The 121,896-nt window shown below is 43.0% G+C and overlaps 3 protein-coding genes, 1 long non-coding RNA gene and 1 pseudogene across 13 annotated transcripts; 3 read left to right on the forward strand and 2 right to left on the reverse strand.

The window, feature by feature from the left end:
* Positions 1–458: 458 nt before the first annotated feature.
* On the forward strand, positions 459–46,955 carry LOC306666636. 5 transcript variants are annotated; one of them, XR_013765361.1, is made up of 7 exons: positions 459–735; positions 14,752–14,897; positions 29,673–29,748; positions 30,653–30,789; positions 32,441–32,512; positions 37,944–39,905; positions 44,680–46,955. It is a non-coding gene; the product is annotated as an uncharacterized lncRNA (long non-coding RNA). The 5 variants fall into 5 exon arrangements; XR_013765362.1 differs by lacking the exon at positions 44,680–46,955 and having other exon boundaries at positions 37,944–42,590; XR_013765363.1 differs by lacking the exon at positions 44,680–46,955 and having other exon boundaries at positions 39,735–42,590.
* A 38,285-nt stretch (positions 46,956–85,240) lies between these two features.
* LOC306666264 (DNA-binding protein inhibitor ID-2-like) lies at positions 85,241–87,152 on the reverse strand (annotated as a pseudogene). The gene has a single exon. The product of its transcript is annotated as a DNA-binding protein inhibitor ID-2-like (transcript).
* Positions 87,153–100,527: 13,375 nt separating this feature from the next.
* Positions 100,528–101,821, forward strand: IER3 (immediate early response 3). The gene is made up of 2 exons (XM_079148456.1): positions 100,528–100,783; positions 100,895–101,821. The coding sequence occupies exons 1-2, from the start codon at positions 100,574–100,576 to the stop codon at positions 101,153–101,155; spliced, it is 471 nt and encodes a 156-aa protein (XP_079004582.1). The 5' UTR covers positions 100,528–100,573; the 3' UTR covers positions 101,156–101,821.
* A 417-nt stretch (positions 101,822–102,238) lies between these two features.
* Positions 102,239–117,616, forward strand: FLOT1 (flotillin 1). Of its 5 annotated transcripts, none has more exons than XM_079148450.1 (13): positions 102,288–102,429; positions 102,764–102,820; positions 103,072–103,147; positions 103,235–103,325; positions 103,618–103,761; positions 103,892–104,011; positions 104,099–104,194; positions 104,580–104,732; positions 112,769–112,950; positions 113,141–113,186; positions 113,314–113,451; positions 113,685–113,849; positions 114,892–117,616. In XM_079148450.1, the coding sequence occupies exons 2-13, from the start codon at positions 102,778–102,780 to the stop codon at positions 114,919–114,921; spliced, it is 1,284 nt and encodes a 427-aa protein (XP_079004576.1). In that variant the 5' UTR covers positions 102,288–102,429; positions 102,764–102,777; the 3' UTR covers positions 114,922–117,616. The 5 variants fall into 5 exon arrangements, with proteins under 5 accessions (XP_079004575.1, XP_079004574.1, XP_079004576.1 ...); XM_079148451.1 differs by having other exon boundaries at positions 102,302–102,429; positions 102,584–102,820; XM_079148452.1 differs by having other exon boundaries at positions 102,311–102,429; positions 102,744–102,820.
* On the reverse strand, positions 117,533–121,400 carry TUBB (tubulin beta class I). Its single transcript, XM_079148455.1, has 4 exons — positions 121,175–121,400; positions 119,691–119,799; positions 119,052–119,162; positions 117,533–118,767 (listed from the first exon to the last, which is right to left on the reverse strand). Exons 1-4 carry the CDS (start codon positions 121,229–121,231, stop codon positions 117,710–117,712), a joined length of 1,335 nt encoding a protein of 444 aa, XP_079004581.1. The 5' UTR covers positions 121,232–121,400; the 3' UTR covers positions 117,533–117,709.
* Positions 121,401–121,896: the final 496 nt, after the last annotated feature.

The raw sequence follows: 121,896 nt of genomic DNA on the forward strand, positions 1-121,896 counted from the left end.
CTCTATGTCTCTCTCTTTTTTTTTTTTTTTTTTTTTTTTTTTGGTGGTTGTTGTTGTTAACAGAGACGTGTAACCACTGAACTATATCCCCAGCCCTTTTCATTTTTTATTTTGAGACAGGGTCTCACTAAGTTGTTTAGGCTACACTAAGTTGCTGAGGCTGGCTTTCAACTTGTGATCCTCTTACTTCAGTCTCCAGAGCCATTGACTTAAGAAATTTCTGAAAGAACTTTCAAGATTTCCAGTCTCAATTCAGAAGGTAAAAGTTTTATCATTTTTCAAAGTGGAATTCACTGAATATCCTCTTTCTGTTTAACTAAATAACCTTAATTGTCAAAGAGCAACATTCCACAGGATCCAAGTACAGTCTGGGTTACATTAGATCAGCAAGGTCAAAGACAGCTGGTTACTATTCACCAGGTCGGTTGGTTAATATTCACAGAAATCATGGTTTAAAATTCTATGTGGACAATATCTTTTTGAATTTCGAAAATGTTGACAAATGTTTCTTATAACCAGTATTCATGGTCTCAAGTTATAAGAGCATGCTTTGAGCACAGCTACAGAAAATCAGTAAACTGAGGTGTTTGTAAGAAGCTCTTGTCAAAAGGAGTAAGGAGGGCTGAGCACCAGAGCCCTGGCGGGGTGAACCGCCCCTCCTGCCTCCTTCTCCAGGACACTGCTGATGGAGACTGTAGAAGATGAAGGTGGAGGAACCAACCAGGTGAGGTTGGGGTATCTTGGGCTCAGTGACATTCTTCCTGAACCTCTCCACCGAATGATAAGGCAGAGCAATGGGTAGAGCAATGGGAAAGCACCCCTGGAGGCCCTCAGGCAGACCTCCCAATATCCTGCTTGCTAGGGTCCCACTGGCACAGCCCTGCTGAGGGCCATGCCTTTGGCACCACTTTCCTATGTGCTGTCTTCTGGGAAGCAGTCACTGCAAATTTGAGGACATGCTTATGTCCCAAACCCTTCACTAACACCAGCCGGCACCCACCCCCTCACTCCTCTCTCACAGATGGAACTTGTCCAGACCCTGTTTCTATAACTTTAAGGGGCATTAACTGTGACTCTCTTTCTCCCCACTCTTCCTCTTCATTCTCTGCATTCCAGGGAGGGAGTTATCTCAGTATCCAGCTGCTCCTGAGCAGTGAGCAGCATTCCTTACAAGCCAAGCATGTAAGAAGGAGAAGAACTGAGGCCAACAGAGTAAGGGGCTCACTTGGAAGGGCAGCAAGGAAGGTGGCTAGATAGGAAGGTAACCCACATGGGCCCAGCCTGAGGCACCACAAAAACCAACTAACCTAAAGCAGGGCTCAAAGACTCCTACTGTGCCCCACTGCCTTCTGCAACTTTTTCTTCTCAAAGTATTCCTCCTCCCTCTGTGTGGTGCCTATAGTCCCAGCTACTCAAGAGTTTGAAGCAGGAAGACTGTTTCAGCCTAGGAGTTCAAGACCAGACTAGGCAACATAGCAAGACCCTGTCTCTCAATAAATAAATAAATAAATAAAGTAGCAGTGCAGAGGGGCCAGGAATATAGCTCAGTGGTAGGATGCTTGCCTAGCCTGCATTGGGCCCTGAAGAAGAGAAAACAGAGAAAAGTTTGAAGAAATAAAAATGTTCTCAGAACCCACCACAGTGGGCCTCTGGTAGAGATCTGAGGTCTCCTCTTACTGCCTCCATGTGTCCCCTCCATGGACTCCTGACCTGCTCACTAAGCCTAGTGGATGAGACACCTTAGCAGCCATGTGTGTATGATTTGGGGTTCAAAGACTCACAACTTGTCCCTGATCATGCTTCAATATGTTTGATTTTCTTTTATTCCTATGGATTTTATTTTATATAGTCATGTGTCACTTAACAACAGGAACAATCAGAGAACTGTGTCGTTAGGCAATTTCACCATTTTGTGAGCATTATAGAATGTACTTCACAAACCTAGACAGCATAGGCCAATCACTTGACGTGGCCTCTTGAAGCCACCAAGAGATGCGGCAAACAGGAGATGTAGGAGGCTGCTGGTAGTATAACAGGCATACCATTTCACAGGCTGTTTTTTATAAATAGGAATACACTGTAAAATAATGGTAAAGGATGAACCCAACTACTATGTATAACTATAAAGCCCTAATAAAATAAAATAATGTTAAAAAGTATAGTATAGGGGTTGTGGCTCAGTGGTAGAGGGCTCTCCTAGCATGCTTGAGGCCCTGCGTTCAATCCTCAGCACCACATAAGCATGAAATAAATATTATAAAATAAAAGCATCGTGTCCACCTACAACCAAAAATGAAATTTAAAAAAAAGTATAGTATAGTAAATGAATAAACCAATAACATAGTCGTTTATTATTAAGTATTATGTGCTGTGCGCAATTGTATGTGCAATGGGTTTCTTCACACCAGCATCAACATGATCAGGTGAGTAATGCATTGTTCTGGGATATTAACAGCTACTAGGCCACTAGGCAAGAGGAATTTCATTATCATCTTGGGGAACACCATTGTATTCAGCCCATTGTTCCCCTAACATCATTGTGGAGCACATAACTGTACACTTAAAACCTTATTCTAGGGAGTTCAGGATCTTTTACATGTTGCCAAGGGGTTTGTCTTGCTTTGGGTTCCTTCTGAAGTAGATCAGAAGACCAGGACTTGAGGGCAAGAAGGTTATTTGGGAAGAAATCACAGGTACTGTTGATGGAGGCATGAGATGGAGAGAAAAGGCAGAAACCAACACAGGTGCATGAATGAGTGCTTGTTGGCGGCTGGGGTTCCATCCCACTGGAGCCCCTCAAACAAAGGGCATAGAGCATGCATCAGAATCATCATGGAAGCTGGGGTATTTGTGGGGCAAATCCCACTGGTTGAGGGCCACCCACAGTATGGATTCCCCAGCAGTCTCAGCCTGCCCTCCCAGGGGTGGAGGAAGCCCTCTAGCAGTCTTAGGAGCTTGCAGAAGGAGCGCTGTGAATGACAAATGTCCAGAGAACTTAGGGAGGCCCGTGTTGGGCTGGCTGGGAGGCACAGCTCTAGAATGCTAGGAATTTCTCAAAACTGCCTTTCTTGGGCTGGGGACGTAGCTCCGTGATACAGCACTTGCCTAGCATGTGTAAGACTCTGGGTTTGAGCTCCAGCCCTGTAAAAACAAACAAACAAAACTAAACCCAGACACAAAAAACCTGCTGTTTCTTCAGATTGACTTTACTCGGCTCCCTCATTCCCACCCCTGTCGCTCTGCCTTCTGCCTCCCTTCTGGTGTTGCCCCACCCTGTGATTCCCACTTCTACTCTCAGGAAAGATAGGAAGTCCCTGTACCCTCTCCACCTCAGGTTATTAAGAACAGCCCCAGGTGGCTTTCCCACCTCAACCCGGCTGCTCCTGGTCTCTGCCCTCAGCCCTCCTGACACCTGGTTATGGGCAACCCTGATACTCTTAACAACCCAACCTACAGGGGCAAGAACATAGACTCTTTATGAGTGAGGATGGATGGTGGACTAAAACAGACCCCCTTTGAAATTAAAAGCTCTAAAATATTTTACTTCTGAACTTCCTCACACTTGAGAATAAAAACTACTGAAGATAGAGACACCACGGAACCTGAGACTGGCCTGTTCTCTGACTCTGCGTCTGTATAGTTTCTGTCATTTGTTCCACTGGGCTTTCCCCTTCTCTATCTCTCTGTCTCTGTCTTGCTTTTTGTCTCTGTCTCTCCCTCTCTCCCCCCTCTCTTTTTTAATTGGGATGGAACCCAGAAGTGTTTTACCACTGAGTTATATCCCCAGGCCTTTTTATTTTTCATGTTGGGACAGGATATCACTAAATTGCTGAGGCTGGCCTCAAATTTGCATTCTTCCTGCCTCAGCCTCCGAAATCACTGGGATTACAGGGATGCACCACAGCACACCAGTCCTCCTCTTCTAAGAACTTTGCATGCCCATGAGTCCCCCAGAGATGGAGATTTTAGACAGAACATTCTCATTAGCTTCCTCAAGCTGACTTTAAATAAACCAATTTCCTTGCCAACTTGTCTCCAAAGTTTTTAGTGGAGCAAGGAACAGTTAAGGCTGTCCCCAACAGTAAGAGTTTGAGGAGCCATGCCAGGAGCAAGGATCCAGCACTTGAATAACATGGTTCAAACCAGCAGCAATCTCTGAAAAGTTTTTTTCCAGCAAAAATCCCAGCAGCTGCCCAGAGACATTTTACATCCTGAGAATTTTTCCCTTCCTTCCTGCTGCAGCCTCAATTACCTAAAAATGCTTTGTTAGCAAAGGAATGGAGGAGTCTCTTGCTGGATGTCACATAAGGGTATACACTGAGAATTTTATCTCTGTTTGAGGCTTTGGACCTTAAGTGGATCATTTTGTGGTACCAGTTAATATGAGGCAAGGAGCTCCCTCTGCCATTTGGGATTTAAATAATCCATTTGGTTTCAGGCTACCAATCAATGAGGGCATTCAGAGGGTGAAAATTCCCAACCATTGTGTTGTTTTGTTTGGAAAACTCATTTGGGTTTGGGTTTAGCTGAAAAGAAAAGATTATAGAATGGCCTATATATGTAAAAGTGCACACTAATATAACTGTTTTGTTTGTTAACTTGACAATTGGATTAACAGGCTAAACTCTGATGACTATAGCAACAGATTTATCTGCATAAGATAGGGAATTACATTTCCCAAGCATAACTCTTCAGCCATCAGATGAGCTTCTATCACAAAAATATAAACAAAATTTACCTGTGATTATTTTATTTTGAGCTTATAGGTTTTCCTCCCCTCTGGTGAATTCACTTTTTGATTTTTCACAGTTAAATTATATATATATATATATATATATATATATATATATTTTTTTTTTTTTTTTTTTTTTTTTTTTTTTTTTTTGCGGTGCTAGGGATCTAACCCAGGGCCTTGTGCTTGCAAGGCAAGCACTCTACCAACTGAGCTATCTCCCCAGCCCCTAAATTATATATTTTTGTCTGATTAAAAGCTTTTGATTCTCTCTCTTAAAAAAAAAAAATTATTCAAAATTTGCTAGTCTGAGTTTCTGAGATGTAAATTTTCTACATGGCCTCAATTGAAAATGCAAATTTAAGATTTACAGACTTCTTGAAGCTATTATCAGATAACAGTATGGCTTTCATTTTTACTTTTTGGTACCGTGGATTGAACCCAGGGATGTGTAACCACTGAGGTACATCCCCAGCTCTTTTTGTTGAGACAGGGTCTCACTAAGTTGCTTAGATAGTTGCTAAATTGCTGGGGTTGGCTTTTGAACTTTCATCCTCCTGCCTCAGCCTCCCTGCCTTAGCCCACCATCCACCCGAGTCACTAAGATTGCAAGCATGCGCCATAGCACCTGACGTCATATAGTATGGCTCTTAAAACTATCTAATGAGCTGGGTCTGGTGGGTGGTCCACACCTGTAATCCCAGAAACTAGGAAGGCTGTGGCAGCAGTATCTCAAGGTCACAGACAACCTCAGCAATTTAGCAAGGCCCTAAGCAACTTCATGAAAACTTGGCTTAAAAGGGCTGAATATATAGCTCAGTAGTAAAGCACCTCTGAGTTCAATCCCCAGTACTCCCCACCCCCAAAAAAGAGAACTATCAAATAATAAATCTAAGCTTTGAGATTTTCCTTCTGCGTACCTATGTGTTTATATGCTTGTATCTTGTTTGTTTGCAGGATATCAAACTGGCATATAGATAAGTAAGCACACAACTTAAAATCTGTTAAATTAGCCAAATGCCTTCTGATTCACATGACTTTAGTGAATCTATGACAAATAAGTTAATCCAAACTTGTCATTAATAAGTATGCCTTTAACAGAATTAATATTATCAAAATGGCCATACTTCCAAAGGCGCTATACATATTTAACACAATTCCAATTAAAATCCCAATGACATTTCTCATGGAAACAGAGAAAGCAATCATGAAATTCATCTGGAAGAACAAAAGACCCAGAAGAGCCAAGGCAATCCTAGGCAGGAAGAGTGATGCCGGAGGTATCAGAGTACCAGACCTTAAACTGTACTATAGAGCAATAGTAACAAAAACGGCATGGTATTGGCCCCAAAACAGACAGGTAGATCAATAGTACAGAACAGAAGGCACAGAGACAAACCCACATAAGTACAGTTTTCTCATACTAGACAAAGGTGCCCAAAACATACAATGCAGAAAAGATAGCCTCTTCAATAAATGGTGCTGGCAAAACAGGAAATTCATAAGCAGTAAAATGAAATTAAATTCCTATCTCTCACACTGTACAAAACTCAAAATAGATCAAGGATCTAGGAATTAGACCTGAGACCCTTCACCAAATAGAAGAAAAAGTAGGCCCGAATCTTCGTCATGTTGGCTTAGGACCAGACTTCTTAACAAGACTCCCAGAGAATAAGAAATCAAAGCAAGAATCAATTAATGGGATGGATTCAAACTAAAAAGCTTTTTCTCAGCAAAGGAAACAATCAAAATGTGAAAAGAGAGCCTACTGAGTGGGAGAAAATCTTCTCCACACACACTTCAGACAGAGCACTAATCTCCAAAATTTATAAAGAACTTAAAAAAAAACTTTTACACCCAAAATACAAAGAACCCAATCAATAAACGGGCTAAGTTACTAGGCAGACATTTCACAGAAGAAGAGATACAGCTGATCAACAAATATGTGAAAAAGTGCTCATCATCCCTAGTAATTAGAGAAATGCAAATTAAAACTGCCCTAAGATTTCATCTGACTCCATTTAGAATGGCAATTATCAAGAACACAAACAATAATAGATGTTGGTGTGGATGTGGGGTGTACCTTGCTGGTAGAGTTGCAAATTGGGCAGCCACTCTGGAAAGCAGTATGGAGATTCCTCAAAAAACTTGGAATGGATCCAGCATTTGACCCAACTATCCCACTCCTTGGTTTGTACCCAAAGGACTTAAAATCAGCATACTACAGTGATGCAGTCCACATCAATGTTCATAGCTGCTCAATTTACAATAACTAGATTGTGGGAACCAACCTAGATGTCCTTTAATTGATGAATGGATAAAGAAACTCTGGTATATATATATATATATATATATATATATATATATATATATATATATATATACATACATACAATGGAATATTAGTCATAAAGAAGAATAAAATTATGGGCATTTGCTGGTAAATGGATGAAGTTGGAGAATAACATGCTAAGTGAAGTAAGCCAAGCCCAAAAAAACCAAAGGCCAAATGTTTTCTCTAATAAGTGGATGACGATACATAACGGGGGAGGTGGGTGGCAGGGGTGGGAGGCAGGCAGCAAGAGAAGAATGAAGGAACTTTGGATAGTGTAGAGGAAAATGGGGCAGAAGTTGGTGGGGGAAGAAAAGATAGTAGACTGAGACAGGCAGTATTATCCTATGTACATGTATGATTACATGAGTAGTGTGAATTTACATTGTGTACAACCATAGAAATGAAAAGTTGTACCCCATTTGTATACAATGAATCAAAATGCAGTCTGTAAAAATAAAAATTAAAAATAATAATAAGTATGCCTTTAAAATTTGTTAACTTTTTTTTTTCTGGCCTACTGACCAGTTGGAATATTTGTCTCTAAATATTTAAGTAAACTTTTTTTTGTGCTGGGGATTGGACCCAGGGCCTTGGAGCATGCAAGGCAAGCACTCTATCAACTGAGTTATATCCCCAGCCAAATGAGTTGTATCCACAGCTCTAAATATTAACGATATAATGTTTGATGCCTTCTATATCCATGGGTAATATAAAGATGCTGTTAAACTTAGTGTATGTTATGTTCTTTTGGGGGGTACCAGGGATTGAACCCAGGGGTGCTTACCACTGAGCACATCCCCAGCCCTTCTTATTTTTTATTTGAGACAGGGTCTTGCTGAGTTTCTTAGGGCCTTGCTAAATTGCTGAGGCTGGCTTTGATTTGTAATCCTGCTGCCTCAGTCTCCTCAGCTCCTCAACTTCTCAGCCACTGGGATTACAGGTGTGGGCCACTGCAACACAGGAGTGTATATGATGTTCTAATCAGCAGTGTGATTCACTGCCTCCTTATCCCTCAAAGCTGTTAAATGGATCTTGTTCTATGTCTGATGTTGTCAAAAGTATATTTTGCTTCAATTAAATGTAAAAATCTTTTTCACTAAAAAAGGAATTATTTCTTTGACAGTAAACAGAAAAGGAATTTAAAAAAAAAAAACGGGGATTGAACTCAGGGGTGCTTCACCACTGGGTTACCTCCTCAGCCCTTTTTACTTTTATTTTAAGACAAGATTCTGCTAAATTGCTGAGGATCTTGCTATGTTGCTAATTCTGGCCTCAAACTTGCAATTCACTTGCCTCAGTCGCTGGGATTACAGAGCTGAGCTGCCCTGCCTGATTTCTTCAGGATGTTTTGTTTTGTTTTGTTTTGTTTTGTTTTGTTTTGTTTTGTTTTGTGGAGCTAGGAATTGAAGCCAGGGGAGTTCTACTGATATTGGTGAGGTGTCCAGTTGGGATCCAGGTTCTTAGCATCCCCAGTGAAGAATGGAGCAAGATGCACAGAAGTAACAGATTTTACATTGAGATTTATTGAAAGTGAAAATATGCATTGTTCTTCTCACAGACCCAAAGGAAGACCTTGCCCTATTTGTTCCCATTTGGTTAGTTTATTCTCACCTTGTTAGAATACAAAACTTGTGTTGTGAGTTGCTATGGTGATAAGCCCTCCATGGTGGGCGTTGCCATGGTAGTGGGGCTTATCATAAACAGGGACATTTGACTCATTTCCTTGTCTTACAGTCCAGCTGGCATTTTTCTTGTACCGTCCCCTTGCCACTCAATGTTCTTGAGACTGGCCGGGGCCTTCGGGGGTCACAAAACTTTCACTCTACCTTTCAAAGCAAGACTGTGAGACACTCAGGCTCATTTGTGGGGTGGGTTTAAAGCCCCATTGTAGTGTAAACTGGAGTTTGACAGCCTGTAGATGAGAAGAGATAGACTTCATTATAGGTTTTTTTTGGATGGGGCTGGGGATCGAACCCTGGGACTCATACTTGTGAGGCAAGCCCTCTACCAACTGAGCTATTTCCCCAGCCCCTGTTATAGGTTTAACAGGCAGGGTCCTAACAACAAGCCAGAAGGAGCATAAGAAGGGATCCCACCAAGGGTGTAACCAGGACATCCGGTTCCAAATTTTGACCATGATCCCTTATGACTCTGACAGTTGCTGCTGAATCCTAGAGGCATGGTCTGCTGATTTCTTTGCTGCATCTCCAGCTATCCCAGATTGGTTTACATAATGACAGCGTTTTCCTCCGGGAAGAGACATAGTTTTTCTTTTCAGTGGTAAAGCTCATCTTCTCCACGTTTGGAGAGTAACTGATGTTAATGAGTCTACCTGGTTGTGGGGGTAATTATCCCTTTTGATAGTTCTTTTAGACTAACAGATCTTTTGGCAAATCCTGAAGATAAGAGAGGGAGGTGGATAGTCCTCCTATCTCTATGCCCATTCTAATGGTTATTCTCAATACCACCAGGAGGGGAATTAGTCATATAACACATTTAAATCCAATGGATGCCCTTACAGCTGGTTAGAGATTGATTATTAGTAGCTATATCTATGTTTAGGACTAGATAAATCATTCCAACAAAAACAGAAACAGCAAATCTGTCTATGTAGGAGGTGAAGAAAATTGGTAGGCTTGTGAAATTAGATTCAAATGAACTCAGGACAAACTTGTGCCTCCATCAGAGTCCTTTGTGGTAGTTATTAGGCTCTCCCGCACAAAAACCCTTTCTTTATAACCTCCCAGTTTTACTTACTTTTGGGAGGACTGACACAAGTGTACACCTCACATTATATTAAAAGAACCATTGTCTTTTATTTTAAATGTCCACGTATGACTATGCTTAGGTTATACTTTCCTGCCAGGTGTTTAAGACCAAGTTGGTAAAAAATAGACCTTGTTCTTATCTAACATTAGGATCAGCTGAGACTCCTCAGGGATCACTCTTGAGAACTTGTGAAAAACCTCTTGGTTCCTTCAGCTTTGTCTCTACTAGTGCCATCTGCCATGATGGGTCAGGGTCTTGCTGACCACACATGGCTTCCCTTGGAAGCCTAAGTGACGTTCCCTCTCCAATGTCCCTCCTTTGTGGAATGTGCACTGGTTGGTTTCCTGTTCTCTAGGGTCCTACAATTTCCCTTTTCAGGAGGTCACTCACCTGAGTTATGGGCCCTTAGAGGGGTCCAGTCATTCCTTGGGTCCTGGCTAAACTTAAAGGGCAAGAACCTAAATATTGGCTGCCTTTTCCTTAGTCCTTTTACTTCCTTGGATTTGGTCTCCAAGTTTTGGTTTTAAACATTCAGTCTCACCAGTTTTACAGTGGGAGTAATGGGTTAACATTAGACATTAACTTTAATGTCTGTAATTTTACAGTTACCCCCTTCATGTAATTAGTGTCAGTATTAGTACTGGAAGTCAGCAGCATTCTATTTTATCTGTCCTCTAGGTTATGGCTTACTATCTCAAATTAATTCAGGTTGTTTTGTTAGAAGTAGGATTTCAGCAAAACACAAATAGGCAAAAGTTATAAGATTTTATAAGGAAAATACACAATGAAATTAACAATAGCAAAACATACTTAGTTTGTATAATAATTTTGAACAAAGAAATAAAACTTTTCCTGGGGTCTATCTGATATCGATTACTTGAATTTATATTTAGCAGTTGATGTTTTAACTTTGAAAATTAATGTCTCCTCTAACAAACACATTTATAAGTGTTTATCCCATTTATGTTAAATCTAATTTACCCCATTTTTAACTTAACTTTATGTTACCAATAGGAAACAAGATATCAGACAAGCCTAATTAACATTCAAGTCATCTTTTTCCCAATAATAGACATTATAAACATTTTATAGGCACTAATATTCTCTAGATCGACTGGCCACCTTAAAAAATGTGTGATTTAGTAATTTTAAAGACATCTTTACTTTCATCTTTTTAGCTAATTTAAATTGACTTTTGTTTTAAAGATTTAAGTCACATAAATTAAAAGGCATTTGGATGCACAGGCCTTCTGTGAAACTGAGGCAGCATAGAGAACCCCCACAAACCCCAAACCTTGAAATCATGTCAGAAAGACTGCAGACCTGTCCCTCAGAATAAAAGGCATGAGTTTACTAGAAGGGTAGGGAAAAGGGAAACTGGGACACCCTCAAGGGAGAGGGCAGGTCCTCTCAGGAGAAGGATGGCATGCCTCTCCAGTTTCCAGAGAGCCCAACTTTTGGCTTTTGAGGGACTGCATAAGGAACCGCATGGACCTGCTCCAAGAGAGGTGCTCAGAGTTGAATATTTTAAGTAAATTGAGTCCTCCTATTTTTGCCTCCATTTTCTGCTCAGTTTTAGTCAGTTTGTTACCCTTCGAATAGCCCTCAGCAAACTTTCTTTATGAAGGTCTTGGTATTTAGTTGCCAGGATAATTGGGGGTTGTGATAGTTTTGGTGATAAGGGAGAGTCCAGGCCCCACTACAAGTATGTTGTGGGCTCAGGATGTTTGGACAAGGAGGGGGTTGTTGGTGTTCCCCAAGAGACAGGGTACAACTCAGCAGAAGGTTATTTATGATGTCTAGATCAGAGGCAGGAACAGAGCCTTCTCTGGGGACTGGTGGATTTTTGTCTTGGTATAATAAAGGGTTTTTTATATAAAGGTCATGGAGGCTTGGATGTATGAGATTTCTGACCATTTGTCTTGTCTTTTGCAAAACAGATTCAATTGAAGGATAGTATTAAAATTTGCACTACCATTAACAGGCCATCGTTCTGAGACTCGTAGCTTAAGCAGTTATGGGGTCAAGCAGTATTGCATTAGAAGATGAGACATCTCTTTCTCAGGTTATCAAGGTTGAAGTAGTCCCAGTGGTACAGAATACAGCCAACGAGGACTCCTGTGGTACAGAGGTAGTTCCTCCCATGGATGTCTGTAAAAGAAGGACCTTAAGGATTTTAGGATTAAATTCCAAATTCCATCCAATGCATCCTTCCAAGGGATGAGGTGTCTCTGACTTACACTATCCCTGGGCCATCCCCCAGGGATCTTAGCTTAGGTGCTCTTAGAGTGAGCGCCACTGTACTTAGACTTAGTTCCCCAGAGCATATTCTTTCTCTAATCCCATAAGTCTCTTCTGACTGCTAAGTCTCTTATCAGGAAGATGAATGCCTTTGTGGACTGGCCTGGCAGCGAAGAATTGATTGCAAAAGATAGGTGAAGCCTAGGGTTGGGGCAAGGAATAAGAAGACAACCCAAAGACCCTAGGACAGTTAAGTCCCAGTTTGCTTTTTGGGACACCTTTTTAATGTTGGGATGAGGTAGAGCTTTCCCCAAGCGCAGTGGCCAACAATAATTTATGGGACTCCTAAATGTAGTGCCCACCTTTGAGCATCCTTTAACTGTTTTCATGAGTCCAATGAAATGTGTCCTCCATACCCAGGAGGCTACAGAGCACCCAGGCTACCTTATCATCTAGGTATTGATTAACCTCACTCCAGAGGCCTAACTTGCTTCCATTCCCTCCCCATATCTTAATAATAAACAGGACCCCATGCATCCTCTAGGTCTGGTTTATGCTCCAAGACATAGGAAACCACCAGAACCAGTAGATTCCAAACTCCCCATGAGGGTTGGGGTTAATGATTGGTGCAAAAGGGGCATTTTGTTTCCAGGTGGCAGTACCAAGAACACTTCAGGAGAGGAGGAATTGGCAGCCTGGGCACAAAGGCCTATAAGAGGCTAATAAGGAAAAGTAGCTGGGAGCAATGGTGCATGCCTGTAATCCCAGTGACTTGGAAGGCTGAGGTAGGAGGATTGCACGTTCAAAGCCAGCCTCAGCAATTTGGTGAAACCCTAAGCAATTTAGTGAGACTCTGTCTCAAAATAAAATATAAAAGGGCTGGGGATGTGGCTCAGTGGTTAAGTACCCCTGGGTTCAATCCCTGGTGCCAAAGAAAAGAAAAGAAAGAAAAGTAAGGAGTCATAAGTCTGGGTTTAATTCCCACAATAGAGATAGAAAAGGTTTTTGAAGTGATTAATCTTGGCCAAACAATTTCCTTTGGGTGACCACAAAGCTGGAGTGAGTGGATGGTTTTACTGTGTGCCTGTGATAGTGAACTTTGTCTTGACTCTGGCACAGACTAAATCTATCTGTGACTGACAATGGCATTATCCTGTCCTGGGAGTTTTCAAGCGGGGCACCCTAATGGCATTTAACTGCCCAACCTGTGCCACTGAGAGTATAACCAAGGGTCAAGGATGTCTCATTGTCCACAAAGAAATTGTGGTCAGAAGGAAAGAGGCAGTTTTGCATCAAAAGAATGAAAACAGAGATAGATCCAGAGATCCCCGAGAACCCAGCACAACTACACAGCAGAGAGACTAAGTACCAGAGAGTCTGGCAAATTCACAGGGTTTCCACTCATTTGGGCTACAGAGTTCTCATTGCTCAAATGGAGGTGTCTTGTGATCATCCTGAGATGCCCTGGGAAACATCAGTTTCTCCTCAGTCTGAATGTGGTACTAACAGAGAACCTGGTAGAAAAGGGAAGTAGGCTTAGGTGAATACAATGGGGAACACCCCGAAGTGGGGACCACATACCTCCTGGCTGGCTCCCCAGATGATTACCAGTGGTATTCTATTGGGGTCCAGATTCTTGGCATCCTAAACAAAGAATTGGGCAAGACTCGCAGAATAGGCAAAGCATAGATTTATTGAAAGTGAAAGTATAATACTTCTGGAGTAGAGCAGAGTGGGCCAATGAGAGAGTAGCTCAAGGCCTGATGCTGGGGCGAGTCTTGCCTTACATGCTGAACTGTGCCTCTTTCCCTTCCCCACAGACCTGATTGAAGACCCTGTTCTATTTGTTCCCATTGGTTATTTCCACCTAATTAGAATACAGAACTTGTGGCAGGAGTTGTTATGATAACAGAATTTATCATAAATAGGTACATTATTACTTATCTCCTTGTCGTGTACTCCAGACAGAATTTTCTTATACCCTGCCTTTGCCTTCTTGAGGTCCCTAAATTTTTCCCCAAAAAGTTTATTTAAAAGTATGTTAATAGTAAATGAGAGCATTTTAAAAACTTGTGTTTTTTTTGTTTTTTTGGTTTTTTTTGCATTTGTCATTCCAGTTGCTTTCACATTTATGCCAATCTTGCTTCTTTCACAGAAGGCAGGGACCTAGGGGAGGTTTCTAAACTTTGACCTCACTACCACTGAACTATATTCTGAGCCCGCCTTATTTATTTATTTGTTTGTTTGTTTGTTTGTTTGTTTGTTTTTGGTGCCAGGGATTGAACCCAGGGGCGCTTAACCACTGAGTCACCTCCCCCACTCCTTTTTGTTTTTTTGTTTTCAGACAGGATCTCTCTGAGTGGCTTAGAGCCTGGCTAAATTGCTAAGGCTGGCTTGGAACTTGGAATCCCCCTGCCTTGGGCTCTTGAGTTGCTGGGATTAGAATGCTCAGCCACCATGTCCAGTTTCCTACTACTTTAAATCTTTTAAAATAATAAAATATTTTATTTTCTCTATTTTTAATTACCTAAAGACATAGAATAATATGTTTTGATGCTTTTATTAAAGCATAAATAATAGAAAAATTTAAAGTAACTTTAAATGCATTTATAGGTAGGACCTAACAGTTTCACAATAACTGATCTATTTTATGTTTTATCAGGATAATTTCCAGGAAGTTGTGGTTCAGGCGCCAAGCCTAGAGGGCGACAGTTCCCAGAGTTACAATGCACAGCAGCGGGAAGCTGTGGCCTGAGCCCAGCCCAGGGTGATGCTGCTCACGCTGTTCCGGAGACGGACCTAGACCTGCCTGTCCCACAGGTATGGGCTCTAAGTCTGTTTCATGGGAGTCATTTTCATCATCGTCTTCGCCTTCCAGTTTGAAGAAGTGGTTCTGGAATGGAGCTGGGATCAGTACTACCTTTTGTTTGATTCCTATAGAGACTATATTGCTGAGAAGTCTCTTCAGAATTGTAACCAATGCATGGTGTTACAGAATCTTGCGTGAAATCATCTTTCGAAGTACAAGAAAGACCAGTGGATTTTAATGTAAAAGCATTAATGTAAAAGCATTAATGTAAAAGCAGAAGTTCATTAATGTGGTTTCAGATTCCACATTGTAACTAAAGACCCTACTACTTATTTTGGTGTGGTATCAGAGGAGGGTATATACTATTTGCTCAAAAGTCTACTAAAATACTACTTTCCAACTACACATCTGTGTGAGTGCAGGTTTTGTCCATATAATCAACCAAAGCAAAATATGGAAACAAATTGTATGAAGAAGACAGCTTTCTTCTATTAATTGAGACATTAAAGAGATTTGCAGAAATGTAAAAAAGAAAAAAAAAGGTAATTTCCTTTATTTTCTGCTGATTTTGTTAGGTTTTTGATTGCTTAAGATTAAATTAAGTCCTATAAGAATTGTAGCTTATTCAAATCTTTATTTGTTCTGAAGCTTCTTTTTGGTGTATAATTTTGGTTAAATGAACTATTTTTATATATGAATATAAAATATATACAAGATATGTTTTATTGATATGAATACTCAACACTTTAAAAATCTGATAGTCTAGATTTAATGCTGTAAATCATGATTGTTAACATATTTTAGAGGTAACTAAATTTTTTGCTAAGTTACTAAGCTATGTAAGTAACAATAATATCTTATATATTTTTCATAGTCATCTGAGATGTCATGAGCCAAGGGGCAATCCTGCTTTATTCATCCTTCATCTCAAGACAAATTTGAGGTTAAAGATTTTGGCACAGGAGATATGTAAGACTGGTTGTTTTTTGTTTTGTTTTTTTTTTTTTATTTATTATTTGGGGGAATGTTACTGGGGATTAAACCTAGGGGCACATTGTCACTGAGGTACATCTACAGTTCTTTTTTATTTTTTATTTTAAGCAATAGTGTCGACGAATGATCTCGCTGATAAGCAGATGATGACACATAATGTGGTGTGGGAGGGGTTAGTGTTAGGGTTAGGGTTAGGGTTAGGGAGGGGGCAAGAATGGAGGAAGGAAAGACTGTACAGAGGGAAAAGAAGGGGGGGAGGAGTGGGGGGGGAAGGGAAAAAATAACAGAATGAATCAAACAACATTACCCTGTGTAAATTTATGGTTACACAAATGGTATGCCTTTACTCCATGTACAAACAGAGAAACAACATGTATCCCATTTGTTTACAGCAACAAAAAAGAAAAAAAAGAAATAGTCTCATTAAATTGCTGAGGCTCTCACTAAATTTCTGAGGCTGGCCTCATACCCCCTGCTCAGCTTCTAGTCACTGGGATTACAGGTATACGCCACCATGCAGGCAAAATTGGATTTTTTAAGGTCTTTAAAGGTTTTCTTAGTGTACTATTTATACTGTGACATAGTTTACAAAATACATTTAAATGTATGTATATGTTACTATAACCTGTTTCAAAACTTTTATAATTCTGTAAAATGTACCTAAATTCTTTTTTCTTTTTTAATTTTTTACAGACTGCATTTTGATTCATTGTACACAAATGGGGAACATCATTTCATTTCTATGGTTGTGCACGACGAAGTTTCATAAGATGTTATGGAATATGTTGAACTTTCTACCCAGATGGTGATTAACCTTGATTTGCATAAGAAAGACTCTTGCTAGCTAGTACTCTTTTTAGTGCAAATCTGACAGGACTACTTTTACAGCAAGTTGATTCTCTTTGATGAAATAAATATGGTAGAATTAAAGAGATTATATTTATTAGTTCAAATCTATTGTGCAACTGGCCAGGCATGGTGGCATATGTCTGTAATCCCTGAGACTGGGGAGGCTGAAGCAGGAGGATTACAATTTAGAGGCCAGCCGGGTCAACTTACAACTGTATCAAAATAAAAAATAAAAAGAGGACAAACAAAAAAAAAAAGTGTGGGTGCTGCTTTGTGGTTCAGTGGTAGAGCACTTGCCTAGGACTTATGAAACTCTGGGTTCAATCCCCTGCATAACAAAAGGGAGGAGGCTGGGGATGTAGATCAGTTGTAAAGCACCTCTGGGTGCAATATCCAGTACCTCCCTTGCAAATCTATTGTGCAGACTGGATGGTTTTACTCTTATTGATGGTTTTTTGTTTTTTGGTTTTTTTTTTTTTTTCTTTTGGTTTGTTTGCTTTTGGCCCAAGAACTAATCTTTCCAGAAACTTCTCTTGGTTAAAATAGGCTAAAAAGGTGTGTCCTGACACTCCCAAACTGTCACTTTCCTTCCAACCTGGAATCAAACAGATCAAAAAATTACAAGTCTCCGGTATTATGGGACTAAGATGTTTGGCAAATAATCAACAATGTCTTCAGGGGAAATGAAATCAAGTCAGGAGAAAATCAGACTCATTTGTCAAATTCTACCAAAAAAAGCTGGGAAGCTATAGAAAGAGAGTTCTTATGCAATCTAACACTAAAGTTCTCCCCTAGGCAGAGCTATTAAATATTTCTGATTTTGCCTCCTTTGGAAATAAATATCTGACTCCTTATATTTGGGTTCCTTCATGGGATCCATATATACTGATACAACAATAAACTATCACCCGCATGACATGGAGCCCCACTTCCCTTAAGAAATGAACTAAATAGGGAGGATTTGAAACAGACCTCCTTTGAAATTAAAAGCTCCAAATTATTTTAACTTCTGAGCTTCCTCCCACTAACAATAAAAGCTCATGCGGAGGACAGATCCCAAGGAAGCAGAGATTTACATGTTCTAGGGCTAACTAAATCTTCATATGTATATTTCCATATGTATATTTCCTGCCTTTCATCCCACTTTGCCTCTTGTCTTATAAAAGTTTTCCAAGCCCCTGAGTCCCATGAAGATGGAGATTTGAGACAAAAAATTCTTATCTAGCCAGGAGTGGTAGTACACACCTGTAATCCCAGAGTGGTAGTACACACCTGTAATCCCAGAGGCTCAGGAGGCTGAGGCAGGAGGATCCTGAGTTCAAAGCCAGCCTCAGCAACTTAATGAGGCCCAGCAACTGAGCAATGTTAGCACAGAAAGACCCGGCAGGATGCAAACCTCATGAGTCATCTCAGCCCTTTATTCAGGGGGATGAAATGGTGCCCATGGACCCACTCTCCTGGTGGAAAACGAGTCACTGAACAAAGAAAGGAACTGGGTTTTTATGGGTTATTTTGAGGAGTGATCTAGTGAACATATGTCAGTTTTGCTTAGACAGTTAGGAATGTGGGCTCTTTCAGTCAAGGTCCGCGGACAATGCCAAAAAAGATTTTGCTCTGGAGGAGATATCGCCTCCTAGAGACTGTTTTCTTTTGAGGATGATAAAACATCCTCTCTGCCTGCAACCAGCATCTGGAGAACATTTGTCTTGGGAGATGAAAGCTGTCAATGCATGGCCTTCGTTTTTACTCCCTTTTCTTGTCCCTGGGTTTCACTATTTTGAGAATTTTTATTCTCCATATCCATTAAGCAAGACCCTGTCTCTAAATAAAATATATAAAGGGGGTGGACCTGGGATGTGTCTCAGGTGTTAAACATCCTTGTGTTCAATCCCTGGTACAAAAAAAAAAAAAAAAAAAAATGTTCTATCTTTCTCAAAGCTGACTTTTAAATAAACCTGTTTCCTTGCCAGCCTATCTCCAGAATGTTTAGTGGAACAATAAGCAGTAAAATACTTTCCCCATAGCAACAGGATCATTTATTTTAAAATTAATTTGTGTTTTGTTTTTCCTGGTTTTTCCTCACCTAACCCTTGCCTCCCTCCACCTCTACACACCACTCCCCATTTCCAAACCTGGACAAAGAACTTTGGATTCCCTCTGCTCAGGGAAGTCTGAGCTCAGAGGTTCCTTGCAGACAAGTTTCCTTTTGGACTTTTGTTTGCTGGAGCCTGGAGCTCCTTGAGAAGATTCCAGGTGTGTTGGGGAGTGTCTAGAGGAGCCCAGGGCCTTTGAAGGCTGCCAAGGAAGAATCAGGTGAGGTAGGTGGATCCTTCATGAGGCTAAGACACTCATCTCCACAGCCCAGGAGGCACCCCAAGGGCTGGCAAGGCCCCAGAGGTCAACAACTGCCTGGGGATCCTCAGGAAGCTGTACCCTGATATCTGGACTCCAGGCAAGTGCGATACCACTGAACTGTATCACCAGCTGACACATGCACTCCAGAGTCCACAAATTCCCCGTACTCAAATGTGTGGGCAAGCAGAAGAACCCCTGCCTTCAGAAGACCTCAAGACCTAATGATGAGACCATCATGGACTCAAGATGGACTGGAGTAGAGAGGAGCTCCTGAGGCCACCTTGGACCATGTGACCACCCTGAGGCTGGGAGGACTAGGATGATGGTGCCAAAAGGGACAGGAGCCTGAGTATCTGAAGCCCAGGAGGCCCGGGAGGTGGTGCGATGATAAGGGCTGAAGCGTTAATGGGATAACCCAGGAGTGGCCTGTTCATAAAAGTGAGCTCTTTCTGGCTGTGTTGCTCTTTCTTAGCACAAAGTGCCCTGCTTTGCCTCAGGACTCTGATGAGAGTCCTTGCCAGCAAGAAAGCTCTCACCAGACGTGGCCCTCAAACTTGGACTTCCCAGCCTCCAGAACTATAAAACATAAATTCCTCTTATAAATTACCCAATTTGTGGTATTTAATTATAGCAGCAGAAGACCCCACAGCACATTCTAAACAGCACAACAGACAGCCTGCTTAAGGGGAAACTGCGAAGACGTGAGTATGATAAAAGTCTTCTGTTTCTTGTTTCTTTTCTTTTTTTCCTTTTTTTTTTTTTTGTTTGTTTGTTTTTTTCAGTACTAGGGATTAAATCTAGGGATACTCTACATCCCCAGCCCTTTTTATTTATTTATTTTAATTTCGAGACAGGATCTCCCTAGGTTGCCTTGAATTGCCTCCTGAGTGGCTGGGATTGCAGGCACTTGTTGTCACACCCAGCTTCTATTTCTTTTCATATTTCAACTTCTGTTCAGAAAGGCTCAGGCTTTCTGGAAACAAAGGAATTTGTTAATAAACATTAAATAAATAAATAAATAAATAAATAAGCATTAAATTAAATAAACATTAAACAAAAGAATATTTGTAAAAGAATCTTTACAACAGAAACAAAGAAAAATAATACATAGAATAACAAAGTGAGCTTTTACACCCAAGGCTGATCTCATCTAAAACAACTCAAGCCATGAGGAGCTGTTGACTTTATTACAATAACCAGTATGGGACCACAGCCACCCCACCAACCCACCCTGGCAGAAACCTTTCATGCTGAGATGACAATGAGGGGAATGTAAAAACGGCATCCTATATGATGAGAAGCTAATTAAAATATCTGACATAGAAGAAAAGACTGAGGATATTCCACAAGAAATGCAGGAAGGAGAACTGATCTAAGTGCATCTACGTTAAATTCACTTAAATCTTTTGCTGGTTAGTAAGAATCCAAAAGTTTGACATCACAAAACGTGAATGACATTGAAGGGAAACAGACTTGCTCACACAGTGCTGGCCATAATGGAAATGGCACAATCTGTGGGGTCGCTCCATGGCATCAGCAGGCAGATGGCTGGTCTAAGACAGCTTCCCTCGAATTTTTGTCAACTTTGAGAGGACAACCAGGTCCTACCAGTGGTCTGCCAGAGTGCTGAGTGTGGCCACCCCAGCACGGCAATTTCAAGAAATTCAAACTTCTTATGTGGCAACTCAGGCTTTCAGAGGATGCCCCAAAGGACAGGAGGTGGAAAATGCTTTTGGATCCTGGGCTGAAAACTGACAGAATAACTTCCACCAACTTTTCTTGATCGACCAGCCAGAGACCCCCAGATCCAAGGGCTCCCCTTCATCTCAATGGGAGAAATAGCAAAGAACCTGTGGCCATCTTTAATCTCCCACAGTGACTAGAAGTAGTTCTCTTCCTCCAGGCGATTCATTGGCAGATTGAGACTCACCTCAACAATAACATCTATGAAATTTGGTGACTCTGGGGAAGATACCAAGACCTCAGACTGCTCATCAGGGTCTGCCTGGTTGATGTAAGCAGCCCACAGGCCTTACTGCTACATGAACAAACACTGCTGCTCATACTCAAGAGCCCATCTACAGCTCTATGAAGGAGGCAGCAAACCAAGGCTGTCAACAACACAATCCCATGTATTAGTTGGCTTTCCATCATTAGCACAAAATTCCTGAGATGATAAGCTTATAAAGAGGAAAGGTGTAGTTTGGCTTACAGTTTAAGAGATTCCAGTTCATGATTGAAAAACCCTATTGCTTTGGGCCTGTGGTGAGGCAGCATGTTATGGTGGGAACACATGGCAGAGGAAACTCATATCACAAGTCAGGAAGCAAAGCAAAAAGTAAAAGGGACCAGAGTCTCACAATACTCTTCAAGGGCACACCCTTAGTGACCCAAGGACTTCCCACTAGGTCACACCTTTCAAAGGTTCCATCATGCTGGGTATGGTGGTGCACACCTGTAATCCCAGCGGCTTGGGAGACTGAGATAGGAGGATTTGGAGTTCAAAGTCAGCCTCAGCAATGTTGAGGCTCTAAGCAACTTAGTGAGACCCTGTCTCTAAATAAAATACAAAATAGGGCTGGGGATGTGGCTCAGTGGTCGAGTGCCCCTGAGTTCAATTCCCAATATCCCCCCCCACCAAAAAAAAGAAGGAAAAAAAAAGATTCCATCATGTCCCAATAGCGCTACCCTCAGGCCCAAATCTTTAACACATGAAATTTGGGGGTACACTTAATGAAACCTAGCACCATGTATTAGGGTTCTCTAGAGAAATCGAACGAATAGGAATGGATGGATAGATCAAATGAGGAATAAGCTTATACAAATGTGGAAGCTGGAAAGTACCACAGTCTTCCATCTACAAACTGGAGACCTAGGAAAGCTGGTGGTGTAACTCTGGTCTAAATCCAAAGGCCTAAGAAAGAACCAGGGGAGCTAGCAGTGTAAGTAGTAGTCCAAGGGCAAAAAACTGATGTCCCAACCCAAGCAGGCAAGAAGAAACGGGATTTTTCTTCCTCTGACATTTTATCCTGTTCAGACACTCCCACAAATTAGATGATGACCCCAACCTTGGGCTGCACTCTATTAAATATACAGATTCAAATGCTAATCTCATCCAGAAACATCCTCAGAGACATACCCAGAAGTAACATTTAATCCAGGCATCCTCTGGCACCATCTGATCACGCTGTAAAAGTCATGTCATCTATTCCATTTCAATTTTTCAGAAACTGAAAACTACATGAGAACAATTCCGAAGCCATAAAAAAGTGATTGAAGAGAATATTGACTCAAGGTATGTGTCACAGAAAGAGCAGAACACCCTTGATTTAAATTTCACACCATCACCACCACCCGCAAGAGCCAAGAGCAGAGAACCACTGTTGAGGGCACAGAGTACAGTGGCCCCTCAGATAATATAAGACCTTTCCCACCACTCCCAATTCATTCTGCATTTCATTTTTCACAGATGTAACTTCTACAGTTTTTTTCTGAACTTGAGCTTCATAAAAATAAATCAGATGTGAGCAATGGCACACATCTGAAATTCCAGCCACTTGAGAAACTGAGGCAGGAGGATTGCAAGTTCAAGGCCAGTCTCAGCAATTTAGCAAGGCTTTAAGCAATTTATCAAGGTCCTATCTCAAAATAAAAAATAAAAAAGACTGGGGAAGTGGCTCAGTGGTTAAGTGTCCCTGGGTTAATCCCTGGTATCAAAAAAAAAAAAAAAAGAGAGAGAGAGAGAGAGAGAGAGAGAGAGAGAGAGAGAGAGAGAGAGAGAAAATGTAACATGAGTTCTTAGGCATCTAGCTTCTTTTTACTCAATTTTCTGTCTGGGACAACTGGAGGCTGTCTGAGGCTGCCAACAAAACTGCAGTTACATTTCCTGCCCATGTGGTGGATGGATACTAAACATATGAGTTGAAAAGTCAAGGATTGTGACATGCTATGGGGTCAAACACAATTCAGTCACAAGCATCTCCTTCTTCCAGAATCCTTTGCAACGGTGGACAAGGGACAACCTCAGCAAGGAGGTCTTTATAATAGCGTTGAAACTTCAAACACTATACTCTGAGGGAATAAAAAAAGAGACCTTTAGTTTTTGAGTCTTCTCATTCCTACTACTGCTGGGGTGGCAATATTAATAATACCTATGAATTAGAGGTATCTCAGCCTCGATTTTCTTTTTTTTTTTTATGGTCCTGGGGACTGACTGAACCCAGGGATTGTGTAAGTGGTAGGTGAGTGCTCTACCACTGAGCTACATACCCAATCCTCAAATAATTTTTTTTAGTTGTAGATGGACACAATCCCTTTATTTTATTTATCTTTATGTGGTGCTGAGGGTCAAACCCAGAGCCTCACACATGCTAGGCAAGCGCTCTGCCACTGAGCTACAACCATAGCACCTCGAATAATTTTTAAACACTCTTTTCTGCTTAACATAGATTCTCCAGTAAGTAGTGCCCAGTTTGACGGTTCTCCTTGTCTCCTTTACTCCTGACCAAGTTTAATCTAGATCTAGGGAAGAAGGTGTCAGCTCCCTAGGTCCTTTGGTCTTTAGGTCTCTGTGTTGTTATGGACTCAGGTCCTTGGGTCCAGAGTCATTAGAAACAAAACTGACTTTTTGGCAGAGGGTGGAGGGATTAGCTTGAACCAGAAGGGAGACACAATATCAACAGAGTGTGTCAGGTTGGCTCAAACAAAGGACAAAGGTATACTTTTTTTTGTATACTAGGGATTAAACCCAGGGGTTCTTAACTACTGAGCCACATCCCCAGCCCTTTCTGTGTTTTATTTTGAGACAGGGCCTTGCTAAATTGCTGAGGCTGGCTTTGAACTTGTGATCCTCCTGCCTCAGCCTTCCAAGTCACTGGAATTATAGGCATATGCTACCCATATGCCCAGCTAAGGTGTTCATCTTTTCTGGCATCTACAGGACAAGCAGGGACTCAGTGTCTTGATGTTGTCACATGTAGATGGAGATTTTAGTTGTACTGCTCTCTTCTCCGTCACGCCTCTTTATACAATACACGTCTCATTCCCATCTTAATTCTCCACCTTGGGAGTGTGTTACTCAGCTTTTTCGTCACTGTAACCAAAATATTTGACATAAACAACTTTAAGGAAGAAAGATTGACTTTGGCTTATGGTTTCAGTCCATGGTCAGCTGGCTCCATTGTTTCAGGCATGAATGAGGCAGAACGTCATGGCAGAAGGGTGTGGAGGCAGAAAGGTGTGCCCAGGTCACGTCAATCAGAAAGCAGAGAGAGTGGACGGGGTTAGGGACAAGAAATACCCTTCCAGAGCAGACCCCAGTGACCTACTTTCTTCAACTAGGCCCTCCTCTTCTAGTTTCCATTATCTCTCAATTATCCTTTTAAATTTTAATCCATCAAATGGATTAATCCACTGAAATGAGGTTACAGATCTCATAATTCAATCATCTCCTAAAAGTCCCCACCTCTGAACATGGCTTCCTTGGGAACCAAGGCTTCAACACATGAGTCTTTGGTGGACACTTCAAGGGCAAACCATAACAGGGTATTTCACTATGCTAATAAGGTAAGGGTGACTATAGGTTGCTTTAGTGACTGTTCTGTGCATGTGTTTTCCTCTCACCACCTGGAATCTGCCCCTTATAATCTAGGAAAGTCTTTAATGTTATTTTCAGAACAGAGCAGACTATTGTCCTATCTCAGTGGGTCTGATTTTAGTGACCTTGTCATGTCTGTCACCAGCATCTTGGCATTTCTGCTGAACACATAGTCTCAAAAGTTGAACTGATTTCTCAGCCTCCCACCACTTGGCATGTGATCTTAGTTTACAGCCTTGAAGACTGGCTTGCTTTTTAACTCCTGATTTTCTAGTGTGGCTGTTAAACCCATAAGACTGAGAGCTGGGCTGGGGGTAGTGACGCACACCTGTAATCCCAGCAACTGAGGAGGAGAAGGAGGAGGATTGCACGTTTGAGGTCAGTCTTAGCAATTTAGCAAGGCCTTAAGCAACTTAGCAAGACCCCTGTCTCAAAATTAAAAAATAAAAAGAGCAGGGCATGTGGCTTAGTGCTAAGCATCCCTGGGGTCAATTCCAAGTACCAAAAAAAATTAAAAATCTTAGAGCTAGGTTGGCTGTCTCATTTGCCCTGAGAGGTTTTATCCTTTAATCCTAAGAGATCCTATTTTTCATGGGCTTCCCTGACTGTGTCCCTGTTCATGTCACAAGGCATCCTGTTATATCTACTGCTGAAGTTCATAATGGCAAAGCCAGATACTATGTACATTTGCCAATTCAGTCCACATCTCTACTCTCAGAAGCTTCTCTTTCTGCAGGTTCTCCACCTGGCCCCTGCCCTCAGCTGTTCACCTTTTACAAATGCTACATGGAAGACAATCAACTGAACTGCCTCCCAAGTGCCCTCAAGAATTCCCAGGGAGCTGGGCATGGTGGTGCATGCCTATAATCCCAGCAGCTTGGAAGACTGAGGCGGGAGGACCACAAGTTCAAAGCCAGCCTCAACAATTTAGTGAGGCCCTAAGCACTTAGTGAGACCCTGACCCAAAATAAAAAAAAAGGGCTGGGAATGTGACTCAGTGGTTAAGTGTCCCTGAGTTCAAGCCCCAGTACCAAAAAAGAAAGAGAGAGAGAAGAGAGGAGAGGAGAAGAGAAGGGAAAGAAACAAGCCAGTGACCTTGGTATCTCTTCTCCTCCCCACAGTGCCACAAAGGATCATCAGTTCCTGTCACCTATCTTCATTCTTCCTCTTCTCATCTCTTTACTCTTATCTCATCTCAATCTGAGCATCACTATGTTGAACACTACTTTTTCTAGAAAATTTCTCAGCCCCACCACTCTGAAATTTCCTCAGTCTTACTTAATTGCTTCTAACACCATCACCTCCAGCATTGTGACTGGGGTTGGGGGTAGACAGCAGCGGCTGTGTGAAGGGCAGATTTCAAGGGAACCATTGAAAAAGGTGATGCATGAGACTACTCATGTTGCTCCATCCTGCCTCACCCTGCTCAGCCTCTCCACAGCCCTTGTCCCCTGCTCTTCCTCTCCTGCCCTTCTATAGCTGGATTAGCTCCCTCCATCCTCATATGTGGCTCAGCCAGGCCACATCTTCCCTGAGGGGGCCCAGAATCATGCACCTCACCCATATCTCTAGGGCACCTGGTAAGAGCAGGAAGTGGAATTGGGGGCTGGTCAGAGCTCTCCCATCCAATTTGAGGGCAGTGAAGTTAATCCAGACAACCCGCATTCTGCGTCCACTATTCATGCCTCTCTCCCCGACTGCCTGGGTCTCTCAACTTCCGGATGAGCTCATGGTTTGGTTATCAGGAGACAGACTGAGTGGCATGTGGGGAGTGAAAGACACTGTTTATCACTCTCATTTCTCCCCACCTCACATTGTTGTGGGTGGCTGCAATGTTACATATAACCACAGTCACAAGTAAATCTGAAGCATGATAGAACCCAAGCCATGGTTGCAGATTAAGTTGAATATATCAATTAGGAAAGTTGAGTCATGCTTCTGCACTGTAATCACAGAAAAACTGAGATGTGCATCACACACACACACACACACACACACACACACACACACACACACTGGGAAGCTGAGTGGAGCCCTATAAAAACAAGACACGGAAAAGGCTCCCCCTGGTGGACTTGCCTGAGGTTTCCTGGGGAACTACCAACCCCAGCTCAAGCCAAAGCCCCAAAGCAATCTGCTATCTCATGCAAGATTGGAAGGCTCTCCTTCACTTCAGGGCCAAGTCACACTCCTGGCATTCTCTGTCCTGAAATGACACCCAGTTCCAGGAAGAACTGGTTTCTGAGACAAACTTGCACAGACATCCAGGAGACAGTCTGGCCAAGCGAGTTACCCAGTGTGTCTGGTGGCAGGGAACACTGCCCACTTCTGCTCCTCAGTCCCACTGGGTTGACCACAAGCCACACCCCTGGCAAAGGGGAGCCAGGGCCACAGGGTGAGGGTGGACACTGCTGCTCATGTTCCTGAATTCATAGCCAAGAAGAAGAAGGCCTCCCAAGAGAGGGCCTTGCTCTGTTTACAGTAGGTCCCCCACTTCTCCAGTTTCAATTTCACATCTTCAGCTGCCCATGGTCAACCACATCCCAAAAATACTAAGTGAAAAATTCCAGAAACAAAAAAATCCGTAAGTTTCGAATACCTTTTTTTACAGTACACTGTTTTAATTGTTTTATTTTATTATTTGTTATTACCTCTTATTGTGCTTAGCTAATAAATTGAACTTTATAATAGGTTTGTACGTATAGTATAGGGAACACAAATATATATAGTGTTTGTCACTCTCTGAAGGTCCTTTGGGTTGTGGAATGTCTTCCCCACAGACAAAGGATGACTACTCTGTATTTCAAAGGAGCTACCACTTCATATACAGTTCACTGACCACAGTACCTTGCCTGTGCCACTGAGAAATGTCCTGGTACAGAAGGGGAGTCAGCTGGGACCATGCATGTGCCCTGCCTTCATCTAGAAGCAAATGTTGACTGGATCAAAGTGGACATTGGACAATATACTCCAAAAACACAGCCACACATTGCCCTGGATGCATGCTGGTTTTCACGTGCACCGCTGTTTTCTGGGGGAAAGGATCCCATCACACATATAACTTCTAGACATTCATCCAGAAACCAGGTCACTCCCAGGTGCTGGATCTACCTTGGCTTGAAATCCATGATGATAGGTTGGTATGGAGCTCTGAAGCAGAATCCCCCTCCTAGTGCTGCCACTCTGGGGCTCCTCTCACATGTCCTGTGGTGGGGGATGGGAGGGAGTATTACACCACTTCTTCAGTTCTCAACTTCGGTGACTTCTACAGAACTTCCTCCTGTCTGATCCAGCTTTGAGAAAGTGATTAGGACATGATTAGAGAAACAATCATTAGAATGGTCCCAGAATACACAGTACAAGCTATAATTACTGCTTATAGCAAAATAGACACAGAAGTGAAATTGCATAGATAGCCCAGGGGCTTCTTCCAAAACAGAAAAATGATAGACACAATATTAGAGAAAATTAAAAAGCCATGCTTAACAAAGAAGGAATATCCCCACAAAATATTCACAGGAATGTAATATGAATGGAGAAGATGAACAGGGTTAAAACAGTATCTGGACTTTGGATCCAGCCAAGGACAGCTGGGAGTTCAAGTCCTGTTGAGCAATGAGAAAGAAATATATTGCCCACTGAGATCCGGGACCAGCATCGTGTTCACTACTCAAAAATCAGAGCCTGGGATTTGCCTCTTCCTCACCCCTCTACCTCTTCAAGAAAGAAGGCTGAATAACCTAAGTGACTACTGACTTTTCCTGGGACGGTGGTCTGGGGAGGCCTGCGAATTCCCAAAGGGCCTGCACATACCCAAGGGGCCTGCACCTGGACTTCACTCAGCCTCCAGAGCCTGGGGCTGCAACTGAGTCATCCCCAGGATCATCCCAGGGCAGGAGCCCTGGCTGCCACCTAAGGCCTCACACTGGACACCTATGCAACTAACTATGCAACAAGACAGCAGAGATTAAAAAAAAATCTAGAATCCTGTCTCAAAGTTTTAAAAAAAGGGCTGGGGATGCCGCTCAGTGGTAAAGCACCCTGGGTTTAATCTTTGGTATAAATAAACAAAATTAAAAGTAAGCAAGCCTAAAAGTCAGGCACAAAGGCATTATTATTAAACCCTGCAACAGAAAAATATAATTTGGTGAGCAATGTAGGAGAAATTATTATTTTGAGAAAAACACATACATGTAAATCCTCCTCTTGTGTAATATACCCCCCAAAAAATCCAAATGTTTTTTGATCTCTGAAAAGAAGAGGATGTTCTAGGTTAACTAAAAGAATAAAATGGGCGAACAACAACAACACCAACTACAAAAAATAGACTGATAAATCTGAGCACAAAACGGTTTAAGTTTTATACTTAATATGAAAAAATGAAAGACAAATAAATGAGGAAAATGTTGGCAGCACAGGCAGTGAATCCAGACTTCCCAGGTATGACCTTGGACAAGATACTTTACCTCTCCACAATCCTGCCTCCTCCATACGGTGAGGCTGATAATTAACCTTGGCCTCGAAGTCGGTTAGGATTAACTGAATTGCTACCCGTAGAGCTGATAGCATAGTAACTAGCACAAAGCAAGCACTCCAGAGCTATTTTTATTTTATTTTATACATGTGAGGCATGGGCATTGCAACTTATAATAGAACATATATAACTAATTCACAGTTATCATGAAAAATTCAACTTCATTCATCATAAAAAAATTTAATTTTATCATTAGTAAAGTTGGTTAAAAAGACAATCACGTATTCCTTCTCTAACCATGGGGGTCATATTCCTAAAAATCTCCTGTTTAAAAACACTGTGATTAAGAAACTCACAAGTTAGGGGTGGGGTAGGTTAAAACTTTACTAAATGTATGGGGAGTGGGTATTATTTTGTTTTGTTTGGTTTCCATTTGTTTTATTTGACACTAGAGATTAAACCCAGGGGCACTCTACTACTGAGCTTCATCCCCAGTCCTTATTTTTTATTTTGGGACAGAGTCTGACTAAGTTGCTGAGGTTGTCCTCTAATTTGAGATCCTCCTGCCTTAGCCTCCAGAGTCACTGGGATTCAGGTATGTGCCACAGTGCTGGGCTCATATATATGTCTCATGTTCTTTTAAAAGTTCTACTTTTTCATATTTTTCTAAAATAAACTCATAAAGAAATTATCAGTTTTGCAGAACTTAGATTGGCAACTGTTAATGTGCAGTTCCTATCCATTAGTCTATCCTCAGTGGGGAGCAGCCTTCCACTGGCTTCCCTCCCCTTCAGCTTTAGCAAGATGTTTGCACATTAGTTAAGTGGACCTGTAAGAAAGGACTATGATGTCTGTTTGCAAAGGCTTTTAAGTGAATACTCAGTGTCTTTCCAATCACTAGTGATTGTAGATAATGGAAATTATGCAACAGAGAAAATATGGCCCAGGCAGAATGTGCCATGGAAAATTGTCTTCAGAGACACTCACACCCTGTCTGGAATGAGCCAGTGGTCCCAGGGATTCAAATTTGCAAGACCTGTGTATGGACCAGGTTTGGGTCAGGCACATGCCTTTGCAAGGTTCCCCAGGTGGCTTCAAATATGCACCCACCTGTGGTGACATGAGCCTGTGGATGGGGTCAGATCACAGTAGGGCAAGACTTGGCTTCTGCTCTTGCTCCTTCACTATCTTGCAATTTGATTACAGATTACGGTTTCCATTTCCTGGGTTTCATTCAGTTTCCTCCTTTTGCTATAAAGGGGAAGAGTTGGGTTAAAGTGGGATCCTCATTGTATGACAAAGCAACACAATATGTAGGAAAGAACTCAGACCCTGGGGCCAGGTGCCTGGAACTTATATTCCCTCCACATTCTTCTTCCCCTTATGAGAGGAGTACTTCCTACTCTGAAATCTGTCTCCCATCTATTCCTACCCCACACACACCATGGCCCCTCTCCACTTACCACCTTTCACTGAGACACTTTCCATACTTTCCACAGCCTCCCAATTACTCCCCAGCCATACCAGCTTGAGCTCCCCACTGCCCAGCACACTGCCTCAGCTGCACATGGAGTGGTTCACTGTGGCTGAGTCTCTGCCTTTTCACAACGGAATATCAAGATCTTGCTAATCACTGGTGAGTGATTTACATTTTTGTAAAGTGGTTCCCATTAAGCTGCCTTCTTTTTCTTTTTCATCAAATCCTCATTATTTTTTCATTTGTATAAGAAATAGACCTGGATGTTATCATGAAGTTTTGCCATTTTGACTTTATAATCAACACAGTTTTAATGGAATTCTGGTGTCAGTGGGAGCACATCTACATCCACCTATGGGGGCAATGGGCATTCCCTAGGGTGTCCGAAATTAGAAAGCCCTAGAACTCTGCCTTATTAACTGTTTATCCCCAGCCCCTATATGGTGCCTGGGATATTTCTTGAATGAATGAATCTATCATGAATGAAAGAAATAAGGAATCATTTTTAGGGTCAAATACACATAGAAGCATACAACAAGGACTGAATGTTTTCCCTTTTTCAATCCCCTTCTTGCCATAACCCAAGTCCCACAAGCACAAATCACATCCAAATGTAACCAAAAGGGGAATCGAATAGGGCCCCAGTGCTGATGGACCATCTTGCTCCACAGTCTGTCCTGTGGCCTCCTGGTTAATACGCTGTGCCCTGCCTCCCGCCCTGTTAGCACTGCATTGAGTCCAGCCGGCCTAGGGAGCTCAGCACCCCGCAGCTCCAGGAGGCTCTGGGGAGGGGCAGAGGCAGAGGCCACCCCATCCCAGGCCATGCACCCTGCCTGGCAGGCCCTATTCCTGGGGCTCAGTGTCCCCTGCACAGGAGGGGCTGCGGGATCCCCTGTCACAACCCCAACCCCATGGGCACCAAGGCAGTGCATGCTGAGGGTAGCCCACCACCCAGTTGGTCACCTGGGACGTGTGGCTCCCAAACCCCCTAACCAGAGGGTGAGCCCCATGACTCATGCCCTCAGTCATGTCTCCAGTCGGCACCACGTGCACACTCAGCCTGGCGCCTGGGGTGCTCTGCCCCCCACCTGTGGGCCCTATGTGTGTTTTTAATACTGCCTGAGGCTCTGACTTTAGAATTGAAGAACTTCGGTATTCCATGTAAATTTGGGGAAAAGAATTGTTAGATTCACTAAAAATAAACGGCTAGAACTGGGGGAAAAGAGGAGGGGGCATCTCATATTTGAGGATTAATTCTACTTGTCCACAGGCTCCACAGGACAGTCAGCCCTTCTCACAAGATGTGGCACATATTTTAGCCCAACCACGCTAATATTAGCAGTAAACCCTCATCACCCTCTCCACCCCCTCTGGGAATCAGTGGCTTAGCACTAAAAACTTCACAACAAAGGAAGGTACCTGTTAGAGGGAGGCAGACAAGCTCACTTTGCATCTGACTCGGGGATGGCTTTTTATACACAGGCAGGGAAGGCCCATCTTTGAAGTTTCAAGGATAGAAAAGGATTTGTCTGTACTTTGATGGCCAGAAAACCACATGGAAATGTCAACTAGCACTAACAACATGGGGAATGTGCTTCCTCAGGGGCATTTTCAGCATTCTTTGTTTGGGTTTCTTTTGTTTTGGGGAGTGCCCACCTCTTTTTTTTTCTTTTTCTCCTCTCAGTTATGCCATCTGGTGGCCAAAGTAAACTAGTGCAATTACACAGTCAGTGGGCTGGAACAAGGCCTTTGTAACTGCAGAAAGCATGCATGCCTCCTTTTAAGAGTTATTCCCTTCTCCCTTTATTAGCATATGTCACTTGATTCACAAAGAATACCAAGGCGTTGGCCTCCATGTGTCTGGATCCCTACCGGGGCAAAGGTAACGAACTTTAGTTTGGGCACAAGAGAAACTGGTTATGAAAAAAGGGAAAAGAAGGACAAGTGAACAAGTGTGGGCCCCTTGCTCACAGTAAATGCTTCCAGGTGGCAGAGAGAGCAGAATTCTTTGCACGACACTGGTTTCTCAATAGGAAAGATGGCATTGACCAGAAAAGGGCAGAATGGTCATTGGTAAGAGGGAACAGGAAGCCAATACCTAAAACAGAAATAAGAGAAACCTTGACTGCTCTAAATGTGTTCAAACTAGCTGGTCTGACTGGGTGACACCCCAGAGTACCAAAATCAAGATTAACCAAGAATACTGCCCATCACCACCCACAGTCTTTCAGGAAACACAGAGAGGCAGAGAGGTGTTAGAAAGCTGGAGATAGTGGAACTTTGACTTCCAAAGATGGAAAACAGATCAATGTCAAAATAACAGATTGGTGGCCTTGACATGACTTTAGACAAAAAACCTCAAATGAGACACAAAATGATGTTTTGGGTGCCCTGAGAAGAACTAAGTGTGGCCAGCAGGGGGCTCTGGGGGATAAGGCAAGGGCAGGTCACACCAGACTGTCCTCTTGTCAGTGTCTCTAGAGGAGGAGGCAGTATAGTAGACCAAGGGCCTGCCCTTTGCTAAAGCCTTTCATGACATCCCAATTACATCCTTCTGGAGCAGATGGAGAAATATGGAATAGGTTAGAAGACACTGGAACTGATTAAATGACAGTATCCCAGATGCCAGCAGATTCTCCCTTCAATTCTGTCTTGTTCAATATTTTTAGCATATCTTTTGCATTATATAGAATGCATATATATGAAGGGAACAATTTAAAGAAATAGAAAATCCACTGGATTCCAGAATCAGTACACAAAATGGTCCTCAACAGATCAAACAGATAGTAGTATGATGAAGTGAGTCTTTCCTCCCTGCACCAGGCCCCATGCTCTTGCTTCATGAGTTTTGCCCCGGGGTTTCTCCTCAGTTGTTAGCTTTGTTAAAACCTCTCCCAAATCCTACCCACTGTGGGGGCAGAGCATCTTTCCCACCATAATATCAAAGATTCCTCCTTTTACCTCTCCAGTGATTGGTCTTCATACAGTGTTGGAACTGAAGTGATTAGGCAGGTGTTCCTCACTCCCTGACCACCTCCCAAGACCAATCTAGACTAACCCCATAAACACATCTTCAGCCTAATCTCAGACAATGGAAAACACATTCCCATTCCAGGTCAGTCACTCTTCCTGGGCCCTGAAGTTCGTCCTTCCTCTCTTCCCCAAGACCTTACTCCATCAATTAACTGCTCTCTTTCCAGTATCTTCAAGCAGTCCTCTGTACTGTCTCCTTCCTATTTTTTTAATGAAACTTTCTCACACCCACTTCTGAATCAACTCTTTTTTTGGAGGGGAGGGTACTGGAGATTGAACCCAGGGACACTTTACTACACTTTACTACTAAGCTACATCACCAGTCCTTTTAAAAAATTTATTTTGAGCCTGCTAAGTTGCTTAGAACTGCACTAAATTGCTGAGACTATCCTTGAAATTGTGCTACTCCTGTCTTTGCCTCTCCTGAGATTATAGGCATGTGCCACCGCACCCAACTAAATTGAACTCCTGAAAAGACTTGTTTCTACCATTCTCTGTCAGAGACTGGGTTCTGGAGGCAGACAATGAGGTGGAGTTGGGGATGCAAGATGCTGATTAGGAATCAACACCTTTGAAGCCAGGACAAGGAAGTCAGGACCAGGCAGAGGGAAAAGTTAAATTGAGCAGCAGACTCAATCACATCTCCCATTACTCCTCAGAGAACTTGGAGGAGTGTCACCCATCTGAACAAACCCAGATGAGTCAAAAGAGCCAGGCACCTGCCTTCCTTAGTCCCCACATGGGGCTGCCCAGAAAGAGTGTGTATACAGAGCCAGGCAGCTATGCAGCAGGGGACCTAAAGGAGCTAATGGCTGGAGGCTGTCTGCTCACTGCTGTCCCCACAGCTGGGCAACATTCTCAATCTAGGCAGCACATCTCCATGACTGTCAGGCTCGCCTTACTTCTCATTTCTGTCTGGCACCACTGAACTCCACCTTCTGTCTCTACTTTTATTCTTTGCCCCACTCCAAATCCAGTGGGTTCTTTTTAGTTCTTATTGTACAGGATAAACTACTACATCCATCAGGACTGATCTCTCTCTCTCTCTGAAACCTTGACTCCTTTGGCTTCCTCTCCAACCTCTTCTTAACCTCTCCAGCCATGCCTTCCTGGTTCCTTCAGGGGCATGTCTTCCTCCACACCCTCTCAGGGTAATCTCACCACTGTCAGAGTTTAATTCCCATTTATATGCAACAATTCTGAAATCCAGTCCACCCTCTCCACTAATCTGAATCTCATATCCAGTTGGTTCCTGGATATGTTGAGGCCATCAGAAGAGTGAAGTTCTACTCTCACTGTGTTTTCACCCTGAAGAAAGCTAACTCTTCTCCGGGGTAAGAATTGAGGGACCCTCTGAACCTGCTCTGTCGAATTCTTCTTCTAGACAACAAACCTGGCCCACTCCTGTTGGGGTTGTGTTTTAAAACATTTTGAACAATATCAAGGACTCTGCATATGGAGACTTGCATTACTAATATATAAATAGCTGATTCTGGGTGCTGAGGCCGAAAGAATAGTCATCACTGGTTACACCCTCTTCCCACCTAACCAGGTATGAACCTCTGACTCATTGAGTCCCCAGGAAAGAGTTATTCAGAATTTCCTTATTACAGGCGATGAGAGGTGGTAGGATGGCTTATATTTCTTCTGAAGAAAAGAATTCTCTCAGCAGGTGGGTTTTAGCCATACTTTTTACTCCCGAGCCTATACTTGTGTGGCAAAAGGGATATAAGGAGAATTACCTCCACTTTATTTAAAAGTATTGTGCTTCATACACACACACACACACACACACACACACACACATCTCCTCTCTTCCTAAATTGGACTTCCAGTGGAATTCAATGAACAATTAATGAGTAAGTACAATGTGTCAAGGGCAGGGTTTAGGACAAACAGTCCCTGTCTTAAAGAATCTAAAGACTGGAGCAAGGACTAAATCTTAATTAATGCAAGAACATGCCAGTTTGCCAGTGGTCACAAAAAAACAAAGCAACTAAGTGCTACAGATTTCAGAGTAGGGAAATGTCTCCATCAAAGTTGGCTTCATAAAGACTTCTGAGAACGATCAGACTCCAAGGAGTGAGCACAAGATAGAAATAAGCAACAAAGAGCCAGATGCAGTGGTGCGCATCTGTAATCCCAGCAACTGAGGAGGCTGAGGCAGGAGGATTGCAAGTTCAATGCCAGTCAGGCAACTTAGCAAAACCCTATCTCAAGATTTTTAAAAAATGAGAAAAAAAATTTTTTAATCAAAAAAAGAAAGAAAGAATGATGACACACAAGAAATCAAGAGGAAAGAATGATATCAGGCAAAAAGCTACCGAAAGAATATCTTCAGAAAATGACAAAATAAACAGACTAATAGTAAGGAAGTTTTCTCAGAGCCAAATACTGGAACTATGGAAATACCCTTGGATGTTAGAAAGGGGCAAGGTCACAGGGGAGAGATCACTAAAATAATATTGTTATAAGGAAGAGAGTAGAAAAGGTCAAATTACTGTTCTCTTCCCCTTTTGCAGGCTCCAGCTCAGACCCAACTTCTTCTTGGACTTTCCTTTTCCACCAATATGGGCAGGATGGACAGGATGGTGTTGATAGTTACAAGATCCCACCTCTGTCTAGCTCCCCAAGGAGGACAGTGCCTGTTAGCACAAAAAGACCAGGCAGGATGCAAACCTCACACGTCATCTCAGCTCTTTACTCAGGGGGATGAAATGGTGCCCATGGACCCACTCTCCTGGTGGAAAAGGAGCTACTGAACAAAGAAAGAGCCTGGGTTTATATAGGTTATTTTGAAGGATGGCTAGCGAACATATACGAGTTTGTTTGGACAGTCAGGAATGTGAGCTTTTTCGGTCAAGGTCTATGGGAAGGGTCTGAAGAGGATTTACTTTGGAGGAGATAATGCCTCCCAGAGACTGTTTTCTTTTGAGGATGATAAAATATATCTTCTTTGCCTGCAAACAGCATCTGGAAAACATTTGTCTTGGGAGATGAAAGCTGTCAATACATGGCCTTTGTTTTTACTCCCTTTTCTTTTTCTCAGGTCTCATTATTTTGGAAAATTCTTATTCTCCATATCCATTAGTGCCCACTCAGAAAGAGATTGCTGTGTTGATCTGACTTTTCTGGTTGGGCAGAATGCTGTCCCTAATGTTGCCCAAGTGGGTTCCTCCCACCTATCCTAGTTCTAAGTTAGGCACTAGTCCAGGGGCACTCTACCACTCAACTACATCCCCAGCTCCTTTTTATTTTTTATTTTGGGAAAAAAATCTGGCTAAATTCCCCAGGCTGGTCTCAAACTTGATATCTTCCTCTACCTTCTAAGTAGCTAGGATTATGGGAATGAGCCTCCTTGCCCTGCTTAGTTCTTGTTCTTAAATGGAGGATATGAAGATCAAGGACAGGAACATTCTGGGCATGACACCCTCCCAAGACAAGATGAGATGCAGAGCTTCCCAATCTGCTTTGGGAAGACCCTAAAAATGATGAGGAGTCAGGTACAGTGGTAGCACACACCTGTAATCCCAGCTACTTGAGTGACTGAGGCAGGAGGATTCCAAGTTTAAGGCTGGCCTGGGCAAATTATCAAGATCCTGTCTCAAAATAAAATTTACAAAGGGGCTGGGGATGTAGCTCAGGGAGAGAGTAGTTGCCAAGTGTGGGCGAGACTCTGGGTTCAATTCCCAATACAGGGGTAAGGGGAGGGGACTGAAGAGGAATAGGGATTCTGGTAATAGAATTGCTAAAGGGTTTAGGGTTTTTTTACACATTATGCAGCTAAGTAGTCAAAAATTTCCCATTTTACAGAAAAGGAAATTGGAACTCAAAGATACAATCCTCCTATGTGAGGAGCAGAGGCCTGGGGCTAACATGGGCACCTCTTGCATATATGTGTGGATTTTGTGTCTGGGAAATAATTTGGAGAAGCAGCCTAAAGGGCAGGAGTAGATCAGACTATTGACCCAGCTACATGGAGAAAAGTTGTGCTGCTTAACCTTAATACTTAGCTTCTGAGTAAGAAAAATTCAATGCAACAACTTAACCAGAAAGGCATTTACTTTTTTTATGCATCACAAAGACTGGGGCAGGAAGGCCAGGGTCAATAAACTGCTTGAAAGTCACCAAGGATCCCATCTCCTGCCAGATGTCTTCGTGCATATCTTCTGCTCCACCTTCAGGCCTCTCATTCCAGGCAGAAAAGAGGAGGAAAGACAAATGGTGTGTTCCAGCCCAATCTATTTTTTTTCTTTCTTTTTCTTCTATTTTTTAACCAGGAAAGCAATTATCTCCCTGAAATCTCTAATAAGCAGACTCATTAGCCAAACAGTCATGTGGCTACTTCTGGATGCAGGGGAGTCTGGAGAATTAAGTATTTCTAAGCAGGCACATTAACGCCACTGACAAAATTGAGGTGCCAAGGAAGAAAAGAATGATGGAGAGTACCTGAGGCCATAGCTATGTCTGCCAGAGTTTATCAAGATGTGCAACCAAATGAGAAGATGGAGGAGGTTGCTGAAACAGGACATTCAGAGATGAGGAGGCGATACCAGAGTAATCCTCCATCTGAGAACTAGCACCTGCAGTGGCTTGTCCTGTTTCTGTGGGTGTCGGCATGAGGCTGATGGGAAAGAATGGGTTGTTTCCCTTGGCTCAGGCCTCAAAACATCCCCCAGCTCCAAGTCTGGATTCTTTCTGCTGCCCGGTATACATTTGCAAACCATGTTTGGTAGAACTTTGGACCCTGGAGGGGACTGGGAGGGGGCGGTCTCTGAAGACTCCCCAGGCAGGTACACAGTGGGCAGGGCTCAATTCCTTTTCCGATTTGTGTGTGTGTTTTGTGGTGTTGGGAATAGAGCTCAAGGCCTCCCACATGCTAGCAAGTGCTCTCCCACTGAGATGCATCCACAACACCTGCCCCACTTTCTCTTAAGACTTGATTATTGAAGAGCAGTATTAGGTTCCCAGTCAAATAGGAGGCACAGAGATATTCCATGTACTCTCTGCCCCCACCACACACATAGCCTTCCCCATTATCAACATCCCTCACCAGAATGGTGTATTTGTTGCAATTGATGAACCTACAGTGACATATCATTATTTCTCAGAATTCATAGCTTATATTAGGTTCACTCTTGTCTTGCTCCAGCCGCCACCCGCCCCCCGCCTTTTTTTTGTTGTTGTTCCAAGGATTGAACCCAGGGGCGTTTAACCACTGAGCCACATCCCTGGCCCTCTTTATTTTTATTTTGAGACAGGATCTCGCTCAGTTGCTTAGAACCTCTCTAAATTGTTGAGTCTGGGATTACAGGTGTGTGCCACTGCATCCAGCTTAAATTTTATTTTGAGACAGGGTCTCACTAAGTTACCCAGGCTCCCCTGGAATTTATGAACCTCCAGCCACAGCCTCCCAGGTTACTGGGATTGAACCCAGAGAGCATGCACACAGGGCTCCACACATAGCTCTTCCCAATTTGGTGCCAGCATTAGAATAAAACAAACAAACAAAAAATTAAAAACAAGCAAACAATGACAAAAAGGTGAGAGGGAGACATAAAAGAAGGACAAGGAAATATAATTTTAATTTAAAATTCTATATACTTTTTCAGCACCATCACTCCCAAACCAGTCTCTTGGGGACACTGCTTGCTATTTCAGAAAATCTGTAAATCTTAATGTTACTGTAAATTCACTCACTTATAACAATGATAGTTCTTCACTATTAGCCCACCAATAAATAGATGAAGCAAAGAGAAATGCAATTTTTTTAAGAAATCTGTAATTTAGGAGACTTTTCCATTATCCAATGATCAGATAATGAAGACCGTGTCAACCTAAGAACCAGCCTGATGTCATCTTTACATGCCTTCCCATACCTACCAAGTTTTCTTTAAAAGAGATGGAATCCCCCTAAAATTCATCTTTCACTCTCAGGATAGCTCATACTCTCCCTTGAATATGCATTTCTTGCTTTCCTAAATAAATCTCTGAGCCTCCACTGCTAAAATTGTTTTCCATCATGTATGTCAAGGAACCCACTGGTGCTGAATTGAATTCCCCTTCTCCAGGAATTCCTCAGGACCACTCTTCAGGAAACATCTCTTCTCCCATGACAAGAAAATGCTACTTTCTAAAAAAAAGGAAGCCAGAGGTCAGACATCTGCAGAGGCAATTTGTAAATGAGCTATGAACTGGGATATTCCAGAAGGTTCCATGGGGGAGTTCAGGATGTGCTCCAGGTGAGCTGGGTTCCATCTCTTGGCAGCAAGTCCAGGGAGAAGGTTTCTTAATAGAAGGGGTGGGTCTGAACTGAAGAATAGAATGTGTCTGCTTTCAGCTTACTTTCTTTCATTCAGTAGTCTGAAATAGGATGGAGGAAAGAAAAAAGCGCAAGAGGGAGTCTCAGTGGTGATGGGAAGGTCAGTGGCTCTCAGGACAAGTGGGGGAATCCACTCCTGATCTCTGTACAGGACTGATAGCTGTGAGCAGCCTACTGAGAACCTCTGTGTGCATTAAAAAAAAAAAAAAAAAAAAAAAATCTGCCAGGTGTGGTGATAATCCCAGTGATTCAGGAAACTGAAGCAGGAGGATAGCAAATTTGAGGCTGACCTCAGCACCCTAAGCAACTTAGCGAGACCCTGTCTCAAAATTTTAAAAATAAATAAATAAAAAGGGTTGAAGATGTGGCTCAGTGGTTAAGCACTTCTGGGTTCAATCTCCAGTATCAAAAAAGGAAAGAAGAAAAAAATATATCCTCAGGGTGGGTTGTAGGAAAGGCACTTCCTCTGGGCACAGGGAGCTCACAGACATACAGGTTTGGCAACAAAGTTTTGTGCAAGTTAGAAAGAGGGGCCCCTTCCTCTGGGCAGCAGCGTCTGCCCTATACTCGAGTGTGAGGCCAACAGAGCTCAGTACAGCCCGATTCACTGCCTTTGCTGGAGTTCATGGGCAGGACATGAGGTTCCCAACTTTCCCTGTGACCTGGGTCATCTGTTGAGGTACATTCTACAGATCAAAGCCTGACCAGGTAGGGACAACAGCCTTGGAAAAAAGGAGGAAAGGGCCAGATAGTCTTCCTTCTCTCTTTGGCCTTTTTGTGATATGATGGGCACAAGTTCACATGTACACACTCACACACACATACACACACACACACACACACACACACAGTCAGGAGCATTTGGGGTAGAACTTAAGTGATATCTAAAAATAGGACAATTGGCAGGTTAAGGGGGTTCTCACTACTCTCAGGTCCTAGAATTAAATGCAATTACGGGGCTGGGGATATAGTTCAGTTGGTACAGTGCTTGCCTCCATAAGGCCCTGGGTTCAAATCCCCAGCCCCACAAAAAAAAAAAAAAAAAAAAAAAATGCAATTACATCTTGGAAACCCAATAAATATACAGTAAATATGAAATCAAATAATCAGAGTTTGGTAAAGTATAAGGAAGCTCATGTTACTCTCAGGAGTAAATAGAGAAGAAAGCCAACGGTCAATGTAAAGAGCTCTGGGTAAGTCTGAAGATGTAAACCTTCTGGGGGCAGGGAACGGCCAACTTGCAGAGATCCAATATCTTATTCTCCCATTCCTATTTCTAACTGAACTCTAATTTTGTTTGAATTAGCAAAGGTCCATGATTTAATTTGTATGTGTGCCACTGGGCCTGGCAAGAAATGAGATTCTTGAGTAAATCAGGTGGTACACACCTCTAATCCTAATAATTTGGGAGGCTGAAGCAGGAGGATAGAAAGTTTGAGGTCAGACTCAGCAATTTAGTGAGGCCCTAAGCAAGGTAGCAAGACCCTGTCTTAAAATAAGAAGGGCTGGGGATGTGTCTCAGTGGTAAGTGTCCCTGGGTTCAATCCCCAGTACCAAAAAAAAAAAAAAAAAAAATCAGCCCTAAGGGTGTTAGCTTAGATTAGAAGGGTGGAGAGAGCCCAGAGTTGTAAAGGTAGCCAGGATTCGTTTTAATCAACTGTAATAAGACGTACAAACACAAACGACAAGATGACTGTCAGGAAGGAGAAGTTTACGCAGTTTTCTAGAAGCAGGAGGGAGCCATAGGAGGAAGCACCAGGGTTAGTCAGCGAGCAGAGAGAATGAAGGGAAAATGTGAACAAGAGCCTTTATTGCAGTTTCCACTGGCAGGAACAGGTGAGGCAGAGCAAGAAGTTTTAGGATTGGCTAATTTGAATAATTTCAGCGGGCTCTGGGACATAGGTGAACCTTAGTTGTCTGGCTCAGGGTGATGGAGGCAGGAAATGGTTCAAGGAGTGTAAGAGCCCAGTAAAAAAGGTCTGAGTTCTAGATTGGTCGATTTGCATATGACAGGTGAGTTATTTACTTCTAGGAATTCCCCAGCCTTAGGATGGGTGGTCAGTAAGACATCAAGGTGTCAGTTTCTCCATACAGAAACTAGAAAACATGATTAATTCCTCTGAATTCTTACCATTATTGCAGTGCACTAGGAAACCTGTTCTTGCCTATAGATTTATTTCACTCTTTTTTTTTTTTTTTTTTTTTTTTTTAGTTGTCAATGGACCTTTCTTCTCAGCACTGGGTGCTGAGAATCAAACCCAGTGCCTCACGCATGCTAGGCAAGGGCTCTACCACTGAGCTACAACCCCAGCCCTAGATTTACTATAAATGCAGAAAAATTAAACCCCTTTTTATTTAAATTTTTTAGTGCCATTGTTTTTCATGTTTCTGTTACTAATAGGTGAATGCCATCTCCTTGGCTGATTCTTCCTTGGCATGGCATCGTAACCATTTGTCAGCTCTCGCTCATGTAAACTGATCTTTGGTGATATGAAACAAATTCAAAGCAAGAAAATGATTATTTATTTATTTACTTATTTATTGGTGCTGGGAACTGAACCCAAGGCCTCCCACTTGCTACTCAGGCACTCTACCACTGACCTATATTCCCAGTCCAAGGAATTAATTCTTTCTTTCTTTTTTTTTTTTTGGTACTGAAGATTGAGCGCAGGGGCACTTAAACCACTGAGTCACCTCCCCGGTCATTTTTTGTATTTTATTTTGAGACAGTGTCTCACTGAGTTACTTAGGACCCCATTAAGATGCTGAGGCTGGCTTTGAACTCATGATTCCCCTGCCTCAGCCTCCTGAGCCTCTGGGATTACAGGCATGCACCACCATGCCCAGCTAATTACAATATTTAGATAAACATTCTCTTAGCAAATTCTATTTCTGTAGACCAGGTAGAGGCAGCAGGCCATCTGGTTGCACCCTCTAGAGTGCTGAATAAATGGGATAAGAAGTTGTTACGAAAAGAAGAAAAGCAAGAACCTGTTTGAAAGTATAACAGAGAGGGAGATCATAAAGAAGAGAACAAAGATGGTGGGGTGGGAAAAGAAGAAAAAATAGAGGGAAAGAAAAATGTTGAATGACTGAAAAAAAATTCAGAGGGAATGAACAAGAGAGGAAGCTGGAGAAGAAAGTAAGAAAACAGAGGAACTTTGAAGAGGTAGTAAGTAGTGGAACTGCTGTAGGTAGAGGTTGGGAATTTCACCATTCAATTCACAGAGTCAAGAATATGCAAGTCCCATGAAGAAGAGAACGTGGCTCTATATGGTGAAAGGGAAGCCCATAAATTTCTCAGTCTTTGAACATCACTCTTTTTTTTACAGTCAAGTATCTCAGGCCCTTATTTTTCTACAGCTGCAGGAAGTTCAAGTTCCTGCTGCTGACCCAGGAAGTGCCACCCTTTTCCTGGACAATATCACCTCTTCCTTCTCCTTCCTCAGTACCTTCCTTCCCTTACAAGCTGACACTGAGCTAGTAGGTCCACTCAGCTTCAATGGGTAGGCCAGTCAAGAAAGGGAATTAAAGTCCAGAACAGGGCACAAGCAGTATTCCTAAAATGATCTCCTCTCAGGTCACCTCACTCAGTATATACCCCTCTGCTCAAGGAAAACTCCATGTTTTTGTTGTGTTTGGCAATGGACACCTCTCTGATCAGACTCTGCCTTTATTTTATGTAATTAAAGTACACATTGAAGTGTTTCTCCCCTAGAGGGCCAGGTGTGGTGGCGGACCCCTTATAATCACAGCAGCTTGGGAGGCTGAGGCAGGAGGATCACACTTTTAAGGCCAGCTTTAGCAACTTAGCATGACCTTGTCTCAAATTTTTAAAAAACATTTTTAAAAAGGCTGGGGATGTTACTCAGTGGTTAATCACCCCTTAGTTCAATCCTTGGTAGTAAAAGAAAAAATATCCCTAGAAAACTGAGGAATTAAAAAGTCTATCCTTGATGGCAGAGAGGGGTTTCTTCCTCCCTGCCAGGTCACACCATCCCATGGCTGTTGTATTCTGAATAGCTCTTTAGTTCCCTTCCAGGCTTACAGGGGCCATCTCCTATTTACCTTATTCACCTTGGGTTCTTATAAAGCCCAACCTCCAAAGGTTGTTCTTTGCAACCTGAAAGAGCTGAATATCTCCTCCATCTTAGCGTGTTTGTAGAAAACTGTCCAGTTTTTGTTCTTTTTGTTTTCCAAGTTGAAAGGAGGGTTGAGTAATATGAAAATACAAGGAAAATTACCATGGAGACAACCTTGAAAGAGGTTCAGGAGGTTCAAGGGAAGACTCATGAAGGATTCCATCTGCTGCCTAGGAATGTGAACATTAGCTACCTTCTGATTACAGGTAGCAAGGACTGATAATTACACTATGCCTGAAGGCTTAAGATATATATCAAGAGCTGGGTGTGGTGGCACACACTTGTAATCCTAGCAACCAGGAAGGCTGAGGCAAGATCACAAGTTCTAGGTCAGCCTCAGCAACTTAGCAAGACCCTTTCTTAAAATTTAAAAGCAAACAAACAAAAAAATGACTGTGGATATAGCTCAGTAGTAGTAAAGCACTCCTGGGTTCAATCTCTAGTACCCTCCCCCAAATAAAAGAGACTATTGGACTTTTGTTTATGGATGTTTTACTAAGTTTATGCATTTTTTCTTAATCTTCTATTAGTCATGTAACTTCTGTCTTACAGCACCTGTTCTCAACTTCAAAAGAAGTTTCCCCACAAAAGAATTTTTACTGCCTTAACACTTTTGCTTAATGCAACCTCCCATTTTCCCTGCCTTCTTTGGAACAATGATGGAGAGTTATCTGAATCTGTGTTCCCTGAATTGCAATTCCTAACCCAAATAAAGTCTTTTAAACTTTTAAAGTTTATGCATTTGGATTGATGAAGAGATGATTGAATAAGGAATGGAAATGTATGCACGTATAGCAGCAGAAAGATTAGTTCAGGTCCTGGATTCATTAGATGAAATGTTCAGAGAACTAAACTTATCTGATAAGAGATAAGCAACAGAAAATGACCAGCCTGTGTCCCTTTAACAACAATCAAGATGCAAAAGAACTGAAACTACTCTTATGGATGTAATCTCTTATCTGTGTTCCTAAGGAACAATAACCCAGGCCCCTCCTAGCTACCTGCCCAGCAACCTCAGTCCCTGTGCTTTTTTAACCACAAATCTGCTCTCTATCTATGCCTCCTCTATGGCTGCCCTTTCATCTCCATTAACATTCCTTTCTCCTTCCTTTTTCATCTGTTCAATCATCCAACATGGATGTGAAGAGGTCTCACTGTATGCCAGGTCCCATGTTGGCAACTGAATATAAGATGGGTGAGTTGGAGCCCAATACAGCAACTACAGAACCAACCACACTACCTGCATCAGAGCTGAGCAGATGTGGGCAGCTAAGTAAGGTGAGGTTAAATCTTTAGATGGAAAGTTGAACAGAAATACAGGCCACTGTGAACATTTTATCATGGTGCATTCCAATTTTGGGGTTTTGAGCCAAGGATGTGGTACCATAGAGACCCAAACTTACTACTTACTCAATATGTGACCTTATTGCCAAGCCTCTGTTCCTTTCTGGAAATAACAACCCTAGCCAACTAATAGGTCAAGATTAGATGATTTACTCCACATAAAGCACTTATCACAGTACTTGGCACCAGTTATAAAAAGTAGCTTCTGTAATCCCAGCAGCTTGGGAGGCTGAGGCAGGAGGATCACAAGTGCAAAGCCAACCTCAGCAATTTAGAGAGGCCCTGAGCAACTTAGTGAGACCTTGTTTCAAAATAAAGTATAAAACTTATAAAAGGGGCTGGAGATGTGACTCAGTGGTTAAGCACGCCTGGATTCCATCCCCTGTACCAAAAACAAAATAAGCTACAAAATGGGAGTTGGTGTAAATTATGTGGATCTGCCCCAGGTGTTGTGAACATCGAGAAGGAGAAGTTCCAGCCTCTACTTCACACCTCCCTTCTTTCCCTGCCCACTCCTCCCCCTCTGCTGCCACCAGCCATCTCCAGTTAGAAACCTGGTACTTCCAACCTGGAAACCAAGAACAGGAGGTGGGTAGGTACAAAAAGTATGGGTTGTCAACAAAAACTGAGCTCACTTCATACGTGTGAGCACCTGTTCCTCTCTCAGCTATTGTCCATCCCACCCCCACTCTTAAAGCAGGACTGAGTTCCCCTGGGTCTCTGCAGGATCCGCTCCAGTTTGAATCGCCTTTAGGATAGGACTTCAGAGCACTCTTCTTCAAGCCCAAAAGGTCAGGTCCTTTGAACTGCTGGAAAAACACTAAGCAGAAATCACAAAGAGTCCAGGAAAGAAAAACAGGCAGTAAAACAGATCCAAATGCAGGGAGTTGGACAGATGTTGACTTTGATCCATGTCCAGCTTTGGCCAAGCCAGGAAAAGAACAACATGTCCGGGAAAAGTCAAATTGAAGGCAAGGGGTGAGGAAGAAGGGCTAGAAATATCAAGTTTATGAAGAAAAGATAAGTTTTGATTCCTTTTTCATTTTACATTATCCAATATTGGGGAAATGAGGTAAATTCTTCTCTAACTTGGGAGGAGAAAAGACTTCCATAACTATGGCTAAAAGTTCAGCTGCAGTTGAGGGGAAAGATTGATAAGTTTGACTACGTAAAAACTTAAAAGCAAAAATTTGTGGAGGCCGGGGGTGGTTTCTCAGTGGTAGAAAACTTGCCTAGCATGTGTGTGGCCCTAGATTCCATCTCCAGCTGTTGTGTTTTTTGTTTTTGTTTTGTTTTTTTTTTAATCAAGTGTAAGGAAAAACACTACCCTAAGCAAAGTAAAAAAGCAAATAGCAAACATATCACAGGCAAATGTTTTCTTTCTAATAAAGAGTTTCTAAACCTAAATGAAAACAACCAACTTAATTGAAAAATTGTGCAAGAGACACAAACAGTTCTCAGAAAAAGAAATATGAAGGATTCCATGACATGTAAAAAGATGAGAAGTCAATTTTGCTCTTTTTTTTTTTTTGCACCAGGAATTGAACTTAGGGGCATTTAACCAGAGTCACATCCCCAACCCTTTTAATCTTTTATTTTGAGACAGGGTCTACATTGCTTAGGGCCTTGCTAAATTGCTGAGACTGGCTTTGAGCTTACAATCCTCTTGCCTCAGCACCCCCACCCCAGCTCAACTTTGTTTCTAATAAGAAAAATACAAATCAAAACCATACTAAACTGGGCTCAGTAGTACATGCCTGTAAATCCTAGCCCCTCAGGAGGCTGAGGCAGGAGGATCAAAGTTCAAAGCCAGCCTCAGCAATTTATTTATTTTTTTCATTATCTTTTTTTGACGGTGACATTTTTTTTAAATTTTCATACATGTACATAGGGTAATAATGTCTGTCTCAATCCTCCGTCCTTTCCCTCCCCACCCACCCCACCCCTCCCCTCACTCCCCTCTGTACAATACAAAGTTCCTTCATACTTCCCTATCCACCCCCCACTATGAATCAGCATCCAATTATCAGAGAAAACATTCAGTCTTTGATTCTTTGGGATTGGCTTATTTCACTTAGCATGATATTCTCCAGTTCCATCTAATTTACCTGCAAATGCCATAATTTCATTCTTCTTTAAGGCTGAGTAATATCCCATTGCATACCACATTTTCTTTATCCATTCATCTGTTGAAGGGCATCTAGGTTGGTTCCATAGTTTTGCTATTGTGAATTGAGCTGCAATAAACATTGATGTGGCTGAGTCACTGCAGTATACTGATTTTAAGTCCTTTGGGTATAAACCAAGGAGTGGGATAACTGGGTCAAATGCTTGTTCCATTCCAAGTTTTCTGAGGAATCTCTACAATGCTTTCCAAAGTGGTTGCATCAATTTGCAGTCCCACCAACAATGTATGAGTGTACCTTTTTCCCCACATCCTCACCAACACTTATTATTGCTTGTAATTGCAATTATTAAAAATGCCATTCTGACTAGAGTGAGATGAAATCTTCCAACAGTTTTTGAAAGCACCCAGAAACCACTCAGGATGTGGGAACTCATGCAAGAGATTTTATTAAGTGGACAGGCAGAGAGTGTCTGCCTGCAGGATGAGAGAGAGGGAGAGAGAGAGAAAATGACTGGGGAGCTATTCTTAAGTAGTGGAATTTCAAGGGCTAATAACAATGGACCAATGGCTGGCTAGGATGTTCTCAGACTGCCGATCTGGGTTGTAAAATGGTCAGGGGAGAGCAGAATACTGGCAGCAGCTGATGTCAATAGTTTTGATTTGCATTTTTCTAATTGCAAGGGATGATGAACATTTTTTCATATGTTTGTTGAAGTGTCTGTAAAGTTCCTTAGTCCTTTATGATTGGGTTATTTGGTTTTTTGGCCTTAAGTTTTTTGAGATCTTTATATATCTTGGAGATTAGTGCTCTATCTGAGGTGCATGTGGTAAAGATTTTTTCCCCTTCTGTACAGCCTCAGCAATTTAGCAAGTCCCTAAGCAACTTAGAGAGACCCTATCTGAAAATAAAAATATATAAATAAAAAGGGTTAGGAATGTGGCTCAGTATTTAAGTGCCTCAGGGTTCAATCTCTGGTATCAAAAAAACAAAACAAAACAAAAACCCACAACATACTAGACTCACATTTTACCTATCAGATTTACAAAAATCCAAAATATGTCAACACACTTAGTTGGCAAAGCTGCAAAGAAACAGTTACTGTAGTAAGTTACTGTGGGAATGCAAAATGAAGCAACTTCTATGAAGAGGAATTTCACTGGCAATATTTAACAAAGTTACATATGCATTTCCTCTTCAAACTGGCAATACCACTTCCAGAAATCTATTCCAAAAAATCTCTGGCAAAAATGTGAAAAAAAATGGGCTGAGAATGTGGCTCGATGGTAAAGTGCTTTCCTAGCGTGCTCAAGGCCCTGGGTTTAATCCCCAGTACTACACACACACACACACACACACACACACACACACACACACACAAAAGTGAAAAAGTATTTGCCATAGACCATTTACTGTAGCTGTTTGTAATAGTAAAACACTAGAAACAACCCAAATATCTATCAATAGGGACTGGTTGAATTAAATATGAAGCACTACAGAGCATAAAAAAAGAATAAAGAAAATCTCTATACTCTGCTGTGGTGTGATCATCAGCATATATTATAAAGCAAAGAAAGATGCACTGGGTGTAATGTCACACGCCTGTAATCCCAGCAACTCAGGAACCTGAGACAGGAGGATTACAAGTTCAAGGCTAGCCCCAGAATGTAGCAAGATCCCGTCTCAAAATTTAAAAATAAAAAAGGATGGGGGCCATAGTTCAGTGATAAAGTGACCTGAGTTCAATTTCCAGCATTATAAAAAAAAAAAAGAGAGGAAGAAAGGGGGAAAAAAGGAGGGGGGTGGTAAGGAAGGGCTAGGTACAGTGAGTGGCACATGCCTGTAGTCCCAGAAGGACTGACTGGAGACTTGCTTGAGTCTAGGAATTCAAAACCAACCTGGACCAGTGCAGTGGTGCACACCTGTAATCCCAGCAGCTCAGGAAGCTGAGATGGGAGGATCAGGAGTTCAAAACCAGCCACAGGAATTTAGTGAGGCCCTGAGCAACTTAGCCAGACCCCATCCCAAAATAAAAACTAAAAAGGGCTGGAAATGTGGCCCAGTGGTTAAGTGCCCCTAGATTTAATTCCTGGTGCCAAAAAAAAAGAAAAAAGCAAGGTTGACTTCTAATCTTTTTACATGTTATAGAATCCTTCATATTCCTTTTTTCTGAGCACTGTTTGTATCTCTTGCAGAATTTTTCAGTTAAGTTGGTTGTTTACCAAAAAAAAAAAAACAAAAAATAAAAACACACACACAAAAAATAAACCTGGACAACATGTTAGGATCCTCTCTTCTAAATAATTTTTTTTTTTTAAATAGGAAAGAGGAGATAGGGATAGAGGCTATACCTTGTTTTGGAGATCTGATTTTGGAACTATGTAAATATTTTAGATAATTAGAGAAAAAGTTAACTTTAAAAAGCACTTCCTAAAAAGCAAAAGCAAAATAAAAAGAATCTAGACCTGGGAATGTAACTTAGTGGTAGAGTTCTTGCCTACTGTACATCAGGCCCCGAGTTCAATATTCAGCACCAAAAAGGAAAAACAAAAAAAGAAAAACAAAAAACAAAACAACAATAACAAAAAATGAGCTAATGGAAAAAAGAACCTGTTTGAAACAACTTTAAATCACAGCAAATTGAATATAGTATTGAATATAGATATACCCTAAAGACAAAGGGGAAAAAAAAGCTGAAAATGTAGTTTCACTATCATATTGATAGTGATAATACTGAAGTTGGCATTAAAAATTTGTGTGTAATAGTGAGGGCTAAAAAAAATATTGGTGTATTTGGGAGCGGGGCTATTTGTTTGGGAATAAGAACAGGTGTAAAATATATGAAGTTATGTGGCGCACACCTGTAATCCCAGGGCTTGGGAGGTTGAGGCAGGAGGATCACAAGTTCCAAAGCAAAAGCAAGGCGCTAAGCAACTCAGTGAGACCCAGTCTCTAAAATAAAATACAAAATACCACTGGAGATGGGGCTCAGTGGTCAAGAGCCCCTGAGTTCAATCCCCAGTACCCACCCGCCCCAAAAAATATATATATAAACTGAGAGACTCTTTTTATTTTTTCCTTTTTTAAAAAATGGTACTGGGAAGTGAGCTAAGGTCCTTGAACATATTAGAGAAGTGCTTTCCCGCTGAGTTATACCCTAAGCCTCTTTTTTTTTTTTTTTTTTTTTTTTTTTTCAGTGCTGGGGATTGAGCCAAGGGCCTTTTGCTTATGAGGCAAGCACAAACTGAGCTGTATCCCCAGACCCCTAAGCCTTTTTTAAGTTTTGAGACAGGATCTTGCTAAGTTACCCAGGCTGACCTTGAACATGTGGTCTTCCTGCCTGAACCTCCCAAGAAACTAGAATTATAGGCTTACAAAGCCTCTTTAAAAAAAAAAAAAATTATTTATATTTATTTATTTACTTACTTTCTTACTTTTGGTACCAGGGATTGAACCCAGAGACGCTTAACCACTGAACTACACCCACAGTGCCTTTCATTTTTTTATTTCTGAAAGGATCTGGCAAAGTTGCTTAGGGCCTCACTAAATTGAAGCTGGCCTCCAACTTGATATCCTCCTGCCTCAGCCTCCAGGTTGCTGGGATTACAGTCATGTGCCACCAGGTCCAGCTAAGAGCTTCTTTTTGCATTGGAAGCATTGGCATAAACAAAAGACGATACTATCTTTAAGGACTCAAAAGTCCTTGGAAAAAAAGACTAACCCAGTAGCAATGAGCACCCCTAGTGATCCTCTTGCTTTAACCTCCTGAGTAGCTAGGACTACAGGCACACACCACCTCACCAAGGTGAGGGCTCCACTTTGAAAATAGGTAAACCCTGTGCCCAGTTTAAGTCAGAAAACACAGAAATTAGCTTTATCTCCACCTAAGCCTACTGTGTCTCAAATCACTTAGCCTTTCCTAGGTTCAATTGCTTCTTCTGTGAGAAGGAATAATATTACCTTACCTACCCAAGACCAGGAGCCAGACTACTTGATCTCTTGAGGTCCCTCACTGTTGTGAACTCTTTTACTTTATTGGGTATGGTATTAATTGGAAATTTCTCACTTTAGGAACAGAAGAACTTAAGATGAACCAAATGACCCAAGGAAAGGCAGGAACAGGCAAGTCAAGAAGCCAAGGGGACTAAAGCTTGTAAATAGATAATAATTATAAAAATCTAATATCTATCGAGTTCTCACTATGTGCCAGATGCTGGGCTAGGTCCTTTGCATGCATCATCCCACATACCAAGAACCAAATGGGTAACAGCCTTCTACTTCCTTCTCTTTAGGGCAACCTCACTTCCTCTTCTTGTATGTGTCTCTTACCTATTTCCTATTTCAAGTAACTGGCAGTTATAGGTAATAACCAAAGTTTCATGCAATGTGTTGCAAAGATGCTGAGAGACAGCCCCAGTCTAATGTGGGAGGTCAGAAGTCACTGGGATGCAAAGGAACTCCTTAACATAACGAGCACATATTCTTCCAGCTCACCTTTAAGCAGAAACCTAACTAAGGGAATTTGTCACCTTTGCAAAAAATGTTCAGAAGATGACAAACTTCTCCAGTCACAGCTTTGTACTTGACATGACCCATGAGCAGCCATTGTGCCCTTCCCAGTATTTCCTCTGGCTATCTACTGCCTTGGGTCTTTCTTTGCAGGAACTCCAGCAAGCTACACATGAACTATTTTTCTAAGCAAGGGCTTGTTCTACCTCTTAAATTTTATAATAAATGAGTGAGACTGAAAATTGGGTGAATTCGTTTAGAAGTTACAATATCATTGCTTATTGTAGAGCAACTGTATTTTCTCCATCATTTCCTAACAAGGGTCATGCCCTCAATATTCACTAATGACATGATGAGCCTGGGGGTGCATGCCTGTAATCCCAGTGGCTCAGGGGGCTGAGGCAGGAAGCCACTCTCAGCAACTTATCAAGGCCCTAAGCAACTTAGCAAGACCCTGTCTCTAAATAAAATATAAAAAAGGGCTGGGAATATGGTTCGGTGGTTAAGCACTGCTGGGTTCAATCCCCGATACCAAAAAATAAAAATAAAATAAAATAATGATAGTGACAGATAGAGGAGAGGAATTTACATGAGAAGCAAAGAAGCAAATTATGTCATGTGTTCTGCCTGTCACTGGTGAAGAAGCAGCATTTGAACAGTGTTCCCATTAATTTGGCTAACACCCACATACACATATACAATACCCATATAATGAACAATGGACATTACTTCTGTAGCTATAACTAATTATATCTAGAATTATTCAGTGGATCAATGAAGCAGTAATGGGGTTCATGGCTTTACTACTTGTTTGTGTCCTCTTGCTATGGATATTCAGAACAGTAAACGTGGCATCTACCAGTTTTACCTTTCCCGGTTGCTTATATTGTCCGTGAAACCCCCAGGACAAGTGGGAACACTAGCTTTGCTGAGGCACAGGCAAGAATGGTGCTGCCTGTCTGGGGGTGATTGAGTGTTGAGACCACCCAGATCCCCAAAGCGGTTGTGTGTTTCTTAGTGGGTGGTCCCCTGTGCTGGAACCTGCCAGATACTACTTTTTTTAAAAGACTTTGTTTCTTTGTGAACTGTCCAAAAAGAAAGTCATTGCTAGCGCATATAGAAGTAATGGAATTAATGAAAATATGAAGTAATAGAAGTAATGGAAATATGAAAAAGGGATATGTTTTTAGGCATTATAATTTGGGGTAATTAAAAGACTGGCATTTTGATCTTGATGGTAGCTCAGTTCTATTAATTCACAATAAATGCAGGTATTTGGAAAGAGATTTTAAAAGTTGTTTCAGGGAGTGTTCCCAGCCAGCTCAACCATTTCTCACAGAACAAGATACAAACTTAAGTGAAAGTAGGAACAGCAGTGAACTTGTGGTACAAGAATACAAACAGGAAATAGCAGCCCCTGTGTATAAACACAATTGGGAAAAAAACAGAAAACCTGGAGATTTGTTTCATCTCACTGAAGATTCATAAAGATCTTCAGTGCTTTTTGTTAAAGGTCAAACACGGCTCTGCTCTTCCCCCTGCAAATATGGCCAAAGGAGAGTACATGTCAACCACCTTCTCATTTCAGGATCCATCATCCAGAATGGCACAATGGGTTTCAGGGGTTGGAAGATTCTAAATTCCTGGAACAAGATTGTTTTATTGGTGGGCATGAGGGAGCTGTAAGCATGCCAAGCCCAGAGCGCCAAACCAAGAGCAAAGGCTCCAGATTCATCTTCCTAGAGCTCATCCTCTCTCTATGTAGACATTATCTAGTATCATACACACCCTCCTCTCCCTTCCAACTTGATTTACCATTTCACTCTTACTTAATGATATCCAAATTGATCATGGTTATGTCTTTTTTTGTAACTATCAAAGTCCTTTCGGGTATAAACTTGGTGTACTTAAATAATTGTGGTCACCAAGTGTTGACAATAATATTCCCAAACAATTTACAGACATTGTCTTTAATCTTCACAATCCTGGAAATGGAATTCACAGAAAACAGAGATACAGGGAAAGGAAGGCAATTCACTGAAGTTCTCATAGCTGGTATGTGGTAGACTCATGGTTCAGACCCAAGTAGGGAGGAAATCTATAGCAGGGCTGGTTCTCTTAGTAAGTCGCCTCTAATAATGAACATCGCATTATATCACTCTCTTGTCTATTATTAATTAGAGCATCAGCAGTTTTACAAAGACTGATTACCAAGTGAGCTTAAGGGAAGGAAAAACATTTAACTACAAAAACACAGACTCATCTTTTATTTGGGTAGATTCCCTTATCCTTTTAACCAAATGTACTGATGCCTACCGATGCCAGCTACCAGTTCTAGCAAACAAGACAGTCATGGTCCCTACTCTTGGAGCTTCTAATTCACCTGCTAATTGTTTGGGTATGTCTTAACCGATATCTTCTTCACTAGGCATTCCTTGTCACCCAAGTCTAAATTAGGTAACACCTTGCACATCCTGCACTTACTTCATTACACACATTACCCTTCAGTTACTAGACCTCTTTTTTCCCACTGTCCTGTGATTTCCAGGGAAGCAAGATGGGGCCATCATGTTTCCTTCTGCTTCCAGTGTCTTCTACAGAAACTGGCAGTTCAACCAAGATTCGTAAATCTTGGTTAAATGAATGGATATGAACAAGCACCAAGCACCAGGATGGTGCAGGATTGGTACTCAGCTGGTATTTAGAGGATCACCTGTCTCTGTGCCACAGGGTGCTGATTAACCTCTGCCTGCAAACACCTGTGGCCTCCAAATTCAAGCCTCCCTCCCACCCTCCCACTGCACACACCTTCCTTTGTCTGCCCTGCCCTTGAGGTCTGCCTTGGCCAGCCTCAACCTGGAGATGGTCCTAGCAGGTGGGAGCCTGCCCTACAGAAGGGAGGAGTTAATCCCAAACGTCACATCAGTCTCACAGGTCTTGCTCTGGGCACACCCATCCAATTCAGGGGACCGTTTGATCGAAATCTCAAGAGTCAACAATACCTGGAACAAATGATAAAACCCCACTCCACCTCTCACTGTGTAGGGCTTGGTTACCTGGAGACCACGGTTTTCCCTGTCCCCTGTCGGATAAGGTCATACTGGGAATAAAAGAGATGGACTTTGTGGCACCAGGCAGACATAGGGAGGTGACTCTTCCACAAACTCCGAGAAGGAAGCCTTGAGCGGGCAGGGCTCAGGCTCCATAGTCTCTAAGTCAGACTCAGGGAGTCTTTGGAAGGAGGCAGCCAGCCAGGATCAAGGAAGGGGCAATTCCTGCACCTGCCTGTGGCCTATGAATGAGATTCTCTGGTTACCTGCTGTTCAATCCTTCTCTTTGGCTTTTTCTTAGCCTTAGGCCTTTGGAGGAATCCTATTCAATTATTCCAGCTCCCTGCAGTGTAGCTGTGCTTGCTCTTAAATTTAAAGGGACAGGGAACCTGGCATAGTGGCACACCCCTATAATCCCAGCAGCTCGGGAGGCTGAAGCAGGAGGATTGAAGGTTTAAATCCAGCCTTAGCAATTTAGGGTGGCCCAAAACAATTTAGCAAGACTCTTTCTCAAAATCAAAAGTAAAAAGGACTGGGGAGGTGGCTCACTGGTAAAGCACCTCTGGGTTCAATCCCTGATACCCACCCCCCCAAATATAAAAAAGGGACAGGGAAACCTCTTGAGGCACGGCTTCCCCCACCCCCACCACCCATGGAGATGCTCCCTTCCACAGCTCACCACAAAGGGTTCTTTTATTATGGGAGGTCCCTGCTTTTTTGCAGCATCTAAAGCAGAATCTACAGCCTCAGAGGGAAATAACCCAAAGGAGAGTCAGAGTGAGTTCTGGAGCTTTACTCTCTTGACACTCAAAGTTTCGGTTCTCCACAGACCCCTGTAGACCCTGGTCATCTAGGAGCCCTGTCAGACACAGGGCACCGCCAGGCAGGCAAAAAGATCCCAACTCTAGTTGGTGGGGAATACCATCTACAAGACCTTAGGCTCAAAGTCCACCATCCTTCCACAAAAGAGGAGGTACCCTCTCCCCATGTTGCGGAGCCCCACCCACATCGGGACCCTTCTTAGTTTCCTCATGAATTAAATCTCCCCTTTTATTGCTCTGACAACCACATACACTCCCCAAGAAATCCCCGTGAATAAAAACATTGGTATTTTGTTCATGCGTAAATAACCAATATTCCATAGCCTCTTCTCTCTCACACGTGCACATACTTCCTCATTCCCCAGCACATGTGCCAATCCTCCCTTGGTTCCTTGGTCTGCAGCTGACAGGTTGTGACCAGTGGGGGTGGTTCCTGTCCTCCTGCACTCACTCTGGGCCTCAAGGTTAATGCTCTTAGGGGTATTTTTGACCTCAGAGAAAAGTCCAGGATAGCCATATGCTGATAAACCAGCTTGAAGGGGAGGTGGGAACGCCCAATTTATACCAGCTACCAATTTGTATAGTATAAACAGCCCTCCCATGACAGATTTCCAACCACTAACAGTGGAATGAGCAGTTTCCAAATTCCTTAATATTTAACAATCACTCTCACCAGCTGGTCCCAGCCAGTTCCAGAACACCCCCCACTGGTTCAGACAGATCACTGGAGCTTCCCTGGGTCGCAAGATCCCTTGACAAAATGAGTAATAGATGCCTTGGAGTGAGGGAGGGAGGGGACCTCAGCCCTGTTTCTACATGCTGGCTACCTTGGCTCAGGGTACTGCAAAGAGTATATACTTGGAGGAGTCAGGAAAGCTCTAGGCTTAAATCATTGTGTGACTTTGGTCAAGTTTCAGCATCCAACTCTGCAAGATAGGTTTGATAACACCTACCTATAGGATTACTTTGAGAATAACATGAGATCTTGTAAATAAAATACCTAACATGTACTCTGAGCAAACTCTCAATAAGTATTCTTTCTTGCCCAGCATGGTTTCAAACACCTATAATCCTGGTGACTTGGAGGCTGAGGCAGGAGGATCACAGGTTTGAGGCTAGCCTCAGCAACTTAGTGAGACCCTGTCTCCAAAAAAAAGAAAGAAAGAAAAGAAAGAAAAAAAGGCCTGGGGATATAGCTCAGTGGTAGAGTATCCAGTGTTATGGTTTAAATCCCTAGTACCATAAATAAATACATACTCTTTCTTTGCTCCTACCCCTTCCTAATTTTTTTATAGTTCAAAGATTTTCTAACGGTTTCAACAGTGGGGAGTGCAAACACACTGTTGAGGTGGGAGCAGGTAAATCAACCCAGTTCACCCTGGCTTCTGCTTAACTCAGGACCTCTTGGACAAGCACAGCTCTTCCTCCCTTCGAGCTTATCCCTGGTCCCGATTCCAAGTAGTGAATTCAACACATTTTTCTATAGTTGGGGTTTATGCCACCTGGCTTCATTCTCCACCCCCCCAAAATAGCAGCAATACCCAGAATCAGAAACCAAGGCTATAAACAGGAGCACATCAGGGCCATCTGGAGGACACCTGGCTTCACCAAGGCCACACTTCACACGGGGCAGAGCGCACAAAGCTTCCTGCATACCCAAAATGCTCCCACATCAAACCAGCTCCTGTAATAAATGACTACACAAACACGCCTGAAGATTTATGGCACAATTGTGCAGCAGGAGGCTCGGTCAGTTATCTAGAACTTTCCAACTACTAAATCACCATAGAAGGAATTGGAATCTTCATCTCTGTGGCTCCGATAAGAGAGGAGCCAGAGGGAGAAGGGACACAAAACTCACCAGATTTGAGAAGTTTGATTGTTCACGATGTAATAATTGTTATAACACAAAGAGCCACAGCAAATTAAATTTGGAGGAAATCTGGTCTCTTGTGGCAAAGAACCTTTGCTTACTTAGTAAAGTTCCAGAGATTTAGAAGTACAAATTAGTAATGAATGAAGCAAGGCATGGTGGCAGAAGCCAGTAGTCCCAGCTACTTGGGAGGCTGAGGCAGAAGGATCATCAAGTTTAAGGCCAGGCCTGGGTAGCATAGCAAGACCCTCAGCAGAAGGAAAGAAGAGAGGGCTTGGGTTGTGGCTCAGTGGTAAAGCACTTTCCTCACATATGTGAAGCACTGGGTTTGACTCTCAGCAGCACATATAAATAAATGAATAAAATAAAGGTCCACTAACAAATAAAAAATAATAATAATTAAAAAAAAAAAAGGAAGGAAGGAAGTGCAAAGATTTGGGTGTTTGGGTGTGAACCTTGTTTGGCCACTTTCCAGCTGACCGGCTTATGTAATTTATTAACCTCTCTGAGTCTTAGTCACTCATATAGTCATTCATTCAACCTACATTTATTGGGCATCTTGTATTTGACCTGCATGGAGTTAAGTGAATCCCAAAGAGACAATGACCAACAAAACCAGGCCTTTTCTTATGTATTTCTTTTTCTTATAATTTATTTATCTGTTTAAAAAAAACATGCTGGGACAGATGGATGTACACATGCAAAAGGATATCAAGACCCCCCCACCTCACAACCCAGACAAAAATTGTCTCAAGCTGGGTGTGGTGGCGCAGGCCTGTAATCTTTGCTACTTGGAAGGCTGAGGCAGGAAGATAACAAGCCTGAGGCCCACCTCAGGGACCTAGTGAGACACTGTCTCAAAATTAAAAATAAGAAGGGCTGGGAATATAGTTCAGTCCACCACCCACCACCCACGCCAAAAAAAAAAAAAAAAAAAAGAGAGAGAGAGGGAGAAAGAAAAGGAAAAAAAGAAGTGTCCAGAATAAACAAATCTGAAATCTGTAGAGATTAAAGTAGATTAATGTTTGCCTGTGGCTGGGGAGGGGCGGGATTTGTGGGGAAATTGAAAGTGACTGCTAATGGGGATGAGGTCTTTGGGGGTGATGAACATGTTCTAACATTGATTGAGGTGATGGTTGCACCACTCTATGAATAAAATAAAAACATTTCATAGAACATTTTAAAAGGTGAGTTGTATAGTACATGAATTTATATATCTATAAAACTACATTACAAATAAAGTCAGCTGGGCACAGTGACACATGCCTACAATCCCAGCGGCTCGGGAGGCTGAGGCAGGAGAATCCTCAGTTCAAATCCAACCTCAGCAAAAGAGGCACTAAGCAACTCAGCGAGATCTTGTCTCTAAATAAAACACAAAATAGGGCTGGGAATGTGGCCCAGTGGTCAAGTGCCCCTGAGTTCAAGCCCCAGTACCAAAAAATAAAAAGTAAAAATAAAGTTATAGCCAGGTGCAGTGGCACAAACCTGTAATCCCAGCAACTGGGAAGGCTAAGGCAGGAGGATCTCAAGTTAGAACCAGCCTCAGCAACTTAGCAAGACCCTATCTCAAAATTTAAAATAAAAAGGACTGGGGTTGTAGCTCAGTGGTAAAGCACCCCTAGGTTTAATCCCTAGGACCAAAATGAAATTAAATAAAGGTATAACTTGAATAGATACTTCTACACACATGTTCATAGCAGCATTATTCACAATTGCCAAAAGGTGGAAGCAGTCTGTGCCATTGATAGATGAATGACTAAATAAAAGAGAAAGAGAGAACATGCAAGAGACAGAGACAGAGAGAATGGGATACTATTCACCCTTAAAAAGGAAGAAAATTCTAACTCTCTCTATGAAATTTAAAGACATTAGTTAAGTGAAATAAAAGCCAGTCACAAAAGGAAAAGAAATAGGATGTGGCTCAGTGGTTGAATACCCCTGAGTTCAATCTCCATTACCAAAAATAAAAAAAGGAGAAAGAAAGAAAGAGAGAAGGAAAAAGGAAAGAAAAGATAAAAGAAAACTTGAACAAGTCCACTTAGCAGAGGTACCTAGAGTAGTTAAATTCAAAGAGACACAAATTAGAATGGTGGTTGCCAGGCACTGAGCCCCATGAGAAATGAGGAGATATTGCTTCCTGGGCACAGAGTTTCAGTTGGAGAAAATGAAAAGCACTCAGGAGGTAGATGTGGTGATGACTGCAAAAAAGTGTGGGAAAATTTCATAACCCTGAACTGCACACTTAAAAATGGATAAAACAATAAATCTTATGTATACTTTACCACAATTTTTAAAAAATAGAGATATAATGCCAGATGCAATCGCACATGCCTGTAATCCCAGCTACTCTGGAGGCTGAGGAGGGAGGATTCCAAGTTCAATGCTGACTTCAGCAACTTAACAAAACTCTATTCGGAATAAAAAATAAAAGAGCTGTGGATGTAGCTCAGTGGCAGAGCACCCCTGGGTTCAATCTCCATCACCCTCCACCCCCAAAAAGGAAGCATAATAGTACTTACCTCAGAGAATCATTGTGAGGATTAAAGGATATGAATATTGACAGAAATGACCCAGATGAGCCAGGCACCATGGCACAGAGACTGAGGCAAGAGCATCACAAGTTCAAAGCCAGCCGCAGCAAAAAACGAGGCGCTAAGCAACTCAGTGAGACTCTGTCTCTAAATAAAATACAAAATAGGACTGGGGATGTGGCTCGGTGGTCAAGAGCCCCTGAGCTCAATCCCTGGTACCCATCCCCCAAAAAAGAAATGGCCCAAGTGAGTTACAGTATTTGTGAACCAAGACTGGAGAGAGGTGGGGACTGAGGAAGGGTACACAGAGGGAAAATTTAACTTTCTAATTTAATTCGTTTTTCTTTTTTTAAACTGGTATACTTTTGTAACTCAAAAAACTAAATGCTGGACTGGGGATATATAGCTCAGTTGGTAGAGTACTTCCCTCTCCTGTACAGGCCCCGGCACCACAAAAAAAAAATAAAAAATAAAAAATAAAGTAAATGCTGCTTATATTCCTGTGTTACCACCTAGTTCAGGATTTAGTGCCCACAGAAAAGTGCATGAGGATTGGGATCATCATTCTATTCTTGGCCTGTGTTTAACCTACTGCATTTTCTTTGTGTATCTTTTCCCAGATTTCCTTAGCTTTGCTTACCTTTCCTCTCATCCACTCTCAATTTACTTGAGTCTGTTAGTCATAAAATTTTCAACCTCCTAGTATGATCATTAAATCCTCTCTTGCCCTGAGAAAGACCCCAGTCCCAGATGGAGGGCTCCCTCCTCACCCGTCCCCAGGGTCCCCTGAACTTCTCTTCCCCATGTTTACCTGATTTCCTATAGTAAAATCTTCCCTGAGATCTCATTTTTCAGTTCCTCTCTTTGCAACTTGAGAGATGTTTCCTCCAGGAGGTCAGAGATGGCTCAGAGCCCACCCAGCCGGAAGTCTGTTTCCTGGGCCAAAGAACACTGGCTGAAATCCAGACCACTGACGTCACCTGGTCCAGATGGCGGAAACCATTGCCCAACAATAGGAAATCAATGCCAACAACACATTTTTCTATGACTGACCCCCTGGGCCCAAAAAAGCATTTTCCTAGACAGGAGGCAGCTGAGTAGTAGTGGAAAGAAGTGCCCTAGACTTCAACCCGCTGGATGTGTGGAGTATGAGGCTGGCCTCAGCGTCAACTGACTAATAACGTGAGACCTGAGCACTGGCCTTAGAGTCAGAGGACGCAAGTCTGAGTAGGAGTTCAGCCACCTAACTTCTGACGTTTGGATTTTCTTCAGCTGATTTTTTTTTTTTTTTTTAAGCTATGAATAATATCGACCTCACAGGAACTATTGTTGCAAGGCTGTTGTGAAGTCATCTATGCGAGAGGTTTCATAAACTTGGAGTTGATGCCAATGCAAATTCCACCTCTGTGAGAGGCTTCCCCCAAAGGAGCAGATCCTGAGAGGCAGGATGAAAGTGGTTTGCAGACTGATCCTGGAGTCAGGTGGTGAGGGTGGACTATCTCTGCAGCTGAGGCATGGCTTAAACTCTTTGTGCCTGATTACCTCACAGACAAAATGCAGATCATGAAAATACAGGTGTTGACCAGCCATTGTGGCACACACCTAGAATCCCAATGGCTCAGGAGGCTGAGGCAGGAGGATTGCAAGTTCAAAGCCAGCCTCAGTAATTTAGTGAGGCCCTAAGTAACTTAGTAAGACCCTGTCTCTAAAGAAAAAGTACAAAAAGGGCTGGGAATGAGGTTCAGTGGTAAAGAACCCATGGGTTCAATTCCTGGTACCAAATAAATAAATAAATACAGGTGTTGTTAAAGTACAGTCTTTTCAATAAATGGTGCTGAGGAAATTGGGTAACCACATACAGGAGAATGAAATTAGACCCTTATCTCTCACCAGCTATAAAAATCAACTCAGAATAAATTAAAAGATTTAAATATAAGCCCTGAAATGACTAGAAGAAAATATGGGAAATGCTTCAAAACATTGAAATTAGAAAGGATTTTTCTTTTCTTTCTTTCTTTTTTTTTAACCCCAACACCAAAAGCACAGGAAACAAAAGCAAAAATAGGCAATGAAACTAGGTCAAACTAAAAATCTTCTATACAAAAAAGGAAACAACCATCTAGTGAAAAGACAATGTACGGGATGAAAGAAGAATATCTGCAAACTGTACATCTCACAAAAGTTAATATCCAGAATATACAAGGAACTCAATAGCAAAAAAAGAAAAGAAAAAAAAAAAAAGACAGAAAGAAAAGAAAAAGAAAATAAAATTGCAAAATGACTAATGGACCTAAACAGACATTCCTTAACAGAAGACTCACAAATGGCTAACAGGTACATTAAAAAATGCTAAGGGGCCAAAAATATGCAGTGGAGAAGAGATAGCCTCTTCAAAAAATGGTGCTGGGAGAATTGGAAATCCATATGCAACAGAATGAAACTAAACCCATATCTCTCACCATGTACGAAACTAAACTCAAAATGGATTAAGGACCTCGGAATCAGACCAGAGACCCTGCAAATTGTAGAACAAAAAGTAGGTCCAGATCTTCAACATGTCGGCTTAGGACCAGACTTCCTCAACAGGACTCCCATAGCACAAGAAATAAAAACAAGACTCAATAACTGGGATAGATTCAAACTAAAAAGCTTTCTTTCAGCAAAGGAAACTATCAGCAATGCAAAGAAAGAGCCTACAGAGTGGGAGAAAAATCTTTGCCAATCATACTTCAGATAGAGCACTAATCTCCAGAATCTATAAAGAATTCAAAAAACTCTACACCAAGAATGCAAATAATCCAATCGACAAATGGGCAAAGGAAATGAATAGACACTTCACAGAAGAAGATCTACAAGCAATCAACAAACATATGGAAAAATGTTCAACATCTCTAGTAATAAGAGAAATGCAAATCAAAACCACCCTAAGATTCCATCTCACCCCAATTAGAATGGCGATTATCAAGAATATAAGCAACAACAGGTGTTGGTGAGGATTGGGGAGAAAGGTACACTCATACATTGCTGGTGGGGCTGAAAATTAGTGCAGCCACTCTGGAAAGCAGTGTGGAGATTCCTTAGAAAACTTGGAATGGACCTACCATTTGACCCAGCTATCCCACTCCTTGGCCTATACCCAAAGGACTTAAAATCAGCATACTACAGAGATACAGCCACATCAATGTTCATAACTGCTCAATTCAGAATAGCCAGATTGTGGAACCAACCTAGATGTCCTTCAATTGATGAATGGATAAAGAAACTGTGGCATATATATATATAATGGAATATTACTCAGCCATAAAGAATGATAAAATTATGGAATTTGCAGGCAAATGGATGAAATTGGAGAATATCATGCTAAGTGAGATAAGCCAGTCTCAAAAAACCGAAGGTCGAATGATATCCCTAATAAGTGGATGAGGACACATAATGGGGGGAGGGAGGGGTTAGTGTTGGGATTAGAGTTAGGGTTTGGGAGGGGGGCAAGAATGGAGGAAGGAAGGACTGTATAGAGGGAAAAGAGGGGTGGGAGGGGTGGGAGGAGTGGGGGAAGGGAAAAAGTAACAGAATGAATCAAACAACATTACCCTATGTAAATTTATGATTACACAAATGGTATGCCTTTACGCCATGTACAAACAGAGAAACAACATGTATCCCATTTGTTTACAATAAAAAAAAATTTTTTTTAAATGCTCAACATCTCTAATCATCAAGGAAATGCACTCAAAACCACACCCTATTAAGAATGGTTGAATTAAAACCACACCCTATTAAGGAGATATCACCTCACCCTATTAAGAATGGTTGTTATTAAAATCAAAAAATAAACTAAAGATAGCAACTGCTGGCAAGGATGTGGATCACTGTTGATGGGAATGTAAATTAGTAGTTATTTTGGTTATCCAGGCTGGTCTTGAATTCTTGGGTTCAAATGATCCTCCCACCTCAACCTTCTGAATAACTGGGATTACGACCATGTGCCACCATATCAGACTAGTGCATTTATTTTGGAAAACACTATGAAGCTTCCTCAAAAAAAAAATTTTTTTAAAGCTACTATATAATCCAGCAATCCTACTTCTGGGCATATAGCCAAAGGAAATGAAATCATTATTTTGAAGAAACATTGGCACTCCAGCGTTTATACAGCACTGTTTACAATAGCCAAGAAATAGAAACAACTGAAGTGTCCATCAACTGATGAATACATAAAGAAAATGTGGTAAATATTCATCATGGAATACCATTTAGTCATTTAAAAAATGAAATTCCATGTCATTTGAGACATGGATGGAACCAGAGATCATTACATTAAGTCAATTAAGCCAGACAAAGAAAGATGAATATTGTATCAAAATATTGCATCAAACCCAAGGCCACCATAATTCTAAACAGAGAAAAATGGAAAACATTCCCTCTAAAAACTGGAACAAGATAAGGATGCCCTCTTTCACCACTTTTATTTGACATCTTCCTTGAAATTGTAGCCAGAGCAATTAGAAGAAATAAATTAAAGGTAAACAAATAGGTAAAGAAGAACTCACACTATCACTATTTTTATTTTTATTTTTACAGACACATTTTGATTCATTGTACACAAATGGGGTACAACTTTTCATTTCTATGGTTGTACACAATGTATATTTACACCATTCATGTAATCATACATAGATATAGGGTAATACTGTCTGTTTCATTCTACTGTTTTTCCACTCCCACCCCCTCCCACCCCTTTTTCCTCTACACCATCCAAAGTTCCTTCATTCTTCTCTCTCCCTTCCTCACCCCCCACCCCCATCATTATATATTGTTATGCACTTATCAGAGAAAATATTTGGCCTTTGGTTTTTGGGCTTGGCCTATTTCACTTAGCAATCAAATGTATTTCTATACATAAACAATGAATACACTGCAAGAGAAATTAGGAAAACTACCCCATTCACAATAGCCTCAACAAAAATAAAATACTTGGGAACAATCTAACAAAAGAGTGAAAGACCTCTACAAAGAAAACCACAGAACACTAAAGAAATTAAAGAAGACCTTAGAAGATGGAAAAAGTCTCCCATGCTCTTGGATAGGCAGAATTTATATTGTTAAAATGACCATACTACCAAAAGTGTTATACAGATTCAATGTAATTTCTATTAAAATCCCAATAACATTCTTCATAGAAATTGAAAAAACAATCATGAAATTCATTTGGAAAACTAAGAGACCCAGAAGAGCCAAAGCAATCCTTAGCAGAAGAGTGAAGCAGGAGGCATCACACCACCAGACCTTAAACTGTACTACAGGCAATAGTAACAAAAATGGCTTGGTATTGGCACTAAAATAGACATGTAGACCAATGATACAAATAGAAGACACAGAGATAAACCACATAAATACAGTTATCTCATACTAGATAAAGGTGCCAAAAATATACATTGGAGAAAAGATAGCTTCTTCAACAAATGGTGCTGGGAAAACTGGAAATCCATATGTAACAAAATGAAATTAAACCTCTGTCTCTCACCCTGCACAAAAATTAACTCAAAGTGGGTCAGAGACTTAGGCACCAAAACAGAGACCCTGCACCTAAGAGAAGATAAAGTAGGCCCAAATCTTTGTCATGTTGGCTTAGGACCTGACTTCCTTAACAAGACTCCTAAAGCACAAGAAGTTAAATTAAGAATCAATAAATGGGATGAATTCAAACTAAAAAACGTCTTCTCAGCAAAGGAAACAATCAATAATGTGAGAAGAGAGTCTATAGAATGGGAAAAGATCTTTCACACATACCTCAGATAGAGCACTAATCTCCAAGATAACTAAAAAAAAATAATAATAATAACCCAATCAATAAATGGGCTAAGAATCTGAACAGACACTTCACGGAAGAAGAAATACAATTGAACAACAAACATATGAAAAATGTTCATCTCTCTTGCAGTTAGAAAAATGCAAATCAAAGCTGCTGTAAAATTTCATCTCACTCCAGTCAGAATGGCAACTATTAAAAATACAAGCAATAATAAACCTTGGTGAGGATGTGGGGGGAAAGGCACACTCATACACTGTTGGTAGGACTGCAGATTGGTGCAACCACTTTGGAAAGCAATGTGGAGATTCCTCAGAAAACTTGGAATGGAACAAGCATTTGACCCAGCTATTCCACTCCTTGGCCTATACCCAAAGGACTTAAAATCAGCCTACTACAGTGACACAGTGACATCAATGTTCATAGCTGCTCAATTCACAGTAACAAAACTATGGAACCAACCTAGATGCCCTTCAACAGATGAATGGATAAAGAAAATGTGATACATATACACAATGGAATATTAGCCTTAAAGAAGAATGAAATCATGGCATTTGCAGGTAAATGGATGGAACTGGAGAATATCATGCTAAGTGAGATAAACCAATCTCAAAAAACCAAAGGTCAAATGTTTTTTCTGATAATTGGATGCTGATCCAGAGTGGGGGGTGGGTAGGGAAGTATGAAGGAACTTTGTATTGTACAGAGGGGAGTGAGGGGAGGGGTGGGGCTGGTGGGGATGGGAAGGATGGAGGATTGAGACAGACATTATTACCCTAAGTACATGTATAAAAATATTTTAAAAAATATTTATCATGGTCAAAAGTCAATGGAAAAATATATAAAAGTTAAAAAAAGAAAGATGAATATTATATCAAAATATTGTATCATTTCACTTATATGTGGATTTTATGTATGTATTTATTTATTTATATGATACTGGGGATTGAAACCAGAGGTGCTTTGCCACCTAACTACATCCCCAGCCCTTTAAAAAAAATTTTTTTAAGGGCCTTGTTAAGTTGCTGAGGCTGGCTTTGAACTTGTAATCCTCCTGCCTCAGCCTCCTGAGCCTCTGGGATCACAAGGGTATGTCACTGTGCCCACCTTACATGTGAAATCTTAAAAAGTTGAAGTTGAGATGGTGAATACCAGAGTCTGTGGAGACTTAGTGGGAAGGTGGGATGGAGTAAGTTTGATGGATGAGTACTAAGATCTGGTGTGTTACTATACAGTAGTAGGGTGACTATAACACCCTATAACAATAATGTATTCTGTATTTCAAAGAGCTAAGAGTCGGGTACATGCCTGTAATCCCAGTGATTTGGGAGGATCACAAATCTGAGGCCAGCCTCAGCAACTCAGCAAGGCCCTGTCTCAAAAATAAAAAGGGCTGGAGACGTAGCTCAGTGGTAAAGCATCCCTGACTTCAGTCTCCATTACCAGAAAACAATAATAAAAAAGAGCTAAAAAAAAAAAAAAAATTCTGAATGTTTTCACAAGAAATAAAGAGGGAAGGAAAGAAAGAAAAATATCTAAACCACAGATTTGTGGGGAGGGTGAGATGTTCCAGAAGGAGCATATAAAACTATGCTGCTCTCTTATCATTGGTTAGATGTTCTCCCCTGGGAGAACATCCACCTGCATCCTCTGGGCTGGGCATTCAGCCCACTCCCAGCAGACCTCAGCCAAAGAGATGCAGCCCGTCCTACTATTTACTCAGAGAGCAGAGAATTTAATGGAAGCTAAACCTGTCACTTCTCTGTTTAACAGCCCAAATCTCCCCTAGGAAAGACTAACATTTAAACATGGCATCTGAGTCTCTGCAATGGGCCCCAGAGTCTCTCTCCTGCCTTGTCTCCTACAGCCCCCTGCCTCTCCTCAAGGCTGTAGCAACCCCAAACTACAGCTCCTCATGTCTACTACCTGGCTCCTGCCCCTCTGCCCTGCATGTCCCTCTCTTTCCATTTGTGAATCCTGCCCTTGCTAACTCCCTGCTGTCCTTTAAGACACAGACTTTCATTGTCCAGAAAACTCTTAACTCCACACAGGGCCTGGTTCCCCTTCTCCCTTTTATTCCTTGTGGAAGTTCATCATTGCACAGGATAACTATGAGCAAAGACCGATACATGGACAACCAGGAGCTGAGAGCCAGCTCCTTTGTTGCCATAACATAATCAAGATGTTTGTCTGGGATTAAGATAAACAAAGAGATACAGTTTCCATTTGCCTCAGATCTTGGTTTTTTCCTTACTGCTTGGATCTGGATCCCAGGCTTCCTCTGTAGGACTCTCTTCTTATACTTTGTCTCTACTTCTTTATCACTTTGTTTCTCTTCCTGGCTTTGTCTATGTCTGTGATCTTTTTTGCTTTGTATCCTTTCCCCTTCTCTTTTTTGTGAATGGGTGATTGCCTGATTTCTTGCTTCTCAAGCAAGCGTTCTAGATTGGGTAAGAATAATCCTGGGCTCATGACTCCTCAGAAAGGAGAGTTTGAAAGGAAGAAAAAAAAAAAAAAAAAAAGCCTTGTGATGAACCAAGAAGTTTCATATACTTTATTTCATACAATCTTGGTATATCATCAAAGACTAGATTATGCTTCAATAACAAACAGCCCCAAGATCCCAATGACTTTAAGCAACAAAGACCTATTTATTGCTCCTGCCATATATACATGGAGAGTTCATTGAAGTTTTGCTCTGAGCTGTCCTTGTTCTAACTCCAGGATAAGGGTTGAGAGTATCTGCTAGCTAGATCCAACTATTCAGTTACTGGAGTAGAAGAAGGAAAAAATGTGGAAAAGCACACACTAGCATTTAAGACTTCCACACAGGGCCGGATGCAGTGGTGCACACCTGTAATCCCAGTAGCTCCAGTGACTGAGATAGAATTGTAAATTCAAGGCCAGTCTCAGCAATTTAGCAAGGCCCTAAGCAACTTAATGAGACTCTGTCTCAAAAAACAAAGAGGGCCGGAAATGTAGCTCAGAGATAAATTGTCCCTGGGTTAGATTCCTAGTACCAAAAAAAAAAAAAAAAAAAAAAAAAAAAAAAAAATACTTTCACTTAGAAGAACATGTTTAAATTGGCCAAAATAAGTCTCAACTATGCCTGGGTTAATTGGTAAGATTAAATGGAATGGCATCCCCCATAACTTCCTTTTCTCTCAGCAGGATGCCCTCACTCATTTTTCCATAGAGATGGAATGTAGAAATTGACAGTGGGGAAATGTAACACTTTATACTTTGAATATAGCCTTTTCTGCTCCGCCACTGAGACTTATTTTTTATTTATTTTTTATTTTTTTAGGTGGTTCTGGGGATTGAACCCAGGGCCTTGTGCATGTGAGGCAGGCATTCTACCAACTGAGCTATATCCTTAGCCCTGAGACTTATTTTTTAAAGGACATGTTTCTTTCTCTTCCTCTGTCTCTGCTTCTCCCTAACCTGCCTCCTCCCTAATCTACCCGCTCCTTAATCTCAGGGGAAATAGGATTGCTTTTCTTCCCCAACCCAGGCAGAATTATCTGTCCTTCAGCTCACACCCACCACAGGAATGAAATAACCCAGACTCAGGGATGGCACCAGAAGATTGCAGAAGAAATGACCCTCTCCCAAATTAACAAGTAAACTACAACTGCAGATAGAGAACACATGGAATGTACCCTTTGAATCACCTCTTTAAAAAGCCCCCTTTCCTAATGATGGGCAGAATCACAGCTTCTCCTTTGCTAGCAAAACAACAAACCTTTTTGCTTTTTCTTAAAACTGGTGTCATCTCCAAGTCTGAATTACTTCATTCCTGTGGTGGGTGTGTGCTGAGGGACAGATAATTCTGCCTGGGTTGGGGAAGAAACGTAATCCTATTCACCCTGAGATTAGGGAGAAGGGAGATTAGGGAAGAGGAGAGAGAGAGGAAGAGAAAGAAATGTGTGTCCTTTCATTTTGGATTGGCATCAGGAGCAAGGACTGAGCTTTCAGTAACATTACCACTGAGTCACATCCCCAGCCCCTTTTCAAAATTTTTATTTTGAGACAAGGTCTTACTAAATTGCTTAGGGACTCACTGGATTGCTGAGGCTGGTTGTGATCCTCCTGTCTCAGCCTCCTGTGCTGCTAATTATTATTATTATTTTGAGTGGGTTTTGTTTGTTTGTCATTATTGTTGTACTGGGGATTGAACCCAGGGCCTTGTGCATGCTAGGCAAGTGTTCAACCACTGAGCTACATTCCCAGCCCTGAAATGGGTCTTGCTATGTTGCCTATGCTGGCCTCAAATTCTTGGGTTCAAGTGATCCCACCTTAGCCTTCTGGGTAGCTAATACTACAAGTGCATGTCACCACACCTGGCTCATGGTGGACATTATTATTCTCAGTTTACAGATGTGGTGTCTGAGGCTCCAAAAGCTCATGTGCTTTGTTCACAACATGCAGTAAATGTTAGAGAAAGAAACTAACCCAAAGCCCTTCCCACTTCACTGGTTTTTCAGGGTGCCTAGGCCTTTATGGCCATTTTCTACCCACTTTTTGAAGCCTGCTGAGAAGTTTGCCTTGCTGACACCCAGGAAGCAAGAGGATGAGAAGCTATCCTTTTCTTACCAGCATCTTTAAGGAGCATCAGAATGTCTCTCCCAGAGATTGGAAGGCTTCCAATTTCCAAGACAAAAACAGATAGGTCATAAAATTTAGAACACAGTCATTAAAGACTTTCTAGGCAAAACCATTCTGTGGTGATGTTGCTGAAAGTTCAGCCCTTGTCCCTGATGCTAATTCAATAACAAGGACATGGTTTTGAGAAAAAGGAAAAAGAAGGTTTATTTCTCTGCTGGCAAAGAGAAAACACAGAGGACTCCTGTCCCAGAGGCTGTGATTCTGCCCATCAGCAGGAACAAGGGACTTTTAAAGAGGTGACTCCAAGGCTATTCTCCAAGTGTTCTCTGTTGGAGTTGTAATTTACTTGTCAATTTGGGAGAGAGTCATTTCTGAGATCTTTTGGTAACACTCCCAAATTCTGGATTACTTTGTTCCTATGTATACTCAAGGCAGAGTAACTCTATCTAGGATGGGAAAGAAAGGTAATCTTGAGATTACCTTTGGACATGTTTTTCTTGAGATTAGGGATGGGGAAAGATTAGGGAGAAGCAGGGAGAAAGGAAGAGAAACATGTCCATTTTAAAAATAAGATGCAGTAGCAGAGTAGCAAGGGCTATATTCAAAGCATAGAGTGGAACATCATTACAGTGGTAGAAATCAAATCTGGCTATTTTTAGAAAGGCCAGGAAAAAGGTGCTGCATATTTGCCTGGAAAGAGAAGAGAACCTTCTGAGTTGATGCTACCTTGTCTGGATGGTCACTAAATGGGCAACTATAAATGCAAAGATTCATCCAGTTGTACTCTTAAAATGTATATGCTTTGCTGTGCAGTTATTATATCTCAATAAAAATACATAATAAAAAGAAACCTTCATCAAAATAAAAGTATTTACCATGCAAAAGATCCTCTTAAGAGAACAGAAAGACAAGTGGAAGAAAATATTTGCAAACCACATACCCAACAAAGGATGTGTATCCAGGATATATAAAGAACCCTCACAATTGAACATCAAGAAAAAAAATGATTTAAAAATAAGGTAAAACTGGGTGTGGAGGCTAGGCCTGTAGTTCCAGTTACTTGGGAGGTGAGGCAGAAGAATTGCTGGAGCCCAGGAGTTAAACAGCAAGCTGGACAACATAGTGAGACCTCTGGATCTTGAGAGGTAGGGAGAGACCTAAATAGACAATTTACCAAAGAGGATATAGGAAAGGTAAGAAAGTTTATAAAAAGATGCTCGACATTATTAGCCATTAGGGAAATACAAATAAAACCATGATGAATTACCACTACAGATTTATTAGGATAGATAAAATAAAAAATATTGGTCCTGTGCGGTGGCACACACCTATGATCCCAGTGACTCTGGAGGCTGAGTCAGAAGGATGGCGAGTTCAAAGCCAGCCTCAGCAAGTTAGTGAGGCCCTAAGCAACTTAGCAGGACTGTCTCAAAAGGAAAATATAAAAAGGGCTGGGGATGTGACTCAGTGATTAAACACCCTTGGGTTCAATTCCCAGTGCCAAAAATAAATAAATAAAAGTATTGACCACACCACTGATAAGATGCAAAGCAACTGGAGCTCTCACGCATTGCTGGTGAAAGGCAAGATGGTACAGCCGTGTGAAACATTGGCAATTTTTAATAAAGTTAAACGTATACTTCTCATGAGACTTAATCCACTAGGTATTTGCCTAAGGTAAATAGAATTGCATTCACGTAAAAACTTAGTGTTTGTAGCAACTTTGTGTAAATACTAAAAAGCAGGTAAATGGATAATCTGGCATGGAATACTATCCAACGATAAAAGGAAACTAAGATCTGGTATGCACCTGAAACCTCAGCTCCTTGGGAGGCTGAGGTGAGAGGATCACTTGAGTCCTTGAGTTCAAGACCAGCCTGGGCATCATAGTGATAGAAGAAAGAGAAGGAGGAGGAGGAGGAGGAGGAGGAGGAGGAGGAGGAGGAGGAGGAGGAGGAGGAGGAGGAGGAGAAGAGGAAAAGGAACAAGAAGGAAACACAGATTATTGATACATGCAATACCTTGAAGGTTACATACTACCATATAAAATTCCATTTATGTGAATATTTGGAAGACAAAACTAGAGCAACAGAATAGATTAAAGATTCCACAATGGGTAGGAAGAAGGAAGTGATTACAAAGGAAGTTTGGGGGGTAGTGGAATGATATATCTTGATTATGGCTGTGGTTTCATGACTCTTCACATGTGTTACTAAATAAAGTTCACTTTGCTGTATGTTACTTTTTAAATACAATTTTTAGCATATATTTATTTATTTAGTACAAGGCATTGAACCCAGCAGGGGTGCTTAACCACTGAACCATATCCCCAGTCCTTTTTTTTATTTATTATTATTATTATTATTATTATTATTTTTAAAGACAGGGTCTCAATAAGTTGCTTAGGGCTCACTAAGAAAGTAAAAATTTTAAATTAATAATATAGTTAGCTAGGTGAGGTGGCACACTCCTATGATTCCATCTACTTGGGAGGCTGAGACAGGAGGATTATAAATTCAAGGCCAGCCTTGGCAACTTAGAGAGATCCTGTCTTAAAATGAGAAATAAAAAGGACTCAGGGTATGACAATGACCCGGATTCAGCCCCCAACACTGCAAACCAACCAACAAACAAAACCCTTCCAACCCTTCAAACAGCACAGAGAAGTTCCTCAAAGGAGTCTCAAAGGAACTGGCTGTCCTGAAAAAGCACACCTGGTACCCACCCTGCCCACACAGGGCCTAGAGATTGTTTTTGACCCTCTATGCTTAGCACTCCCTTGTTCTCCTGGGCCAGGGGAATCCAGATATGCCTCCCCTAGACTCTAGGTAGGGGAGTCAAAGAAACCCAGTCTGTTTGGCTCACTCTTAGACTCCAGGTCCTGGAACATTGGCATCAAGTGACTGCTCCTTGACCAAATGAAGGAACTTTTTAGTAACAGGCCTGTTCTTCTGGGTACACTCTACACCCTACTCTGTATTGTGCCTATTCTCCAGCCGCCCCTAGGACATGAGAACGCACCACAGCTGGAAGACATCCCCTGCCCTCATCCTCATGGGCCAGGAGTGGGTCACAAGTTCACCCCTCCTGGAAAGCAGTCTCCAACTGTCCTTAGCTTAAAGAATTTAGCAATCTGATGTGTTTATCGTTGCTGTCATTTTAATTTTTATCGTACAAATAACATCTGTTCAACAGTTGAAAAAAAAAAAAAACAACTCAAAGAGACTAAAAAATTTTTTAAAAAGCAGGCCAAGTCCTACTCTCCAGGGACCATATTATTCCTAGTTCTTTCTCTATCTAGCAATATTAATGTGTATGTAGGAACATGGGCCCATATCTCTGTAATAAGTAAGACTGCTCCCCAGTCTTTGAACTACAAATAATGTCCTGTTTCACTCATATCCAATCTGGCTTCAGCTCTGACCATCACTGGAAGACCAGTGTCTGACAGTTTTTAGCTAATCTCCTTCATCACACAAGATGCCCAGGCATACACAGTGCTGAGGAAACAGAACAATCCGTAACTGCCTGCTCTCTGCCCAGGCCTGTGGGCTCCATTGACCTCAGGTCACTCTGCTGCCCTGGCAGTTTCTGCTCAACAAAGCAAGGGATCAGCAAAGCCAGGAGAGAAATAGACAAAAAATAAAAACAACTCAGCAAATAATTTGAAATTTGAGAAGGAGGAGGAGAAGGAGAAGAAAAAGAGGAAGAGGAAGAGGAGGAGGAGGAAACCACCAAAGTAGTCATGCTCCTAGGAGAAGTCATGAGTCTGTAGCATGTTCCTGACTGCTTTTGGTTTCATATGGTTGTGGGGATTTTGCTTTTGCTTTTTAAATTACAGTGGACATTGAATGGACACCGTCTTTTCAGTGCTCCTCTACAGTCTTGTTCTGGCTGGGGCTGGGGGAGCCTTGGCTGAGGCTCTGAAAGTGCCTGGGGAGCACCTCAGGCCAGTTCGTACACACCCTGGCAGCCAGCCATCTGCAGGGCTGCTTTGGAGCAGGCTCAGGTCTCTTCAAATCCTGAGGAAACTGCAACCTGCCTCTTTTCTCTGAGTCCTCAGAGGTCCAGAAGTCAACAAAGGGGTGGACTCCTGCCCCGTGCCTTTCCCTCAAAGACTATCCAGAACCTTCCAAAAACAAGTCTTACTTAGGGTGAGTTGCCTTTAGAGCCCCACCCAGCCTGGTTCTTCTTCCTTCTTCCAGAACACCCAAGTCTAATCCCTCAGAAATTAGGAAACACAACTTTAAAAATAACAAAGTCCTGCCTACCCAGAGGACAGAAAGAACACTTTTATTTCTTAATTATCAGTAGATTGTTAACATTAAATTCATAATAAATTGTCCTTCATAACAACCTATTCCTCACCCTCCCCGTCCCCCACTTTGGTACTGGGGATTGAACTCAGGGGTGCTTTACCACTGAGCTTACCCAAGGCTTTTTATTTTTAATCTTGAGACAAAGTCTCACTAAATTGCTGAGGCTGGCCTCAAGCCTGTAATCCTCCTGCCTCAGCCTCCAAAGTAGCAAGGATTAGAGACCTGTGCCACCACATCCCCTTAGAGACCATTTTTGTCTCTGTTGTAAGGTGGGGTTTTGATATCCTTCTTTTGTCTGTGTACATTCATTTGTCTCAACATTAATATGCTTTTTTACAGATGAATAGTACAGAAAAGTCCTGGTTTTGTTGACCATTTTCTCCTTGGGATTCACTTAGCTCCATGCAGGTCAAATACAAGATGCCCAATAAATATAGGGTGAATGAATGAATACATGAGTGACTAAGATTCAGAGAGGTAAAATAAATTCCATAGGTTGGTTAGCTGGAAAGTGGCCAGATGAGGTTCACACCCAAATCTTTGTACTCCCTTCCTTCTGTTGGGGTCTTGCCATGCTGCCCATGTCTGGCCTTGAACCTGGTGATCCTTCTGCCTCAGCCTCCCAAGTAGCTGGGACTACTGGCTTGTGCCACCATGCTTGCTTCGTTCATTGCTAATTAAAGAGTTTTTGAACTTTTAAATTTCTGAAACTTTCTTAAGTTACCAAAAGCTCTTTGTTAAAAGAAAACAGGGCTGGGGATATGGCTCAGTTGGTAGAGTGTTTGCCTTGCATGCATGAGGCCCTGGGTTCTAATCCTCAGCACCACAAAAAAAAAAAAAAAAAAAAAAAAAAAAAACAGATTTTCTCCTAGTTTCATTTGCTGCCGCTCCCTGTGTCGAAACAATTATTCCAGGTAGTTTTACTTTTACCTCTTTCTGACCATCACAGTTCCCATAACCCATTCCTCCTGTTCAGTTCTTTTGCTGAAGCAGCTCGCAGAACTCAGGGAAACACACTTGCTAGTTTATTATACAGGATATTACAAAGAACATAGATGAAGAGTTGCCAGAGACAAATTTTGGGAGAAGGGGCATGGAAATGTTACGCTGTCTCCATACAAGTCATTCTGAAAACTCCACTCATTCCACTATTTAACCTCCCCAAACCCCATTCTTCTGAGTTTTAATGGAAACTCCATTGCATGGTTGAAGCATGGACAACCATGTTGAAATATGATAGCACAAGTCGAGCAGAGAGGCTCAAGCCTGTAATCTCAGCTACCTAGAAGGCTGAGGCAGGAAGATCTCAAGTTCTAGGACAGCCTGGGTGAACTTAGTGAGTCCCTGTTGTAATGTACAAAGCTGCTCCCCTGCCCATTCCATTGCAGCCATTTCCCTGCCTCCTAACTACTGTCAGTCTGTGAACATCCTAGCTAGCTATTGGTTCATTAGTCAACTTGCAAGTATCCTTCTCCGTTATTGGTCCCCTGTTAGCCTGGTGGAATTCAACTGCTTCCCGGTAGCTACCCCGCCATCTTTTGCTTTTCTCTCTTGCTTTTCTCTCCTACACACTTGCTTACTTTCTCCTCCTTGCTTTTCACACTCTTTCTTGCCCTTTCTCTTTCCCTGTCTTTTCCTCTCATTTTCTCTCTTACCCTGCAGGGAGACACTTTGTTTGCTTAATAAACTCCCTTATGTGATTTCCCGTGTCTGGCATGGTTTTCGTGGGATTCCTTACACCTGTCTCAAAAATAAAATGGATGAGACTTGGTGGTAGAGCAGGTGTCTAGTATGCACAAGGCCCTGGGTTCAATTCCCAGCACTGCAAAAACAAACAAATAGAATAGACTGAATAAGGACACATAGTAAGACCTGTCAATTCAGAGCCTCCTGCATTCCTTCCTTACTGGCAGAAGAACTTCTGAAATGGATTTATAGCATGTACTATCAAAATGGATCAGAGAATTTAAGACTGGAGTTGCTAGGGCCTGCCCTGAGGAAAAGAAATTTCAGTTTCTATGGACTGCCTTGGGGAGAAAAAGGAGATGAGAGGAAGGCAGGAAAAAGATGGAGGGAGGGAACAGCACATGCTCTCCTGGAGCCAATGTGGGTGAACCTGATCTGGGGCGGGCTGGTACACACATGCATGTTTCTGTGCAGACTACAAAGCTGCACCATAACGCAACTCTTCCTTTAAAGTCTGCTTTCAGAGGCCTGCTTCTGAAACATCATTCTTGTCACTTAGAAAAGAACAAGGGCTCCTAGTGGCTGGGGAGGCTGAGGCAGGAGGATCACAAGTTCAAAGCCAGCCACAGCAACTTAGCAAGCCCATAAGCAATTTAACAAAACCTTCTCTCAAAATAAAAAAATTAAAAGGACTGGGGATGTAGTTCAGTGGTTAAGTGCCCCTGGGTTCAATCTCTGGTTCAGAAAGAAAAGGAAAAAAAAAAAAAAAGAAAAAGAAAAAGAACTAGGGCTATGGGGTGAGAACCAGGAACTATGGATACTCAAAAATATCCATAATATCAGAGATTGTTACTTCAACTGTGATGCCTGTTGAGAATGTTTTTTGTGGGAAGATTAGTAAATAATAATTTGTGGAAATTTTCCTGGTTGAAGAAGCCGATACTGTTGGAGATTTAAAGAAAGGAACACATAGTATCTTTTGGAGCAATTTCAATCCAATTTAGACCACAAATACATGTACTATCTGAGAAACTATTTGAGGACAACTCAGATCAAAACAAATTTACTAAGAATCTACCAGTACAAGCTAATTTTACTGATCACTTACTATGTGCCCAACAATGAACCAGTCCTGGAGATACTGCAACCAACTAGAGATGCTGCCTGCCCTATGGAGCGCAGGAACAAGAAAAACCACACATGAATGAAATCATAGCCAGGCGCGGTAGTGCATGCCTGTAATCCCAGTGGCTTGGGAGGCTGAGGCAGGAGGATCAAGAGTTCAAAGCCAGCCTCAGCAAAAGTGAGGTGCTAAGCAACTCAGCGAGACCCTGTCTCTAATAAATACAAAATGGACTGGGGATGTGGCTTAGTGGTTGAGTACCCCTGAGTTCAATCCCCAGTACCAAAAAAAAAAAAAAAAAAAAAATGAAGTCATGACTCTAACAAACAGGGGTTGTAGGGGAATACAGGATGACATAGGAATAAAGAGCACTGGACTTAACACAGGATGGGTATCAGGGAAGACAGCCCCAAGAATTTGACATTTAAACTGAGACTCGAAAGTGACAACCAAAATACAAAGATGTCTGAGTGGGGTGGAAGGTGTTAGTGGGGCACAGAGGAGAAAGCTAAATTTGTTGCCTTAAGAAGCAAGAGAGATTCATGAAATGAATTAAATAAATGAATTCATGGACTGGAAAATAGCTCAGTGGTAAAGCACTTGCCTCACATATGCAAGGCCCTGGGTTCCTTCCCCAGAACCAAAAAAAGAGAAAGAGAGAATGAGAGAAGGTGGCTTGGGAGTGCCACGGTGGAGTGTGTGGGGGGGGGAGGGTTTCTTAATCCATTCATCTATTGAAGGGCATCTAGGTTGGTTCCACAATCTGGTGATTGTGAATTGAACTGCTATAAACATTGATGTGGCTGTGTTACTGTAGTATGCTGATTTTAAGTCCTTTGAGTATAAACTGAAGAGTGGGATAGCTGGGTCAAATGGTGGGTTCATTCCAAGTTTTCTAGGATGATGATATGTAATGGGGGGAGGGGTATGGGAAGAATGGAGGAATGTTGAATTGAGTAAAGGGAATTGAGGGATGGGGAGGGGGGGAAGGAAAGATAATGGAATGAGACAAACATTATTACCCTATGTACCTGTATGATTACACTAATGGTGTGACTCTATATCATGTACAACCAGAGAAATTAAAAGTTGCACCCCATCTGTGTACAATGAATCAAAAAAATTAAAAAACAAAAACAAAAAGAACAGTATGAGTGAGGGAGAATGTGGTAGGAGATGAGATCTGAGAAGTAATGGAGAAGGAAGGATACTTAGGTCCTTCCTAAGTCACTGCAGGTATTTTGGTATTTTTTCCAGTGAAAAACAAGAGCATTTTGGCTGTGATTTTTTTTTTTAAACAATGTTAAATGGTTGTTATGAGCAGGCAGTAGAGAAGCAAGGGTAGAAGCAAGTAGACTAGGATTGTTAGGAACGTGAGAATCCTGATGAAAAGTGGTGGTGGCTTAGACCAAGGTGGTAGCTTAGACCAAGGTGGCAGCATTAGAGATGGTGAGAAGTCATCAAAGTTCAGATATTTTGAAGGTAAAGCAAGTAAGATTTCCTGATAGACTGGATGCAGAGATAGTGGGGCTTTGAGGTAGACTCCAAAGCCTGAGCAGTTAGAATTAAGTTGCATTAATGAGATAAGTAGATCAGCGTCAGGGGGAAATACTAGGAGTTTATTTTTAATGTGTTAGATGGAGATGTCTGTGATATGTCATGTTGAGCACACAGTTGAATACTTCTTTGGAGATGCCTTAGGGAAGAGGTTTGTGGTAGAGAGTTTTCAGCAATGAGACAGACAGGATGAAACCACCAAAGGGAAAATAAATTGTCCAAGGATAAAAGAGCTCTTAGGTGCTCTTTAAGAAATTAGGGAGGGCTGGGGAGATAGCTCAGTTGGTAGAGTGCTTGCCTCCCAAACACAAGGCCCTGGATTCAATCTCCAGCACCACAAAAGAAAAGATAGAAAGAAAGAAATTAGGGAGAGGGCTGGTTGTGGCTCAGTGGTACAGCATTTGCCTGGCATATGTGAGGACCTGGGTTTGATCCTTGGCACCACATATAAATAAATAAATAAAATCAAAGGTCCACTAAAACCAAACATTAAAAGAAGAAGAAGAAGAAGTTAAGAAGAGAAACCAGACACAGTGGTGAATGCCCTTAATCCCAGCAACTCAGGAGCCTGTAGCATAAGAATCACAACCTCAAGGCCAGCCTGGGACGTTTAGAGAGACCGTGTCTCAAAATAAAAAATAAAAAGGACAAGGGATGTAGATCTGTGGTCAAGCACTCCTGGGTTCAATCCCCAGTACCTAAGTAAATAAATAAAGTGCTGAGAGTACAGGCACATGGTTATTCCAGGAAGGCATCTTGGTACAATACCTGTGTCTTTCATACATAGGTACCCTGGTGGACACTAGGACCATTGGAATAAACAGGAAGATGCAAGGCACAGTGGCACATTCATACAGTCCCAGCACTCAGGAGGCTGAGGACAATAACTTGAGCCCAGGGGTTCAATACCAGCCTGGGCAACATAGTGAGGCCCAGTCTCGCACATAGAAACAAATGAAAGAACGAACAAGAAGGCCAGTCACAGACATTACAACAAGTCAAATAGCTAAGATAGACAGTAGAGATGAGGATAAAAATGATAGTTAATTTCTAGTTGTGGCAAATACTACAAGGAAAAGTACTGGGTACTGTGAGCATGTAACAGGACACTTGAGGGGTAGAGGAAAGTTTTTTCACAGAGTGACCTTTATGACAATAAGGATGAGTGGATTTACTTACAGAATGAGGGAGGGGAAAGTGAAGGAGTGAACATGAGAGAGACTTTCATGTGAAAGGAACAGTACATATGCATGAAGGCCTGGACCAAAGCACTCTGTGAAAACACAAGAAGTCTATCAGGAAAGCAACGGAAGTTCTAGTTGGGTTGTGGAATTATGGGCACTTTTTCTTCTTGTTTTGTATATGCTTTGCACTTAACAAAGTTTCCACAACAAACAGGTACTATTTTAATCACAGTGGGGGCAATGTTAGTTTAAACAAAATAATAAAGGATGTGGGGAGAAAGGGTATCCTGGAGAAGAGGGTGCATTCCAGAGGGATTGGTGACACTAACCATGAGTAATTCCTATGGGGAGTGGGGGGCAAGAGGCACATTGTTGGGGCAGGAACAACAGCAAGAGTGACTCACACATACAGCTGAGACTGGTCTACCAAGATCCATGAAGGTGAGGCCAGGGTGAAGGTGATATGAGAAGCCACAGTGAGCTTCAGAGGGACTATGCAGGGAGAGATATTTAAGCAGAGGGGAGGATGGGGAGAAACCAGACCCCCCCCCCAAAAAAAAAAAAATCTAAACAGTTTCTGCAGGGCTGGTGTGGGACAACAGGGGAGGAGAGTAGACCTGAAATAGGCAGTAGCCCTCCTATTACTTTCCAGGCATCAAAGGGTTAGAAAACCCAGGTTTCCTGCCCCTACAACAGAAGTGGAAATTGTGGTTTGAGTGTCCCTTCCTGATCTCCAATTTCCAAAATAAACTGTTAGCTTGGGGATGTTTCTAAAAAGATAAAGTCCAAGATTGGTAGTGGTGGAGAGGGGAGCAGGGGAGCAGGCCCAGGCAGGATTTGGAAACATGAGGCCTAATGCAAGTTCTCATATCCGTCCCCGTACTCCAGATGGTGATAAGCTCCCGCCCACCCACTCCAGCTGCTGTCCTGTGTCAGGATTTCCCCGAGTCTGTGAAGCATTTTTAGGACTACGATGTACCTTTAGGAGGGGGTGGCCCTCTCCACTCTGACCTGAACCTACAGGAATCACCGGGGCTACTTCCCTCTTTTGGTTTTCCCCTCTCCTGTGCAGATTGGCATCTGATTGCTTCACCTGAACTCTTCTGGGAAGTTCCCACTCAACGCCCACTCCCCATCTCAGTTCTGCCTGCTCACCACCCTGATAGTAAAATGAGGAGTAACTTCCTCCTGGTTTTCTATCATCCAAGAGGCTGAGTTCAACATGAAGATCTGTGTCTTAGCCCTCACCTGCTCCCATGAAAGATAGTGGTGCAGGCCTGTAATCCCAGCAACTTCACTTGGGAGGCTGAGGCAGGAGAATCTCAAGTTCACCGCCAGCCTCAGAAACTTAAGGAGACCCTGTCTCAAAATAAAAAAATTAAAAAAGTATAGGGAGGGCTGGGATTGTGGCTCAGTGGTAAAACGCTTGCCTAGCATGTGTGAGGCACTGGGTTAGATTCTCAGCACCGCATAGAAATAAATGAATAAAATAAGGGTCTATCAACACCTAAAAAAATTAAAAAAAAAAAAAAAGGACTAGGGATAAAGTTCAGTGGTAGAGCATCCCTGAGTTCAATTCTTGGTATCAAAAATAAATAAACAAAATATGAAAAATTAATTATATGAGATCTTCACATTAAATCACCATGTGAATCAAATGCAGGACCAGTTAGCACAGGACCTCTGGTCACATCTCTGTGGTTGACCCTGAGCTGCTCTGAGGATGGAGGAAGCCAGACTATTGAAGAAACAACACAGCCCCCAGGAATTTTATCTGCTGATTGAATTAAGCAAGTTTTTAATAAAAGCACCATCAACCTAGAGACCTGGGTTCTTGTCACAGCTGAATTCTTGCTATCTGAGTTTTCTGAGGCAGACAATTTATCCCTCTAAGCCCTAGTTTCTTTAACCATGATAGGTAATGATAGCTAGTTTAGGATCAAATGATGCACTGTATGTGAGTGAAAATAGATAATAGACCAAAGGAGTTATTCCTTCCAGTTATCTACACTAGTCCTCCCTATCCATGGTTTTGCTTCTGGGGGGAATTTCAGCTATCCCCCAAAACACTAAATGGAAAATTCCAGAAGTAAACAATTCATATTTGCAATTGTGTGCTGTTTTGAGCAGCATGATGAAATCTCATGCCGTCCTGCTCTGTTCCGCCCAGGATGTGAATCATCACTTTGTCCAGGGTATCCATACTATATACACTACCCACCCAACACTGTCATGGTCCCATGATCCAGGATCCCCCAGAGCAGATGGTCCTCCTTCTGACATGCTGTCAGAAGGTCAGTAGTAGCTTAACGCTATGTCGCAATTCACTCAATTCATTTCATCACATAGGTAATGGATCATCTCAAATCATCATGAGATGGATGGGTACGGTAAGACATTTTGAGAGAGACCACATTCACATAAGTTTATTATAATGCATTATTATAATTATTGTATTTCATCATAGTTATTGTTGTTAATCTCTGTGCCTAATTTGTAAGTTAAACTTCATCATAGTTATGTATAGGAAAAAACAGCATAGATAGAGTTCTGCACTATCCAGAGCTTTAGGCATTCTCTGGGAGTCTTGGAATGTATCCTCCTCCAATAAGAGGAGGATAATACTATATTTTCTAAAGATTGATCCACACACTCATGATCTTGTCACATGACTAACATTGCAAGCTGAGGTCATGTACTCTCCCTCTGGGTGGGGCTGTGATTTTCTGGCCAATGGGGTATGAGAGAACTTATGCAAATCATAAAAAGGTGAGGTCATAAAAAAGAACACAAGGGCCTGGGATATAGCTCTGTGGCAGAGCACTTGCCCAGCATGCAGGAGGCCCTGAGTTCCATCTCCAGCATCCCAGGGATAGGTTTTTGGGGAGAATAATACAATTCATGCCTCATCTCTCAGCAACCCAGCTACCGTGCAAGAGAAACTCAAACTAGATACAGAGAGGAGAACTGAGGCCCTCTAGCCAGTAGGCAGCACCCAGTGCCAGATGTAAGAGTGAAGGAGTCTACAGAGGATTCCAATTTCCCAGCTTTTAGAAGTCTAGCTGCAGCCCCAGACACCATGAAGCAGAGAAAAGCCATCCCCGTTGTTCTGTTCAAACTCCTCACCCACAGGATTGGTGACTATAACAAAGGATTGTCTCATGCCACTAAGTCTTGAGTGATTTGTTGGGTACATTAGGCAACTGGAACATAGGGTAACTTTAGGTCAAGGCAGGATGAGTAGCATGTAAATTGCAGCAGAAAGCACCCTAGAGGAGTTAAGAATTAGTCAGAGTGGAATGGCATGCAATGTGGAAAGCATTGCTAGCCCTCACCATTGGCATCCTACACTATTCTGCTGTGAAAATTATTCCCTCAGAGGCCACCAACATCCCCTAAACTGACAAAAAACAAACATGTCTACCTTTTCTTCATACATTGCCCTTCAATGTCTTCCCTGGACTTCCAGTCCTGATGCAAGGTCAATTACCACACTAGCATGCTTTTCGACCAATCTCTTCTTTGCATTTTTCATTGATTCCTCCTTCCACCTACCTTCCCACCAGGGTGTAACTGATTTACTTTCCAAAGGGTTGTTCCCTTCTGTCTATCCATGGCCTTCAAAGAGCTCATTCTTTGTTGCTGAAACTCTCTCCTGTATGTTTAAGTGCCCCACCCCGTATCCACATATCTAACACCGCCATGTGGACTCCTATCTTGTATTGCCAATTTCTCACTAATCATCAGCCACACCCTTATTTCTTTGCCACCTCAAATTCAACATGCCCAAAATGGATTCACTGTACTAGATGCTGTAGGGACCAGGATCCTTTTTTTTTTTTTTTTTTTTTACTTCAGACACATTTTATTATAATCTTATTACAGTGTACATAAATTTGAACTTGTATTTATTTGGGTTCAGTTATAACATAGCATAATAAAAACCAAAGCACTGTCCTCTGAAATAAAGCAGGCAATCACCATTCAATAAACACACTTGATTTATTTTGTATAAAAGGATTAAGTTTACAACTAAACTTTTATAAAAAGTTTAGCATGAATAAGTACATCATTACACTTTTTATGCAGAAATATACATCTCTGCCACTATACAAGAAAACTCTAATTAAAGAGTTCACAAAATTTCACTCAATATACACAGCATTCAGTAGGCTTGTGTCAAAATGGTAATTTCTGACCAAAAGACTTCATTTAAGTAACGGAATACTGAATCCTTCTGCTATTCACGCTCCACCTTTGAAAAAAAGCGAAGTCTGCTTAGATTGGGTAATTCCTTGTGATTTTAACGTCTTCACTCCCCATGGTGGGAATAGTATATAAGGAAAACCTTCCAACTGCAGAAAGGGCATTTAAAGTCTTTTTCATAAATAACGAATATCACAGTCCAGGACAGAGAACGCCCTGGGAAGATGATCATTCTTAATTTTCCTTCCATTTGTTTTTCTTTTTAAAAAGGTCCATTCAATTTGTCCTCCTGGTGAAATGGTTGAAAAATAAGTTCAGCACCTCCTTAAAAGAGCCTGTGGATTTGTTGTTGCTGTTGTGCAAAAAAAAAAAAAAAAAAAGCCATGAACACCATTTATTCAGCCACAAAGTGCTTTGCTGTCATTTGACATTAACTCAGAGGGAATTCAGAAGCCTGCAAGGACAGGATGCTGATGTCCGTGTTAGGGTGTTCAGCGGCGTCCTGGACGCCTGGTTCTGTCCCGGTCTCTGGTGGTGCAGGCTAACAATAGTGGGGTGCAAGTCCAGGGTGATCTACAGGTCCAAGATGTAGTCGATGACGTGCTGCAAGATTTCCATCTTGCTCACCTTCTTGTTCTGGGGGATGCTGGGCACCAGCTCCTTGAGCTTGGAGTAGCAGTCGTTCATGTTGTACAGCAGGCTCATGAGGTCGTCCACCAGGGTTTTGCTCCAGGAGATGCCCAGGTTGTGGTCCGACAGACTGCTTTTCCTAACGGACCTCACTGGACTGAAGGCTTTCATGCTGACCGCAGAGGAAGGAAAGACCGGCACTGCCCTGGAGCTCAGGCCACCGCCTGCTGAACTAGCTGCGCTCGGCACCAGGCTCTGCTCAGAATCGGGACCAGGATTCTTTTACCCAGCTGGTGCACCCATCCCCCTGACTTCTGGAAATGTCATACAGTAATCACACACACACACACACACAAAGCCACACACAGCTATCCTGTCTTCTGGGGCATCACTGATGGACAAATAGAAGACAGGCCATCCTCCCTTGCGTACATTCTGCACAGACCTAACTAATGACTATCTGACAGGGCTACAAAACACCAATGCCTGCCTCCAGGTGCCCCTGACTTGGTGGGAGCATACTTTGTAGCCTTGAGCTTCACCACTGGCTCACACTAAAGCTAGCCCACATTGTTGCTTAGTTTTTTCTCCTTTCTAGTTCTCTTCCCCTTGAGAGCCTCCCGTCAATAAATGCCTTGAACAAAATCCCTGTCCCAAGTTCTGCTTCCCAGTCTAAAATCCCAAGCAGCTAGTTTTACTCATTCACCCTACTGTCAGGAGCCCTTGTCCCAAGGCCCCAGCTGGAAGCTCCCTATGAGTCCAGCCATCAATCCTAATTCATTTCCTAGCAAATCCCTTTCATTTATTTCATGCTTGTCACTCCCATTGCCCCCATAGTGGCCTCCCACCTGGATTGTGAAATCAATCTCCTTTCCCACCCCTCTGCCACTTCCTGTTTTTCCTCACTTCTCCAATACATGCTCCATGTAAGGTTCAGATCAAAATTGCTTAAAACCCTCTGATCATGTAGCTACCTACTGAAAAGTTCAATTCCTCCAGTGTCTCAAGGCATGAGACAAAGATTCTTTTGTCTGCTTTCCTGGACCCTCACTAAGATCTGGCTTTCACCTTGTTTACTTAACCTCATTTGTCAGTTTTTCTAACTTTCTATTCCAGTCAGCTCCTTCAGATATAAACAATGCTTATTCCCATCACACAACACCCGTTTCCCCTTTCTCCTACATGTTCCTAAATCCTGCCCATTAGTGGGAGGGGCTGCCAGCTTTCTTGGCATTCTCCCAGGATCCACCCTTTCCTTCTTCCCACTTACATACAGAGCATATGGTTGCCTGCAGTCTCCAACATGTCTCCAAGCCTCCCTTGCATCTAGACATGACTGAGGACTTCATTCTAACTCATTTCAAGTGAGTGGAAGTGTTATGGGTTACTTCTGTCAGTGGCCGTAAGAGGAAGAGGTGTGTGTTTCTTCACACTTCTCTTCTCTACTGGCTGAAATGTGGAGCTTGAGCAGCCATCTTAGATCATGAAGCAACAGTTAGTCTTTGAGGCTGGTGAGGCAGCCAGGTAGAGCTACTATCCAAGCCCTGAACTGCCTGCCTTGATCTGGTTGTTTCTTCCAGAGAGAAATGAACTTATAGCTAGGAAGTCACTGTTCCATTTGTTTGTCACTCACAGCTGAACCTATTCCTAACTGCCACACAGTCCTTCATAATTCTGCTCACATCTTGTAAAGGAAGGAAAGGAGCAGATGCCAAATGGGGGTCAGTAAATGTTTAACAACCACCTGGGGGGAGAGGATGTTGGGAGACCTGATTTGCATCATTTCCAATTTCTTTGGTGTAAATACTCCCATCAAGGTCTACTTTAAGCTGCCAACACCAAATCAGTTGGTTCACAGAATGATCTGTTCTCATGAGCTGGTCTGAGCCAGCTCCAACAGTCCACTGAGTGAATAGCAGGGCTGGGAATGGGACTGACATTTAATGAACCTTGCCACATGCCAGGCATGATAATAGACATTTTGTACACATTATCTTCTTTAATCCTTATGTTCAACAGTCAGGGGCAGGTAAAGCCAAACTTCTTCAACAATTCATTCTTTTGGGGGAAAATTCCAGTAAAGATGGATTTATTTTTATGTATCTTTTTTTAAACAACATTGGAAGATTAATTAGTTACCCCTATTAAGGATAGTAGACAAAGAAGAAAAAAGAGGTTAAGAGGAGAAAATGGGAATGTAGTGGATTTCTGGAAGTTGATCATTCTGCACCGGTATTCTCTCTTCTAGTAATAGTTGTTGGATTTTGGGGGTAATTAACTTTGTGCAGTGCTAAAGAACTTTCAGCTTATCCTAGCCCCTACCTAAACTAATTTAATCAGACTACCTCTGTTGGGGCTTTGAATGATAAACAGGAATGGAAAGGAAAGAAAAAAAGTGAGTGATGCTCATTCATTTTAGCAAGCAATCAAGGCAAGATTGTCGATTCTTGCTACCTAATCCTTTACAACCCTGGTTCCTGTTTTTTTCCGGACCTGGTATTCTAGCCTTCCTTTGATTCTAGAAGCTATCCAACAGCCTCCCAATATTCAGTTTTTCAGTTTAAGTTAACCACAATGCGTTTCTGTAACTTGAAGCCAAAGAAATCCAAATGCTAAAGAAGAAAAGGAAAAGCTTTAGAAAAATTAAAGGAAGTTGAAGTAAGGTGCATAGAACTTGAGAAGAACATTTCTAAATCACTACTGGCAAGAAAGTGGTTATAATTATGTAAGGAGAATTTAGGCAAGCCTGGTCAGAGTGCAAGGTTGAACTTTTCATGTGTTCTATACTGGAGAAATTACGGGCAGAGCTAACGTTTATATAACCCTGAGTGTCAGGTAAGGTGTTTGAAATACACCACTGGATACTCACCACAGTGTTATTAAATAAAGACAACTCAAACCATTTTACATTTAGAGTATCCAACTTAATCTTCTAGAGTCACTGTAAAACATGCAGGAGGTTTTTTTGTTTGTTAATGTGTTGATTATTTGGGTGTTTGGATGGAAAACTATAGAGAACATAGACCACCAAGTACTCTTAGTCAGCTTTTTTTTTTTTTTTTTTTTTTTTTTATGTAGTGCTGGGGATTGAACCAGGGGTATGTAGTATCACTGAATTACATCCTTAGCTCTTTTTATTTTTTATTTTGTGTCAGAGTTTCACAAAGTTACCCAGCCTGGTCTCGAGCTTGTGATCTTCTTCCCTCAGCCTCTGAAGTTTCTGGGATTACAGGTATAAACCACTATGCCTGGCTTTTAGTCAGCATTTTATCTTCTAGGAAATAAAAGGAAGCCAGGTGTGGTGATGCCCAGCTGTAGTCCCAGTGACTCAGGAGTCTGAGGCAGGAGAATCTTGAGTTTGAGATTGTCCTGGGCAGAATAGCAAGACCCTGTCTCAAACACATGCGCACACACATGCACGCATGCAAACACATACCAAATTTAGAAAACAAAATAAATTTTCAATTATTTCATTAAAAACTACTACTATCTGGTTTCCAGTAAGCCAAGAGTCGTATCTAAGTTTGCATGACTATCTGACATTCCTGCTGGTTCTATACTTCAACCAAAACTTTCCCCCAAACCCCCATTCCACAGTGATCTCACCCTGCTCTGAATTCCCAGAACGTCTGCTTTCTGTCTCAGCATTCCATTCATTGACATTCATCATGGTCATCTGTGAGGTCTTCATAGGAGGAAAAGTTCTTATTAAGCTCTAATGTACCAAACAAATATTAGCTATTATGTTACTAGAAACACACACACAGCTACAGATATAGTCATATGTAGTTACATAGGTATTACATATTTGTCCCTTATTTTCCTTTAACTAGGAAAAAACTCTTCAAGGTTCATATGTTATACATTTCTCTGCCTTCCACAGCTCCTAGTTGAAAGATACTTGACAATCAGTCTACTGATGTTTTTTGCTTTTGTTTTTGGTACCAGGGAGTGAACTCAGGGCCTTGCATATGCTAGGTACTCTACCACTAGCTAAGCACTCAACCACTGAGCTACACCCTTAGCCCTTTAAAAAAAATTTATTTTGAGATAGGTTCTCCTTAAGTTTCTCGGGTTGGCCTCAAATCAGGATCCTCCTGCCTCAGCATCCTAAGTAGCTTGGATTTCAGGTGTGTGTCACCATGCCTGGCTCCTACTGATGTTTTGAGTGTGGAGACTAGCCTCCACTGTTTTACAAGTCTATGACCTTTGGCCTCTTATTCTCACCACTCTTCTGTGTCCTTACAGTGCTACCAGGAGGATGGATGACACCATGGGTACAGAGCACTGTGGAATGGTTAGTTCTGTGTAGCCAATGACAGGGAATTCAGTGACCTTAGTTCCCCCTTCAATATCCTGACTTCCTTTTCCTAGAAGTGTGACTGTGAACAGAAAGATGTTTCCTTTTCTCAATAAAATATTTCTTAGAAGTGGTTTCTAGAGTCCTGATGGGCAGTATGAGACAAAATCTGATGAGAGGGAATTGATCTTAACTCTTTCTTCCTTTTTTTCTTTCATGTTTTTTTTTTTTTTTCTTTTGTAGTACTAGGGAACAAACCAAGGACTATTTTATATTTTGAGACAGGGTCTCACTAAGTTGCCCAGGCTAGCTTTGAACTTGCAGTACTGCTGGGACTACAGCTGTGATCCACCACACGTAGCAAATGATCTTGACTTGTTTATTTATTTTGCAGTACTGGGGATTGAACTGAGAGGTGCTCTACCACTGAGCTATATCCTCAGCACAATTTAAAATATATTTTAAACATAGAGACATGGTCTCCTTAAGTTGCCAAGGCTGGCCTAGAACTTGCCATCTTCAGTCTCCCAAGTTGCTGGTTTATAGATGCACTACTGCACTTGGCTGATCTTAATGTTCTTAAGAGTCCACAGCCAATTAAAACCATCAGCCTACACTGTTTTCTCAATGCAGTACTTTTCCTTCTCTCACCCCACCCATCATCTAACCTAGCGCTCTCCAGAATTTATATTTACAGAATTTATATTCTGTAAATATGGGAATGCTCTATATCTGCCCTTTCCTGTATGGTAACTATCAGTCATATATGGTTATGGTATCCTTGAACTGTGGCTAACGCATAATAGAGAAAATGAATTTTAAACATACTTTAACTTTAATTAATTTGAGTTTAAATAACCACATGCTACTGTTAGACAAGACAAAACTAAATTAAGAGAATTAATGAATTAATGAGAGAATCTAGAATTAGATTCTAGAATAAAGAGAATCTAGAATTAATGAATCTTGTTATTCATTCATTCATTATTCAACCAAAATTCATTAAGTACCTAACTTATGCCAGGCACAGTGCATTTAATGATTAGTCTCTTATCAGAAAAAAAAAAACCCTCAAAATTCATTTGAGGAAAGAAATGATCTTTTGAGATAACCTCAACATTTTAAAATGTCTTAAGATGGTTGCATCCCCTACTCAGGAGAACAGTGGGAGAGTCCTTAGGTCTAGTCACCCTAGAGATAAACTTACCACCCTGATGTCACCTGCTAAATTAGGATCTCCACCACGCTATGGACACTGGCCTATTCCCAAGGGCTGTCAAGAGGTGAGAATGCCCCACAGGGCTGCCCCACAAGGTCAGTCTATCCTGGGAGTGTGTACACAACACTTTCAGAGTTTGAATGTAAAACAAAAGCAGTAACACAAACGTCAGAGCAGTGTAAAACCCCAAAGACACAAAGAGCAAGGGCAATGAGTTGAATAATGTGAATAATGAGGATTGTAAAGAGGCAGGAAAATAGATGGTGACAGCTTTCTCTCTGGAGCCAAAATTCCTGAATACCAAATCCTGCTGTGCCACTTGCCCTGCTTTGCAGAGCCTCTATGTGGTCACCTCACCTGAAAAAATGGACATGAGTTTGACCTTCCTCTCAGAGGCTTACCAGGAAAACTAAATGAATTAAAATGTGGGCTGTGGCTGTGGCCCAGTGGGAGAGTACTTGCCTGGCCTGTGTGAGGGCCTGGGTTTGATTCCCCGCACCATAAAAAACAAAGGAAAAAAAAAAGTAGAAGTGAGCGAAAGTGGACTGACTCTAGCGTCCATACTCTGACCAATGCATCATGCTGACTGACTTTGGAATAAGGGAGAACTGGGTTAAAATCAACTCCCATTAGTTCATGATTATGCAATCTTGAGAAAGTGAGCTGCTTCATTTGTGGCAACTGTGTAACATGGATATGGGGAATAATGGAGGGTTATGAAGGCTTCACGTGTTGATTCGAGAATAGCAATTGGAACAGCATGGTTAAGTCATTGTACATGCTTGGAAGCTTGGGCAGGTGTTATTTCATACTATACCATAGAGCCAGGCAGCAAAAACAGAGCCAGGAGAGTGGCCAGCAGGGAGACTCGGAGCCCAGGGTGGTCTTGGGCCAAGAGAGACTGTGCTCCTTGGGCTACTGCTGCTTCTTGGAGCTACTGTGATGTCTGGAGGACATGCCAGTCTGAGCTGCTGGCTGCCGAGATGGCTGTCTCCCAGTTTACCTCTGTCCCCTGAAGTAACTATAGTGAGAAGCTATTCCCTGACAAAGAAAATATTCTGACTTTGCAGAGTTGAAATAAGACTTTATAAGAGGGATGTTTCCATGCAGCCTCCTTAAAACAGTTCTATCAGAGTATAAAAGCAGCATGGTGATTTCTTCTCAAGTTAAAAACACACCCAGTTATACTACTCCTGGGTATTTAAGAGATCTGAGAATACACATCCATGAAGAATTGTATGCAAATATTTATCACAGTTGTATTCAGAGTAGCTCAAAACAAGCTAGTTGCAGTGGCACAGGCCTGTAAGCCCAGTGGTTCAGGAGGCTGAAGCAAGAGGATCACAAATTCAAAGCCAGCCTCAGCAACTTAGCAAGACCCTAAGCAACTTAGTGAAACCCTGTCTCTAAATAAAATGTAAAAAGGGTTGTGACTCAGTGGTTAAGTGGTAAGTGGTCAAGTGCCCTTGGGTTTAATCCCCAATACCCAAAAAAAAAAAAAAAAAAAAAAAAAAAAATCTAAACAAGGAAAAAATAAACCCACAAACGCCCACCAATAGTGGATGAATAAGCCAAATGTAGTCTATTTACACAAAAGAAAAGAACTACTGAGTCATGCAATAACATGGATGAATTGCAAAAATATTATACTGAGCAAAAGAGTGTCTACCCTGGTTCCATTGAGATGACATTCTAGAATAGGCAAAGCTACAAGACAGAAATCAGATTAGTGGTTGCCAGAGGCTGGGAGTGTGTGTATATAAGGGGGACTTGACTAAAAGGGGCATGAGGAACTTTCAAGGGTGCTGGAAATGTGGCATTTACACAATAAATGTGTTTATCAAAACTCAACCAACTAGGGGCCTGACATGGTGGCACATGCCTGTAATCCCAGCTACTCAGAAGGCTGAGGCTGGAGGATCACAAGTTCAAGACCAACCTGAACAACTTAGGGAGATCCTGCCTCTAAATAAAAAAAATCCAAAGAACTGTGTAGTTCAGTGTAGCTCAGTGATAGAATACCCCTGGATTTAATCTCCATTCCTGGGACAGGGGAAACTAGGGATTGGAGGTATATAGTTCAGTAGTAGAATGCTTGCATACACACACACAAATTAATTAAATCATATTTGATAGATTTTACTACATGTAAATTATGTTTCAATATATCTGACTTTAAAAACATGAAATATCACCAATTACAATGACCAAATTCTAAAAAGGTTGGAGTCAGAGGAAGGATAAGTTCAATTCACAGGGATGCAGTGAGAATATCTGGTTTATACATTTACTGATTTTTTTTTTTTTAATGCTGACATTTTTCTTTCCCAGTACTAGAAGTTGAAACCTGTGCTTTGCACATGATAAAAAAACCTCTACTACTGAGCTACACTCAAAACCCCTAAAATGCTGATAATTTAAGAATCTTCATAGACTTTATCAAAAGGTTTTCAGCATTAAAGGAGCTATGTCACAATGTTATGAGCATCCCCAGGTAATCAAAAAGGTAAAATGCAAGTTACTATAATACAATATGTTTGATGCATCAAGAGATTCACATACAATGCAGATGGACTAATTTATAGAGTTTGGCATGTGTGAAGTTAGTCATGTGGCACATACCTGTAATTCCAGTGACTTGGGAGGCCAAGATAAGAGGATCACAAGTTTCAGTCCAGCCCTGGCAACTTAGTAAGATCCTTCTCAAAATAAAAAAATGAAAAAGAGCTGGGGATATAGTTCAGCAGTAGAGCACCTCTATGTTCAACTTCTAGTATAGGAGGGTTGAAATGTGTGAGAGGGGCACAAATGGGGAGATAAGGGAGTGTAGAGAGAAAGTCTGTGAGATTACCTGGATTTAGGTTGGGAGACCAGCATAGGCCCCACCAGAGAACTTGGAGCCACTTAAATTACTAAAGCAGCCATTGACCCAGTCAATTCTGTGTTTTAACAAGAAAAGTCCTGAGGGTAGAAAAGGTGGAGTAGAGGGACTGGAGTTAGTTAGGTTCTTTGTGGCCCATGATTGTCATCATTTCTGCTAAAATAAAACGTGTCTTTCTAGTAATGAACTACTCTGAATACCAAAAGTATTAGGTAAGTTGGGTCTCAACTGGGATGCAGCAGCCCAGAGGGTAGTAGCTGAGCTGCCCAGTAATTAGGGACTCCCTATTTCTTTCCTGAATTGCAGAATCCTAGCAATCAAGCAAGCCCTTCATTCAACCTTCTAGGGTTAGTAGCACTTATTTCGGAAATAAGATGGTCATGGCCCCGGGGGAAGAGCTCAACAGAGCCAAGAGACACAAGTCATTTTCAGTCTCCCCTTGTGAGCAATCCCTCTTCTGGGTGGGATTTCCAACCCAGGAAAATAACTGACCAATTGTCTGGGAAGGGAAAGTGTCATAAAAGGGCCAGAGCTGTCTGGGAGCCAGGGTGACGGCAGCCTAAGGCCTAGACACTCTAGGGAATCCATGAGGCAGTGGAGAGAAAAGCTGAGGGAAAGCAGAGCTACTACTGTCTGCCCAACCCAGCTTCTTCTTTTATGAGCTCATGGTCAAAGCCAGAGAGTCAGGAGGATGCCAGCAATTGAGTGAGCTTGTTTTTTCCCTAACTTGGTTCTGAGTCACACATGGCATCTACCCTTCCCAGAAAACCACTGCAGGGCTCACCCTTGGCAGCAGATCAAACCCTAGTCTAACACGCGATCCCCATCAGGCAGAGTCAGGGAGCTGTAGGCGGGCCAGTCCCAGCACCCTTCTCTGCTCCAGAGGCCTCTTTGGGAGTGAAGACACATCCCAACCTTAAAAGAAAAGGATCTCTGGCTGCAGCTGCTTTCAAAGGAGGAGGGAGGCATGTTTAACTTTTAGGTACAGATGAGAGATTCTGCTGAATCATGGGGTTTCAGAGGAAGAGCCACCAGAGAGCCTTTGATCTAAGCCCTTCACTTTATAGATCAAGTCATCATTAAATACAGGGTGTCTGAAAAGACAGGACAAAAAGGGAAATACTTTATTTGTTGTTCCCCACCCATGATTATTATATGTCATTTTAAAATTTCCTTTTTCTTTCTATTTATTTATTTATTTATGGTACAGTGCTGGGGATGGAACTCAGGGCCTGAGCATGCTAGGTAGCACTCTACCACTGAGTTACATCCCCAACCCATTTTATTTTTTATTTTGAAACAGGGTCTTGCTAAGTTGCCCAGTATGATTGTTTTGACTTGAATTGCAGCCATCTTCTCCATTGCCGACACTGGAGTAAAGTACATAAAGCTACAAGCTGCCTTCCCTTTGATCAGCTCTAACTAATGCCATAAAGAGTCCTGTGTTTCTATCCTTTTCAGACAGGCTGTATTGATCAAGAGAGCCAGTCCTAGGCACTGGAAATGGCACCAAACAAGATGGATAAAGTTCTGCTCTCATAGAATTAGAATTCGGTGGGAAGGAAACAGGCCAGAGGAAGGAGACGCAACCTTAGGTCGTGGAAGCCAGTGTGTGAAGCTGGTGCTCGCAGAGCAGTGATGCTGCATCCTTTCCCCAGCTGCCTGTTCTCTACAGCCTCCCTGTGCAGCTAGACTAAGTTGGGCTGGACTGGGCTGAACTGCATCCCAGTGCAGGTGGCAGTGCTACTTCTGTGACCTTGCCTTGGTGCTCCAGGCACTCTTGACTTGCCTTTGCGTCAGGGGAGGCTGCCAGAGTCTGGTCTTGACCCTCCTGAGAGCTAAACAAATTTCTTTAGGGGTCATTTATTAACTTACTGCCTAAACTCACCACCCCACCCTACCCCTATGCCTCTGGCCAGGATTGTTCCAACTAAACTGCGTATATAGAGGGTGGCAGGGGGAGGGCTTCTAAAATCATCTGCATTGACTGAACAAGAACTAGGAATGCAGAAGTCTCTGCTGCTCTGGGATAAACAAAGAACCACAAAGCCTGCTTGAGATGGAAAGGGAGGGAATGGGAGATGAAAAGATAAATGACATTGCCTGGTGATTTTAGCACTGGGAGACTGTTATCTCATCCTGATCTCCTGTTCCAGGGCTAGCTCACTGTGCTCCTGCCTGATCTGAAGCAGCCCATAATTACACTACAGGCTACCACACAAAAAGCCCCTACTACTCCCTGGATCAGTATACGAATGTTCTTAATTATTACAATAACTTAAAGGTCAATTTGCCCAGGTGTTAATTGAGGAAACAGGCCTTGAGAGAAGTAACTGGCTCAATATCAAATCGTTAATAAGTAACGGAGCTGGAATTTAAACTGGATTTCCTCCAGCATCACTAGATTATAATGTTCTTTTTGTTACCCCGTGTTTCTGTTCAACCTCAAACCTATCTCAAGTCAACAAATCGTTATTATCTAAGTATCAGGTATGCCTAGGAATTTTCAAATTGTCATTTCCTGATGCCAACTTCTGGGTTCCATCCTGCTTCCCTTTTTCAGAAGCTCCTACTTCCAGATTACTGTCTCTCTTTCCCCTGTCGAGTCTGCCTTCACCCCTTCTTAGCCCCTTGCTGCCTCCCAGCCCAATTCTGGGCCTGTGGTCAGCAATGCACTCCCACATCAGGGACTTGGTCAGGGTGAAGACCAGGGCTTTGTCACCTGCAGTTGTTCCTGATTCAGTGGCAGATCAGCCTGGGCCACAGCTGAGCATCCTTCAACCTCCTCCATGAAGAGACAGTCAGGGGTGAGGGGGACCGGAAGGCTCTGAAGGGACACAGCTAGGTAAACAAATATCTCTCAGGATGAGCATTAGTGCCTCAAAAGAGATGGATTTTAGACTATTTATCAAGCAACTACTAAATGACAGGTCATGTGCTGAAGATATCACAGAGATCTATTGTGTGTGTGTGGGGGGGGGGAATAACAGCCCAAAGTAAACAAAGACGGGCTGGGGGTGTAGCTCAGTGATAGAGCACATAATCAGCATGCATGTGCCCTTGGATTCAATTGCCAGTACTCCCCCCAAAAAGTAAACGAATACAAAAATTATTCCCCAATTGCTTGAAGAAAACAAACAAGGGGCTAAGAAGTTGGGGATAGGGGGTCAAGACACTAGTCAAAGGAAGGAAATGAAGAAATATAGTGATCTTTGGAATATGGAAGGAGACAGGGGGAGAGCTAAAAATGCCAGAGGCTAAGGACCTGTTTCTCGAGGATATGGACAATGGGAATAGGTCCAGCAGCTGGTCTTAGTAACTGGCACGTCCTAAACTTATCTCAGCACTCCCACTCTCACCCCCACACTCCTCTTTAGCTTAGTGATTCACTCTCAACTTTTTCCTAGCTTCCTGGGTGGCAGGGAGGAATAGGATCAGAGCTCTGGGTCTCTAGGGATAGCTAGAATGGAAATGAGATTGGATGAGAAAAAAATGAAGAACAGTCTGGGCTCTCTGGGTCTTCTCTTTGTCTCACTCTGGTCATGCCACAAAAGGAAGTCTATCTGTGGCAAGAGGACATTAAGAAAAACTAGGCCCAGCTGGAAGTCCAGATTCCAGATGTAGGAGGTAGTGGTGAAACAAGATCCTGACATCCCTTCCTTTCCCCTCCCTTGCCTAATGCCCTGCAGAAATTTTCCATCATAAACAAGTTATGCATTCCTGACTCTAGGCACCTCTCCCTCTCTCCCACCAAAGTTTTCTTCCATCATCACTCTCTTTTGCCCTACACCCTAACTTATGTCTGTGCATGGGGGTCTGTCCACATGTGTAAGCAGTCATGTATGTTGGTCACAATGTCATGTGTGAGTTGCCTTGGAAAGAGGAAGCAGGCAGGTGTGCAGGTGCACTGTGCTTAGGTATAAATGTAAGGGTGGTGGCAGGTGCGAAAGGCAGATGTGGGAAAATGATGTCGTTATAGAGGAGGTGTGTTTTATGCCTGCCAGGAAGATGTGTGTCATAAGGAAGGGAACTTGTATGCTTAGACAAGAAGACTGGTGTAAAATAAAGCACATATAGGCTCAGGAGGCAATTGAATATACAGTAACAGTATACTTATTTGGGGACTTATTTGCCTTCTTACATATATCTTTGGTGAAGAACAGCCTTTGGTATTTCCTGTTTGGTGTATGTGTTAAGAATCATCCCAGCTTTTCTTAAACACTGTAAATTTGTTTGGGGGATTTGGAGGAGTGTATCTATGCTACAAAAGCTAGGAGGGGCTGGACGTGGTGGTGCATGCCTGTAATCCCAGCAACTGGGGAGGCTGAGGCAGAAGGACCACAAGTATGAGGCCAGCCTTTTCAATTTAGTGAGACCCTTAACAGCTTAGTGAGGCCCTGTCTCAAAATAAAAAATAAAAAGGACAAGGGGTGTAGCTCAGTGGTAGAGTTAAAAAAAAGTTTGGAGGAATCTAGTTGTGTGTGACCATTATGTGTGCATTTATAGTTCTGCATCTTCATCTTCAATTTAGCAAGAATATTAAGCAACTGTTGCTGAGGGCACCATGCTGGGTCTATGGAGGACACAAAGACATATGTAGCACAGACTCTAATGGAAGAGGTCATGAGTGTACTCACCTTATTCACCATGCTGAATAGGATGGTGTAAAGATCTGAACCAGATGCATTCCCAGTCCAAGAATCAGCTCTAATCTTTTCATTCTCTTGCTGTCATCAAGCTCCTTAGGTTCCCTCTCTCTAATGATACCCGTGACATTACCATATTCTGGTAATCTAATGCTATGAATGTCTCCTATAATCACCTTCTCAGGCCCATGTTACCCTTGATCTGAGCCCTTCCAGGAGCCTCTGGTCCCTTCCCCCAATCTCTCACCCTCCAGGGAATATTGTTCATCACAGTCAGTTTCCAGTTTGAACCTTAAGCTTCATGGTGGAGAGTCAAACCCAGGCCCATGGCCTGCCAGCTAAGCTTTCCCTACACTGCCAAACTTCTTTCCAGCCATTTTTACTTCCCACTACTCCTTTACGGGAAACTTACTCTGATGTTGTTTTTCTTATGATTCCCCAAACACATCCTGTACTTTTCCAGCTCAAGGTCTTTGCTGATTCCATTCTCTTTTTCATAGTCATCCTTTACATCTGAATTTGTCATATCCCACACACTGTTTAAGGTCATCTCAAATGCCACTCTTCCATGAAGTCTCCCCTGATTGATCAGTCAGATATGAATACTCGTTCTTTGGGGTTCCCTTAAACATTTAGTTTTCTCAGGACCCTCAGGTTAGTTCTCATGGTCATGGTCCCCTCCCCATGCCAGATGATAAGGCCCTTGGAGTCAAACTGCAGCTTTATTGTACTTGCTTCACTCAGCAGCACATTGAAACTAACTTTAGAACTCTCTCAACAGTACTTTTTTGTTTTTGAACTGGGGGTCTTGGCTGTGTTACTCAGGCTGGCCCAGAACTCTAGGGATTACGTGATCCTCCTGCCTCAGCCTCCTGAGTAGCAAGGACTACAGGTGTGTGCCACCACACTCAGCTTCAATGATACTTTTTACAGAGCTCCTGCCACAAGTGAATACTCAAAAAATGTTAAATTCTATCTTCATGAGCGGTCCTTCTTTAAGGCAGTTATGGAAATCTGCCCATTCTGTGTTGAGTAATTACCACTACTACAACATTTGTATAATGTCTCACAGTTCAAGAAGTTCTTTACATAAATTTTGTTATTTGAATCATACTAAAGGGGGAAATGTGACTGCTAACCTCTTTCCTTTGTATTTTGTGGTTCTCTGCACCAGTCTTTGTGTGAATATTTCTGTACACACCTAAGTGAGTAGCTTTGTTGTTTCTATGCAGTCTTTGCTTTGTGTTGTGTCATGTGCATGTGGCATGTGTATAAAGTACTTGTGTATTTTGATGTGTGCTAAGGTAGGCAGGGCTGTGTCTGTGCTACTATGTTTTCTTACTTTTAAAAATTGTCTTTTTGGTACTGGGGATGGATACCAGGGACACTTTAACACTGAGCTACATCCCCAAGCCCTTATTTATTTATCTATTTACTTATTTAAAGGCAGGGTCTTGCTAAGTTGCTTAGCTCTCCATTAAGTTGCCCAGGCAAGCCTCGAACTTGTGATCCTCCTGTATCAGCCTCCCCAGTCACAGGGATTACAGGCGTATGCCGCTGTACCCTATGTGGCCAGAAGTATGTGCTATCCACGCGTACCTGGTGTGTGACTGTGTGTTCTAACTGTGGTTCCTTGACCTTGCAGGGTCAGTATTGTTGAATGATGCCATGTCTCCTTTTGTAAGCACCCCAGCCGCTTCACGATGGTGGCTGACCCATCTCCTAAACATTAGTGGGCCTTGCTCCAGCTGCTACATGCTTTGACATGTGTCTGCCCCCTGGGATCTCACCCACCAGTACTCACGACTCACACGCACAACGTGCACTTGGGCACCTAGAGAAGCACAGTCCAAGTCTCCACCCACTCCCTTTGCTTAACTGTTGGAATTTCCAGCCAGCTCTAGCCAAACGCTCCCCTGCTGCGAGAGGAGGAGTTACAAGAGCCCGCCCAATTCTCTAGTGTATTTAACCAGCTCTGCCTGGCGGTAGGTCAGCACTCAGCTTTATCCTCCTCAGCGAAGATGTGTCACTCTCGAAGCTCGCTCCCCACCATGACCGGCCTGCGGGCCCCGTCCCCTGCCCCCTCCACCAGTCAGGGACTCCGGCGGGGCTCCGGCCCCGAGATCTTCACCTTCGATCCTCTCCCAGAGCGTGCGGTAGCCTCCACCACGCGTCTCGGCGCTTCTCGTGGGCACCGAAAGCGCAGCCGCAGGGTCCTCTATCCTCGAGTGGTGAGTATCTCCGAAGTGGGCAAGCCGGGGGACACGCCGCCCAGGTGCCCTGGGGAACGACTGGACTCCGGGACTTTGACCTAATCTGTCCCCTTTTTTGTCTCTTCTCAGGTCCGGCGTCAGTTGCCAGCCGAGGAACCGAACCTTGCCAAAAGGCTCCTCTTTATACTTCTAGCCATCATCTTCTGCCAGATCTTGATGGCTGAAGAGGGCGTGTCGACACCCCTGACTCAGGAGGACATCCCCAGCCCTGCGTCCCCTGTGCCCATCCCTGCTCCTCCAGTCCTTGAGCCCCTGAATCTGACTTCGGAGCCCTCGGACTACTATCTGGACCTCAGCACCTTTCTCCAGCAACACCCAGCTGCCTTCTAACCTGAAAAACCCAAGAAACACCAGGCGTATCTGGTGCGTGAGAGCGTATCCCAAACTGGGACTCCCAAGGCAACTAGAACTCAGAACACTAACAACCAAGACCAGGCCGACCGACCGGTGCTTGGGGCGAGGCCGAGGCAGACACGTCCGGGTTAGGCCCAGTAGGAAGGAGAACGGCGTTAACTTATTTGTCACTACGCCTAATTAATATTTATATGTATTTATGCATGTCCTCCTCGGTGATGGAGGGATGTAATATTTATTTTAACTTATGCAAGGGTGCGAGATATGCCCCCCTGCTGTAAATGCAGATCTTTTTGGTATTTATTGAGCCTTGTGAGATTGGTGGAGGCAGGGCGCCTAGAACTGAGGCAGAGTGGGGAGAGAGGGGAGGGGACGGGTGGGATGACGCCGAACTGGGAATTAAGCATGGTGGTGGGTCGTAGGTTTAGTGGGTGATACTCCCGTTCTCCAGCATCTCAACTCTACAGGTCTACTGTGTGAGACTTAGGCAGACCATTGGGAACAAGGTCCACGGCCTTCAATCTCGAAGTTTCCCCTTAGGGGCAGCGGCGGGGTTGGGCGTCAGAGGGCTGTTAGGAGGCGGCAGTCGGAGGTCGCCCAGTATGTTCTGTGAACACAAATAAACTTGGTTTACTGACAACAGTCCTCGGAGTGTATCTTTGCCCGCGGCGATTCCCCACTACCCATCTTCAGGCACCAAAGACTGGCGGGAGGAGCCGTGGACACGTCCCCAGTCCGCGCCTCTCCCCGGCCACGAAACCCATTTCCAGAGAGTCACGGGCCAGATCCGGCAGCCGGATGCAGTCATAAGTTGCCCAGACTGCGGTTTTACCAGTTAGCCCGCAGCAAACCCGAGATGTGGCAACCTTCCTTACTCTAGAAAGCCTGCAGCCGGCACCGCGGGGCGGGGCGTGAGGGGCCTGGGCGGGGCCCGGGGCTCCGAGAGCTGAGCGGGCGGAGGCAAATGGGCCCCACCCGGGGACTGGCAACCCCGGGAAGCTGCCAACCTGCGGACCCGAGCGGGGCCTGCCGGGAAAGGGGCGGACCGATCGCGCCGGGCGGAGGGGTTGGTCCGCGGCGGGGGCGGGGTCGCGTCTGCCGCAGCAACAGGGCGCGGCCCGGTTGCGGGGCGCGCGTGCGGGCCCAGCTTCCAGGAAGGCGGGTTCTCCGCGTTCCTGCTCGGCTCTCAGGCTCTGCACGCCCCCGCCCTTCCGGAGACCCCGGCCTCGCTGCCTCCCGCTTCTGGGAAGGTGAGTGGGGGAGGGGAGATGGAGCCTGGGGCTGCAGAGGATATGTGTGGTGAGCAAAGGTCTGCTGGCCCCTAGGCGCTGGAGGGCTTAATCAGATAAAAGGGAAAGGGGACGCACGCGGTGAGAAGGGAGTAACCGTAAGCAATTGGGGAAGGGTCGCTGGGGATCTTAGGGATTTCACGGAGAAAAGACTTAGCGGACCCATGGGCACGGAAGGAACTGAACGTTAGCGGACACAGACTGGGTGGGCCTGTCGGAAAGGGAAAAGATTCCCTCCCTTGGCCGCTGCAGCGCTCCTTTCCCATCCGCAAAAGGTTCTTCTCCCTCTCTCCAGCTCCGGTTTGAACCATGTTTTTCACTTGTGGCCCAAATGAGGCCATGGTGGTCTCTGGTAAGTATTCTCTTTCCCACAAGTGACCCCCAAATCCCTATAAATCTAGTCTCTGCCCCTTCCCCTACCAGCTTCCGACCCTAAGCTTCTGCCCCCTCGTGACCTCAAACTACCCACTTGGAACTCCCAACTCCAAGGCCCAGGCTGCCAACAGCTCCCAGATCCCCTCCTGTGGGTTGTTCCTACCCTCAAGTTCTTCATTCTAACACATCCTGGTGCTACCATGGCTGCATAATGCCTTCACCTTGCAGGTTTCTGCCGAAGTCCCCCAGTCATGGTGGCTGGAGGAAGAGTCTTTGTACTGCCTTGCATCCAGCAAATTCAGAGGTAAGTAACAAGGGAACCAGAGAAGGGGAACCTCAGTTTTCACTCTATGCTCTTTTTCTTACTGTCAACCGCTTCTTTTTCCCATAGAATTTCTCTCAACACACTGACCCTCAACGTCAAGAGTGAAAAGGTTTACACTCGCCATGGGGTCCCCATCTCAGTCACAGGCATTGCCCAGGTGAGGCTGTCAGAGCCTTTCCCCACCAAAGTCCACTTTTCAGCCTCACTGTCCCACACATTAAGAATTTTCTGACCATGGCCTTTTCAACATCTGCCTGCCAAGAAAAGTGTCTCTGCTACTATCCTACTCCAACCACCCCAAGGCACTTGGTCCTCCTTCTCTTGCTCCCTGAGATGGAAGAAACTGCTCTTAGAGGCTCCCCCTTCTCTCCCTGCTTCTTCCCTGGCTTTATGAAACCTAATGACATTCCTCCCCCTCCACCCCACCCCCATCCCTACTCTGGCTGCAGGTGAAAATCCAGGGGCAGAACAAGGAAATGTTGGCGGCTGCCTGCCAGATGTTCCTGGGGAAGACAGAGGCTGAGATTGCTCACATTGCCTTGGAGACACTGGAGGGCCACCAAAGGGCTATCATGGCCCACATGACTGTGGAGGTGAGCTTGGGGGCAAGGAAAGAGTCAGTAGAGATGCCAGACCGAGTGGAAGTTAACCACCCAGCTAATCTGTGAGAGACAGTGGATCTGAGAGTTTAAATTCCTTCTTCCTACCATTCTCTTGTTCTAGGAGATCTATAAGGACAGACAGAAATTCTCAGAGCAAGTTTTCAAAGTAGCCTCCTCAGACCTGGTCAACATGGGCATCAGCGTGGTTAGCTACACTCTGAAGGACATTCACGATGACCAGGTGAAACTAGGCAACTGATCCTTCCCCACTTCCTTGCTCCCATCTCAAACCCTCATGACAGCTCTGGTTTTTGCACCTCTCCCACAGGACTATTTGCACTCTTTGGGGAAGGCCCGAACAGCACAAGTCCAAAAAGATGCCCGGATTGGGGAGGCAGAAGCCAAGAGAGATGCTGGGATCCGGGTGAGAGATGGCAGTGGCTCTGTCATCATAGGCTTATTGGACACACAGTGAAAGATAGGTAGAAGGGGCAGAGCTGATGAGACTATAGAACTGGGTTGACAAGAAGCCAGGTACAGCTATGTACTCATGCCTATAACCCCACCTATTCTGGAAGGCCAAGGCAGAAGGATTTAAAAAAAAAAGGATTGGGGGGTGTAGCCAGTGGCAGAGCACTTGCCTAGTGTGCATGGTTCTGGGTTCAGTTTTCAGTACTACAAGAACTGGGTTAGCAGGAGAAAATGTGAGGCCTGGGGTAAAAGCAGTGAAGCCTGGTAAGGGGCAGGCTGTCATCCATGGCTTTCCTCACTCTACCCTGACTTTTCCTACCTGATCATTATTTGGATAGGAGGCTAAAGCCAAGCAAGAAAAGGTGTCTGCTCAGTACCTGAGTGAGATCGAGATGGCCAAGGCACAGAGGGACTATGAGCTGAAGAAGGCTGCATATGACATTGAGGTCAATACTCGTCGAGCACAAGCTGACCTGGCCTATCAGCTTCAGGTGAGAGCCACCACACTAAGCAGATAGTCAAGCTGCTTATTGCCCCTTCCCATTTCCTCCCATGCTCTCCATCCCAGCATACCACTATTTATCATTCTAACTTTGATCTTATTCTGGATCTCCTTTTCTGACCCACCTCCCCCCATGTGAAGAAGAACTTAAAATACTAAAATTTGTGCTGAAAATCGAAGGAAAGGCATGAAGGGATATGATAATAAGGCTGATCATGTTTGGGGTAGGCAGTACCCTGTACAAGGGCACCGGCTGAGAGGATGAACCAGAGATAAGATGCAGCCCATGCACCACTTGCCAGGCTGTGCACTGGCGTGGGTCTGCATCCACAAAGAGGAAGGAGTACCTTTTTCTAATTTGCACAAGAGCATCCAATACGCTAATAGCAACCCTAGTGATCAAGGCAGAGTGTGAGGAAGGAAAACATGGACATGGACATTGAATTCTGCAAAGTGATCTATGGGCAGCCCTTAATATTGCAGGGAGGTATAATCAATTCCTATTATTCATGGATTCCATATTTGAGAATTTGCCTATTTACTAAATTTATTAGTAACCCCAAAATCAGTACCTGAAGCATTTTCATGGTCATTGGCAAATATTGAGCAGAATAGTGAAAAATCCTAGCTGCCTGATGCTTAGCTTGCAGACAAGGTTAAACAAGGAGATGCTCTGCCTTCTTGTTTCAGCTTTCACACTATAAACAGTGTCATTTTCATGGCATATTTATTGCCACACTTTTTGCATTTTTTGTGCTTTTTGTTGGTGATTTTGCTATTTCAAATGGCCCCCTGGGGCTGGAAATGTTGCTCAATGTTGATTGCTTGACTAGTATGCAAGAAGCTCTGGATTTCATTCTTCAGCACACAAAAATAAATAAATAAATGAAAATAAATCAAATAGGCCAGGCATGGTGGCATACACCTGTAATCCCAGGGGGTTGGGAAGCTGAAGCTGGAGGATTGCAAGTCCGAGGCCAGACTCACCAACTTAGCAAGGCCTTAAGCAGCTTACTGAGACCTTGTTTCAAAATAAAATATGTCTGGATATATGGCTTAGTGGTTAAGTGCCCCTGGGTTTAATGCTGGTAGCAAGAAAAGAAAAAAAGTCAAGTGGCCCCCAAACATAGTGCTATATTGCTATCTGGAATCTCTTAACACATGAAGCTGTGATGTGCCTTTTAGAGAAAATATGTGTTTCATAAGCTTTGTTCAGGCATGAATTGACAGTGGTAGACATGAAGTCTATGTTACTGAATCAACTATAATATTTTATAAAGTGGCTTTAAACAGAAACACATAAAACAAGGTTATGTATTGATTGGTTGATAAAAATGTTATGATTAGCCAGGCATAGTGGCACACACCTGTAATCCCAGCAACTTGGGAGGCTAAGGCAGGAGGATTGCAAGTTCAGGACCAGCCTGGGCAACTTAGTAAGACCCTAAGCAGTTTAGGGAGACTCTGTTACAAAGTAAAAAACAAAAAGTGACCCTGGTTCAGTCCTCATTACCAAAAAAAAAAAAGCTATGATCAGAGGCTTACAAGAATCTGACCCACATTTCTCTTAGGAACAAAATGAGTTATTAGCTAATTCAGTGTTCATGGCTATTTTACAAAACAAAATTGTGCTAAATAACAAGAGTCAACTGTATTTTTGAAACTTTTACCTAAAGGATAGCAACATCGTTAATTTTGCTTTTGCCAGTGATACTAACTGAAAGTACATATCTTTAGTTATGATATGGAATTTCAGCATGGTTTGACAGGTTATTGGGGATGGTATACTGATTTGTTACTCAAAGTGTGGTCCATCCAGAAGCAGCAAGAACTTTGAGAAGGTTCTTGGAAATACAATATCTTAGGCTCCAGTCTAGACCAATTAAATCAGAATTGGTATTTTAACAAAATCCCAAGGTTATTTGCATGTATGTTGAAGTTTGTAAAATATCACATAATAAAAACTACTAGCTTATGGTGAGACTGTGGATATGGTTCTTTTTATTTTTTCTTCTGGGTATTGAACGCAGAGGTGCTCTACCAATGAGCTACATCCGCAATCCTTTTTTTCCATTTTGAGACGAAGTCTCGCTAAGTTGCTTAGGCTGGCCTCCACTTCGTGATCCTCTTACCTCTGCCTCCTGAGTTTCTGGGATTATATGCCACCATCCCTGGCTGGTAAAATGTTTGTATTAGTCTCTTTTCTGTCACTATAACAAAATAGCTGAGATAATAAACTATGAAGAGAAAAGATTTATTTTAGCTCACAGTTTTGGAGTTTTCAGTCCATGATTGGGCTTGTAGCAAGGTACTATCATGATGGGAGTGTGGTATGGAGCAAAACCGTTCACCTCATGGCCTTGACCTAACAGAGTCTCACAAGGCCCCAACTCCTAAGGGTTTACCACCTCCCCAGTAGTATCACCAAATCATCACAGTTCCTAAACTTCTTAACAAGGCTTTCCTTGCCTGCAAATCTAGGCATGCTGGATGGGCTCCGTTCAATTTTTATCTGTTTCTTATGTGCCAGGCACTGTGCTAGGTACTCACAAAATAAGGATTCATTTAGCAAATAACCTATTTAGTGTCTACATGTGACACATCTGTGTGTGGGGCCAGGGAGTGGGGATGCTACTAGGAATTGAATCCAGAGGCACTTTACCACTGAGCTACATCCCCAGTCCTTTTTATTTTTTGGTGTGAGAAAGGATCTCACTAAGTTGCCCAGAGCCTTACCAAGTTGCTGAGGCAGGCCTCAAACTTGTGATCCTCTTACCTCAGCCTCTTGAGTCACTGGGATTACAGGCGTGCACCACTGCACCTAGCACAGAGATTATTTTGAAATTGAAGATGAATATATGAATGAGACAGAAAAGATTCTTGTTCTCATGAAGCTTGAGTTATAACAGAGGAAACTGCTAATAAACAAATACATGACTTCTCAGGCTATCATTATCTGGATTTTTTTTTCCTCCTTTTTTTGCAGTGCTAGGAATCAAACCCAGGACCTTGTGCAAGCTAAGCACATGCTACCACAAAGCTGCATCCCCAGTCCTTATAATTATCTTACCTAAGTCCTGTGAAGGAAATAAACAGGGTGATGTGAAATCTGTGGGGAAGTCTGTATCGGATTGGGGGTGTACAGAGAAAGTGTCTATGAGGAAGTGATATTTGAGATAAAACCAGAAGATTGAGAAAGAGCTGTCAAGGTAAGGAGTTGTAGGTCAAGAACATCCTCGGTTAGTTCTGGTTAAATAGAAATGTAGTTGGGCTCAGTAGCACATGCCTATAATCCCAATACTCAGGATTCTGAGGCAGGAGGATTGAAAGTTCAAGGCCAGCCTGAGCAATTTAGCAAGACCCTCAATCAAAATAAAAAAATAAAAAGGATTGGGGATATGGCTTAGTGGGAGAGCACTCCTGGGTTCGAGCTCAGTACTGCAAAAAAAGTCATGTGGCTGCACACAGTGGTGCATGCCTATAATCCCAGCTACTTGGAGACTGAGGCAGATCAGTGGCAAGTTTGAGGTCAGCCATGGCAACTTAAAGAGACCCTGTCTCAAAATTAAAAAAAGGACTGGAGATGAAGGTCAGTGATAGAGTGCTTATCTAGCATGAATGAGGCCCTGGCTTTATCTGCAGTACCACCAAAACAAAAATAGTCATATGTCCCTAATGTCTAGGGAAAGGGACCAGTAAGTGCAAAGGCCCTGAGATTGAGCTTCGTATGTCTGAGGAACAGAAAGGATATATCCGATCTGATGTGATTGTTGTGCTAAGTGTGAGAAGGAGAAGCAGGTAGGACCATATAACAAAGGGTTTGGGTTGAGACAGAAGAGAATTCAAAGCACAATGGAAAAAGCTATTAGAGAACATTATGATCTAGTTCACAGTTCACTGTGTGTGTAATGCTAATCTACATCCCCAGCTCTATAAGTTTACATTTTTTAAGGATCATTTAGATTGCTTTGTGGAGAATGAATTGTCAAAAGAAAAAGACAAGATGTGTTGACACTAGCTACTTGGGAGACTGAGGCAAAAGGATCACTTGAACCCAGGAATTTGAGTGCAGACTGAACAACAGAGCAAGATCCCATCTTTAAAGAGAGAGAGAGAGAGAGAGAGAGAGAGAGAGAGGGAGGAAGCAGAAGATGAATTGAATCTGTTTCAAAAATGATGTATTGACTGGGCATAGTGGTGAACACCTGTGATCCCTGTAACTAGGGAGGCTGAGGCATGAGGATCACAATTTTAAGGCTCAGCAACTTAGTTAGACCCTGTCTCAAAATTTAAAATGAAAGGGTCTAGGGATGTAACTCAGTGGTAAAGGACCCCTGAGTTCATTCCTTAGTACAAAAAAAAAAAAAAAAAAAAAAAAAACAGATGTGTTGAACAAATGAAGCTAAATTATACTTTCTAAAAATTTCACTTAACTGCAGAGTGATTTTTTTTAAAGGTGTATATGGAACAGAAACCACAGCATAATTTGAAAGCTAGAGATCAGTGGTAGTTGACCAAACTGGTCTGAGTGCTGAGCTTGACAAGGAGGAGGAAAATGAGAGGATCTAAGGCTCAGGAGCTAGCAGCACCAGGTGCCCCAGGAGCTATAATAACCATGGTGACATAAGGAGGAACAGGAGCAAAGTAACTTCTGATTAGTGCCCTTTTCTGGTCCTCTACTCTAGATAATGGCTCCTCCCCTTCCACAGAAGCACTGATTGTTAGAAGAGAGTAAAGCAGGGGATGTGACCGTGAAGTGATTATGAAGGGATGGGGTAAGCCTTTTGAATACTAAGTGCTGGCAGCCAGCCCCTTCAACCCCACACAGCTCCCAAAGCTCCATCTTCCAAAAAAGAGATGGGAGCACTGCTCTGGGGAACATGACCAGTTCAAAAGGAAAGACAACGTCCTGAATTGGAGACTTCTCTAGTACATGGTCTGCTCTGATGACCCCCAAAAGAAAGTCAAAGTCAACAAGGCTCCCCATGCACTTAGAGCCTCCTTGTAGTGTCTGGACACTCTTTACTGGGAAGAGACAACCAGGAATTACCTGATCAATGAGTAGATCCTCCAGTGTGGAAGACAAAAGAGCAAAATGACTTGAAGGATACATAATATGCAGGGAGAAGAAGGCTTAAAAAAAGAAGGGCTGGGGCTGGGGAGATAGCTCAGTTGGTAAAGTGCTTGCCTTATAAGCACAGGGCCCTGGGTTTAATTCCTCAGCACCACAAAAAAAAAAAAAAAAAAAAAAGAAGAAGAAGAAGGGCTGCTCCTTGTCAGGGCATGTGCTTAGGCTTGGGTTCAATCTTCAGCACTAAAATAAAAACAAACAAAATGTCCTCAGTGAGACAAGAGGAGAGTTCAGGGTCAGGAAATCAGAACATAGAAAACAAAACAAAAGGGCACTTAGAAGCTAACAAGGTGGCAGAAATGGAAAAGAAAAAAGTAAAAAGAAAAACATTGGAAGAAAATTCTAGTGAACTTCTCAAAGAAAAAAAAAGAATTTGGACATATTAATAGGATAAGAATATTACAAGCCAGTCCAGGAGCTCCAGCTCCAAATCACCAATGGAATAATTCAGTTATTCAGAATATTTGCACTGAAGGGCATGTATATAAGAATTCCTTTTATTTAGACAGATTTGGTAAGAAATTGCCTGACGCAATGAATGGAAAATATCTACATCAAAGAACATCATTGTGAAATCTCAGAACACTTAGGACAAAAAAGAGAAAGAGATCTAAAACCTTCCAAAGAAAAAGAACAGATCTCAAACAAAGGGCTAGGCATCAAAAAAACAAAAGCAAGCCAAGCACAGTAGCCCACACCTATAATCCCAGGGACTTGGGAGGCTGATACAAGATCGTAAATTCAAGACCAGGCTCATCAATTTAGTGAAACTAAGCAACTCAGCAAGACCCTGTCTCAAATTAAAAAATAAAAAGGGATATAACTGAGTAACAAAAATAATAAATAAATAAAATTAAAACCCTACAACAACAAAAATGACTTAAATTTTCTTAAGATGGAAGATAGTGGGAAAGTGCCTTCAAACTCCTGATGGGAAATTTGTTCCAGCATAGGAACCTGTTCTCAGCTTAATTGTTCAAATGGAAGGGTAGAATAAAAAACTCAGAGAAGATCTGTAAAAAAAATTTTTGTCTTCATGTTCTATCTGAGAGAGCTACTGGAGGTTCAGTTGCACCAAAAGGTAGGCATAAACAAGAAAAGGGGGGTTAAAAAAAAGGAAAGAGTTGGCGACAGGATGCAGGGACTCCAGTATAGGAGAGAAGTGATCCTACACACTGGTATAGAAGGCAACCAGTCCAGTTTGGAACTGTTTTGAACATTAGAGATCAAAGACAGTACAGGACACCATATCCAGAATTAAGAGATGGGTCCAAAAGAAGGGAAATGAACCATCATTCGTACTAATGAGACCTATAGGTCTGATGGTTTGTGGCTGAGCTTGAGTAATAGGACTATGAAGAAGTGTATCTGTGCCTGGTACCTCTCCTCAACATCTTGGTAAGAGCCTTCTGATCCCTGTACACTATAGGAATAAGAAAATCTGCTTAAATAAGAGGAATTTTGTATATATACACAGTCTCATAGATATTTAGAGTGTCCCTGGAAGAATACACAAAAAGCAGATCACAGCTGGGCACAGTGGCACACACCTGTAATCCTCGCTACTTCGGGAGGCCAAGGCAGAAGGATTGCAAGTTTGGAGCCAGCCTTGGCAACTTAGACCCCATCTCCCCCCCGAGTACTGAGGATTCAATCCAGGGTCTTGCACTTGCTAAACAAGTGCTCCACCACTGATCTACACCCCAAACCTCAATTTTTTGGGGGTGCTGGGGATCGAACCCAGGGCCTTGTGCTTGCAAGGTAAGTACTCTAACGACTGAGCGATCTCCCCAGCCCCCCAAATTTTTTTTAAAAAGTTTTTAGAATGGACTGAGGATATAGCCCAGTGGTAGAGCATTGCCTAGCATGCACAAGACCCTGGATTCAATCCCCAGTATGGGGGTGGGAGGGCAGGTCACAGTGGTTTCTTCCTGAGAAGGTTTGGGGAGAGATGGGAGGAAACATTACTTCATATCATCTACTTTTTTCTTTTGAATTTGAACCATATGCAAAAGGTAAAAATGAAAACCATACCAAGATATCCTCCCACTTGGCAAAAAAAATGTCAGTCTGTTGCATTAGTTGGGGCTGGAATTGATGGTGGCACACACTAAGTTATGGCAGTAAAGATGGAGAGGAGTGGGGCTGGGGTTGTGTAGCTCAGTGGTAGGATTCTTGCCTAGCTTGTGTGAGGCACTGGGTTTAATTCAGAGCACTGCAAATAAAGGGTTATCAATAACTAAAAAAGTATTAAAAAAAAAAAAAAGATGGAGGGAGATGGATGGATTTGAGTGAAAATGTGAGGTAGAAGATAGCCACCAAGTGCTAGCACCCTCAAGGTATTTGTACTGTAGAGGGAGACAATGGTAGAACAGATTAATATGTAAGCTCCAGGGTCGCTTAACCCCCTGCCTGAGGGGAAAGAGAGACCAGGTCCTAGGCCCACCCAACTCTGATGCTGAGGCTTCAGATCCCAAACTTTTCTTTTAGGTACTGGGATTGAACCCAGGGTTACTCTACCACTGAGCCACATCCCCAACGCTTTATTTTGTTTTTTTATTTTGAGACAGCATCTCACTAAGTTGCTGAGGCTAAATTGGAACTTGTAATCCTCCTGCCTCAGCCTCCTAAGTGCTGGATTTACAGTCATGCGATCCCTAATTGGCTAGATCCCTAATCTTTGATACTGGATCCGAAGAGGGCCATGAGGCTGCCCCAGGGCCCTGCCTTGGTTCAGTACGGTAAAGAACGCCACTGTACAGGCTGGGCAGACTGGGAACCGATTTCATGGACCTAATCCTATTTTTATGCCCCACCCTCGGGCCCTGGTCTGTCTGGTTCCTCCTGGGCGCTTGGCTCTTCAGCTCTGACTTTGAGGGCCCCCTCAAACCCAGGTGGCCAAGACTAAGCAGCAGATCGAGGAGCAGCGGGTGCAGGTGCAGGTGGTGGAGCGGGCCCAGCAGGTGGCGGTGCAGGAGCAAGAAATAGCACGCCGAGAGAAGGAGCTGGAGGCCCGCGTGCGGAAGCCCGCGGAGGCTGAGCGCTACAAGCTGGAGCGGCTCGCGGAAGCGGAGAAGTAAATGCGCCCTCAGTGGTTCCCTTTTGACTCCTCTGTCGCGGGCACCGCCGGATGGAGAGCCAAGGCCTTCCCCACCAGGGCTCCCATGGAGTTTGGGTTGCAGGGTCTTTTGTCTCCCTGGTGCTGGGCGTTTCTCCTGGGAGCAAGGACCCCTCTGCTCCTCCCTCCACTTCCTTTCTGTCCCTAGGTCCCAGCTGATTATGCAAGCAGAGGCAGAAGCCGAATCTGTGCGGGTGAGTTAGGATGTGGCTCCTTGGTGGCTTGTGGAGGGAGTGATTTGTGGGTTCCTGCGTGACCTTGGGTTTCTTGTTCTTAATTATTCCCATCTATTCCACTGCCAATATTTTGTACCCTGGTCAGATGCGTGGGGAAGCCGAAGCCTTTGCCATAGGGGCCCGAGCCCGTGCAGAGGCTGAGCAGATGGCCAAGAAGGCAGAAGCGTTCCAGCTGTACCAGGAGGCTGCCCAACTGGACATGCTGCTAGAGAAACTTCCCCAGGTCTGGGGGTAGTTTGGGCTCTGGGAGAGGAGAAGTCAGAACCAGAGATTGAGGGGTGAGATGAAATAAGGAAATTGGGGAGAACCAAGCTAGGGGACATTAAATTAGGGGTGGGAATTAAAAGCCAGGGACCAAAGTGGGAAAGCATGATCAGTAGGACAAGGGTCTTAAAGTTGTTTGATGAGGGGTGTGGCCAGATCATGGGCACTCACAGGGCATGTTTCACCTATCAGGTGGCAGAGGAGATCAGTGGCCCCTTGACCTCAGCCAATAAGATCACACTGGTGTCCAGTGGAAGTGGGACCATGGGGGCAGCAAAAGTGACTGGGGAGGTACTGGACATCCTAAGCTGCCTGCCGGAGAGTGTGGAGAGACTCACAGGTGTCAGCATCTCCCAGGTGAGTCTCTGGGGTGAAGAATTGCTGAGTTTCTGTTATGTGATGGAGTAGGCCTAGCATTTCACTGGCTTCCAAGAGGCCTGGGAATCCAGACATTATCTGCTTTCTGTGTGTCAGACACACTAATAAACTTCTACATAGACAGGTTTGTGTTTTAAACTACCTTTAGGGTATGTAGCATTTTACAAAGTGAAGAACACTACTTCTGACTTATAAAGTTAACAGCCCACTCATAGCTGGTGAGGCTGGGGCCTGTGTCATTGTTCCACTAGTGCAGGGAACTAGTTGCAGCCTGTTGATAATGAATTAATTCCAAGCCATATTTATCACTGCTTTCCTTGGTGTCTCAGTTTATTCACCTGTGGATTATGGTAGAGGTCAGAGAACAAGCTCTGTAACACTGTTTTGGTGCAAATTCTGGCGCTAATGCCTGCTAGCTTAACCCTTCTGTATCTGTATCCTCACCTTAAAATCGAGTTAATGGTAGAAACTACCCTCTTGAATTGTTAAGCAAGAGTTAGATGGATAACTGAGCGGTAAGTGTGCCCAGCACTCACAAGGTCCTGAATCCTACTCTGCACCACACCCACCCCCCCAAAAAACTTTCTGAATTGTTAGAAAGATTGAAGAAATACTTGCAGTGGTCAGAACAGTGCCCTGTGTAGAAAGCATTATGTGTGTGTTAAATAAAAAATATGTATACAGATGAAAGTATTGGATCATACCAGTGACTTTCAAGCTGGGTTCCTTGGAGCCTCCATGAGGCCTGCAGTACATGATAAAGAGCCAAGGGTATTCTGTGTAAGCAAAACTGTAGCCCCCTCTGCCCTCTTCAGTGACCTCTTTTTTTTTTTTTTTTTTTTCCTTCAGTGACTTTTTATACATGGGTCTTAATGACTTTGCTTGGGTAAAGAGTCAAGGCAGTGTACCAGAAAGATTCCTGGACTTAAATGTCCTCCTTATACCCCATTTATCTGAGTGGGGGACTGGGAGATCAGAGTACCTGATTTCCAAGTGTCACCTATTCTTGTCTTTTTGCCAGGTGAACCACAAACCCTTGCGAACAGCCTGAGCCCTCAGCTCATGCCAGTGCCCAGCCTCCAAGTTGCCTGAATGGTTCTGATGCATGCATCCCAACTGACCTCTCAGAGGTTGTCTTTTGACAGTGGGGTTCCCCTACCATCTCTCCTTGCCAATAGCCTGTGCCTTGCCTTGAAGGGGGTTGCTCCCCTTCCTGAACCCAGGCTGTCATGATTATCAGTACCCCAGGGGTCCCATGAAGCCTTTGATGATCCCATTCTACCCCACCCCAACTTATTTATCTTCCTAATTAAAACAGATTGTCTGAGCCTGTTGTCTAGGATTCATTCGATAAAAACTGAGGAATGGTCTGGAGGTTCTTACCAAATAAACTGCTTATTAAGTACTGAAACTTATGAAGTTAATAGAATCAATTCAAAATGGATGCTACAATGTAGCTTGCTTCCTTGCATTTAATCAGCTTTCCATACTGGAAGAAAACCGAGTTATTTGTACACAATTAAGAGTTGTAGTTAATTTTTCCCCCAACATGTTGGTTGTAGTCAGAAAAGCACACTAAGGATCTGGGCATGATGGCACACACCTGTAATTCCAGAGACATGAGGCTGAGGCAGGAGGATCACAACTTCAAAGCCAGCCTTAACAGTGTAGCAAGACCCTGTCACAAAATATTTTTTTAAAAAAGGATTGGGGACTATGAGCATAGCGGTGCACACCTATAATCCCAGCAGCTCTGGAGGCTGAGACAGATTTGCAAATTCAAGGCCAGCCTCAGCAATTTAGCAAGGCTGTAAGCAACCAAATCTGAAAAGTAAACTCAGTGGTAAAGTGCCCTTGGGTTAAATCCCCAGTACTAAAAGGGGCCAGGGGCGGAGGAACTGGGAATGAAGTCCAGTGATAAGGTGACCCTGGGTTCAATCACAGGAAGATAGAATGTTAAGAATTGTTTAAGTTCTTAGAATTACTGAAATCATGGCTGAGGAAAATAATTCTACCCTCCCTGGATATCCGAAGGGGATTAGTTTCAGGATTCTACTCCCAATACCAAAATCCATGTATGCTAAATTTCCTGTACAAAATGGTGCAGTATTTGCACATAACCTACATATCCTCATGCATACCTTAAATCATCTCTAGATTACTAGTAATATCTAATACAATGTATATCTTATGTAAAAAGTTGATCTGTATTGCTTAGAGAAAAAACAAGAAGTCTTACATGTTTGGTAGATATTTTCAATCTGAGGTTGAGTCTGGGTATATATAACCCAGACCTGGAGGGTTAATTGAGCTGCTAGGGTAGAAGCTACTTGGCTTCAAACCCAGTCACAGAAAACCACCACAGGTATCCATAACCAAAGGAGTCCTGGTTGGGCTGTATCATTTATAAGAGCTAAAATAGGGGCCCAACCCTTTTCTGGGTGGGGCCGCAAGTTTGCATTTCAAGTTCCCAGGGTATGCCCCTGTTAATCTGGAAACCATGTGCTGACATTTGAACTTATGCCTATCCCAGTTACTTGACTGGTACTGATGGGATGGGTTCCTGATTCTGCCCCCCTGGAGATAACCTGCCTTCTCCCTTATGTGTATTCTTTGCTTTATCCCCAGTGGCCTTAAGACTGCCCAGATTTTCCCTTGAATATGTATCTGCTTTCATAAATAAACCTCTAATGATTTGGGGCAGGGAATGGGGTGGAGGAGGTCAGAAAACAAGGTATAATGAGGGCCAATTAAATGTGATGTTCTCATCAGTTTAAGGACAGCAGAATGTAACTGAACTTTGGAACCCATTCCTCCACTGGCAATCTTCCCTAAATGAGCACACATCTGGCATTTTTTTTTCCAATTCCGGTTTATTTTTGGCTCTTGGGGCAATGTCATCTTTTCAATATGAAAAAAAGCAGCAAGTTCAACACAAATTAGAAATCTGAAGTGTAGGATAGGACAGAATCAAGGGTAGAAAGGAAAAAGCAATAGCAAGAGTTGAGATGTTTAAAAAAAAAATGCTTCTTGTTGCCCCTCCTCTGGAGAGTGACTCACATTTAAGTGAAGTTATTTTTGGGGGGCGGGGGAAAAGGGTTAAAATGGTGGGGGTTGGGGAGGACACATCCGGAGGCTTAGGGACCAAGGCTGGCCTTCTCCCTTTTGAAATGCACTGAGGGAGAGAGGTAAAGCAAAAGGGGAAGGATTCACACCTCCCAGAGTGGGGCAGATACTTCCAAAGGGAGAGCACAACTCAGGACATCTGAGAGGGAGGCTGCAAATGGAAATAATACTGTTAACATCTCTCCTGAAGCTGAGAGATGGTCCAAGGAAATGCGTGAAAATGACTTTAAAAAGCATGGATTCCCCTCTTTAAAACTGTCCTAAAATGGAAAATCCCATCACTATCACAAGTGATTTCTACCTGCTGCTGCCTTCTACCTCTTACTAATTAGCCTTAGGATGGTGGCCACTGACTGCATTTTCAGCACCTGGCTGGTTCTAAATGGGATCTGGACAAGACACAGCTTCTTGGGAGAATCATTTTGGAAACAGGAGATATTAACTGGACAGATGTGAAATGTGGGTGCCAGAAGGAAATACAAGGTAACCCAGAATGGGAGAGATCTAAGTTTGCCAGATTGGAGAGAGAGGAGACATTCAAGAAACAAATATTTATTGAGCGCCTAATATGTGTCAGGCACTGTTCTACACCCCACCCAAAAGGAAATAAAAAAGGGGGGCAGGGAGAAAGAGGCGACAAACACAAATTCTGAAGAAAGGGGCAGCTGAAGGCTGAGGGAACTGAGAAGCCTGAGGTGACAGGGGGAGCTGCCTTAGGCCTCCTCTTCAGCCTCCTCACCGAAATCCTCTTCCTCTTCTGCGGTGGCATCCTGGTACTGCTGATACTCGGAGACAAGGTCGTTCATGTTGCTCTCAGCCTCGGTGAACTCCATCTCGTCCATACCCTCACCTGTGTACCAGTGCAGAAAGGCCTTTCGACGGAACATGGCAGTGAACTGCTCAGAGATGCGCTTGAAGAGCTCCTGGATGGCTGTGCTGTTGCCAATGAAGGTAACTGCCATCTTGAGGCCACGAGGTGGGATGTCACAGACAGCTGTCTTGACATTGTTGGGGATCCATTCCACGAAGTAGCTGCTATTCTTGTTCTGCACATTCAACATCTGCTCATCTACCTCCTTCATGGACATCCGTCCACGGAAGACAGCAGCCACGGTGAGGTATCGACCATGGCGGGGGTCACAGGCAGCCATCATGTTCTTGGCATCAAAGACCTGCTGGGTGAGTTCAGGCACGGTGAGGGCCCGATACTGCTGGCTTCCACGGCTGGTAAGAGGAGCAAAGCCAGGCATGAAGAAGTGGAGACGTGGGAAGGGCACCATGTTGACTGCCAACTTGCGGAGGTCAGCATTGAGCTGGCCAGGGAAGCGGAGGCAGGTAGTGACACCGCTCATTGTAGCTGAGACGAGGTGGTTCAGGTCCCCATAGGTTGGTGTGGTCAGCTTGAGAGTGCGGAAGCAGATATCATAAAGGGCCTCGTTGTCAATGCAGTAGGTCTCATCAGTGTTCTCTACCAACTGATGGACGGAGAGGGTGGCATTGTAGGGCTCAACCACAGTATCGGACACTTTTGGTGAAGGTACTACACTGAAGGTGTTCATGATGCGGTCAGGATACTCTTCACGGATCTTGCTAATGAGCAGGGTGCCCATTCCGGAGCCTGTGCCCCCTCCCAGTGAGTGGGTCAGCTGGAAGCCCTGCAGGCAGTCACAGCTCTCTGCCTCTTTGCGCACCACATCCAGGACTGAATCAACCAGCTCAGCCCCTTCTGTGTAATGGCCCTTGGCCCAGTTGTTACCTGCCCCAGACTGACCTGGAATGGGGTTAGAGGGAAAGCTTAATTAATCACTTACGGAATAGAAGGCACATGTTTCTACCTTTCAACTTTCAGGAAAATTCCTTTTGAGGTAGCTCTTTTCTCTTTCACCTGTGATATATTTTCATGACCTCCCAGATAAGGCAGTTGTTGTCACCACTCTCCACTTCAGATTTTCCTATATAAATTCTCCAGTACAATAATCACATAACTTTTGCTTTTTCTTGCATCTAAATAAGTTGAATATGACGATATCTACTAACAACATCTGCATAACTCACCAAAAACAAAGTTGTCCGGTCTGAAGATCTGGCCAAAAGGACCAGAGCGAACAGAGTCCATAGTCCCAGGTTCTAGATCCACCAGGATAGCTCGAGGAACATATTTGCCACCTACAGGGAATCAGGTAGATGTGTGAGAGCTGGCGGTGGGGAAGGTTAAGCAATTGATGTTAGGAGACTCAGATTCAAATTTGTCATGCCAAGCCCTGCCACCAGGTGGCAGCAGAACTAATCTTTGGCACCTTTATGGTGGATGCCTAAAGAGAATGATAGATTCATCCAAAGGGGATAATGGGTCCCCAAGAATGGAAAGAGCTGAAAACAGTGGCTCATGCCTGTAATACCAGCTGCCTGGGAGATTGAGGCAAGAGGATCCTAATTAGAGGGCAGACTAGGCAACTTAGGTAAGACAGTGTCTCAAAATACAATTTTAAAATAGCTGGGATTCGGAGGCTGAGAAAGGAGGATCACAAGTTTAAAGCCAGCCTCAGCAATTTAGCAAGACCCTATCTCAAAAATAAAACATTAAGCGCCCTGGATTCAATATCTGGTACCAAAAATAAATAAAAGAACGAATGGGAAGAGATCCTACAAGTGGAAAATAAATAGAATCCGACTTCCCTGGGCTCCTTCCCTCACCTGTGGCTTCATTGTAGTACACGGAGATGCGGTCCAGTTGCAAGTCGCTGTCCCCATGGTAGGTACCGGTGGGGTCGATGCCGTGTTCATCACTGATCACCTCCCAGAACTGCCAAGGAAGAGCAATGAGGCCTCAACAGCACAAATCCCAGCCAACTATGCCTCCCCACGGGATCTGCATTCTAGATGGGTTCGTGGTAAGCCCTGTTTTAAGTCCTGGCAATCCGTTATCTGCCTGCCACACCTTTGCCCTAGGCACGTGCACACTCGGGAAAACGGTAGCTTTCGTTGCTCGGGATGTTAAGACGATATGCTGCTGGAAGGCATGACGTTTGCTAGCATGCGTGAACGCATGGAAGGGTTACCCGTTCCCCAGGCTGGGAACCGCCCTTACGCGCCGCGCACAAAAGGCCAGGGTCTGAGCAACAACGGGCTGTCGCAGTCGACCACCTCCTCCCTCCACGTGACGGCAGCGCACGCGCACGTAAAGAATCCGACAAAAGATGTAGCGCGTGGGCGGGGCTAAAGGCAAATTCCGCGCGCTTTAGGAGCGGCACTCCGCTCCTGCTAGCGCGTCCCCGCCGGCGGGCAGGGCTGCATTGTCCCCGCGCGCCAGGGGCGCCTGGTCCCCGCCCCCCGCCGGGCCCCGCCCTTCGGCTACAACGTAGCAGCCGCACTTCCTCTCTGCCCCTCCCCCGCTACACTGTAACCGCGCGCAAAAAAAAAAAAAAAAAAAAAAAAAATCCCCCCAAGGCCTCGGAATTTTATTCTCTGGCCAGCTTTTTTCCCCCCCAACTTGTTTTATTCTTTCTCCCACATCTAGCCCAGGGGAATTCAAAGAAGCAGCCCCATCATCTTGTCCCTCTAAGTATCTGTTGACGCCCTCTTAGAGGCAATGAAAGTAAAACGAATCCCCTATATATATTATTCTTCCATCCACAAAAAGACGGGAACGCCCCTCAGGGATCGCAGGAACACAGGAGTCCCTGATCCTTTGTGAAGGCTTACGCGCAGTGTAGCCCACCCTGGTGCATCGTGTCCCCCACCTTTGCATTGGGACTCTCTGCAGCTGCCCGCCCAGCCTCGCCCCTTCCCCCGCCAATTTTGCTCTACAGAGCCCCGCCAAGCGGGGGGAGGCGGGATGCACATGGGGAAAACCTCGCCTCGCTTTGTCTTGGACCGTTTCCGCATCTCTCCTCCCTGGTCCTTGGACCGTTACAAAAATCCCCTTTTAAGAAAGACCTGACAGACCCTCAGTCTTCCAGGACCCTGAACCTGAAAGGTCCTTTTAATAGCTCTTCCCAAAAATATGCCTGCCAAAAGAAATTCCCCGTTTTTCAAAATCAAATGCTACTACTAAGGTGTATATTTACATGTAAAAAACTTTTGGAGGGCAAAGCTTAAGGAGAGTGCAAATGTCCCCACAACCATCCTTCGAAATTAATCGGGATTTCCCTTCTAAGAAATATAATTAAAATTCTTACCTTGGCACCGATCTGGTTGCCACACTGACCAGCCTGGATGTGCACGATTTCCCTCATGGCTAAAATTTATTTTAATATATTTTTGCTCGCCTCAATGTATGTTCGGGGCAAGGAAATATGAAATTCGTTTTCTGTGCTGGTCGCGAGTTGAAAGGATGGAACGTGCACCGGAGGATGGAGCAGCGAGATCCGAACGCGACGGCAAGAAGATTCTGAGAGGCAGAAGAGCTGGGAGGGCGAAGGAGGGAAGGCGGGCAGGGCGGGGCGCGCGTGCGCCAGGGCTGGGAGGCGGGAGAACGGCGCCCGCTGGGCGGTGGGGAGACAAAGCCTCCTGGAGCCTGCCGCTGATTAGTCGATGTAGATCATGTACCAAATGGCCATTGGTTTCTGCGCCAGTGGACTAGCGCAGTTCTCTCTGGGAGTCGTAGTCCTCTATTGTTGTCCACGCTGCAAAATGAAGTTACGAATGGGTGGGTACTGGGTATTTTGCTTTTTGTGGTTTTCTTATTTTTTAATGAATAATGACCTTACACAAAAATTCTGTGTCAGAGGTTTGTGTGGGTTTTGTGTGTGTGTGCAAAAATTAAATCGTTTTTGGTATTCGGGAATTGGGAAGTCTGGGGTTCCAGGAGTTGGGAGGTGGGGTAGGCACGCCCTGAAAGCTGCCCACTGCGGTAGCTCTCGGGAAGATAGGAATGCTTAGCTCAGCGAAAACTGGGAGA

The sequence above is a fragment of the Sciurus vulgaris genome (assembly GCF_902686455.1).
Source record: "Sciurus vulgaris genome assembly, chromosome: 7".
NCBI classification, from domain to species: domain Eukaryota; kingdom Metazoa; phylum Chordata; class Mammalia; order Rodentia; family Sciuridae; genus Sciurus; species Sciurus vulgaris.

Excerpts from the sequence above, each read along its gene's own strand:
- IER3 (XM_079148456.1), top strand. The coding sequence starts at position 100,574 with ATGTGTCACTCTCGAAGCTCGCTCCCCACCATGACCGGCCTGCGGGCC. Across the intron at positions 100,784-100,894 it reads GGGTCCTCTATCCTCGAGTG|GTCCGGCGTCAGTTGCCAGC; the intron begins GTGAGTATCTCC and ends GTCTCTTCTCAG.
- FLOT1 (XM_079148450.1), top strand. The coding sequence starts at position 102,778 with ATGTTTTTCACTTGTGGCCCAAATGAGGCCATGGTGGTCTCTG. Across the intron at positions 103,762-103,891 it reads TGGCCCACATGACTGTGGAG|GAGATCTATAAGGACAGACA; the intron begins GTGAGCTTGGGG and ends CTCTTGTTCTAG. Across the intron at positions 113,850-114,891 it reads CAGGTGTCAGCATCTCCCAG|GTGAACCACAAACCCTTGCG; the intron begins GTGAGTCTCTGG and ends TCTTTTTGCCAG.
- TUBB (XM_079148455.1), bottom strand. The coding sequence starts at position 121,231 with ATGAGGGAAATCGTGCACATCCAGGCTGGTCAGTGTGGCAACCAGATC. Across the intron at positions 119,163-119,690 it reads GTACTACAATGAAGCCACAG|GTGGCAAATATGTTCCTCGA; the intron begins GTGAGGGAAGGA and ends GATTCCCTGTAG. Across the intron at positions 118,768-119,051 it reads ACCGGACAACTTTGTTTTTG|GTCAGTCTGGGGCAGGTAAC; the intron begins GTGAGTTATGCA and ends ACCCCATTCCAG.